Below are 144179 nucleotides of genomic sequence, written 5' to 3' on the forward strand. Positions count from 1 at the left end.
AAATAAACTGCAATTCGCAAGCATCGAAGTCCTAATTACCAAAAAATTGACTTCGCGAACTGCAGCTAGATCCCGGGGATCCAAGGTGGGAGCAGATCCTAGTGGGGGAGAAGGAGGGGGTGAGAGGTTACCAACCATGTGTACTCGACCCAGATGAACGCGCTCTTGACCTTGGACGCACGAAGCGCCTCGAGGGCGGCTCGGGACTCGGCGACAAAGTGGAAAACGTCGAACACGTAGCTGCGGGAGCCGGCGCGTGTGATGACGCAATCGAGTGCCTCGTGCGGGGCGAAGGCCGCCATGACGTCTTCCTCGCTTGTGTGCGCGGGCAGGTTGTCAACCGACAAGGCGTTCTTCTCGTGGGCGGCCCCTAGCACGGCGGCGGCTCCCTAGTGCTGGAAGGCCACTAATCTTTCGGCAGGGAGGCCGACGGCCTGGCGACCTCAGAGGGCCTCGCTAGTGGCGGGTCCAACGACACCCGCGCCGGCGGGGATCAGGGCAGGTAGAGATCGTCGAAAGCTAGGTTTTGGATGTGGGAATTTGGGCTATTTGAGATGGGGAACGGAATGGGGTGTGGGAAACCGACCCGCGGGTCGGACCGTATATACTATGGGCGGGGCAGGGACGGCTGCACGCCTGCACCGAGTGCGTGAACACCACCGTTTCTTTCCCTGCTTCAGTATATCATTTAGACACAACACATATCCCCATCACCACTCAAAGAAGGAAAACATTTCAAAACATTCGGATGATTTATTGACTTTGGAAGCCGCTGCCAGCCCCGTCCAATCTTACGCGATTATGTGACGCGAGAGCCTGTGTGTCCCCATGTGAAGCTAGCCCATCTATAGTCGAGTTCGCGATTTGTGCTCGCATTCCCGTGACTGCCTTTTTCTAAAGGATCCTTCTTATACTTACTCCATGTGTAATGATTTACCAGGTAGTTATACAAGTGATCATACAAATATTAGAACATCGTATGATTGATCATGGGTGCCTCTTTCATTTGGTATTACGAAGTTGACGAAGTCAATGTTGCGCACACCACACCACATCCCCTCACATGCAACCCTTGACGCTGCCACCTTTGAACATGCCGTTGTGCCATCACCAGAGCAGACTGGACGCCATCGCCGTGGCCGTCGCAACATCATTGAAGTAGTCATGCACATTGTCTCAACACTACCATCACCATGAAACACGTTCTCGCGGCATCGTCGAAGCAGTCGAGCCATCGTAGTAGCATCGCCGCAGTTGTCAAAACACAATGTCGCATCATAGCATCGCCATGGCCGTTGAGCCATGCCATCGTAGTAGCATCATGGTCGCCGAAGCACTGCACTGGCGTTAGAAGCGTGGCGCCGCGCCATCGCAGCGGCAGTCAGAGCACCGCACGGGCATTAGAAGCGTGTCATGGTGCCATCGTTGCGGCCATCATAGCACACCTGAAAGCATCAATGCGGTCGTCAAAGCATTCCGCCGCACTCATCGAAGCTCATGATGGGAGTTTGTAGTATGTCATTGTGCCAGCACCACAAATAGAAATAATGAAAAATAACCCTAATAAAAGAAAGTGCCTCTACCAACACAAATAATCATAAGTTTATGGATCTGTGGTTCGTGCTTCTGCATGTCCGTCCTACCCTAATAAAAGAAAGTGTCTCTACCACAACGCAAATGACCATAATATACTTCACTACCACAATGCTTTCTTGAACACTAATAAATGGATTTGTGCTTCTGCCCGTTCGTCCCGACTTTTCCCCTGAAGTTTCAGTACATTACCCACCACTGCCATCCATAATTGGTAGAAAATGATTCGATAAACATCCAAAAAGAGAGCCGCCCGACCCGACCCTTCTTCCCCAATCAGGGAAACATTTTGCTAAAGATTCAGGAAAAACAATTACTCACCAATGCGATCCATAAGTGGTAGATTTTTTTTGCTAAAGATGTGGAAAGGAACTACCCGACCCGACCCTCATTCCCCAATCCGGAAAACAACTCGCTAAAGCGCGCTTGAGCGTTTTTTCAAACTTGGCCAGAATTTGACTATTTCGAATTGTATGCACAGGAAAAAAAAGAAGCATGGCACATGGGTAGTTGAAGTAGCATCTAAAATGAACTTCACAACATAGCAAATACACATCAGGTTCACACATTAAGAAAACAGACAACTAAAATGCAGTTCAGCTCAAATAGACATAGCCAAGTGCAGATCATGTAGCCATGATTTTGCCAGAATTTGAAGGAAACAACTCCCGTACAAACCCTAATAACAAGATAAATGACATACTGCCATAATTGCACAAATAGCTAAGCAGAAGCAGTTTAAAAACAACCAAATTCTAGCCAAAATTTTAAAATACGCTTAATCTACCAATTAGGGCCAAAGTGAAGCCTTTTTCCATTGCTCAGCGCTTAAGCATCGCTTAACAACGCTTTCTTGAACACCGATAAAGGGATTCATGTTTTTTCCGATCCGTCCTGACCTTCCTTGCCCCTGAAGTTGCAAACAATTACCCATCGTTGCCATCCATAAGTGGTAGAAAATGATTTGCTAAAGATCCGGAAAAAAGAGCTGCCCGAACTGACGCTTGTCCCCTAATCCGGAAAACGATTTGCTAAAGATCCGGAAAACACAATCCATAAGTGGTAGAAAATGATTCACTAAAGGTGAAGGTTAAAAACAGCCGCCCGACCCGACCCTTGTCCCCTAATCCGGAAATCGATCTGCTGAAGATCCGGAAAAACAATTACCCATCACTACCGCCATCGATAAGTGGTATTAGAGAACGATTCGTAAAAGATCCAGATTTTTTTGCATGACCCGACCCTTGTTCCCCAATCCGGAAAATGATTTGCTGAAAATCCAGAAAAAACATGCCCTACCCGACCCTTCTTCCCTCAATCCAAACGACCCACGGTTAAAAGGAAAATCCGGACAACCCGTCCTCCCTGCGCACCGCCAGCGTCTCCTCGGCGGCCACCTCCGCCCATGAAGCCACTGCCACCACATCGTGATAGGTCATTCACCGATGTCAAGGTTTCCCGTCGCGATCAATGCCCCACATGCCCATCCACCATCTCAAGGCCGTCATCCCAGCAATCCGTCCCTTGCGCTCCCATCCACCATCTCAAGGCTCAACCCGGCAACTCGTCCCATGGGTGGCCGCATCGATGGGCACCTGACCTGAATGGGTAGTGTATGGGTCGTCGAGAATAATTGGATTGATGCCAACATTTTGTAGTGTCAATACTTGGCAAGTCAACAATTGGCAATATCAGAAGTTGCCAAAAATTGGCAACTTCTTGTGAGGTTGGCAAGTAAACATGGTAACCAACCTAGCACTGGCCAGTTTTTGGCATTTGCCAAATGTTGGCATGCTATTTTTTGGCATCAAACCAATCATGCTCATCATCTTCATCGATGGGTAACCTGATTAGTCATGGGTAGGGTATGGGCACAAGTTTATACCCGTGGGTTACCCGGTGGGTTGCCCGATTAATATTACTATTTAGAAATAAAATATTTATCATTACATATGGTCTTTTATCTAAATACAATACATATATTAGCATTTCAGGAACATCCAACAACCATTGCTAATATACTACTAAAAAATCATGGGGTTCAGCAACGCCCAGCTAGTAATAAGCACATTTACATGCACAATTTTCCTAGTCCTTTGTAGGCCCAAAAGTAGTCCAAGAATTGGCCCATGTCAAATATATTAGCTGCAGCCTGCAACAGACAGGGCACCGTTGCCTTGTAATGTTTAGTACCACCTCGGCTAACTACTGAGGAAGGAAGCATCGACATGACTATAAAGCTACCAGGTTGTCACCGATGGTGTTTGAACTTGTTGCATGCTAGGCAAAGTAAAAATGAAAATATTTTCATGGACCCGATGGGTGCTCGAATGGGTCCCGTCACCCATCGGGTGTGCGCATGGGTCGTCCATCAGACCCAAGGGTAGGGTCGTGGGTTGACCCTATTAGCTCTTCGGGCATGGGTTTGGTAGAGGTTGGCCTGGTGAAACCCGACCGGATTGCTAGCCAGATTCAAGGGTCTCGCTTGCCGCGCTCCCCTGGACACTGAGCGCCACCTAGGAGCCTCCGCTAGACCACCCTGTCACCGCTGATCCCGTGTGCCGCCGCTCGAATAATTATATATATCAGAGCTGCTGGAGGCCTCAGCCCACACAACCTAAATAAAATGCAAATCACAGGCATAGAAGTCCTAATTATTAGAAAATTCACATCGTGAACTACAGCCAGATCCCAGGGGATCCAAGGTGGGAGCAGATACGAGTTGGGGAGAAGGAGGGGTGAGAAGTTATCGGTTGGGAAAACTCGCCCTTGACCTTAGACCCGCGGAGCGCCTCGAGGACGGCCCGAGAGTCGGCGACAAAGCGGAAAAGGACGAGCATGTAGCTATTGGACCGGCGCGCGTGATGACGCAGTCAAGCGCCTTGTGAGGGTCAAAGGCAACTATGATGTCGTCCTCGCGAGCATGTGTGGGCAGGTTGTAAACCCAGAGCGCGTATGTCTCGTGGGGGGCCTCTGGTGCGGTGGCGGCAGCGACGCCCCTAGCACCGAAGGGCTCCGCCTCCTTCGGCAAGGAGGTCGATGGCCTGGCGGCATCTGAGGGCCCCGCAGGCGATGGGTCCAATGACATAGATGGCGGCGGGGATCAGGGAAGTGAGAGATCACTGGGTGCTAGGGTTAGGATGTGGGGATTTGGGCTGTCTGAGATGGGGAACGGAACGGGTTGTGGGGAACCAGCACGCGGGTCGGACCTTATATACTACGGGCTGGGCAGGGATGGCTGCGCGCTTGCGCCGACTCCATGGGCGGCACCGTTTCTATCCCTGCTCAAATATATCATACATTCACGGGACCTATTCCCATCACCGCTAAAAAAGGAAAATGTGTCAAAACAGTCGGATGATTTATTGACTTTGTAAGCCCCATCCGGCGCCATCCGATCCTACATGAACGTTTGACGCGAGCGCCTGTGTGTCCCACCGTGAAGCTAGCCCATCTATAGTCGAGTTCGCGATTTGTGCTTGCTTCCCCGTGACTGCCTTTCTCTAAAGGATCCTTCTTACACTTACTTCACACGCAATGCTTTGCCACGTAGTTATACATGTGATCGTAAAAATACTAGAACATCGTATGATTGATCATGGGAGCTGGTTTCATTTGGTATTAGGAAGTTGATGAAGTCAATGTTGCGCACACCAAACCACACCCCCTCAGATGCAATCCTTGACCATGCCGTCTTTGAACATGCCATTGCACCATCACGAGAGCAGTCGGGCCGCCATCGTCGTGCCCGTCACTACTTCGTTGAAGAAGTCATGCCCATTGTCTCAACACTGCCATGACCATGAAACACGTTGTCGCAGCATCGTCGAAGCAATCAGACCTCTGTCATAGCATCATCGCGGTTGTCAAAGACAATGTCGCATCATAGCATCGTCATGGCCGTTGAGGCATGCCATCATAGCATCATCACGGTCACCGAAGCACCGCACGGGTGTTAGAAGCATGTCGCCGCGCCATCGCCACGGCCGTGAGACCACTGCATGGTCGTTAGAAGCATATCGTTGTGCCATCATCGCAACCGTCACATCACACCTGAAAGCATCAAGGCGGTCGCCGAAGCATGCCGCCACACTCATCGAAGCTCATGATGGGTGTTTATAGCATGTCATTGTGCCAACTCCACAAATAGAAATATTAAAAATGACCCTAATAAAAGAAAGTACCTCTACCACAACACCAATAATCATTAGTTTATGTATCTGTGGTTCGTGCTTCTGCCCGTTCGTCCTGACCCTAATAAAAGAAAGTGTGTCTACCACAACACAAATGACCATAATATACTTCACTACCCCAACACTTTCTTGAAGACTGATAAACGGATTCGTGCTTCTGCCCGTTCATCCTGACTTTGCCCCTGAAGTTTCAAACAATTACCCACCATTGCCATCCATAAGTGGTAGAAAAAGATTCGATAAATATCCAAAAAAGAGAGCTGCCAGACTCGACCCTTCTTCCCCAATCAGGGAAACGATTTGCTAAAGATTCAGAAAATACAAACACCCACCACTGCCATCCATAAGTGGTAGAAAATGTTCGCTGAATATCCGGAAAAAAGAGCTGCCCGACCAAACCATTGTTCCCCACTCAGAAATACGATTTCCTAAAGGTCCAGAAAAAACAATATCCTAACACTCCCATGCATCCATAAGTGGTAGAAAATGCTTTGCTAAAGATCCGAAAAAAGAGCTGACCGACCAAGTCATTGGTCGCTAATCCTGAAAATAATTTGCTAAAGATCCGAAAAACAAGTACGCACCACTGCCACCCATAAGTGGTAGAAAACGATTCGCTAAAGATCTGGAACAAAAAGGAGCTGCCTGACCCGACCCTTGTTCCCCAATCTAGAAAACTATTTGATTTAGATAACAATTGCCCAACCCGACCCTTCCTCACCCAATCCAGATGACCTGTAGTTATAAAGAAAATTCGGACGGCCTAGCCTTCCTGGGCGCTGCCGACGTCCCCTACCCCACAAACCTCCCCGCGGCTGCTGCCTCTTGCGCCCGAGAACCCATTGCCACCGCTTCCTGCTAGGCCATTCACCGGTGTCAAGGTTTCCCGTCGTTGTCGGCTCACACATGCCCATCCACCATATCAAGGGACTCACATGCCGCGCTTCCGTAGACTTTGAGCGCTGCTGCCTCCAGCCACCTGCGAGCCTCCACCAGACCACCCCGTCACTGCTGATCCATTGTGCCTCCACTGGAATAACTACATATATCAGAGCTGCTGGAGGCCTCAGCCCACACCACCTAAATAAACGCAAATGACAAACACCAAAGTCCTAATTATTGAAAAATTTACATCACAAACTGCAGCCAGATCCCAAGCAGATCCAAGGTCGGAGCAAATACGAGTGGGGGGGGGGGGTGAGATATTACAGGCTGGGCCAACTCAATCAGGATGAAGGCGCCCTTGATCTTGGACCCGTGGAGCGCCTCGAGGGCGGTCCGACACTCGGTGATGGAGCGGAAAATGATGAAGGCGTAGCTGCGCTATCCGACGCGCATGATGACATAGTCGTGTGCCTTGTGCGGGGAGAAGGGCACCACGACGGTGTCCTCGCCCGCGTGCGCAGGTAGGTTGCCGACCCACAGTGCGTTCTTCTCATGGGCGCTAACTTGCGTGATGGCGATGACGGCTGCACCCCTAACGCCGACGGGCTCCGATTCCTTCGATGGTGAGGCCGATGGCGTGGTGGCTTGCATGTCCACAGAGGGCACCGCAGATGGTGGATCCGATGACATCCCTGGCAGAGAAGATCAGGGTAGGGAGAGATCAGCGGGAGCTAGGATTAGTATGTGGGGATTTAGGCTGTCTGTCACGGAGAATGGAACAGAGTGAGGAAACTATCCCGTGGACTAGACTGTATATATATATATACTGCGGGCGGGGCTACACGGAGTCCGTGTACGACACCTTTTCTATCCCCACTTCAACATCATCTAGAAACCTATTCCCATCACCGGAACACTAAAAAAACAATGCCATCACCAAGAATTGTTAAGTGTGACCTTCTCAGAACAAGCACGTTTACCCATCACATAGATCAAACTTTTCATTATGCCTTGATAACCAAGGACAAATATCTCATTCATAATCCAAGATTGCATAGCCTCAATCTATCTAGCAAAATAAAGACAAACAAATAGAAACATATGTTGTTAGTCATTCTCTTATTTCTCGAGAGACATGACTTTGGGGCCCGCCCATCGCAACCTCTCACAACCATATCCTCACACGTGAAATATTCTTGTCCATATGTTCCCTATGGGGCCACACTCGTACGTATTACCGTCACGGGTGGGGTGGGGGCAGAGGGACGAGCGTAGTCGGCTCGAACCCAATTATCCTGCGCTTGGGAAAAATACTCTCAACAACATGAACTTCATAGACACCTTTTAATTTATTTCATGGAGTTAGTTAGTTATTACTTTCTGACTTAAATACATCTCAAAAAGAAGGAATTCGTACAAGATCTCATTGGCATAATATACTTGATTCCCAAACATAGAATAAAGTAAATGACCCAAATCAAAGAGAGTGTCTCTAGAGAAAGACAAATAATCATAAGTTTAATTAAGTGTGCTTATAACATTTCTATACATCATACAAGAAGGCACATTGTTGTTTATGTTAATGTTTTATTAATCATGTTTCGTTAACCCATATGGATTTGAATTGTATCCCTCCAAACTATAAGCCGAACAGGAATATAAAATATGTCCCATACATGATTTTATAGGAAGAAATGGCATCTTCCAGCTACTCAGAGATGATGTATGCAAAAGTTTGACCAATGGAGAATTCAACACCTTCAAACTTTACAATCCTATGAAACTCTTCGTTTGCCTCCTGCTTTGAAATAGATGAACTAATTCCTCCAACACATAGGTTCCTAATAGCTCTATCATGTAAAACCCAATCAAAGAACAAATGCCATAAGCACGCATACTATGTCTGTAATGAAATATATGAATAAAATTCTCATACAAGTAGTCCTAGCAACAAAAAACTATGACATAGCTATGAATGGTCCAACTTGAAGTGAAATAGATCAAAGATAAAATACACTTCATATTTATATCAAATCACAGCCCGAATAACAACAAATTCTGTCACTTGTGCACAACTCATTACACAACGTTAGCACATGAATGGAGCAATTTCACTCAAGAAATAAACAATTATGACTAACCAAGGATTATTATGTATTAGTACATCATTCCTTTTTACACTACTAGGGAAAAGCCTATACACAGAATCTTACCAGTAGCGCTGTACAAAATCAAACGCTACTGCTACTTAGTAGCAGCGTGCGTAAATAAACCACGCTACTGCTATGACTTTTGCAGTAGCGCGTACTAGCGAAAAGCGCTGCTGCTATGTTTGAACTGGGCGCGCATGGCTAGCCCAACCTAGCAGTAGCGCATATACTGGCCCAACGCTACTGCTACTCTCCTTAGCTGTAGCGCGCTTACGTGTAAGGCGCTGCTGCTACCAGAAATAAAATAAAGTGAAAAACAAGTAGAAAAGTAAATGAAAATGGAAGAAATAGAAAAAGGAGAAAGGAAAAAATAAAATCTAAAGAAAAATAAAAGAAAAAAGGGAAAAAAGGAGAAAGGAATAGCAGTAGCGGGTTTCAGGAAATGCGCTATAGCTAACTTAGCTATAGCGCGTTTTCGGAAACGCGCTACCGTTACGTTTCACTTAAAGAGCGGTTTCCCCCCGGCCCCCCGGCCACCACTTCTTCCCCAAATCCCCCGCCCTCGCCGCCGTCTCCCCACTTCGCCGTCGCCCCACTTCGCCGCCGTCTCCTGCCGGTGTGGACGCCCGCAACCTCACCGTCTCCCCTCGAGGCCGCCGTCATCCTCACCGCCGCCGCCCGAGGCCGCCCTCAGCCTCACCGCCGCCGCCCGAGACCGCCCTTGACGTCACCGTCGGCGCCCTCCACCTCATCACTGCCCGAGCCTGCCCAGGACCACCGTTGCCCGTGCCTGAGCCCGCCCTCTCCGCCCCTGCCTCCATCACCGAGCACCTCCCCGCCACCGTCTCTCCCCTCTCTGTAAGTCCCCCACCCCTCCCCCCACTCATCTCTCTCTGCATTCTAGAGAAAAAAATAGTAGAGCAAAAGTTTGTTTATAGCAAAAAATTTAGTTTAGAGCAAAGGATGTTAAGTAGTAGATGTTAGAGCAAAAAATTTGGTTTACAACAAAAGTTAGTTAGGGCAGTAGGGTTTGATTAGGGTAGATGCTTCTTGTATAGTATATAGTGATACTAGTAGATGTTAATTAGGTTAGGGCAATAGTGGTACTAGTAGATGTTAATTAGATGTTTTTCAGTTAGGGCACTAGAGTTTTGCTAGGTTAATTAGGTTAGTAGTGCTGCTAGTAGTATTGGTACAGTAGGTTAATTAGGTGATGTTAAATGAATAACCTAAATGAATGAAATTAGTAGTTAACTGAATTTTTTTTCCTTTCATCATTATAGAGCACTAAAGTTAACTGAATTTTGTTCTATTAGTAGTTAAATGAATTTTCTTCTACACTATTTTCACATGTGGTTGCTCGTGTATATTTGGACACTGTTTGCAGGGAATGATGCTTAGTGGCCTATGTTTTGCCGGAATGTTGATTCATTTCTTTTCCGGCAAATTTCAGGTTCTCGATTTGTTCACTTTTTAGCAAAGCTCATGCCGAAATTTTCCGTGAATTTCGGCATGACTTGTGCTGCAAACTAGGACATATCGAGTGCCCGTGATTTGCCGCACCAGGAAGGAGTCAACATTCCTGCAAAACAATAGGCCTTTTTATGTCATTATTCATTTTATTAGGTCTAGAATTAATTGACTAGATTTAATCATAGGAAACATGGCTAGCAATGATGAAGGACAGGGTTCTGGTGATTGCGACGACGCCTACTGGGCGGCAAACGAATTTTTTAGCCTTACCGATGATCAACCGATGTTATTGCTGGGCCCACCGGTGGCATCGGGGACTGAGACCGACACGCAGACCGGTGCTGAGACTGAGACCGACGCTCAGACTCAGACCGACATCAAGACCGGCGCTGAGACTGAGACCGACGCTGCCTCGGGGAGCGGAGCCGGTGTAGAACCAAAAGCAAAGAGGCAACGGGTTCCTAACAAACTCAGGACTACTAGAGTGGTGGTCACGGAGGTGGACGACGGCAATTTTGAGCCAACGGCGCCCGAGGAAGCGCGTCATATTTGTAAACAATCGTTGTGCCTTTTGCAGAGAGAGCAGCACAGGATTGCGGCTAAAAGCGACTCACCGTCTGAGGCATTGGCGAGGCCCAAGTGGGACACTCCATTCAACCGGGCGTTGAACATATTGAAACAACAACCGGTGGATACTCGACCGTCGTATGGATGCGTGCACGGTGTCGGAGACGGCGCCACGTGGAAGAAGTACTACCGCGAGACCACGGAGGAGAGAAAGGAAAGACAGAGGTTAAATGAAGAAAACATCGACAAGAGGGTTGAGATTGCAGTTGAGAAGAAATCAACTAAGACAGTCGCAACAGCGGTAGCTGCCGCAAAACAGGTGGCTTTAGATATTTCTACTACCATGGTTCCGGTCGTTTTCAATTGGACCAGGCAAAATTGAAAAAAAGATGCAGCGGACTTTCCCCTTGCTGACTTCTTGGCGGGGAGCAGCTTGACTAGCGTTGCACCAGCACCTGCAGCTGCACCTGCTCCCGCACCGGACGTGCTAGATGGTGCTTCGTCTTTGGCTGAGCTCGACGCCCTCACGGTATCTGTCACACCAGCCCCCTTCAATATAAATGTATAATCTCCCGTTTTCGTTGCCTTTCGGATGTCTCACGTCGCAGACTTTTCTTTGCAGGCCGACGAAACCCCGTGCACCATATTGTACACCATCGGCGACCAGAAGGTGGACGTGGGGAAGGCGACGATAATGGAGCCGAAGGAACCATTGTTCCACAGCCGGCCGATCCCCCGAACGTCTTCAAGGTTTCCGTGGCCAGTGTCAAACCGGGCCACGAGAATTTGCCTCCTCCAGTACTAATGGGGGATGACGACGAGACACCACGGCGGCTTGGTGATTGTTGCAATGCTGGGCAGGTCCTGTTGTGGCCAAAGAGTCTGCTTCGTCTGGAGGCGGCCGGGAGCACACCCACGAGCACGCAGCCTCAGCAAGGTATGAACATCAACACCCCACCTACCCAATTATCGTCGGGTGTCGGGTTGGGTGATAGCGGACGGGGTAAGGAGCAGGCTCCATTAGTCGCTGATGACGTCGCCATGGATGAGGATGAGGACGATGATGGCGCTGCTGAACAGTATGTCTATACTGGCGCCTCCTCAGGGTTTGAGCGTCATGAGTCGGTGCCTGAATTGCCGTCTCAACATATTATGGACGACCTTCCGGTAGTAAAGAAGTCTAGGAAGAGAGCGAGGAAAGGCAAAAAAGCTGTTTCTATGATCCAGCCGCCTCAGCAGCCTCGGCTTCAGGACCGTATAGATATCCCCGGTGCGGATAAATGGCATATCCCCGGTCAACCAATCCTACCTGCAACAGCGCTACGGGCCAGATTCGGCGATCTAAAGAGACTTCATGACGATGTGCTGCGGGTAGAGAAAGACCTCATCGCCTCAAAAGATCCAGGATACCCACTCTACGTGGTTAACGTTCCGCGGCAAATGTCGTACGTCGACAGCTTCCCCGCCGATAAGTTCTTCCTCCGATTCGATTACATATTCGACATGTTTCACGTGAAGAAGCTGGATTTTACGTTTGTCCGCCTTTATGCCTTGCACAGGAACTACATCATCGGGGTTGAGCAGATATCTCATATCTGTGTCGCTGACCCGTACTACATGCATGAGGGCTTCTTGGGAGTCTGCACAAATCACTGTGAATATGGGAGGGATTACATCGTCAATTTCATGCTTGCCAATAAGGACAAGGAGGCGATTCTCGTGCCTTATCATCCCGTGTAAGTCATCCGCGCTGCTATCCTTCCTTCGATTTTAATCATTCATTTGCACGGTGGAGGCTAATTAATTTGAGGACTTATTTTGCGCAGTGGCGGGCGCGCCGTTCTCATCATCCTCTACCCCCGATTCTCCCACGCTCTTTACTTGGACTCGTCGAAGAACATTCACAAAAAGGATTACACCCACATCAAGGATGTTCTCGGCAGTGCTATGTTTTACTACCAAGCAAGGGGTGGAGAGGTCAGGGACAAGAAGAGAAGGGGCGGCAGGGTCGCCTTCGGCCATAAGACCGACTTCTGCTGCATCCAGCAACCAAACGATTCTCTTAATGATGGATTCTATGTCCTACACCACATGGTCGAGTACAGAAGGGATCACCAGAACCTTCGCATGTCACCTAGATCCGGCGATGCCCATATTCTGCAATGGGCAAAGGACATAGGAGATATCGAGGATCATCGACTTCGAGCTGAGTTCTATAACATCCAGCGCGAACTTGCCCAAATCATCATGAAGGAGGTCGTCGGAAAAACAGGGATGTTCTACGGAGAAGGACAAATGTCGCGGGAAGACGTCCGAACATGGATAGCCTCTCAACGTCTCGACCTGAAGCCTTTCACTAGGCTCGGGGACTATCTCCCTGACTTGGATGGATGGAACGACATGTTGGAGTGATTGTCGATATATGACAATGTGTCCATTTAGTCCATACTTTCTGTATGACAAAACTTTGAGTTATGCACGGTGAAACTTTATTTGTGATGTAATTAAACCGTCCTCCTCCTCGACTAGCGAAAATCACTCTAGTTAGGGCATTTTGGGGTACGATGAACTTTGTTATTTATGCTTATGATATGTTGTTTTTATTTTTGCCAAGTCTGTCTCTTTCTGTTGCTCAACTATATATGCTGCATATCATCGACTCATGTGATGATGCAGGTGCATAGATCATAGATGGCAAAGAAGTGCTATGCCAGGAGTATATATACGACAAGTGGCCGGAGTGTCAGGCCCTTCCGGTTTCCGAGCGACAGGCAGTAGTTAGTTTAGAGGTTCACGCTAATGCGAAAGAGGGATACGAACTCATGTTCTCAAAGTGATAGCTCTTCTCGCGTATATCATTGTTTAGATGGATGACGATGTATTTGCATATCATTCGAGACTTGTATTGCTATTTTCAAGATGATGACGAGAGACCACTTTGTGTTGGATGATGATTATGATGATGACATGATTTGATGAGACTAATTGTATGTATATGCTATGATTACATTTGTATGTGTATGATATGCTAAAGATTATTGTATAAAGCCTATTCAAATACAAAACAAATATGCAGGAAAAAAACTAATAAATAAACTAGTAGTAGCGAGGGGGGAAATTTAGCAGTAGCGCCGCATTGTCAGTAGCACGTCCCAGCAAACAGCGCTGCAGATAATATCAGTAGCGCCATTTCCCAAAGAGCGCTATAGCTATTCATGTATAGTAGTAGCATGGGACAACCGGCGCTACTGCTATACGTTAGCTGTAGCGCCTTATTAGTAGCGCCGGTGCCCGCGCTACTGAGAGGCCCAAAACCCTCGCTGCCGGTAGGCTTTTCCCTAGTAGTGTTAGTACATCATTCGAAGTTAAATCAGAGCATACCATAGTTATTAGATATTGTATGCATACCTATATGTTGTGAGTGGGGAGGGGATGGCTTTGCCATGTCGGTGGGCCATCTCATTATGCCACCTTGACAAAAATAATTGCAAAAACATGGCATTCATATACACCTTTTAATTTAATTCAAGGAGTTGGTTAGTAATAACTTTGGCTCTTAAAAACGTTTGAAAAAGAAGGAATGCATACAATATCTCATTGGCATAATATACTTCACTACAAAAAAAAATAATGTAAATGACCCTAATAAAAGGAAGTGTCTCTACCACAACGCAAATAATCATAAGTTTATGTATCTATGGTTCATGCTTCTGCTCGTCCATTCTGACCCTAATAAAATAAAGTGTCTCTACGACAACACAAATGACCACAATATACTTCACTACCACAACACATTCTTGAACACCGATAAATGGATTCGTGCTGCTGCCCGTTCGTCCTGACTTTGCCCCTGAAGTTGCAAACAATTACCCACCACTAGCATTCATAAGTGGTAGAAAACGATTCGCTAAAGATACGCGAAAAAAAGAGCTTCCCGACCTGACCCTTGTTCCCCAATCCGAAAACCAATTAGCTAAATGTCCGAAACAACAATCCATAAGTCATAGAAAATGATTAACTAAAGATCAAGGTTAAAAAAAGCTACCCGGCCCGGCTGAAGACCCTTAGTGCCTGGCCTTACATAGTATAAGGGTCGCTGGCAGCATCAAGCCTCACCCTTTTGGCTTCTCTCTGATCAAGTGCACTATGAGCAGAATGTCCAGACAACAAAGATGAGCCAGCTTCAGGTGCTGGAAGGATACCACCAATGATTGGTATTGCACCAAAGTCCAATTATTTTATACTTCCACGTCGAGGATCATACACTTGTGATGTGCCATGACTACTGCGACCAGCACCAAAATAATCACATGCGGCATGTGGACTATATATCATCGTACATCTCTGATCTAGGGAACCCAAGAAGATGTGTCAGATTATCAAGCCCACTGCTGAAGAAAAGAACATGAATCCTTGTATTATTGAAAAGATGCCCATCTAGATGATTCTTAGCATTAGAAGCTCCTTCAGTGGTTGCAAACTCCACATAAGCATACTGCCTTTTTGGAAAAAAAAATTCATGTCTGTAACCACACCATGTGCTGCCATAGCCCGCCTTAGTGCCTCCTCGTTAACTTTATGTGTATTGGGTAAACCCACCCGTTGAACATTGGTAGGAATTTTTGCCTCTCTCGTTCGTACTCCAGCAGAACCCTGACAAACAGAACATGATATGATAGTAAGAAACCCACATATCAAAGAGGAGAGTACAACTACAAGAACCAAGAAAAGTAAATAGCAGTACCTTTGCATGTCCAACTCCCATTTCACCGGCTGGCATTGATCCTTTGTTGTTGAAGGTGCCTACTTCTAATCGTTCCTATCAAAATCAGTACAAATAACTAAATAGTAAGACAGTGCCCCTTGAAAAACTGCATCTTAGGAGCACTTCACAAACTCAGTCCATAATAATAGATGCATACCGCTCTTCCTGTGAACCTTTTGAAATCAACACACAATTCCTTGCCCCCTAAATCTGTCCCATTCAAGGCTCTACTGGCAGAAGCATTGTTAGGTTATGAAGCACACTGCTGAAGGAAAGAACATGAATCTTTGTATTATTGATAAGACGTCCATCAAGAAGTTCTTAGCATCAGAAGCTCCTTCAATTGTTGCAAACTCCACAAAAGCATACCGCCTTTCTGGAAAAACTTTGATGTTTGTAACCACACCATGTGGTACCATAGCCTGCCTTAGTGCCTCCTCGTTACCTTTATGTGTATTTGGTAAATCCACCCAGAGAACATTGGTAGGAATTTTTGCCTCTCTCATTCATACTATAGCAGAACGCTAGCAAATAGAACATGACATGACAGTAAGTAACCCGCAGATAAAAGAGGACAATACAACAACAAGAACCAAGAGAAGTAAATAGTAGTACCTTTGCATGTCCAACTCCCATTTCACCCAGTGGCATTGATCCTCTACTGTTAAAGTTTCCTGCTTCCGACTGTTCCTATCAAAATCAGTACAAATAACTAATTAATAAGGCAACGTCCCTTGAAAAACTACGGCCTAGAAACACTTCACAGACTCAGTCAACAATAATAGATGCATACCGCTCTTCCTCTGGACCTCCAGAAATCAACACACAATTCCTTGCCCCCTAAATCAGTCCCATTAAAGGCACTATGATAAAAAATGGCAACTTCCAGCTTCTCAAAGTCGATGTATGTAGAAGTTTGATCATGGGAGAATGCAACACCTTCAATTTTCCAAACTTTTGGAACTCCCCCTCTACCTCATGCGTTGAGATAGACGGACTAGTTCCTCCAACCCAAAGGTTCCTAACAGCTATAGCTTGTAAAAACCAATCAACAAACACAAGTGAACATCACGAGGGCATAAATATTTAGACAACACCAGCATAGAAATTTCACCCTAGAACAAGGAGCAATCACCAATCTAGGCGTATTTCTATACCTACTAATAAAGGCTAATGTTCATAAAAGTGGAAGGCCACAACATAGAGCAATGGGCGCTTAAGCGCGCTTGACCGTTTTTTCAAACTTGGCCAGAATTTGACTGTTTTGAATAGTATGCACAGGAAAATAGGAAACATGGCACACGGGTAGTTGAAGTAGCATCTAAAATGACCTTCACAACATAGCAAATACACATCACGTTCACACAGCAAGAAAAATGACAACTAAAATGTATTTCAGTTCTAATAGACATAGTCAAATGCAGATCATCTTTCCATGATTTGGCCAGAATCTGAAGGAAATAAATCCCATACAGACCCTAATAATAACATAAATGACATACTGCCATTATTGCGCAAGCAGCTAAGCAGAAGCAGTTCAAAAATAGCCAAATTCTGGTCAAAATTATCAAATACTCTTAATCTACCAGTTAGGCCAAAGCGAAGCATTTTTCCATTGCTTAACACTTAATAATCGCTTAGCAACTTTTTTCTTGAACACGGATAAAGAGATTGATGTTTCTGCATGTCTGTCCTGATCTTCCTTGCCCATGGAGTTGCAATCAATTACCCACCACTGCCATCCATAAGTGGTAGAAAATGATTTGCTAAAGATCCGGGAAAAAAAGAGCTGCCCAAACTGACCCTTGTTCCCCAAACCGGAAAATGATTAACTAACTGAAAAAATAATCCATAAGTTCTAGAAAATGATTCGCTAAAGATCAAGGTTTTAAAAAAGCTGCTCGACCTGGCAATTGTTCCCCAATCCGGAAAATGATCTGCTGAAGATCCGGAAAAACAATTACCCACCACTGCCATCCATAAGTGGTAGAATGATTCGCTAAAGATAAAAAAAAGAGTTGCATGATCCGACCATTGTTCCCCAATCCAGAAAATGATTTGCTAAAGATCCGGAAAAAAATTCCGAACCCAATCCTTCTTTCCCCAATCCATATGACCCGTGGTTAGAAAGAAAATCCGGACAACCTAACCTCCCTGCGCACAGTCAGCGTCTCCCTGGCGGTCACCTCCGCCGAGGAACCCACTGCCACTGCTTCGTGCTAGGTCATTCACTGATTTTGTTTGAACTTATTGCATGCTAGGCGGATTAAAAAATGGAAATGTTTTCATCGAGCCGATGGGTGCCCGAATGGGTCGGGTCACCCATCAGGTGTGGGCATGGCTCATCCGTCAAACCCAGGGGTTGGATCGTGGGTTGACCCGATTAGCTATTCGGGTCTGGATTTGGTAGAGGTTGGCCCGCTAAAACCCGACCCGATTGCCAGCCTGACTCAAGGGCCTTGCCCGCGCGCTCCCGTGGACCCTGAGCGCCGCCATCCCCCAGCCGTCTGCATGCCTCTACTAGGACACCCCGTCACCGCTGATCTCGTGTGCCTTCGCTTGAATAATTACATATATCAAAGCTACTGGAGGCCTTATCCCACATCGCATGAATAAACTGCAAATCGCAAGCACCGAAGTCCTAATTAGTGAAAAATTGACATCACGAACTGTAGCCAGATCTCAGGGGGATCCAAGGTGGGAGCGAATCCTAGTGGTGGAGAAGGAGGGGGTGAGAAGTTACCGACTAGGTGTACTCGGCCCAGATGAACGCGCCCTTGACCTTGGACCTGCGGAGCGCCTCGAGAGCGGCTCGGGACATGGCGACAAAGCGGAAAACGACGAACACAGAGTTGCGCGTGTGATGATGCACTCAAGCGCCTCATACAGGGTGAAGGTTGCCGTGACATCTTCCTCGCTTGTGTGCGCGGGAAGGTTGTCGATCCACAAGGTGTTCTTCTCGTGGGCGGCCCCTAGCACGGCGGCGGCGGTGGACCAGTGCCGGATGGCTGCGACTCCTTCGGCGGGGAGGCAGACGACCTGGCATCCCCGACGGGCTCCACGGGCGGCAGGTCCAATGCCATCGGCGGTGGCCGGGAACCGGGCAAGGAGAGATCGCCGGGAGCTAGGTTTTGGATGTGGGGATTTGGGTTGTCTGAGATGGGGAACGGAATGGCGTGTGGGGAACCGGCCCATGGGTCGGACCATATATACTACGGGCGGGGCAGGGACGACAGTACGCCTGCGCCGAGTTCGTGAACAACACTGTTTCTATCCCTGCTTCAATATATCATCCACACTCGACACCTATTCCCATCACCGATCAAAAAAAGGAAAACATTTCAAAGTATTCGGATGATTTATTAACTTTGTAAGCCGCAGCTAGCCCCGTCCGATCTTACGCGATCGTGTGATGCGAGAGCCTGTGTGTCCCCACACGAAGCTAGCCCATCTATAGTCGAGTTTGCAATTTGTGCCTATGTCCCCGTGATTGCCTTTTTCTAAAGGATCCTTCTTACACTTACTTCACATGCAATGATTTGCCAGGTAGTTATACATGTGATCGTACAAATACTAGAACATCGTATGATTGATCAAGGGTGCTGCTTTCATTTGGTATTAGGAAGTTGATGAAGTCGATGTTGCGCACACCACACCACACCCCCTCACATGTAATCCTTGAAGCCACCACCTTTAAACATGCCATTGCGTCATCAGCAGAGCAGTCGGGCCGCCATCGCCGTGGCCATCGCAACATTTGAAATAGGCATGCACGTTGTCTCAACACTACCATGACCATGAAACACGTTGTCGCGGCATCTTCAAAGCAATCGGGCCTCCGTAAGACAACGTCACATCATAGCGTCGACATGGCCGTTGAGCCAAGTCGTCGTAGCAGCATCGCGGTCGCCGAAGCACCACACGGGCGTTAGAAGCGTGTCGCCGCACCATCGCCACGGCAGTCAGAGCACCGCACAGGTGTTAGAAGTGAGTCGTGGTGCCATCGTTGCAGCCGTTGCACCACACCTGAAAGCATCAACACGGTCGTCGAAGCATGCCGCCGCACTCGTCGAAGCTCGTGATGGGAGTTTGTAGCATGTCATTGTGCCAGCACCACAAATAGAAATAATTGAAATGACCCTAATAAAAGAAAGTGTCTCTACCACAACACAAATAATCATAAGTTTATGGATCTCTGGTTCGTGCTTCTACACGTCCGTCCTGACCCTATTAAAACAAAATGTCTCTACCACAACTCAAATTACCATAATATACTTCACTACCACAACGTTTTCTTGAACACTGATAAACGGATTCGTCCTTCTGCCCGTTCATCCTGACTTTGCCCCTGAAGTTTCAAACAATTACCCACCACTGCCATCCGTAAGTGGTAGAAAATGATTCGATAAACATCCAAAAAAGAGAGCTGCCGACCCGACCTTTCTTCCCCAATCAGGCAAAAGTTTTGCTAAAGATTCAGAAAAAAATAATTACTCACCACTGCTATCCATAAGTGGTAGAAAATGTGTTGTTGAAGATCCGAAAAAAAACTGCCCGACCCGACCCTCGTTCCCCAATCTAGAAAACAACTCGCTAAAGATCTGGTAATAACAAACACCCACCACTGCCATCCGTAAGTGGTAGAAAATGATTCGCTGAATATCCAAAAAAGAGCTGCCCTACCAAACCCTTGTTCCCCAATCCGGAGTACGATTTCCTAAAGATCCGAAAAAACAATAAACCACCACTGCCATCCATAAGTGGTAGAAAATGATTCGCTAAAGATCTGAAAAACCGCTGACCGACCTGCTCATTGGTCGCTAATCCGGAAAACAATTTGCTAAAGATCTGAAAAAGTTATTATGCGCCACTGCCATCCATAAGTCATAGAAAATGTTTCGCTAAAGATCCGAAACAAAAAAGAGCTGCCAGACCCGACCCTTGTTCCCCAATCTAGAAAACTATTTGATTCAGAAAAATAATTGCCCAACTCGACCCATCTTCACCCAATCTAGATGACCCGCAGTTATAAAGAAAATCCGGATGGCCTGGCCTCCCCACGCGCCGGCGACGTCTCCCACCACACAAACGTCCCCGCGGCTACCGCCTCCTACGCCTGGGAACCCACTGCCCCCGCTTCCTGCTAGACCATTCACCGGTGTCAAGGTTTCTCGTCGCTATCGGCTCAAATGTGCCCATCCACCATATAAGGGGCCTCGCGCGCCATGCTTCCCTGGACCCTGAGTGCTGCTGCCTCCAGCCACATGCGAGCCTCCACCAAACCACCCCGTCACCGCTGATCCATTGTTCATCCACTCGAATAACTACATATATCAGAGCTGCTGGAGGCCTCATCCCAGACTTCGTAAATAAACCGCTAATGACATACACCGAAGTCCAAATTATTGAAAAATTTACATCACAAACTGCAGCCAGATCCCAGGGGGATCCAAGGCAGGAGCGGATACGAGTGGGGGGAGAGGGTGGTTGATATATTACCAGTCGGGCGAACAAAATCAAGATGAAGGTGCCCTTAACCTTGGACCCGCGGAGCCCCTCGATGGCGGTCCGACACTCGGCGATGCAGCGGAAAATGATGAAGGTGTAGCCATGGTACGCGACGCGCATAATGACGCACTCGAGTGCCTTATGCGGGGCGAAGGATGCCACGAAGTCGTCCTTGCCCGTGTGTGCATGTAGGTTACTGACCCATAGCAGGTTCTTCTCGTTGGTGGCAACTTGCATGGCGGCGACGGCGGCTGCACCCCAAACGCCGTCGGGCTCTGATTCCTTCGACGGTGAGGCCGATGGCTTGGTGGCCTCCACGACCATGGAGGGCTCCGCAGGCGGTGGATCCAATGACATCTGTGGCAGAGGGGATCAGGGTAGGGAGAGATCAGCGGGAGCTAGGGTTAGTATATGGGGATCTAGGCTATCTGTCTCGGGGAATAGAACAAGGTGAGGAAACTTGCCCACGCCCCGGACTGCATATACTACGGGCGAGGCTGTGCTGAGTCCGTGGGTGGCATCTTTTCTATCCCCGCTCCAACATCATCCACACACCTATTCCCATCACCACAACACTACAAAAACTATCCCATCACCATGAATTGTCAAGTATGAATTTCTCAAAAAGCAAGTTTACCCAACACATAGTTCAAAGTTTTCATTACGCCTTAATAACCAAGGGCAAATAGCTCATTCATAATCCATGATTGCATCGCCTCAATCTATCTAGCAAAATAAACACAAAGAAATAGAAACATACATAGTTAGTCGTTATCTTATTTCTCGGGAGACATGCTTATGGGGACCGCCCACCGCAACCTCTCGCAACCATATCCTCTCCCCGTGACATAGTCTTGTCCATATGTTCCCTACGGGGCCGCACACGTACGTATTACCGGGAGGGGTGGGTGGGGGCAGATGGACGAACATAGTCGGCTCGAACCCGATTATCCTTCGCTTGGGAAAAATACTCACAAAAATATGAACTTCATAGACACCTTTTAATTTATTTCATGGAGTTAGTTAGTAATTACTTTCCGACTTAAATACTTCTAAAAAAGAAGGAATGCATACAATATCTCATTGGCATAATACACTTCACTACCAAAATAGTATAAAGTAAATGACCCTAATGAAAGAGAGTGTCTCTATAGAAACACAAATAGCCATAAGTCTATGTAAGTGTGGTTACATCATACAAGCAGGCACATTGTTGTTTATGTTAATGTTTTATCATACAAGTCTATGTTAATTTTTTATGTTAATATTTTATCAATCATGTTTCATTAACCCATATGGATTTGACCCGTATCCCTCCAACTATACGCCAAAGAGGAATATAAAATATGTCCCATTCACGACTTTATAGGTAGAAATGACATCTTCCAGCTACTCAGAGTCAATGTATGCAAAAGTTTGATAAATGGAGAATTGAACACCTTCAATCTTTCCAATGCTATGAAACTCTCCATCTGCCTCCTGCTTTGAAATAGATGAACTAATTTCCCAAACACATAGGTTCCTAATAGATCTATCATGTGCATACAATATGCCATAAGAAGGCATACTATTTCTATAATGAAATAGATGAATAAAATCCTCATACAAGTAGTCCTAGCAACAAAACAATGAGATAGGTATGAATGGTCTAAATTAAAGTGAAATGGATCAACGATAAAATACACTTCATATTTATATCAAATCACAACCTGAATAACTGCAAATTGTGTCACTTGTGCACAACTCATTAAAGAACTTTAGCAAATGAATGGAGCAATTTCACTCAAGAAATAAACAACTATGACTAACCAAGGATTATTCTGTATCAGTACATAATTCATTATTAGTACATCATTCAAACTTAAATAAGATCCTACCATAGTTACTAGATATTGTATTCATCCCGTATATGTTGTGAGTGGGGCAGGGATGGCTTTGCGTGTGGGTGGGCCATATGATTATGCCACCTTGAGAAAAGTAATCGCAAAAACATGGCCTTCATATACACCTTCTAATTTATTTCAAGGAGTTGGTTAGTAATAACTTTCTCTCTTAAAATCGTCTCAATAGAAGGAATGCATACAATATCTCATTGGCATAATATACTTCACTAACACAAATAGAAATAATGTAAATGACCCTAATAAAAGAAAGTGTCTCTACCACAATGCAAATAATCATAAATTTATGTATATGTGATTCGTGCTTCTGCCCATCCGTCCCGATCCTAATAAAAGAAAGTATCTCTACCACAACACAAATCACCGCAATATACTTCACTACCACAACACTTACTTGAACACTGATAAATGGACTCGTGCTTCTGCCCGTTCATCCTGACTTTGCCCCTGAAGTTGCAAACAATTACCCACCACTGCCATCCATAAGTGCAAGAAAATGATTCACTAAAGATCCGATGAAAAAAAGAGATGCCCGACCTGACCCTTGTTCCCCAATCCCGGAAAGAATTTGCTGTAGGTCCGGGAAAAACAATCTATAAGTGGTTGAAACTGATTCACTAAATATCAAGGTTAAAAATAAGCTGCCCGACCCGGATGAAGACCCTCAATGCCTGCCCTTACATGGTAAGGGTGGATGCCAGCATCCAGCCTCACCCTTTTGGCTTCTCTCGGATCAAGCGCACTATGACCAGAATGTCCAGACAACTAAGATGAGCCAGCTTCAGGTGCTGGTAGGATACCAATAGTTATTGGCATTGCACCATAGTCCAAGTGTCTTGCTCTTCCACGTCGAGGATCATACCATTGTGATGTGCCATCACTACTACGAAAAGCACTAAAATAATCATGTGCCGCATGTGGACTATTGTTGTACATCTCTAATCTAGGGATCCCAACAAGCGTTGTTAGGTTATCAAGCCCATTGCTGGAGGAAAGAACATGAATCTTTGTATTATTGATAAGACGCCCATCAATAAGGTTCTTAGCATTAGAAGCTCCTTCAATTGTTGCAAACTCCACAAAAGCATACCGCCTTTCTAGAAAAACTTTGATGTTTGTAACCACACCATGTGCTACCATAGCCTGCCTTAGTGCCTCCTCGTTACCTTTATGTGTATTGGGTAAATCCACCCAGAGAACATTGGTAGGATTTTTTGCCTCTCTCATTCATATACTCCAGCAGAACCCTGACAAACAGAACATGAAATGACAGTAAGTAACCCGGAGATAAAAGAGGACAATACAACAACAAGAACCAAGAGAAGTAAATAGTAGTACCTTTGCATGTCCAACTCCCATTTCACCTGGTGGCAATGATCCTCTACCATTAAAGTTGCCTGCTTCCGAGCATTCCTATCAAAATCAGTACCAATGACTAAATAATAAGGCAACATCCCTTGAAAAACTGCAGCCTAGAAACACTTCACATACCCAGTCAAAAATAATAGATGCATACCGCTCTTCCTTTGGACCTCCAGAAATCAACACACAATTCCTTGACCCCTAAATCTGTCCCATTAAAGGCTCTATGATCAAAAATGGCAACTTCCTGCTTCTCAAAGTCGATGTATGCAGAAGTTTGATCATGGGAGAATGCAACACCTTGAATCTTTCCAAACTTTTGAAACTCTTCCTCTACCTCCTTCTTTGAGATATACAGACTAATTCCTCCAACCCATAGGTTCCTAGCAGCTCTTGCTTGTAAAAACCAATCAACAAACACATGTAAACATCATGAGGGCATAAATCTTTACACAACACCAGCATAACAATTTCACCCTAGAATAAGGAACAAACACCAATCTAGGAGTATTTCAATTCCTACTAATGAAGGATAATGTTCAAAAAAGCGGAAGGCCACAACATAGAGCAATGGGCGCTTAAGCGCACTTGAGCATTTTTTCAAAGTTGGCCAGAACTTGACTATTTTTAATAGTATGCATAGGAAATAGGAAACATAGCACACTGTTAGTTGAAGTAGCATCTAAAATGACCTTCATAACATAATAAATACACATCAGGTTCACACAACAAGAAAACAACAACTAAAATGTTGTAACATCCCAAAATTTCAATTTGGAATGTTATACATAGGTCATCCATGCATATCATATTTTATTGCATTTCCGTTCCGCAATCCTCGAAATCCTAAGCAACTCAAGGACCCTCAGAGAGAGTTGGGGATTTCCTGGTTTTCATATTTGATTTTTATCAAATAATGAAACAAGGATTTTGATTTTAATTATTTTCCGAAAAATATTTCGCATTCAAATATAAGAGAGGAGATAATATGACTTCTCCAAAATAATTGAAATATTGGAGGACAAATATTAAAATCATTTATTTGGGTTTATTTGGATTTTACTGCATTAGAAAAATTGCACATTTTCAAATTTGCATTTTAGGGCCAATAAAATGTTCATTTTGTTCTAAATATTTTATTTAGACGGTGAAAATTTGTTTTGGCATTTTTTAGATTTTTATTTTATTTTCTAGGATTTTATTTCTATCGGCGAAATTGTTTAAAAAAAAAACTCCCCGCGCCGACTGGGCCAAACCCAGCCGGGCTGCCGGCCTAAGTCGCTGCCGCTGCCTCCCCGCGCGCGAGCGCCGCCGCCGCCACCGACTCAGACAAGAGTCCGAGCCGGACTCCTCCGCCGCGCCTTGCCCCTTCCCCAAGTCGCCGCCCCCCCTCCTATATACGTGCCACCCCGACCCCCCACCACCACACCACCACCGCCGCCCCACCGCCGCCGAGCCCCGCCGCCGCCGCAGCCGCCCGCGCCGCCTGCCGCCCGTGCCGCCACCGAGCACCGCCCCACGAGCCACCGCCCCGTCGCCCAAACCCCGCCTCGCCGGAGCCCCTCGCCCGAGAAACCGCGCCAGATCCCGAGCCGCCAGTTTTTTTAAAAACCGTTTGGTTTTTTTAGAAACCCTAGTTCGTTTTTTAGATCGGTTCGCCGGTTTTTCTCGGTTCTTCTATTTAGCGGACGTTCGTCCGTACGTTCGTTTTAATGAACGGTTTTCGCCCGTTAGTTACAGTTAACGAACGTTCGTTCGTTAGTCTGTTTGTCAGTTTTCTTTTTGTCGAATTTATCCGCGATTATTTTCGATTGTGATTTCTGATCCGATCTTAGTTTCTGTTTATCTTTTCGCTTGTTAGTCAGAATCAGGCGATTCAAGAGCCTAGATCTTCGTCTCAAGACCCTCTTTCTGTTTAACCAACTTGCACAAGATTTTGCTACTATAAAATTTGACCTAGGTCCAAATTAGTAAATGGATCTTGTTTCTTTCACCGTTTGAGTTTCGTTGCTCCGGTTGATTTGATTCCTTTTGCTAACCGGAGTTCTTAAGTTGAACTTTCTGGTCAACCTCTTTTATTTGAGTTTTGCTTGTGCATCTTTGCTTGTTGCTTATATATGTTATTGCTTGTTTGCGACAGAACACCCGAAGTGCGAAGCGTGTTACTACGAGTCTCTAGGATTCGTGGATCGTCAGCAAGGCAAGTAACACATTGATCATACTCTTTTCATACCCAGTTTTTATGCATTAGTTCCAATCCTCAAACATTGCATGATTAGGATGTCATTAACTTGTGGGTTGGGAAGTAGTTATTGAGGTAGAACCTATTGCCCTGTTACTGTCAAACCGTTGGGAGTTACTTCTACGCGTTGCTTATATTAGTATGCTATGCTATGCTCATAGACGTTTGGGTTTGAGTGAAATCCATGACAGATGTGAGATTGTTAATTAATGGTTCAACTTAAGGTGTCAACTTAAATAAACATCTGGGTGGATTGAGGCACCTGGGGAACCCAATGTTGTCTGTTTTTTTGGAAATCCCGGGGTACCCATGTGATCTTCCTATGGACTGCCACCCAGGCTCAAAGGGAACTGAGATGATTCATGCTAGAAACTTCCGTGTGCAGCCACAAGCTATTATAGGCTCTAGCATAGCTGAGTAAGTTACGTGAAGCTCTTGAAGAGGTAGATCAGCAGGTAGTTGGTTTTGTAGGTTTGGTATGGTCTACCCAGAGTAGAGAGTTAACATTTCTGAAAGACTGTGTCTCGGTCATCCGTTTCTCAAATACCATGCAGTGCGAGAAATCCAACGGAGGTGATCGAGTCTTGTGGGGAAAAGTGCGCAAACCTCCGCAGAGTGTACAATCTAATTATGGTTAGCCATGTCCCCGGTTATGGACATCTTGAGTATCTAGTACTTGGAGTATCTTAAGTATCTCATCACTTTTTAACTTAATATTGTTGGGTTGATAATTACTTTAATTGGGATTGAGTTGGAGGAACCTTCTCAATGTTGTTCAACTACCATGATAGTTAAATAAAATCTATTCCTTTGTTGTAGGGAAAAATTGGCTTTTCGCAAAACTATAACCGTAGAGCTTTCCACCAACCAAATATGCATGTATAGTGATAGCATTATTCTATCCTTGCTCTACTGTGTTACTTTGCCAGCATATTCCATGTGTTGACCCATTCTCGGGCTGCAACGTATTATGTTGCAGACTTTTCACACAAAGAGTAAGGTTCGTTAGGTCGTTGCCATGCAGCTCAGCTATGCCATTGGAGTTGATGGACTCACTTTATGTTCCAAGCCTTCCGCTGTTATCGCATTAGATGGCCTTAAGCCATATTATTGTAATAAGTTCTCTTTGGAGACATTCGATGTAATAAGTGTGTGATTGCTACTATGCTATAAATCCTCAAGTATTGTGTGTGTCAGCATTACCGATCCAGGGATGACACTGAAGCACAGAGACTTGGCCATCTAAGGTCGGGTCGCTACAAGATGGTATCAGAGCACACATTGAGTGTAGGACACGACCATTAAGCTAAAGACATAGATCACTATTCTCTTCTCATTTATGACTCCTCTCCATTTTCCACTCTTTAGGATGGCGGATGCAAGGAAAAAGTTTGCACAACCGGATGGAGACACACCTTTTGGACGCCACTTGAAGGAAGTCACCAGGTACCTGAACATAGGAATACCAAGCTTCACCGGGACTGACAATGCCACTTACCAGAAGAGGAGCGATGGATGATTCAAGTTCAAGTTCCAGAAAGGACCTTCACGCCAGTCACTAAACCCATAGAGTTTTCTTTTGATGCACCAACCTGGAGTCTAGGAAAGAGTACAGCAGCTCACATCACCATGGGACGCATTGGAGAAGTTTACCAAAAGGATCTTAAGGATACTATCTACCAGATCTATGGGCGCCAAGATGAGCAATGGGAGATGATCAGCACCAGGAAAGATAGATCAATTGCATCTTTCATGCAGGAACTAAACCAGCACATTCGACGCCAGGAGAATCAAATGTGCGCAGGCATGATAGATCTGAAGAAGGCGAAGACAAGGATCATCGAACTAGAAGAAGAACTTAAGTCTACGCGTGATGGATACGAGGAGGAAATTGCGACACTATTGGAGAAGAATGACGACCTGATTAAGAAGATCAGAGTATTCATGGGAGACCCCGCACCAGTAGAAGAAGACGAAGAACCCAAGGAGATTCGTCAGGAGGACTACATCATCATCGACGACACCGACTCCGACCTTAGCGATGATGACTTTGAATACGAAGCTGGAGCAGATATCATGGAGTCTTCAACCGAGGAATATTTTTAGTAGACCACCACATCAGTAGTAGTATTCCACCATGTAAATAGGGTAGTCCGAGCACTTTCGCGATAGTTCTAGACCGATTGTATGCCCTTGCTTGATTGATTGAGTGAAATGATTGTGTTTGTCTCATGTGCATATGGGTAGTGCTTTTTTATTAGACCTCATTATATTCTAATCTCTCCCTTCTAAACCCATCAGATGCCCTCGAGACGTGACCCCGGATTCGCTTTCCTACCCGAGCTCACTCAGTTGATCCAGCAGCAGAATACCCTGATGCAGTTGTTAGTCCAGAACCAAGGCAACAACAACAACAACAATCCACCACCACCACCACCAGTTGACAACTTAGCCCGTTTTCTGAGGTTGCAACTGCCGGTGTTTTCTAGTAGCACCGAGCCTATAGTAGCAGATGATTGGCTCCGCGGGATTGGAAGGGAGTTAACCACCGCAGGATGTACCGATGCTGAGAAGGTGCATTTTGCCGCACATTAGTTGGATGGACCAGCAACCTCATGGTGGGAGAATTACACTGTCACCTACCCTATAGCCACGGTGACGTGGGACCAGTTTCAGCAAGCCTTCCGTATAGCCCATGTCTCAACTCGAGCTATGAGTATGAAGAAGCAGGAGTTCCGCAACTTACGCCAGGGGAACCATACTGTTGCTCAGTACATGGATGAGTTTAGCAAGTTATCTCGCTATGGGCCTGATGATGTGGCCACAGATGCCGCGAAGCAGGAGAAGTTTATGGAAGGGATAAATGATGAGATGAGCATGCAGTTGATGGTAGCAACCTTCAACAACTACCAGGAGTTGGTAGATAAGGCTCTTATGATTGAAGGGAAGCAGCAGCAGATTGAGAGTCGTAAGAGGAAGTACGGACAAGGGAAGTATAACTCAGGAGCTCAGCAGAAGCCTCGCCTAACCCCGAACCCGAGAGGACTTGTTCATAACCATGGAGGTCACAACCACACTGGAGGAGGATCGCATAATCACAATGGTGCTAAGAATGGAAATGGGAATGGAGCTAACAACAATCAGAACCACTCCAACCTAACCACACCCGCCAAAAGAGACCTAAGTCAAGTTACTTGCTTTAAGTGCGGGAAGACAGGGCACTATGCCAATGATTACCCTGAAGGAAGGAATGGAAATAGAAATGGGAGCGCTGGGAAGAAGCCTAATCCATTCAACAAAGGACAAGTTAACCACGTTAACGTGGAGGAGGTTGAAGAGCAGCCGTACGCGGTAATAGGTATGTCTTTGGTTAAGTCATTTACCGCTCTTGTTCTTTTCGATACTGGTGCATCGCATCCATACATATCAAGGGAATTCGTGGATAAGTTTAAACTACCAACCCAAACCCTTAGGACCCCTCTCCTAGTGAGTTCACCCGGAGCAGAGTACATGGCTAGCCGATGGTGCGACCAGATACCCCTAACCATTGGCACACATGTTTTTCCGTCCGACCTAATTATTTTGGAGTCACAAGGATTGGATGTGATATTAGGTATGGACTGGATGTCAAAGTATGGAGGAAGTATTGACTGTGCTAGTAAGTCGATCTATCTCACCATCCAGGAGGTAAAAAGGATTAAGTATGTATCTAGACATGTGCTTAGGAGGAGCCAAGTGAATGCCCTCACGGGAGTTGTTCAGGAGGAAGTGCCTGTAGTGCAGGATTACCCTGATGTTTTTCTAGAGGAGTTACCAGGCATGCTACCGGATAGAGACATTGAGTTTTTGATAGAGCTATTGCCAGGTACAGGACCAATATCCAAGAGACCCTATCGGATGCCCGCAAATGATCTGGAGGAAATTAAGAAACAGATCAAGGAGTTATTGGAGAAAGGTTACATTCGAAGAAGTTCATCACCTTGGGGAGCCCCACTGCTTTTGGTTGAGAAGAAGGATAAATCCCTAAGGATGGTTGTTGATTATCGAGTTTTGAATGAAGTGACAATTAAGAACAAGTACCCACTGCCGATGATCAACGATCTGTTTGATCAGTTGCAAGGAGCTAAAGTGTTTTCAAAGATCGATCTACGATCGGGATATCATCAGTTGAAGATTCGAGAGAAGGATATTGTCGAACGAAATAACCATGGGTAGCCAAGCCGGCTCCCCCTGGCCCTTCTGAAAAAATTATTACGAGCCCATCCGGCCCTCAAGAATCCAAGACATGGGGCCGCCTTCCCCTCGCCGGCTGTTTCCTAGGCTGACTATCGGAAGGTGGCCCGACTTCAGCCTTCATGAAAAAAGTCGCGGGAGGGCCGGCTCCGAGGAGCCGGCTCCGAGAAGGCCGACTCCAAGAAGCCGGCTCCCATAAAGTGGTCAAGATTGTACCCTCGAAAGTCTGCACCCACATAACGGCGATGTGATGGGGTGTGGCTACAGTAAAGCTTGCCACCCCCGAATCCTGAAGCACGCCTGGCACAGTGCGCCGTACGGGTGGCCATGACCCGTCCTGCGCGGCACTGTTGCCACGATGACCCTGATGTCATCCACGACGGGCCACCAGAGTGGCCCACGGGCGGTGGGCCCCTTCAGGCAGAGAGACACCCGAAGGCGGCCCGGCCTCCCCCAGTCGGCCCAAGACAGAGCCGGCTCTCCACAGCCGGTTTGCCACCCCCTCGAAGGGGACGCCCCATTAAGGAGACAAGACGCGGTGAGGCTACAACGATCACCCGCCGGATGGCGGCACTGTAGCCACGCCCACCTCGGCGAAGCCTTCGTCACCAGGATTGAGCAATAGTAACCAGCCGCCGACAAGGCCCTGGACAGTGGGGCCTGCCTGTCGACCAAGGAGCCGGCAGCCGGCGGGACCCACCAGCCGGCGCAGAAGCCGGCGAGTGTAGACACAGACGACTGGGCCCCGCACCCAGCCGGATTACCATTGTATCCCCGGGGGGTGGGCCTATATAAACCCCCCGGGACACCCATGCAAAGGGTTGATCCCTGCTAGTTTTAAACACCACATAGGGAGGAGAAGAGAGCAGGCAGAGCCCTTCTGCCTCCTCTCGCCAAATAGCTCAAGGAGCATCGTGCAGCTACTTGTTCATCTAGTGATCATGCGGAGACCCCGCAGAGCAGCAGTAGGGGTGTTATCTCCACGGAGAGCCCCGAAGCTGAGTAAGATTCGCCGGCGTGCATGTCTTCGCCTCATCCCGCTTCCAGGCACCGGCGACGTCTTACTGGCTCCCACAATGATAAGCCACCCGTTGGCATATGTCGCACCTACCACCCGACATTTGGCGCCCACCGTGGGGCCAGGTGCACCGTCGTCCGGAGACCTGTTCTGGACGGGAACCTTCTTCCTCCCCCGCGAGCGTAGCCAGCCCGGCACGCCCGATGGCGCTTGCCACGACGCGCTGCAAGGCGTCACCAGCATCTGCGCAGTGAGCGGCTTCGCCGATCTCCTCGACAAGACCCTCATCTCCGACGAGCTTGCCTCCGACGCGGGCACCGACCAACTCGTCAACCTCCTCGGCCAGCTCCATGTCTCCGGCGAGCCTGCTGTGGATTTGGAGTCGGTTGGCTCCACTGACCCGATGCCTGTCGATTCCGACACGGCCTCACTCGACACCTTCCCCACCGACGTCACGATCTACAACGACCCGCTTCCCCGGGCCGATGGCTGCGACGCTGTCACCACCGAGGTGATGGTCATCGGCCACGGCGGCGCTGCTGACGAGAGCGCCCACGACGCCCCGCACGCGGCGGTCCATGACTTGTCCATCCCACTCCCGGCCAATGCCGACGCTGAAGCACTGGAGGCTCGCCGCCTCGCCCTCCTCGCGGAGGGCCGAAAGTTGGTTTCCATGAGATGCCTCGCTGAGGCTCACCGACGCGAAGCCGACCGCGCCGCCTTTGGCACGCTGCCCCCAGGCGGGCCCAGCCGGGTCAGCGTTGTCAGACAGCGCGGCGCTGTCGTCGCCGACACGTTAGGAGTCGACCGCCCAGTCTACGCCACTCCACTCGAGAACCTGCGCGCCGCCCAGGCGGCCGTAGACGAGCTAGACGGACTGGGGGCCGAAGAACTCCCCCACATGACCCGACGCATCCAGCAGCTAATCGATGCGGCCGTGCAGCGGCACGAAGCCGACGCCCGCGTGGAAAGCCCTCCCCCGCGCCGAGATCACGGCACGACGTCCTGGACGTCGACTACGGGTAGAACCCGCGTGCGGCGCGAGAAAGAGCCGGCTGCTAGCCGAAGCCAAACCCGAATCTCCATCGAGCGAGACGCAGAAGGCCACCCCGGGCCGTGGAGTGGCGGGGCAACCCGCCTCCGCCTCGGCCCCGTGGAGAGAGATATCCCACCCCGCCGCCTGTTGCGCATCCGACTCTCAGCGGCTGGCTAGGTTGCCGCGAAAGAGTCGGCGAGAACGACGCCTGCCATCGGATCGACCGCCTGGCGTGATCCCTGGCGCTGGAAGAAGAAGACGATGTCGGCCCGCCATGCTTTGGCCCCCACATCCGCGACGAGCCCTTCCCCAAAGGGTTCTCGCTCCCAAGAGACACGCCCAAGTACAATGGCTCCGTGAAGCCGGAAGATTAGTTGATCGACTACTCCACGGCGGTTAGCATAGCCAATGGCAACAGGCACGTTGCCGTGAAGTACGTGCCCCTCATGCTGCAAGGCACGACGCGGACCTGGCTCAACAGCCTCAAGCCATACAGCATCAACAGCTGGCTAGATTTCACAGAAGCTTTCGTCCGCAACTTCACCAGCACCTACAAGCGGGCTCCCAAGCCCAGACAACTCTCCTTGTGCGTACAAGGCCCCGCCGAGTCTACTCGCGATTACCTCACGCGTTGGGCCGAGCTCCGCAACTCTTGTGAAGGGGTGCACGAGGTGCAAGCCATAGAATACTTCACTGCCGGGTGCCGAGAAGGCACCCTCCTCAAGCACAAGCTTCTCTACGATGAGCCGACTACCCTCGACGAGCTTCTGGACATAGCGGACAAGTACGCCACCGCTGACTCCTCAATGAAGACCGAGCTTCGAGTAGACGCGTCCGGGAAGGTACTCAACCCAGCGCCCAAGACGCCGGCTGGGGATTCCGGCCGACGCCCACACCCGAACAACCACAAGGGCAAGGGCCCTTGCCGCCTCCCACCAGTCAGCAGGTGGCCACAGTTGAAGACGAGCAGCCCGAAGGGCGGCCCGCGCCTAAGAAATCCAAGGGCGGCAGGCCGGCTTGGCAGCCAGCCTTCTCCTACGAGCAAACTCTCGACGCCCCGTGCAAGTTCCACAGCGGCGCGAAGCCGTCCAACCACACAACCCGGAAGTGCGATTGGCTTACCCGAATCTCCAAAGGCGAAGGGCTCGCGCCGCCTCCGCCTGCCGGTTCGCCGCCTCCGGCCCCGCAGCCGCCGACCGTTCGGCCCGCAGTCGGAGCCGTGCATGATGAGTTCCTCGATGAGCACGCCGCCTATGTCGTCTTTACAAGCCAGCCCGAAGACCGGCGCAGCAAACGCTGAGAGCACCAGGAAGTCAGCATGGTCACTGCCAACCCCGCCGAGCACATGCACTGGTCAGAAAAACCTATCAGCTGGAGCCGGGCCGACCACCCAGAGGTGATGCCGCCTCCCGGCTCTTATGCGTTGGTCCTGGATGCCACCTTTGCAACGGATAGACGCGCCGCCCGTTTCTCCCGCGTGTTGATAGACGGCGGGAGCAGCATCAACATCTTATACTGTGACACCCTGGAGAAGCTGAACGTCAAGACGAAGCAACTCATGCCTACTCGGACAGTGTTCCATGGCATCGTACCCGGCCTGTCCTGCGCCCCCATTGGCAAGATCAAGATTGATGTACTCTTCGGGGACAAGGAGCATTTCCGCCGGGAAGCGATCTGGTTTGAAGTGGTGGACCTGGAGAGCCCCTACCATGCATTGCTTGGCCGACCTGCCTTGGCCAGGTTCATGGCGGTTCCCCACTATGCATACCTCAAGATGAAGATGCCGAGCACCAAGGGCGTCATCACCATAGCCGGCGATTACAAGAAGTCTTCCGAGTGCGCGGCAGCCAGCAGCCGGCTGGCCGAGTCCCTTGTGATTGCCGAAGAGAATAAGATGTTGGATTGAGTCGTGGCCATGGCCGGCAAACAGTCGGCCCTGTCCCCCGATCACAAGGAGTATGATGCCCAAGGATCTTTCCAGCCGGCCAAGGAGACGAAGAAGATACCTCTTGACCCCGAGCACCCAGAGAGGTTTGCTGTCATCGGGGCAAACCTAAATAGCAAATAGGAAGGCGAGCTCGCCGATTTCCTCCGTGAGAATCGGGACATCTTTGCATGGTCCCCCAAGGACATGCCGGGTGTTCCGAAGGAATTCGCCGAGCACAAACTACACGTCCGAGAAGACGCAAAACCAGTCAAACAACCCCTCCGCCGACTGTCGGAGGAGAAAAGAAGGATTGTGGGAGAGGAGATAGCCCGGCTTCTGACAGCTGGCTTCATTATGGAAGTTTTCTTTCCAGAGTGGCTTGCTAACCCGGTCCTCGTATTAAAGAAGTACAATAAGTGGCGCATGTGCATAGACTACACGAGCCTCAACAAGGCCTGCCCCAAAGATCCCTTTGCCCTGCCGAGGATTGACCAAGTGATAGACTCCACGGCCGGATGCGAGCTGTTGAGTTTCTTGGATGCTTACTCAGGATACCACCAGATAAAGTTAGATCCGGCTGACCGCCTGAAGACCGCCTTCATCATGCCATTTGGAGCCTTCTGCTACCTGACTATGACATTCGGCTTGAGAAATGCCGGTGCCACTTTTTAGCGTTGCATGCAGAAGTGCCTCCTCAAGCAGCTCGGCAGAAACGCCCACGTCTACGTAGATGACATTGTGGTGAAGACGGAGAAGCGCGACACCTTGCTGGAAGACCTCAAGGAAACATTTGAGAACCTACGCCGGTTCCAAATCAAGCTCAACCCCGAGAAATGCGTGTTCGGAGTGCCAGCCGGCCAGCTCCTAGGCTTCCTGGTCTCCGAACGCGGCATCGAATGCAACCCGGTGAAAATCAAGGCCATTGAGAGAATGGCGATTCCCACCAAACTTCGAGACATCCAGAAGTTTACCGGATGCTTGGCCTCCCTGAACCGCTTCATCAGCCGGCTCGGAGAGAAAGCTCTCCCCCTCTACCGCCTCATGAAGAAGACCACTCACTTCGAGTGGAATGACCAAGCCGACCAAGCTTTTCACGAGCTAAAGAAGATGCTGGCCACACCGCCGGTCCTGGCGGCGCCGACTGAGAAAGAGCCCATGCTCCTCTACATTGCCGCAACCAGCCGGGTGGTCAGCACCGTCATCGTAGTCCAACGCCCAGAAGAGGGCCGAGCCCAGCCGGTCCAGAGGCTGGTGTACTATTTGAGCGAGGTACTGTCTACCTCGAAGCAGAACTACCCGCACTACCAGAAGATGTGCTATGGCGTGTACTTCGCCGCCAAGAAGCTGAAGCCCTACTTCCAAGAGCATCCCATCACGGTCGTATGCACCGCCCCGCTTGCCGAGATCATAGGCAGCCAGGATGCATCCGGCCGGGTGGCGAAATGGGCCATCGAGCTGGCCCCTTACACGATCTTCTACCAGCCTCGCACCGCCATCAAGTCCCAAGCATTGGCCGACTTCCTCGTCGACTGGGCCGAGACCCAGTACCTACCGCCGGCTCCCGACTCCACTCATTGGCGCGTGCACTTCGATGGGTCCAAGACGCGCACCGGCTTGGGAGCCGGATCGTCCTCACCTCTCCCAAAGGCGACAAGCTCAGATACACGCTGCAAATTCACTTTGCCGCCTCCAACAATGTGGCCGAGTACGAGGCACTCATACACGGGCTCCGGCTTGCCAAAGAGCTCGGCATTCGCCGGATCCTATGTTATGGCGACTCGGACTTGGTGGTCCAGCAATCATCCGGCGACTGGGACGCCAAGGACGCAAATATGGCAAGCTACCGCTTCCTCGTTTAGCAGATCAGCGGGTACTTTGAAGGATGCGAGTTCCTCCACGTACCAAGAGCCGACAACGAGCCAGTTGATACCCTGGCTCGAATAGGCTCCACTGGGCAGGCAATACCAACCGGTGTCTCTTTGCAATGCCTCCTCAAGCCATCTATCAAGCCGTCTCCAGAGTCCGATTCCATCTTCGTGCCGCCTGACCCCGACGCGGCCGGGTCCAGCTCGAAGAACCAAGCAGGTGACCCGGGGGCTTTGATAGTCGGCCCGGGGACGTCAGTAGGCGCCTCAGGGACTTCCGTAGTTACGCCCGACCCGGGGACTGCCACACCTGGCTCGGGGACTGTGGTAGTCGGCCCGGGGACTGCTCCAACACAACAGGCGGCGGCCGACTCTAGCGTTTCACCACCCAGCCCGCCCGCCCTGGTCGCAGTAGCCGTGTTGGCAATAGAAGAAGTCACAGCTCCATTATGGGCTCAGTCCATCCTCCACTTCCTAATAAACCAAGATCTGCCGACTGACGAAATAGAGGCAAGACAAGTCCAACACCGAGCCGGAGCATACACAATCGTCAACAGAGAGCTCGTCAAGCGCAGTGTCACTGGAGTCCTCCAGCGATGCATCGAGCAAGAGAAGGGCATCGCAATCCTCAGAGATATCCACCAAGGAGAATGCGGCCACCATGCGGCCTCAAGATCACTCGTCGCCAAAGCCTTCCGCCATGGTTTCTTTTGGCTGACTGCTTTGGATGACGCCAAGGAGTTAGTTAAACATTGCAAAGGGTGCCAACTTTTCAGCTCCAAGCAACACATGCCGGCTTCAGCACTCAAGACCATTCCCCTCACTTGGCCCTTCGCCGTTTGGGGATTGGACATGGTGGGCCCATTCAAGACGGCGCGCAGCGGCATGACACATCTGCTTGTCGCTGTGGACAAATTCACCAAATGGATTGAGGCAAAGCCGATCAAGAAGCTGAATGGGCCGACTGCCGTGACATTCATCGCAGACATAACAACTCGGTACGACGTGCCACACAGCATCATCACCGACAATGGCATGAATTTCGCCAAGGGAGCCTTGGCACGTTTCTGCGCGACGCAAGGCATCCGGCTGGACTTAGCTTCCGTTGCCCACCCGCAGTCAAACGGCCAGGTCGAGCGAGCCAACGGCCTCATCCTTTCCAGCATCAAGCCTCGACTGGTCGTACCACTGAAGTGTTCAGCCGGCTGTTGGCTCGATGTGCTGCCGGCCGTCCTCTGGAGTCTGCACACTACCCCAAACAAGTCAACCGGCTTCACTCCTTTCTTCCTTGTGTATGGTGCCGAGGCGGTCATCCCAACCGACATCGAGTTCGATTCACCTCGGGTAACCATGTACACGGAGGCAGAGGCTAGGGAAGCACGAGAAGACGGCGTCAACCTGCTGGAAGAGGGCCGGCTGTTAGCCCTCAGCCGGTCCGCCATCTATCAGCAGGGCCTGCGCCGCTACAATAGCCGGAAGGTCAAGCCAAGATCATTCCAAGAGGGTGATCTTGTGCTCTGGCTGATCCAGCGAACAGCCGGCCAGCACAAGCTCTCGGCCCCTTGGGAGGGCCCCTTCGTCATTAGCAGAGCTTTAGGCAACGACTCTTACTACCTAATCGACGCGCAGAAGCCGAAGGCACGAAAGAGAGACGACTTCGGCAAGGAGTCGGAACGACCATGGAACGCCAACCTCCTTCGAAGATTTTACAATTGAAATACAGTATGCATCACGCTAACTTTTGTATTAAGTACGAGACAATAGGCCCCCCAAGGAGAGCTCGGGGACTGCCATCTTTTATCTATGAATGAAGAGTATCATGCTTATGACCTTGTCATTTCATTTACTTTTTTCATCCGGCACCGGGTTCGACTAGTCGGCCCGGGGACTGGCCGCCTTGCGTTATATTAGAAGTCCTACCCGCGGTCAGACAAGTAGTGTGCCGGCACCCAAGCCTTCTCTTGCCAAAAAGTCGCAGTTCGAAGAACCGGCTGTCCGGCTGGCAACAGTTAAAGGCAGGAAAGTACGCCCACACGAAAAACGGCTAGGGACTAACCGACTAATATAACAAAAGCCGGTTTTTCTCCCACCACCGACCGACTACCAGAGTAGCCGGCCGGCCGGCTTCCATTCACCTCACTTCAGTTAAAAAAGCTCGAGTACTTACCTCCCCAAAGGGGAAGGCGGCAAAGGAAACAGCCTAAGGACAAAAAGCATACATAAATGGAAGCCAAACACGCACACAATAATATTTACATAAAAGACCTTCAAAAGGCCAGCATTCAACATAGTTTGAATACACCCCCAGTGGGTGGAACTGCTCAAGTTTAATAAAATTGTTCAAAAGGCAACAAGCAGGAAAAAACAAGGACGGCAGATTAAGCCAAGGGAGCGACTGGCGAGTCGGGCAGGTCGGTGGAGACGGCAGTGCCGGCTGGAGGAGTGGCCGGCTGGTGAACCTCGGCATGATCACTGCCTCCCGCAGAGGGCGTGCTAGCACGCGCCTTGTTGCTGGAGGCACGATCGGGCTGAGGCTAGCTGGCCGCTTCACCGGCCGGCTCAACGTCTTCGCCCTCCTCTCCTTCGTCGTCTTCGCCTTCATCGCTGGAGGCGATCTCCTCTGCCGAGTCCTCACCCGCTGCCGGGTTCAGCCTGAACCACTCCTCCGGCTGGGCAACACTGTCGTCATTAATTTCAGGAGCGAAGACGCTGATATCAGTGCACTCGGCGATCGTCGAGGCGCGCTGAGTGATAGCCGGCCGCACCTCCTCCAGCTCTTCGTCGGCCTCCAGCCGCCAGGTGCGCAGTTGGTCCAGGTTCAGCCCCGGATACCAGGCTCGGACGAACTCCAGCGCCCGCCCAGCTCCAAGCCGGGCTGCCGATGCCTTCCAGGCCTCGAAGCGGCCAACCGCAACCTCCAGCCAGTCGGCAGTCCGACTCGGGGTGCGGGGAATCGTCTCGCTTGGCCAGAGGGCGGCCAACACCTGCGCCCCGGCGAGCTGGAGGCGGCGGAGCATACGGTGAGCCGGCTGCAGCCGGGCTTCGACCGCCAAGAGTTGCTCCTCGAGCGTCCGGCCCGCACCCGGCGCAATTTCAGCCCCCGCCTGCCGGCGCGCCTCGCGGTGGGCCTCGATGGTTTGGGCGGCGAAGACGGAGTAGCCGGGAAAGTAGTCTGCACGAAGAACAAAAAGCAGCACAAGTCGGAATACAAATCAGGGATCAAGGGGCAAGCAAGGAGTGAAGAAGGTGGCTTACCATCGATCAGATCCTTGATACGACCGAAGCCCTCGCTCAATGCCTGCTTCGCCTCAGCCCAGCCCGCCGCTTCGGTCTCGAACTCAGCCCTCAGGGCGTTCTCGCTGTCCTGAGCTTCCTTCAGAGCCGCCTTGTGGCTCTCCTCCTGGTCGGCCAACTTCTTGGCTAGGCAGTCACGCTCCAGGACCAAGGCGCTGTACTCGGCTTCCTTGGCGCGAAGGGCGGCCTGGGCCCCGCTGAGCTGCTCCCTCAAGTCGGCATTGGCTCCTGCAAGCATGAAGATAGGAAAAAATTAATAAGGAAGAAGTCGTCAAGGAAGATCCGACCCGGCTGCTCAGCAGTCGGCCCGAATCTCGGGGACTACACCCAGTGGGTGCGCTGACGCGCCCCCACAGCAGATGAACGAAACAAAGCACGCACTCCGGCTGCTGGTCAGATCCTCGGTTCTCCGACCCAGCTCCTGAGCCTGGGAGTTGAAGGCGGTAGCGCGGAGGTTATGATACTCCTGGAAAATCAGACAGGAGGCGAGAATAAGATAGTCGTCAAGGAAGATCCGACCCGACTGCTCAGCAGTCAGCCCGAATCTCGGGGACTACACCCAGTGGGTGCGCTGACGCGCCCCCATGGAAAAAAATCAAAGAACAAAACAACCCAGGACAGAAGACTCACCCGGATGACGGCCCGCGTCGCAAGGAACTCTTGGGTGTATCGCTGCAGCGAGGCGGCCTGAGCTTGAGGCCGGCTCCGGACCTCCTGGGCCGCCACGTTCAGCTCGCCCGTCCCCCCGCTGGGGGTCCACTCGGACGCGCTGGTGCTGGCCGCCTCTAGGGCCTCCGCCGTCTGGCCGGCGCCTGCAGCTTGGTGCGGTTCCGACGCGGAGGCGCCACCCCCTGCGTGCCGGCGCAATGCTGGCTGCACCTCAAGGCCGGCCCCAGCCTCTGGCTCGCCCCCGGCCGGCTGCTCTGGCACCGTAGCCGATTGGCCGCCTTGGCCCGCTCCGGTCGGCGCTGCCTGCGGCGCCCCCTCCACGAAGATCACGGAGCCCTCCCTTCTCTCCATCACCGGTGGGTCTTGGTCGACCTCCTCCGACGGGGGCACTGGGATGCCGGGGGCCACGGCGCGAAGGGGAACGACGAGCAGCGGAGGCCGGTTGTGCGAGGCCTCCGCCTCCGTCTCCGCGGCTGCCGCCTCCGCCCGGGCCTTGGCTGTCGCCTCGGCCTGCTCCTTCGCCGCCTGGGCGGTCCTTCGCTCTGCCGCCTCCCGCTCCTCCCGCGCCTCCCATGCGTTCCGCTCCGTGGCCTCCCTAAGGTCGGCGCGGGGATCCACGCGGCGGGAGCCTGAAGACCCTCCAGTCGGCCCGACTACGGAGCCATCGGGACCCCGCTCAAGGGAAAGCGGTGCCCTGTCCGGCGAGCCAAGAAAGGTTTAGAAGAGTTTCGGTCGAAAGGGATAACAAAAAGTATATATACGAGGCATTCGACGACTTACGCCGAGATCGCCTGCGGCTGTTTTACAGCCTTGCGGAAGCGGGCCGCCTTCGCAGCCGCCTCATCCCGCTTGGTCGCCACTGTGGGAGCCTTGGATTTCTTAGGCCGGCTGCCGAAGAGGATCGACGTGGCCCGGCGCTTCTGCGCACCGCCGCAGGCAGTCGGTGCGGCGGACGAGCCCGCACCTTGATGATCAAGCGCCGGCTGGCGGCGCGGGGCGACTTCGACCTCGACATCGTCCGGCCAGTCCTCGAAGCCGGCCCCGAGCCCCACGCCTCCGGCCTCGTCGCTTTCCCCCACGATGGCATCTTCCATGGCGGCCGCTCCCAAGTTCGGATCGTCGGCGTCGTCCACCGTGCGGTCGGGGAGGAGCTGGCGCTCTACCCCTACGGCCCCGGTCGTCGGTGGAAGAAGAGGGTTCTGCTAAGGGCAAACCGACTGATCAGAGGCCGGCTATCATGAGCCCGGCTACCAAAGGAAGAAAGGAAGGAAAAACTTACGGCAGGCGGAGGGTTGGCGCGGGAATACGGCTCCTTGCCATATCGCCAATCATCGGCGAGCTTGCAGTTGGAGATGTAGTTCACCATGTAAGACACCTCTGCATGAGGCATCTCCCTAGTGCTCAGCCGGCACGGGTCGAAGCGGCCGCTCATCTGACAAATCATGTGAGGCCGGCTTTGGAGGGGAAGTACCCGGCGCTCCACGAAGGCGGCCACCAAGTCGGCTCCGGTCAGGCCCTCCGACTGGATCATCACCCGAAGCCGGGAGATGGCTGCGTTCCCGGCCTGAGACAGTGACCTGGCCCGGTAGCTCCACGAAGGTCGCCTCCCAGCCGGCGGGCCGGCTACATAAGCCGGCAGGTTGACGTAGTCGCCTTGCTGGGCGACGTTCTTCACGTAAAAGTAAGACTTCTGCCAGAGTTTCACCGACTGGATCAGTGGGATGGGCGGGAACGGGTTGTTCTCGCCCGTCCGCCTCATGGCAATATAGGCTTCGCAGGGGGCGGGCACGCCCGCGACAACGGTGCCGAGCTTGCTCTGGAAGAATTCCCCCCAGAGCTCGAGCGTGGGGAGGACCCCGAGGAAGCCCTCGCACAGGGTGACGAAGGCCGACAGCAGCATCACCGCGTTGGGCGTGAGGTGATGCGGCTGGAGGTGGTAGAATTCGAGGAAGGCTCGAAGGAATCCGCTCGCCAGGAGGCCGAAGCCGCGCAGGCAGTGCGAGCGGAAGATCACCCACTCGCCCTCCTCCGGTGCCGGCGAAATCTCCCTCGCCGGTGCTTGACTAACCCGCACGAAGTTCTCGCCCGGCAGGCACTGTCTCCGGCGGAGGAACTCGACGTGGTCTTCATGGACGTTAGAGCCATCCCACGAGCTTGAGAGCGCCATGGGAGCAACGCGGCGAGGAGCAAGACGATGCGACGGCCGAATGGCGCTGCAATGGGTGGCAGCGGCGGCGGAAAGAAGAAGGAAGGCGAGGAGGGGCGGAGTGAGGGAGAGCGTGCGAGCCTCTGCCGCTCCCTCTCCTCCCCCTACTTATAGACCGGCGCGGCGGAGCCGAGGAGGCGCGGCGTGGGGGAACGTGGGGATCAACTGCGCCCACTCCCCCACGTCCCGCGATTATTGCGCCCTGAAGACGTAATAAAATCGCCGCGGGAAGGCGAGCGGTCCGCTTGGGCCGCAGAAGATCCGCGCTCGGGCCGAGGCCTAGGAGTGGCGGGCCCGGGCCTGCGGCAGCGTCCCATCGCGCGCGTGCACCGGCAGGATTTCCTTGCCACGTGGCCCGCGGGATGGCCTGCGGTCAGCTTGCAGGTCGACCGCACTCCAGCCTACGAGAAACGGGGCTTTCCGAAGACGGCGCGCACAAGCACAACTGACCCCTCAGGGTACGAAGCTGACCGAGCTTCTCGTCCCTTTGTCAGTTTCGAAGCTCGCCAGCTTCGGGGACTACTGTCGGAGGAAATAACCATGGGTAGCCAAGCCGGCTCCCCCTGGGCCTTCTGAAAAAATTATTATGAGCCCATCCGGTCCTCAAGAATCCAAGACATGGGGCCGCCTTCCCCTCGCCGGCTGTTTCCCAGGCCGACTATCGGAAGGCGGCCCGACTTCAGCCTTCATGAAAAAAGTCGCGGGAGGGCCGGCTCCGAGGAGCCGGCTCCGAGAAGGCCGACTCCAAGAAGCCGGCTCCCATAAAGCGGTCAAGATCGTACCCTCGAAAGTCTGCACCCACATAACGGCGATGTGACGGGGCGTGGCTACAGTAAAGCTTGCCACCCTGAATCCCGGAGCACGCCTGGCACAGTGCGTCGTACGGGTGGCCATGACCCGTCCGGCGCGGCACTGTTGCCACGATGACCCTGATGTCATCCACGACGGGCCGCCAGAGTGGCCCACGGGCGGTGGGCCCCTTCAGGCAGAGAGACACCCGAAGGTGGCCCGGCCTCCCCCAGTCGGCCCAAGACAGAGCCGGCTCTCCACAGCCGGTTTGCCACCCCCTCGAAGGGGACGCCCCATTAAGGAGACAAGACGCGGTGAGGCTACAACGATCACCCGCCGGACGGCGGCACTGTAGCCACACCCACCTCGGCGAAGCCTTCGTCAACAGGATTGAGCAACAGTAACCAGCCGCCGACAAGGCCCTGGACAGTGGGGCCTGCTTGTCGACCAAGGAACCGGCAGCCGGTGAGACCCACCAGCCGGCGAGCCCCAGCAGCCGACGCAGAAGCCGGCGAGTGTAGACACAGACGGCTGGGCCCCGCACCCAGCCGGATTACCATTGTATCCCCGGGGGGTGGGCCTATATAAACCCCCCGGGACACCCATGCAAAGGGTTGATCCCTGCTAGTTTTAAACACCACATAGGGAGGAGAAGAGAGCGGGCAGAGCCCTTCTTCCTCCTCTCACCAAATAGCTCAAGGAGCATCGTGTAGCTACTTGTTCATCTAGTGATCATGCGGTGACCCCGCAGAGCAGCAGTAGGGGTGTTATCTCCACGGAGAGCCCCGAAGCTGAGTAAGATTCGCTGGCGTGCATGTCTTCGCCTCATCCCGCTTCCAGGCACCGGCGACGTCTTACTGGCTCCCACAATGATAAGCCACCCATTGGCATATGTCGCACCTAGCACCCGACAGATATACCAAAGACAACGTTCACCACGCGATATGGATTATACGAATATACGGTCATGTCGTTTGGACTAACAAACGCCCCTGCCTATTTCATGAGCATGATGAACAAGGTGTTCATGGAATATTTGGACAAGTTTGTTGTGGTGTTCATTGATGATATTATGGTATACTCGAAGAATGAAGAAGAGCACAAGGAGCATTTGCGGTTAGTTCTCGAGTAACTCAGGGAACACCAGTTGTATGCTAAGTTTAGCAAATGCGAATTTTGGTTGAAGGAAGTCGGATTCCTTGGACATGTTATATCAGGGGAAGGAATAGCAGTAGACCCCAGCAAGGTTTAGTCAGTCACGGAATGGTTGGCACCCACTTCAGTTAGCGAGATCCGCAGTTTCCTTGGACTCGCAGGATACTACAGGAGGTTCATTGAGAATTTTTCCAAGATTGCAAAGCTAATGATTGAACTATTGAAGAAGGATACTAAGTTCAAATGGACGGAAGATTGCAAGGAAAGTTCCCAGGAGTTGAAGAAACGTTTGACAACAGCCCCAGTGCTAACATTGCCAGATATACATAAGGAGTTCAAGTGTATTGCGACGCCTCTCGCTTAGGACTTGGATGTGTGCTTATGCAGGATGGAAGAGTTGTTTTGTATGCCTCACGACAACTAAAACCTCACGAGTTGAACTATGCCACGCATGATTTGGAGCTAGCAGTCGTAGTGCATGCATTGAAGACTAGGAGACATTACCTTATTGGAAACCGTTGTGATGTGTACATGGATCATAAGAGTTTGAAGTACATTTTCACACAGAAGGAGCTAAACCTTAGGCAGAGGAGATGGCTGGAGCTTATAAAGGATTACGACATGAAGCTACACTATCATCCAGGAAAGGACAATGTCGTAGCAGACGCTTTGAGCCGGAAGAGTTATGCCAATATCCTTGAAAGTAAGGGATTGCCGAAGGAGTTAGCATAGGATATCATGGAACTTCGATTGGAGATTGTTCCAAGAGGTTTCATTGCAACAATGGAGGTTCAGTCTACATTGTTGGGCAAGATTCGAGAAGCTCAGAAGGATGCCAAAGAGATTGCCGAGATAAAGGAGAAGATGAGCAAGGGAAAGGCCCAAGGTTTTCGTGGGGATGAGCACGATACCTTATGGTTTGAGGACCGAGTTTATGTGCCCAATGACCTAGAGATCAGGAAGTTAATACTTCAGGAAGCTCATGACTCACCATACTCGATACACCTCAGAAACACCAAGATGTATTTGGATTTGAAGGAACGTTTCTGGTGGACTGGTATGAAGAAGGATATTGCCGAGTATGTAGCCATATGTGATGTTTGTCAGAGAGTGAAGGCAGAGCATCAGAAGCCAGCAGGACTGTTATAGCCTATGTCGATACCCAAATGGAAGTGGGATAAACTTGGCATGGACTTTATCACCGGATTGCCCAGAACCAAAGCAGGATATGATTCTATATGGGTAGTAGTTGATCGCTTGACCAAAGTGGCTCACTTTATCCCAGTGAAAGCCACCTATACAAGTGCGAAGTTGGCCAAGATATATATGTCTAGGATCGTATGTCTGCATGGAGTTCTGAGGACCATCGTATCAGATAGAGGAACACAGTTTACCTCAAAGTTTTGGCATCAGTTACACCAGACTTTGGGTATGAGATTGGGGTTCAGTACAACATTTCACCCACAAATGGATGGACAGACCGAGAGAGTCAACCAGATACTGGAATATATGTTGAGAGTCTGTGCGCTAGATTGTGGATCTAGTTGGGATGACAACTTTCCTTACGCAGAGTTCTCATACAACAATAGCTACCAAGCCAGTTTGAAGATGGCACCGTTTGAAGCCCTGTATGGACGCAGGTCCAGGATGCCGTTGATGTGGGATGAGGTAGGAGACTGGCAGTTGTTTGGACCAGACTTGATCAAGGAGTCTGAGGGGAAGGTTAAACTGATTCGTGATAGACTGAAGATTGCTCAGTCCAGGTAGAAGAGTTACGCAGACTCGAAACGCAAGGAGGTAACATATGAAATCGGAGATAGAGCATATCTGCGAGTATCACCCTTGCGAGGAGTGAAACGTTTTGGAGTTAAAGGAAAGTTAGCCCCGAGATTTGTAGGACCGTATCGTGTTTTGGAACGGATGGGAGAATTTGCCTACAAGTTGGAGTTACCTGAGGGATTGTCAGGAGTTCACAATGTGTTCCACGTTTCACAGTTGAAGAAGTGTCTTGTTGAGATGGCCGATATACCTTTAAGAGATACAGTACCCTTGGAGGCGATTCAGTTGGACAGTGATTTGACTTATGAGGAGAAGCCAGTTAAGATTCTTGAGTTTGCCAGTCGAGTCACCCACAGCAAGGTTATCAAGTTTTTCAAAGTTCAGTGGAGCCACCATACCGAGGATGAAGCCACATGGGAAAGAGAGGATGATCTACTCAAAGACTACCCACACCTATTTTCTAGCCAACCCGAATCTCGAGGGTGAGATTCATCTTAAGGGGGGTAGGTTTGTAACATCCCAAATTTTCAATTTGGAATGTTATACATAGGTCATCCATGCATATCATATTTTGTTGCATTTCTGTTCCGCAATCCTCGAAATCCTAAGAAACTCAAGGACCCTCGGAGAGAGTTGGGGATTTCCCGGTTTTCATATTTGATTTTTATCAAATAATGAAACGAGGATTTTGATTTTAATTATTTTTCTCTCTGAAAAATATTTCGCATTAAAATATAAGAGAGGAGATAATATGACTTCTCCAAATTAATTGAAATATTGGAGGAAAAATATTAAAATCATTTATTTGATTTTATTTGGGTTTATTTGGATTTTATTGCATTAGAAACAATGCACGTTTTCAAAATTGCATTTTAGGGCCAAGAAAATGTTCATCTTGTTCTAAATATTTTATTTAGACGATGAAAATTTGTTTTGGCATTTTTTAGATTTTATTTTATTTTTCTATCTGCGAAATTGTTAAAAAAAAAAACTCCCCGCGCCGACTGGGCCAAACCTAGCCGGGCCGCCGGCCCAAGTCGCCGCCGCCCCCTCCCCGCGCGCGAGCGCCGCCGCCGCCGCCGACTCGGACAAGAGTCCGAGCCGGACTCTTCCGCCGTACCTTGCCCCTTCCCCAAGTCGCCCCCCGTAGACTAAGGCATAGCCTAGTGGTGGGAAGGGGCTGATGCCTTCCCACCCACCCAGGTTCAAGGCTTGGTACTTGCAATTTGGGTTTGTTGCACCAATTATGCTGTAGGGGGTTCGCTTACAGTCTTTCAATCAAAAAAACTCGCCGCCCCCCTCCTATATACGCGCCACCCCGGCCCCCCACCACCACACCACCACCGCCGCCCCACCGCCACCGCCGCCCCACCGCCACCGATCCCCGCCGCCGCCTGCCGCCGCCACGCTGCCGCCGAGCACCGCCCCACGAGTCGCCGCCCCGCCGCCCAAACCCCGCCTCACCGGAGCCCCTCCCCGGAGGTACCGCGCTGGATCCCGAGTCGCCGGTTTTTTTAAAAAACCGTTCGGTTTTTTAGAAACCCTAGTTCGTTTTTTTAGATCGGTTCGCCAGTTTTTCTCGGTTCTTCTATTTAGCGGACATTCGTCCGTACGTTCGTTTTAACGAACGGTTTTCGCCCGTTAGTTACAGTTAATGAACGTTCGTTCGTTAGTCTGTTCATCAGTTTTCTTTTTATCGGATTTATCCGCGATTATTTTCGATCGCGATTTCTGATACGATCTTAGTTTCTGTTTATCTTTTCGCTTGTTAGTCGGAATCAGGCGATTCAAACGCCTAGATCTTCGTCTCGAGACCCTCTTTCTGTTTAACCAACTCACACAAGTTTTTGCTACTGTAAAATTTGACCTAGGTCCAGATTAGTAAATGGATCTTGTTTCTTTCGCCGTTTGATTTGATTCTTTTTGCTAACCGGAGTTCTTAAGTTGAACTTTCTGGTCAACCTCTTTTATTTGAGTTTTGCTTGTGCATCTTTTCTTTTTGCTTATGTATGTTATTGTTTGTTTGCGATAGAACACCCGGAGTGCGAAGCGTGTTACTACGAGTCTCTAGGATTCGCGGATTGTCAGCAAGGCAAGTAACACATTGATCATACTCTTTCATACCCAGTTTTTATGCATTAGTTGCAATACTCAAACATTGCATGATTAGGATGTCATTAACTTGTGGGTTGGGAAGTAGTTATTGAGGTAGAACCTATTGCTCTGTTACTGTCAAACCCTTGGGAGTTACTTCTACGCGTTGCTTATATTACTATGCTATGCTATGCTCGTAGACGTGGTTTGGGTTTGAGTGAAATCCATGACAGATGTGTGATTGTTAATTAATGGTTCAACTTAAGGTGGCAACTTAAATAAACATCTGGGTGGATTGAGGCACCTGGGGAACATAGTGTTGTCTGTTTTTTTGGAAATCCCGGGGTACCCGTGTGATCTTCCTATGGACCGCCACCCAGGATCAAAGGGAACTGAGATGATTCATGCTAGAAAATTCCGTGTGCAGCCACAAGCTATTATGGGCTCTAGCATAGCTGAGTAAGTTACGTGAAGCTCTTGAAGAGGTAGATCAGCAGGTAGTGGGTTTTGTAGGTTTGGTATGGTCTATCCGGAGTAGAGAGTTAACGTTTCTGACAGACTATGTCTCGGTCATCCGTTTCTCAAACACCATGCAGTGCGAGAAATCCAACGGAGGCGATCGATTCTTGTGGGGAAAAGTGCACAAACCTCTGCAGAGTGTACAATCTAATCATGGTTAGCCGTGTCCCCGGTTATGGACATCTTGAGTATCTAGTACTTGGAGTATCTTAAGTATCTCATCACTTTTTAACTTAATATTGTTGGGTTGATAATTACTTTAATTGGGATTGAGTTGGAGGAACCTTCTCAATGTTGTTCAACTACCATGATAGTTAAATGAAATCTATTCCTTTGTTGTAGGGAAAAATTGGCTTTTCGCAAAACTATAACCGTAGAGCTTTCCACCAGCCAAATATGCATGTAGTGATAGCATTATTCTGTCCTTGCTCTACTGTGTTACTTTGCCAGCATATTCCATGTGCTGACCCGTTCTCGGGCTGCAACGTATTATGTTGCAGACTTCTCAGCTGAATAGTAAGGTTCGTTAGGTCGTTGCCGTGCAGCTCAGCTATGCCATTGGAGTTGATGGACTCACTTTATCTTCCAAGCCTTCCATTGTTATCACATTAGATGGCCTTAAGCCATATTATTGTAATAAGGTCTCTTTGGAGACATTCGATGTAATAAGTGTGTGATTGCTACTCTGCTATAAATCCTCGAGTACTGTGTGTGTCAACATTACCGATCCAGGGATAACATTGAAGCACAGAGACTTGGCCATCTGAGGTCGGGTCGCTACAAATGTAGTTCAGTTCAAATAGACATAGCCAAATGCAGGTCATCTTTCTAATTCTAAAGGAAACAACTCCCGTACAGACCCTAATAATAACATAAATGCCATACCGCCATCATTGCACAAGCAGCAAAGCAGAAGTAGTTCAAAAATAGCCAAATTCTGGCCAAAATTTTCAAATACTCTTAATCTACCTCTTAGGGCCAAAGTGAGGCATTTTCCATTGCTCAGCGCTTAAGCGTCGCTTAACAATGCTTACTTGAACATTGATAAAGGGATTCGTGTTTCTGCATGTCCGTCCGGACCTTCCTTGCCCCTGAAGTTGTAATCAATTACTCACCACTGCCATCCATAAGTGGTAGGAAATGATTTGCTAAAGATCCGGGAAAAAAGAGCTGCCCGAACTGACTCTTGTTCCCCAATCCGGAAAATGATTTTCTGAAGATCCGGAAAAAACAATCCATAAGTGGTAGAACATGATTAGCTAAAGATCAAGGTCTAAAAAAAGCTTCCCGACCCGACCCTTTTTCCCTAATCCAAAAAAGATTTGCCGAAGATCCGGATAAACAATTACCCACCAGTGCCATCCGTAAGTGGTAGTAGAGAACGATTTGCTTAAGTTCCAGAAAAAGGTGTTGCACGATCCGACCCTTGTTCCCCAATCCGGAAAATGATTTGCTGAAGATCCGGAAAAAATGCCAAACCCGATCCTTCCTTCCTTAATCTAGATAACCCATGGTTAGAAAGAAAACATTGATAACCCAACCTCCCTGCGCACCGCTGGCGTCTGCCTGGCGGCTACCTCCACCGAGGAACCCACTACCACCGCTTCGTGCTAGGTCATTCACCGTTTTTGTTTGAACTTGTTGCATGCTATTTGGTTAAAAATGGAAATGTTTTTATGGACCTGATGGTTTCCCGAATGGGTCGGGTCACCCATCGGGTGTGGGTATGGGTCGTCTGTCAAACCCAGGGGTTGGGTTGTGGGTTGACCCGACTAGCTATTCGGGCATGGATTTGTTAGAGGTCGGCCCAATGAAGTCTGTCCCGGTTGCCAGCCTGACTCAAGGGCCTCGCCGGTGCCCTCCCATGGACCCGGAGCGCCGCTATCCCCCAACCAACTGTATGCCTCTGCTAGACCACCCCGTCACTGCTGATCCTGTGCGCCGCTGCTGAAATAATTACATATATCAGAGCTACTGGAGGCCTCATCGCACACCGCCTAAATAAACTGCAAATCTGAAGCACCGAAGTCCGAATTACTGAAAAATTGACATCGCAAACTGCAGCCAGATCCCTGGGGGATCGAAGGTGCGCACACCACACCACACCCCCTCACATGTAATCCTTGACGCCGCCGCCTTTAAACATGCCATTGCGTCATCACGAGAGCAGTCGGGCCGCCATCGCCGTGGCCGTCGCAACATTTGAAATAGTCATGCACGTTGTCTCAACGCTACCATGACCATGAAACACGTTGTCGCGGCATCTTCGAAGCAATCAGGCCTCCATAAGACAACGTCACATCATAGCGTCACCATGAATGTTGAGCCATGCCGTCGTAGCAGCATCGTGGTCGCCAAAGCACCGCACGGGCATTAGAAGCATGTCGCCGCACCATCGCCACAACCGCAAGAGCACCGCACAGGCGTTAGAAGTGTGTCGTGGTGCCATCGTTGCAGCCGTCGCAGCACACCTGAAAGCATCAACTCGGTCGTCGAAGCATGCCGCCGCACTCGTCGAAGCTCGTGATGGGAGTTTATCGCATGTCATTGTGCCAGCACCACAAATAGAAATAATTGAAATGACCCTAATAATAGAAAGTGCCTCTACCACAACACAAATAATCATAAGTTTATGGATCTGTGGTTCGTGCTTCTGCACGTCTGTCCTGACCCTAATAAAAGAAAGTGTCTCTACCACAACTCAAATTACCATAATATACTTCACTACCACAACGTTTTCTTGAACATTGATAAACGGATTCGTGCTTCTCCCCGTTCGTCCCGACTTTGCCCCTAAAGTTTCAAACAATTACCCACCACTACCATCCGTAAGTTGTAGAAAATGATTTGATAAACATACAAAAAAGAGAGCTTCCTGACCCGACCCTTCTTCCCCAATCAGGGAAAAGTTTTGCTAAAGATTCAGAAAAACAATTACTCACCACTACTATCCATAAGTGGTAGAAAATGTGTTGCCGAAGATCCGGAAAAAACTGCCCGACCCGACCCTCGTTCCCCAATCCAGAAAACGACTCGCTAAAGATCTGGTAATAACAAACACCCACCACTGCCATCCATAAGTGGTAGAAAATGATCCGCTGAATATCCAAAAAAGAGCTGCCTTACCAAACCCTTGTTCCCCAATCCAGAGTACGATTTCCTAAAGATCCGAAAAAACAATAAACCACCACTGCCATCCATAAGTGGTAGAAAATGATCCGCTAAAGATTCGAAAAACCACTGACCGACCTGCTCATTGGTCACTAATCCGGAAAACAATTTTCTAAAGATCTAAAAATATATTATGCGTCACTGCCATCCATAATTCATAGAAAATGTTTCGCTAAAGATCTGAAACAAAAAGAGCTACCAGACCCGACCCTTGTTCCCCAATCTGGAAAACTATTTGATTTAGAAAAATAATTGCCCAACCTGACCCATCTTCACCCAGTCCAGATGACCCGCAGTTATAAATAAAATCCGGATGGCCTGGCCTCCCCACGCGCCGCCGACGTCTCCCACCACACAAACGTCCCCGCGGCTACCGCCTCCGACGCCAAGGAACCCACTGCCACCGCATCCTTCTAGACCATTCACCGGTGTCAAGGTCTCTCGTCGCTATCGGCTCACATGTGCCCATCCACCATATAAGGGGCCTCGCGCGCCACGCTTGCCTGGACCCTGAGTGCTGCTGCCTCCAGCCACCTGCCAGCTTCCACCAAACCACCCCGTCGCCGCTGATCCATTGTTCCTCCACTCGAATAACTACATATATCAGAGCTGCTGGAGGCCTTAGCCCACACCACCCAAATAAACGCAAATTACATAAACCGAAGTCCAAATTATTGAAAAATTTACATCAAAAACTATATCCAGATCCAAGGGGGATCCAAGGCGGGAGCGGATATGAGTGGGGGGGGAGAGGGTGGTTGAGATATTACCAGCCAGGCGAACAAAATCTAGATGAAGGTGTCCTTGAGCTTGGACCCGCGGAGCCCCTCGAGGGCGGTCCTACACTCGGCGATGCATCGGAAAATGATGAACGCGTAGCCATGGTACGCGACGCGCATGATGACGCACTCGAGTGCCTTGTGCGGGGAAAAGGATGCCACGAAGTCGTCCTCGCCCGTGTGTGCAGGCAGGTTGCTGACCCATAGCAGGTTCTTCTCGTTGGTGGCAACTTGCATGGCAGCGACGACGGCTGCACCCCAAACGCTGGCGGGCTCTGATTCCTTCGACGATGAGGCCAATGGCTTGGTGGCCTCCACGACCATGGAGGGCTCCGCAGGCGGTGGCTCCGATGACATCTGTGGCAGAGCGGAACAGGGTAGGGAGAGATCAGCGGGAGCTAGGGTTAGTATGTGGGGATCTAGGCTGTCTGTCTCGGGGAATAGACCAAGGTGAGGAAACTTACCCATGCGCTGGACTGTATATACTGCGGGCCAGGCTGTGCTGAGTCCGTGGGTGGCTTCTTTTCTATCCCCGCTCCAACATCATCCACACACCTATTCCCATCATCAGAACACTAAAAAAACTATCCCATCACCATGAATTGTCAAGTATGAACTTCTCAAAAAGCAAGTTTACCCAACACATAGTTCAAAGTTTTCATTACGCCTTAATAACCAAAGGCAAATAGCTCATTCATAATCCATGAATGCATCACCTCAATCTATCTACCAAAATAAACACAAAGAAATAGAAACATACATAGTTAGTCGTTATCTTATTTCTCGGGAGACATGACTATGGGGCCCACCCACCGCAACCTCTCGCAACCATATCCTCTCCCCGTGACATATTGATGTCTACTACACAACCTTCTTCTTGTAGACATTGTTGGGCCTCCAAGTGCAGAGGTTTGTAGGACAGTAGCAAATTTCCCTCAAGTGGATGACCTAAGGTTTATCAATCCGTAGGAGGCGTAGGATGAAGATGGTCTCTCTCAAGCAACCCTGCAACCAAATAACAAAGAGTCTCTTGTGTCCCCAACACACCCAATACAATGGTAAATTGTATAGGTGCACTAGTTCGGCGAAGAGATGGCGATGCAAGTGGTATATGGATAGTAGATAAAGGTATTTGTAATCTGAAAATAAAAAAACAGCAAGGTAACTAATGATAAACGTGAGCGTAAATGGTATTGCAATGCGTTGAAACAAGGCCTAGGGTTCATACTTTCACTAGTGCAAGTCCCCTCTACAATACTAACATAATTGGATCACATAACTATCCCTCAACATGCAACAAAGAGTCACTCCAAAGTCACTAATAGCGGAGAACGAACGAAGATATTATGGTATGGTACGAAACCACCTCAAAGTTATTCTTTCCAATCAATCCGTTGGGCTATTCCTATAAGTGTCACAAACAGCCCTAGAGTTCATACTAGAATAACACCTTAAGACACAAATCAGCCAAAACCCAAATGTCACCTAGATACTCCAATGTCACCTCAAGTATCGGTGGGTATGATTATATGATATGCATCAAACAATCTCAGATTCATCTATTCAACCAACACAAAGGACCTCAAAGAGTGCCCCAAAGTTTCTACCATAGAATCACGACGAAAACGTGTGCCAACCCCTATGCATAGGTTCATGGGCGAAACCCGCAAGTTGATCACCAGAACATACATCAAGTGAATCACGTGATATCCCATTGTCACCATAGATATCCACGGCAAGACATACATCAAGTGTTCTCAATTCTTTAAAGACTCAATCCAATAAGATAACTTCAAAGGGGAAACTCAATTCATTACAAGAGAGTAGAGGGGGGGGGGAAGAAACATCATAGGATCCGAATATAATAGAAAAGCTTGCGATACATCAAGATCGTATCACCTCAAGAACACGAGAGAGAGAGAGAGAGATCAAACACATAGCTACTGGTACATACCCTCAGCCCTGAGGGAGAACTAGTCCCTCCTCTTCATGGAGAGCACCGAGACGATGAAGATGGCCACCGGAGAGGGATTGCCCCCTCCGGCAGGGTGCCGGAACGGGTCTAGATTGGCTTTCGGTGGCTACGGAGACTTCTGGAGGTGGAACTCCCGATCTATTGTCTGTTTTGGAAGTTTTAGGATATGTAGGTATATATGGGTGAAAGAAGCACGTCGGTGGACCGAAGGGGGGGCCACGAGGCAGGGGGCGCGCCCTAGGGGGGTGGGCGCGCCCCCACCCTCATGGGCACCTCCCTTCTTTCTTGACGTGCACTCCAAGCTTTTCCGGTAGCTTTCCTTCCAAAAATAACTTCTCTAGTTGATTTCGTTCTGTTTCGACTTCGTTTGATATTCCTTTTCTTTGAAACACTGAAATAGGCAGCAATTCTGGCCGGGCCTCCGGTTAATAGGTTAGTCCCAAAAATAATATAAAAGTGGATAATAAAGCCCAATATTTCCCAAAACAGTAGATAACATAGCATGGAGCAATCAAAAATTATAGATACATCAGAGACGTATCAAGCGTCCCCAAGCTTAATTCCTGCTCGTCCTCGAGTAGGTAAATGATAAAAATAGAAATTTTGATGCGGAGTGCTACTTGGCATAATTTCAATGTAGTTCTTCTTAATTGTGGTATGTTCAGATCTGAAAGATTCAAGACAAAAGTTCATATTGACATAAAAATGATAATACTTCAAGCATACTAGCTAAGAAATTATGTCTTCTCAAAATAACATGGCCAAAGAAAGTTCATCCCTACAAAATCATATAGTTTAGTCATGTTTAATTTTCGTCACACAAGAATGCTCTCATCATGCACAACCCCGATGACAAGCCAAGCAATTGTTTCATACTTTAGTAATCTCAAACCTATAAACTTTCACGCAATACATGAGCGCGAGCCATGAATATAGCACTATGGGTGGAATAGAATAATGAGGGGGTTATGTGGAGAAGACAAAAAGGGAGAAAGTGTCACATCAATGAGGCTAATCAATGGGCTATGGAGATGCCCACCGATTGATGTTAATGCAAGGAGTAGGGATTGCCATGCAACGGATGCACTAGAGCTATAAATGTATGAAAGCTCAACAAAAGAAACTAGTGGGTGTGCATTCAACTTGCTTGCTCACGAAGACCTAGGGCACTTGAGGAGGCCCATTGTTGGAATATACAAGCCAAGTTCTATAATGAAAATTCCCACTAGTATATGAAAGTGACAAAACAAGAGACTCTCTACTATGAAGATCATGGTGCTACTTTGAAGCACAAGTGTGGCAAAGGATAGTAGCATTGTCCCTTCTCTCTTTTTCTCTCATTTTTTGGGCCTTCTCTTTTTTGATGGCCTTTCTCTTTTTTGGGCCTTCTATTTTTTTATGGCCTTTCTCTCTCTCTCTCTCTTTTTATTCCTCACTTGGGACAATGCTCTAATAATGATGATCATCACACTTCTATTTATTTACAACTCAATGATTACAACTCGATGCTAGAACAAAGATGACTCTGTATGAATGCCTCCGGCGGTGTACCGGGATATGCAATGAATCAAGAGTGACATGTATGAAAGAATTATGAACGGTGGCTTTGCTACAAATACTATGTCAACTACATGATCATGCTAAGCAATATGACAATGATGAATGTGTCATGATGAACGGAATGATGGAAAGTTGCATGGCAATATATCTCGGAATGGCTATGGAAATGCCATAATAGGTAGGTATGGTGGCTGTTTTGAGGAAGATATAAGGAGGTTTATGTGTGACAGAGCGTATCATATCACGGGGTTTGGATGCACCGGCGAAGTTTGCACCAACTCTTAATGTGATAAAGGGCAATGCACGGTACCGAAGAGGCTAGCAAGGATGCAAGGGTGAGAGTGGTATAATCCATGTACTCAACATTAGTCATAAAGAACTCACATACTTATTGCAAAAATCTACAAGTCATCAAAAACCTCGGTACTACGCGCATGCTCCTAGGGGGTATAGATTGGTAGGAAAAGACCATTGCTCGTCCCTAAGGAGGACAATCAAATAACACCTCATGTTTCAAATTTGTTACACAACGTTTACCATACGTGCATGCTATGGGACTTGCAAACTTCAACACAAGAATTTCTCAAATTCACAACTACTCAACTAGCATGACTTTGATATTATTACCTCCATATCTCAAAACAATCATCAAGCCTCAAACTTCTCTTAGTATTCAATACTCTATATGAAAGTTTTTACTAATCTTGTATACCTAGCATATTAGGATTTTAAGCAAATTACCATGCTGTTTAAGACTATCAAAATAATCTAAGTGAAGCATGAGAGTTCATCTATTTCTTCAAAATAAAACTACCACCATGCTCTAAAAGATATAAGTGAAGCACTAGAGAAAATGACAAACTACTCCGAAAGATATAAGTGAAGATCAATGAGTAGTCGAATAATTATGCAACTATGTGAAGACTCTCTAACATTTAATAATTTCAGATCTTGGTATTGTATTCAAACAGCAAGCAAATCAAAATAAAATGACATTCTAAGAATGGCAAACATCATGTGAAGAAGCAAAAACTTAGTATCAACCGAAACTAACCGATAATTGTTGAAGAAGAAAGGTAGGATGCCAACCGGGGCATTCCCAAGCTTAGGTGCTTGAGACTTCTTGAAATATTATCTTGGGGTGCCTTGGGAATCCCCAAGCTTGAGCTTTTGTGTCTCCTCAATTCCTCTCATATCAAGGTCTCCCTAAATCTCAAAAGCTTCATCCACACAAAACTCAACAAGGACTCGTGAGATAAATTAGTATAAACCATTGCCAAAACCTTATCATACTCTACTGTAGAAAATCACTAAAATTATTATTCAAAATTGCATACTAAATGCCTCTGCATATTTAATAGTCCTATCCTCAAATAGAATCATTAAAGAAGCAAACATGTGCAAACAATGCAAACATAACAGCAATCTGCCTAAACAGGATAGTCTGTAAAGAATGCTGCAACATCCATACTTCCGTAGCTCCAAAAATTATGAAAGAAAATTCCCACTGTAGTAAATTTATCAGATATTAATATGCAAAAGGTTTCAACATTTTATCACATTCTGAATTTTCTAGGGAATTATTGCAACAGCGGTAAACTTTCTGTTTTCAAACAGCAACATGTATACTTGTAACATAGGCATAGTAAAGGCTATCTATGCCACTTTTATTGAAATAAAAGATGCAAAACATTGTTCTAAATAACAGCAAGCAAATCCTAACAAAATAAATTGACGCTCCAAGCAAAACACATATCATGTGGTGAATAAAAATATAGCTCCAAGTAAAGTTACCGATGAACGAAGACGAAAGAGGGGATGCCTTCCGGGGCATCCCCAAGCTTAGGCTTTTGTTTGTCCTTGAATATTACCTTCGGGTGCCTTAGGAATACCCAAGATTAGGCTCTTGCCACTCCTTATTCCATAGTCCATCGAATCCTTACCCAAAACTTGAAACTCCACAACACAAAACTTAACAGAAAACTCGTAAGCTCCGTTAGTATAAGAAAATAAATCACCACTTCAAGACACTGTAATGAACTCATTCTTTATTTATATTGGTGTTAAACCTACTGTATTACAACTTATCTATGGTTCATACCCTCCGATACTGCTCATAGATTCATCAAAATAAGCAAACAACACATCGAAAACAGAATCTGTCAAAAACAGAACAGTCTGTAGTAATCTGGATCAAACGTATACTTCTGGAACGTAAAAAATTCTAAAATAAGTTGCTGGACCTGAGGAATTTATCTATTAATCATCTGAAAAAAGAATTAACTAAATATCACTTTCCAAATAAAAATGGCAGCAATTCTCGTGAGCGCTAAAGTTTCTGTTTTTTACAGCATGATCAACAAGACTTTCCCCAAGTCTTCCCAAAGGTTCTACTTGGCACAAATACTAATTAAAAGCATAAAACCACATCTAAACATAGGCTAGATGAATTATTTATTACTAAACATTAACAAAAAGCAAGGAATAAAAATAAAGTTGGGTTGCCTTCCAACAAGCGCTATCGTTTAACGCCCCTAGCTAGGCATGATGATTTCAATGATGCTCACGTAAAGGATAAGAATTGTAACGTAAAGAGAGCATCTTGAAGAATATGACTAGCACATTTAAGTCTAACCCACTTCCTATGCATAGGGATTTTGTGAGCAAACAACTTGTGGGAACAAGAATCAACTTGCATAGGAAGGTAAAACAAGCATAACCTCAAAACTTTAAGCACATAGAGAGGAAACTTGATATTATTGCAATTCCTACAAGCATATATTCCTCCCTCATAATAACTTTTAGTAGCATCATAAATGAATTCAACAATATAACCAGTACCTAAAGCATTCTTTTCATGATCTACAAGCATAGAAAATTTACTACTCTCCACACAAGCAAAATTCTTCTCATGAATAATAGTGGGAGCAAACTCAACAAAATAACTATCATGTGATTGAAAATTAAGATCAAGATGAAAAGTTTCATGGTTATCATTATTATTTAAAGCATACATGTCATCACAATAATCATCATAGATAGGAGGCATGCTTTCATCATAATAAATTTGCTCATCAAAACTTGGGGGACAAAAAATATCATCTTCATCAAACATAGCTTCCCCAAGCTTGTGGCTTTGCATATCATTAGCATCATGGATATTCAAGGAATTCATACTAACAACATTGCAATCATGCTCATCATTCAAATATTTAGTGCCAAACATTTTATAGATTTCTTCTTCTAGCACTTGAGCACAATTATCCTTTCCATCACACTCATGAAAGATATTAAAAAGGTGAAGCGTATGAGACAAACTCAATTCCTAGTTTTCTTTTATAAACTAGACTAGTGATAAAACAAGAAACTAAAAGACTCGATTGCAAGATCTAAAGATATACCTTCAAGCGCTAACCTCCCTAGCAACGGCGCCAGAAAAGAGCTTGATGTCTACTACACAACCTTCTTCTTGTAGACGTTGTCGGGCCTCCAAGTGCGGAGGTTTGTAGGACAGTAGCAAATTTCCCTCAAGTGGATGACCTAAGGTTTATCAATCCGTAGAAGGCGTAGGATGAAGATGGTCTCTCTCAAGCAACCCTGCAACCAAATAACAAAGAGTCTCTTGTGTCCCCAACACACCCAATACAATGGTAAATTGTATAGGTGCACTAGTTCGGCGAAGAGATGGTGATACAAGTGGTATATAGATAGTAGATAAAGGTATTTGTAATCTGAAAATATAAAAACAGCAAGGTAACTAATGATAAAAGTGAGCGTAAACAGTATTGCAATGCGTTGAAACAAGGCCTAGAGTTCGTACTTTCACTAGTGCAAGTCCCCTCAACAATACTAACATAATTGGATCACATAACTATCCCTCAACATGCAACAAAGAGTCACTCCAAAGTCACTAATAGCGGAGAACGAACGAAGAGATTATGGTAGGGTACGAAACCACCTCAAAGTTATTCTTTCCAATCAATCCGTTGGGCTATTCCTATAAATGTCACAAACAGCCCTAGAGTTCGTACTAGAATAACACCTTAAGACACAAATCAACCAAAACCCTAATGTCACCTAGATACTCCAATGTCACCTCAAGTATCCGTGGGTATGATTATACGATATGCATCACAGAATCTCAGATTCATCTATTCAACCAACACAAAGGACCTCAAAGAGTGCCCCAAAGTTTCTACCAGAGAATCACGACGAAAACGTGTGCCAACCCCTATGCATAGGTTCATGGGCGGAACCCGCAAGTTGATCACCAAAACATACATAGAGTGAATCACGTGATATCCCATTGCCACCACAGATATCCATGGCAAGACATACATCAAGTGTTCTCAAATCTTTAAAGACTCAATCCGATAAGATAACTTCAAAGCGGAAACTGAATTCATTACAAGAGAGTAGAGGGGGGAAGAAACATCATAGGATCCGAATATAATAGAAAAGCTTGCGATACATCAAGATCGTATCACCTCAAGAACATGAGAGAGAGAGAGAGAGATCAAACACATAGCTACTGGTACATACCCTCAGCCCCAAGGGAGAACTACTCCCTCCTCGTCATGGAGAGCATCGGTATGATGAAGATGGCCACCGGAGAGGGATTGCCCCCTCCGGCAGGGTGCCGGAACGGGTCTAGATTGGCTTTCAGTGGCTACGGAGGCTTCTGGCGGCGGAACTCCCGATCTATTGTCTGTTTTGGAAGTTTTACGATACATAGGTATATACGGGTGAAAGAAGCACGTCGGTGGACCGAAGGGGGGGCCACAAGGTAGGGGGGCGCGCCCTAGGGGGGTGGGCGCCCCCACCCTCTTGGGCACCCCCCTTCTCTCCTGACATGCACTCCAAGCTTTTCCGGTAGCTTTCCTTCCAAAAATAACTTCTCTAGTTGATTTCGTTCCGTTTTGACTCTGTTTGATATTCCTTTTCTTCGAAACACTGAAATAGGTAAAAACGGCAATTCTGGGCTGGGCCTCCGGTTAATAGGTTAGTCCCAAAAATAATATAAAAGTGGATAATAAAGCCCAATATTGCCCAAAACAGTAGATAACATAGCATCGAGCAATCAAAAAATATAGATACGTTGGAGACGTATCACATATTCTTGCACACATGTTCCCTATGGGGCCGCACTCTTACGTATTACCGGGGGGGAGTGGGGTGGGGGCAGATGGACGAGCATAGTCGGCTCGAACCCAATTATCCTGCGCTTGGGAAAAATACTCACAAAAATATGAACTTCATAGACACCTTTTAATTTATTTCATGGAGTTAGTTAGTAATTACTTTCCGACTTAAATACATCTAAAAAAGAAGGAATGCATACAATATCTCATTGGCATAATACACTTCACTACCAAAAATAGAATAAAGTAAGTGACCCTAATGAAAGAGAGTGTCTCTATAGAAACACAAATAGTCATAAGTCTATGTAAGTGTGGTTACGTCATACAAGCATGCACATTGTTGTTTATGTTAATGTTTTATCATACAAGTCTATGTTAATTTTTTGTGTTAATGTTTTATCAATCATGTTTCATTAACCCATATGGATTTGACCCATATCCCTCCAAACTATATGCCAAAGAGGAATATAAAATATGTCCCATTCACGACATTATAGGTAGAAATGGCATCTTCCAGCTACTCAGAGTCGATGTATGCAAAAGTTTGATAAATGGAGAATTGAACACCTTCAATCTTTCCAATCCTATGAAACTCTTCATCTCCCTCCTGCTCTGAAATAGATGAACTAAATCCCCCAACACATAGGTTCCTAATAGATCTATCATGTAGAATCCAATCAAAGAACAAATGCCATAAGAAGGCATACTATTTCTATAATGAAATAGATGAATAAAATCCTCATACAAGTAGTCCTAGCAACAAAACAACGAGATAGCTATGAATGGTCTAAATTAAAGTGAAATAGATCAAAGATAAAATACACTTCATATTTATATCAAATCACAACCTGAATAACTGCAAATTGTGTCACTTGTGCACCATTCATTAAAGAACTTTAGCACATGAATGGAGCTATTTCACTCAAGAAATAAATAACTATGACTAACCAAGGTTTATTGTGTGTTAGTACATCATTCATTATTAGTACATCATTCAAACTTAAATCAGAGCCTACCATAGTTACTAGATAATTTATGCATCCCGTATATGTTGTGAGTGGGGCAGGGATGGCTTTGCGTGTGGGTGGGCCATCTGATTATGCCACCTTGAGAAAAATAATCCCAAAAACATGGCCTTCATATACACCTTCAAATTTATTTCAAGGAGTTGGTTAGTAATAACTTTCTCTCTTAAAAACGTCTCAAAAGAAGGAATGCATACATTATCTCATTGGCATAATATACTTCACTACCACAAATAGAAATAATGTAAATGACCCTAATAAAAGAAAGTGTCTCTAACACAACGCAAATAATCATAAGTTTATGTATATGTGGTTCGTGCTTCTGCCCTTCCGTCCCGACCCTAATAAAAGAAAGTATCTCTACCACAACACAAATGACCACAATATACTTCACTACCACAACACTTACTTCAACACTGATAAATGGACTCGTGCTTCTGCCCATTCATCCTGACTTTGCCCCTGAAGTTGCAAACAATTACCCACCACTCCCATCCATAAGTGGAAGAAAACGATTCACTAAAGATCCGATGAAAAAAAGAGCTGCCCGACCTGACCCTTGTTCTCCAATCCCGGAAATAATTTGCTGTAGGTCCGGGAAAAACAATCTATAAGTGGTAGAAAATGATTCGCTAAATATCAAGGTTAAAAATAAGCTGCCCGACCCGGATGTAGACCCTCAATGCCTGCCCTTACATGGTAAGGGTCGATGCCAGCAACCAGCCTCACCCTTTTGGCTTCTCTTGGATCAAGCGCACTATGAGCAGAATGTCTAGACAACAAAGATGAGCCAACTTCAGGTGCTGGTAGGATACCAACAGTGATTAACATTGCACCATAGTCCAAGTATCTTCCTCTTCCATGTCGAGGATCATAACCTTGTGATGTGCCATCACTACTGCAAAAAGCACTAAAATAATCATGTGCCTCATGTGGACTATCATTGTACATCTCTGATCTAGGGATCCCAACAAGCGTTGTTAGGTTATAAAGCCCACTGCTGGGGGAAAGAACATGAATCTTTGTATTATTGATAAGACGCCCATCAAGAAGGTTCTTAGCATTAGAAGATCCTTCAATTGTTGCAAACTCCACAAAAGCATACCGCCTTTCTGGAAAAACTTTGATGTTTGTAACCACACCATGTGCTACCATAGCCTGCCTTAGTGCCTCCTCATTACCTTTATGGGTATTGGGTAAATCCACCCACAGAACATTGGTAGGATTTTTTGCCTCTCTCATTCGTACTGCAACAGAACCCTGACAAACAGAACATGAAATGACAATAAGTAACCCGCTGATAAAAGAGGACAATACAACAACAAGAACCAAGAGAAGTAAATAGTAGTACCTTTGCATGTCCAACTCCCATTTCACCTAGTGGCAATGATCCTCTACCGTTGAAGTTGCCTCCTTCCCACTATTCCTATCAAAATCAGTACCAATGACTAAGTAATAAGGCAACATCCCTTGAAAAATTACAGCTTAGAAACACTTCACAGACCCACTCAACAATAATAGATGCATACCGCTCTTCCTCTGGACCTCCAGAAATCAACACATAATTCCTTGCCCCCTAAATCTGTCCCATTAAGGGCTCTATGATAAAAAAATGGCAACTTCCAGCTTCTCAAAGTCAGTGTATGAAGAAGTTTGATCATGGGAGAATGCAACACCTTGAATCTTTCCAAACTTTTGAAACTCCACCTCTACCTCCTACTTTGAGATAGACGGACTAATTCCTCCAACCCATAGGTTCCTAACAGCTATAGCTAGTAAAAACCAACCAACAAACACCACTAAACATCATGAGGGCATAAATCTTTATACAACACCATCATAACAATTTCACCCTAGAACAAGGAACAATAACCAATCTAGGAGTATTTCAATACCTACTAATTAAGGATAATGTTCAAAATAGCGGAAGGCCACAACATAGAGCAATGAGCGCTTAAGCGCGCTTGAACATTTTTTCAAAGTTGGCCAGAACTTGACTGTTTTGAATAGTATGCATAGGAAATAGGAAACATTGCACACTGTTAGTTGAAGTAGCATCTAAAATGACCTTCATAACATAATAAATACACATCAGGTTCACACAACAAGAAAACGACAACTAAAATGTAGTTCAGTTCAAATAGACATAGCCAAATGCAGATCATCTTTCTAGTTCTGAAGGAAACAACTCCCGTACAGACCCTACAAATAACATAAATGACATACTGCCATTACTACACAAGCAGGAAAGCAGAAGTAGTTCAAAAATAGCCAAATTCTGGCCAAAATTTTAAAATACGCTTAATCTACCACTTAGGGCCAAAGTGAGGCATTTTTCCATTGCTCAGCGCTTAAGCGTCGCTTAGCAATACTTACTTGAACATTGATAAAGGGATTGGTGTTTCTGCATGTCTGTCAGGACCTTCCTTGCCCCTGAAGTTGCAATCAATTACCCACCACTGCCATCCATAAGTGGTAGGAAATGATTTGCTAAAGATCCGGGAAAAAAGAGCTGCCCGAACTAACTCATGTTCCCTAATCTAGAAAATAATTTGCTAAAGATCCGGACAAAACAATCCATAAGTGGTAGAAAATGATTAGCTAAAGATCAAGGTCTAAAAAAAGCTTCCCGACCCAACCCTTTTTCCCCAATCCGAAAACCGATCTCCCGAAGATCTGATAAAGAATTACCCACCACTGCCATCCGTAAGTGGTAGCAGAGAATGATTCGCTAAAGATCCAGAAAAAGGAGTTGCACGATCCGACCCTTGTTCCCCAATCTGGAAAATGATTTGCTGAAGATCCGGAAAAATGCCAAACCCGATCCTTCTTTCCCTAATCTAGATGACCCACGGTTAGAAAGAAAACATGGACAACCCAACCTCCCTGCACACCGCCGGCGTCTCCCTGGCGGCCACCTCCGCCGAGGAACCCACTGCCACCGCTTCGTGCTAGGTCATTCACCGGTTTTGTTTGAACTTGTTGCATGCTATTGGGTTAAAAATGGAAATGTTTTTATGGACCTGATGGTTGCTCGAACTGGTCGGGTCACCCATCGGGTGTGGGTATGGGTCGTCTGTCAAACCCAGGGGTTGGGTTGTGGGTTGAGCCGACTAGCTATTCGGGCATGGATTTGTCAGAGGTCGGCCCAATGAAGCCTGACCCAGTTGCCAGCCTGACTCAAGGGCCTCGCCCGCCGCCCTCCCATGGACTCGGAGTGCCGCTATCCCCCAGCCAACTATATGCCTCTGCTAGACCACCCCGTCAATGCTGATCCTATGCACCGCCGCTCAAATAATTACGTATATCAGAGCTACTAGAGGCCTGATCGCACACCGCCTAAATAAACTGCAAATCTGAAGCATCGAAGTCCTAATTACCGAAAAATTGACATCACGAACTGTAGCTAGATCCCTGGGGGGGTCCAAGGTGGGAGCGGATCCGCGGGGGAGAAGGAGGGGGTGAGAAGTTACCAGCCAAGTGTACTCGACCCAGATGAACGCGCTCTTGACCTTAGACCCGCGGAGTGCCTCGAGGGCGTCCCAGGACTTAGTGACAGAGCAGAAAAGGACGAACACGTAGTTGCGGGAGCCGACGCATGCGATGACGCAGTCGAGCGCCTCGTGCGGGGCGAAGGCCGCCATGACGTCTTCCTCGCTTCCGTGTGCGGGCATGTTGTCGACCCACAACACGTTCTTCTCGTGTGTGGCCCCTAGCACGGCGGCGGTGGTGCCCAGTGCCGGAGGGCCCCGCGAGCGGCGGGTCCAATTACATCAGCGGCAGTTGGGATCAGGGAAGGGAGAGATTGCCGAGGGCTAGGGTTTGTATGTGGGGATTTGGGCTGTCTGAGATGGGGAACGGAATGGGGTGTGGGGAACCAGCCCGCGGGTCAAACCGTATATACTGTGGGCAGGGTAGGGATGGTTGCATGCCTACGCCGAGCCGTCAGTGGCACCATTTCTATCCCTGCTCCTATATATCATCCAGACATGACACCTATTCCCATCACTGCTCAAAAAAAAGGAAAACATTTCAAAACTGTCGGATGATTTATTTACTTTGTAAACCACATCCGGTGCCGTCCGATCCTACGTGGTTGTGTGACACGAGAGCCTTTGTGTCCCCATGCGAAGCTAGCCCATATATAGTCAAGTTTGTGATTTGAGCTTGCATCTCGTGACTGCCTTTTTCTAAAGGATCCTTCTTACACTTACTTCACACGCAATGCTTTGACTGGTAATTATACATGTGATCATACAAGTACTAGAACATCGTATGATTGATCAAGGGTGCTAGTTTCATTAGGTATTAGGAAGTAGATGAAGTCAATGTTGCGCACAACACGCCACACCCCCTCACATGGAATCCTTGCTGCCGCCGCCTTTAAACATGCCATTGCACCATCATTAGCGCGGTCGGGCCGCCATCGCCATGGCCGTCGCAACACCATTGACATAGTCATGCCCGTCGTCTCAACACAGCCATGACCTTGACACATGTTGTCACGGCATCATCGATGTAGTCGGGCCTCGGTCGTAGCATCCTCGCGGTTGTCAAAACACAACATCGCATCGTTAAATCGCCATGGCCGTTGAGGTATGCCCTCGCAGCATCATCGCGGTTGCCGAAGTACAACATGGACGTTAGAAGTGTGTCATCGCACCATCGCCGCGACCAATAGAGCACAGCACGAGTGATAGAATCGTGCCGTGGTGCCATCGTTGCAGCTGTCAAAGAACACCTGAAAGCATCAATGCGGTCGTCGAAGCATGCCATCGCACTCGTCGAAGCTCATGATGGGTGTTTGTAGCATGTCATTGTGCCAACGCCACAAATAGAAATAATGAAAATGACCCTAGTAAAAGAAAGTGCCTCTACCACAACACAAATAATCACAAGTTTATGTATCTGTGGTTCGTGCTTCTGCCCGCCCGTTCTGACCCTAATAAAAGAAAGTGTTTATACCACAACACAAATAATCATAATATAATTCACTACCACAACGCTTTCTTTAATAATGATAAACTGGTTCGTGCTTTTGCATGTTCGTCCTAACTGTGCCCCTAAAGTTTCAAACAATTACCCACCATTGCCATCCATAAGTGGTTGAAAATGATTCGATAAAGATCCAAAAAAATGAGCTGCTCGACCCGACCCTTCTTCCCCAATCAAGGAAAATTTTGCTAAAGATTCAGAAAAAGCAATTACTCACCACTGCCATCCATAAGTGGTAGAAAACGATTCGCGAATGATCCAGAAAAAATTTCCTGACCCGACCCTCGTTCCCCAGTTCGGAAAACGACTCGCTAAAGATCGGGAAATAACAAACACCCACCACTGCCATCCATAAGTGGTAGAAAATGATTCGCTGAATATCCAAAAAAAGAGATGCCCGACCAAACCCTTGTTCCCCAATCCGGAATACGATTTCCTTAAGATCCAGAAAAACAATAACCCACCACGCTCATCCATAAGTGGTAGAAAATGATTTGCTAAAGATCCGAAAAAGAGCTGACCGACCAGGTCATTGGTCGCTAATCCAGAAAACAATTTGCTAAAGATCCGAAAAAACAATTATGCACCACTGCCATCCATAACTGGTAGAAAACAATTCTCCTAAGACCCGGAACAAAAATGAGCTACCAGACCCTACCCTTGTTCCCCAATCTAGAGAACTATTTGATTCAGAAAAAAAATTTGCCAACCCGACCCTTCTACATCCAATCCAGATGACCCGCAGTTATAAAGAAAATCCGGATGACATGGCCTTCCCTCGCGCTACCGACGTCTCCCTCCACACAAACCTCCTCGCGGCTACTGCCTCTAGTGCCCAGGAACCCACAGCTACCGCTTCCTGCTAGGCCATTCACCGGTGTCAAGGTTTCCCGTCGCTATCGGCTCACATGTGCCCATCCACCATATCAAGGGCCCCATGCGCCGCGCTTCCCTAGACCTTGAGAGCGCTGATGCCTCTAGCCACCTGCGAGCCTACACCAGACCACCCCGTCACCGCTGATCCATTGTGCCTCTACTCAAATAACAACATATATCAGAGCTGCTGGAGGCCTCAGCCCACACCGCCTAAATAAACCACAAATGACAAACACTAAAATCCTAATTATTGAAAAAGTTACATCACAAATTGCTTCCAGATCCTGGGGGGGGGGGGGGGGATCCAAGGTGGGAGCGGATAAGAGTGGGGGAGAGGGCGGTTGAGATGTTACCGGCCGGGCGAACTCAATCAGGATGAAGGCGCCCTTGACCTTGGACCCACGGAGGGCCTCGAGGGAGGTCCGACACTCGGCAACTAATGGAGCAGAAAATGATGAAGGCGTAGCTGCGGTACTCGACGCGCATGATGACATAGCCGAGTGCCTTGTGTAGGATGAAGGACGCCACAACGTCGTCCTCACCCGCATGCGCAGGTAGGTTGCCGACCCACATCGCCTTCTTCTCGTGCGGCAACTTGCATGGCGGCGACGGCGGTTGCACCCCTAACGCCGGCGGGCTTCGATTCCTTAGAAGGTGAGGCTGATGGCCTGGTGGCATCCACGGCCATGGAGGGCCACGCAGGCGGTGGCTCTAACAACATCCGTGGCAGAGGGGATCAGGGTAGGGAGAGATCAACAGGATCTAGGATTAGGATGTGGGATTTAGGCTGTCTGTCACGGGTAATGGAACAGGGTGAGGAAACTAGCCCGCACGCCGGACTGTATATACTGAGGGCGGGGCTGTGCTGAGTCCATGGGCGGCACATTTTCTATCCCCGCTCCAACATCATCCGGACACCTATTCCCATCACCAAAACACTAAATAACTATCCCATGACCAAGAATTGTTTATTATGACCTTCTCAAAACAAGCAAGTTTACCCAGCACATAGTTCAAAGTTTTCATTACGCCTTAATAACCAAGGCAAATAGCTCATTCATAATCCAACATTGCATCACCTCAATCTATCTATCAGAATAAACACAAAGAAATAGAAACATACGTAGTTAGTCGTTATCTTATTTCTCGGGGGACATGACTTTGGGACCCGCCCACCGCAACCTCTCGCAACCATATCCTCTACCCGTGACATATTCTTATCCACATGTTCCCTATGGGGTCGCACTCGTACGTATTACCGGGAGGGGTGGGCTGGGGGCAGAGGGATGAGCGTAGTCGGATCGAACCCGATTATCCTTCGCTTGGGAAAATACTCGCAAAACATGAACTGCATAGACACCTTTTAATTCATTTCATGGAGTTAGTTAGTAATTACTTTCTGACATAAATACGTCTCAAAAGGAAGGAATGCATACAATATCTCATTGGCATAATATACTTCGCTACAAAAAATAGTATAATGTAAATGACCCTAATGAAACAGAGTGCCCTACAGAAACAGAAATAATCATAACTTTATCTAAGTGTGGTTACAACATTTCTATACATCATACAAACGGGCACAGTGTTGTTTATGTTAATGTTTTATTAATCATGTTTCATTAACCCATATGGATTTGACCTTGTATCCCTCCAAACTTTACGGCGAAAAGGAATATAAAATATGGCCCATTCACGAGTTTATAGGTGGAAATGTCATCTTCCAGCTAATCAGAGTGGATGTATGCAAAAGTTTGATCAATGGAGAATTCAACATAATTCAATCTTTACAATCCTTTGAAACTCTTCGTCTGCCTCCTGCTTCGAAATAGATGAACTAATTCCACCAGCACAAGGGTTCCTAATAGCTCTATCATGTAAAAACCAATCAAAGAACAAATGCCATAAGCAAGCATTCTATTTTCGTAATGAAATAGATGAATACAATCCTCATACAAGTAGTCCTAGCAACAAAAACTATGAGATAGCTATGAATGGTCTAACTTAAAGTGAAATAGATCAAAGATAAAATACACTTCATATTTATATCAAATCACAGCCTGAATAACAACAAATTGTGTCACTTGTGCACAACTCATTACACAACATAACCTCATGAGTGGAGCAATTTCACTCAAGAAATAAACAACTATGACTAACCAAGGATTATTCTGTATTAGTACATCATTCAAACTTAAATCAGAGCATACCATAGTTACAAGATATTGTATGCATCCTGTATATCTTATGAGTGGGGCAGGGATGGTTTGCTGTGTGGGTGGGCCATCTAATTATGCCACCTTGAGAAAAATAATCGCAAAAAACATGGCCTTCATATACACATTTTAATTTATTTCAAGGAGTTGGTTAGTAATAACTTCCCCTCATACAAACGTCTCAAAAAGAAGGAATGCATATAATATCTCATTGGCACAATATACTTCACTACCACAAATAGAAATAATATAAATGACCCTCATAAAAGAAAGTGTCTCTACCATAATGCAAATAATCACACATTTATGTATCTATGGTTCGTGCTTCTGCCCGTCCGTCCCGGCCCTAATAAAGGAAAGTGTCTCTACCACAACACAAATGACCATAATATACTTCACTACCACAACACTTTCTTGAACACTGATAAATGGATTCGTGATTCTACCCGTTCGTCCTAACTTTGCCCCTAAAGTTGCCAACAATTACCCACCACTGCCATCCATAAGTGATAGAAAATGATTCGCTAAAGATCTGAGGAAAAAAAGAGCTGCCCGACCTGACCCTTGTTCCCCATTCCGGAAAACAATTTGGTAAAGGTCCAGAAAAAACAATCCATAAGTGTTAGAAAATGATTCGCTAAAGATCAAGGTTAAGAAAAAACTACCCATCCCGGCTGAAAAGCCTCAGTGCCTGCCCTTACATGGTAAGGGTCGATGCCAGCATCCAGCCTCACCCTTTTGGCATCTCTCGGATCAAGCGCACTGTGAGAAGAATGTCTAGACAAAAAAGATGAGCCAACTTCAAGTGTTTGAAGGATACCAAGAGTGATTTGCATTGCACCATAGTCCAAGTATCTTGATCTTCCACGTCGAGGATCATACCCTTGTGATGTGCCATGACTACTGTGACCGACCAGCACAAAAATAATCACGTGCGGCATGTGGAGTATTATTGTACATCTCTGATCTAGGGAAACCAACAAGCGGTGTTTGGTTATCAAGCCCATTGATAGAGAAAACAGCATGAATCCTTGTATTATTGAAAAGAGGCTCATCTAGAAGATTCTTAGCATTAGAAGCTCCTTCAATGGTTGCAAACTTCATAAAAGCACACTACCTTTCTGGAAAAACTTTGATGTTTGTAACCACACCATGTGCTGCCATAGCCCGCCTTAGTGCCTCCTTGTTAACTTTATGTGTATTGGGTAAACCCACCCAGAGAACATTGGTAGGAACTTTTGCCTCTCTCATTCGTACTCTAGCAAAACCCTGATAAACAAAACATGATATGATAGTAAGCAACCCGCAGATCAAAGGGGACAGTACAACAACAAGAACCAAGAGAAGTAAATTGCAATATCTTTGCATGTACAACTCCCATTTAACCAGGTGGAAATGATCATCTACTGCTGAAGTTGCCTGCTTCCGACCATTCCTATCAAAATCAGTACAAATAACTAAATAATAAGGCATCATCCCTTGAAAAACTGGAGCCTAGAAGCACTTCACAAACTCAGTCAACAATAATAGATGCATACCGCTCTTGCTCTGGACCTTTGAAAATCAACACACAATTCCTTGCCCCCTAAATCTGTCCCATTCATGGCTCTATGGCCAGAAATGGCATCTTCCAGCTTCTGAAAGTGGATGTATGCAAATGGTTGATCATGGGAGAATGCAACACCTTCAATCTTTCCAAACTTTTGAAACTCCTCCTCTGCCTCCTACTTTGAGATAGATGGACTAATTCCTCTAGCTGGTAGGTTCCTAACAGCTCTAGCTTGTAAAAGCCAATCGACAAACACCACTAAACATCATGAGGGCATAAATCTTTATACAACACCAGCATAACAATTTCACCCTAGAACAAGGAACAATAACCAATCTAGGAGTATTTCTATACCTACTAAAAAAGGATAATATTCAAAACAACGGAAGGCCGCAACATAGAGCAATGGGCGCTTAGGCGCGCTTGAGCATTTTTTCGAACATGGCAAGAATTTGTTTGTTTTGAATAGTATGCACAGGAAAATAGGAAACATGGCACATGTAGTTGAAGTAGTATCTAAAATAACCTTCACAACACAGCTATTACACACCAGGTTCACACAACAAGCAAAATGACAAATAAAATGTTGTTTAGTTCAAATATACATAACCAAATGCAGATCATATTTCCATGATTTGGCCAGAATCTGAAGGAAACAACTCCCGTATAGACCCTAATAATAACAGAAATGACATATTTTCATTATTGCGCAAGCAGCTAAGCAGAAGCAGTTCAAAAATAGCCAAATTCTGGCCAAAATTTAGAAAAACACTTAGCCTACCACTTATGGCCATATCGAAGCATTTTCCATTGCTCAGTGCTTAAGCATCGCTTAACAATGCTTTCTTGAACATTGATAAAGGGATTCATGTTTCTCTATGTCCGTCGTGACCTTCCTTGTCCCTGAAGTTGCAACCAAGTACCCACCACTGCCATCCATAAGTGGTAGAAAATGATTTGCATAAGAATTGGGAAAAAAGAGCTTGCCAAACTGACCCTTGTTCCCCAATCCGAAAAATGAATTGCTAAAGATCTCGAAAAACAATCCATAAGTGGTAGAAAACGATTTGCTAAAGATCATAGTTAAAAAAAGCTTCCCGACTCGAGCCTTGTTCCCCAATTAAATAAACGATCTACTGAAGATTTGGAAAAACAATCACCCACGACTACCATCCATATATAAGTGGTAGTACAGAACGATTCGCTACAGATCCAGAAAAAAAGAGTTGCATGATCCAACCCTTGTTCCCCAATCCAGAAAAAGATTTACTGAAGATCCAGAAAAAATGCTGAACCTGACCCTTCTTCCCCCAACCCAGATGACATGCAGTTAGAAAGAAAATCCGGACATCCAGACCTCCCTACGCACCAGCGGCTTCTCCCTGGCGGCCACCTCAGCCGAGGAACCCACTTCCATCTCTTCCTGCTAGGTCATTCACTGATTTTGTTTGAACTTGTTGCATGATAGGCGGATTAAAAAATGGAAATGTTTTCATGGACCCGATGGGTGCCCGAATGAGTCGGGTCACCCATCGGGTGTGGGCATGGGTCATCCATCAAACCCTGGGGTTGGGTCGTAGGTTGACCTGATTAGCTATTCAGACATGGATTTGGTAGAGGTCGGCCCGGTGAAACCCGACCCGATTGCCATCCTGACTCAAGGGCCTCGCCTGCCACGCTCCAGTGGACCCTGAGGGCCGCCATCCCCCAGCCACCTGCATGCCTCTGCTAGACCACCCCGTCTCCGTTGATCCCATGTGTCGCCGCTCGAATAATTACATATATCAGAGCTGTTGGAGGCCTCATCCTACACCGCCTAAATAAACTGCAAAACACAAGCACCGAAGTACTAATTACCGAAAAATTGACATCGCGAATTGTAACCAGATCCCGAGGGGGATCCAAGGTGGGAGCGGGTCTGATGGGGGAGAAGGAGGGGGTGAGAAGTTACCGGCCGGGTGTACTCGACCCAGATGAATGCACTCTTGACCTTGGACCCGTGGAGCACCTCGAGGGCGGCTCGGGACTCGGCGACAGATTGGAAAAGGATGAACACATAGCTGCCGGAGCCAGCGCGTGTGGCGACATAGTCGAGCGCCTCGTATGGTGTGATGGCCGCCATGACGTCTTCCTCGCTTGTGTGCGTGGGCAAGTTGTTGACCCACAATGCATTATTCTCATGGGCGGCCCTTAGCACGGCGGCGACGGTGGCTCAGTGCCGGAGGGCTCCGACTCCTTCGGTGGGAAGGCTGACGGCCTGGCGGCCTCAGAGGGCCCCACGGGCGGCAGGTCCAACGACATCGGCGGCGGCGGGGATCAGGGCACGGAGAGATCGCCGTGAGCTAGGGTTTGGATGTGGTGATTTGGTTGTCTGAGATGGGGAATGAAACGGGGTGTGCGGAACCGGCCCGGGGGTCAGACCGTATATACTGTGGGCGGGGCAGGGACTACTGCACGCCTGCGCCGAGTTTGTGAGCGGCACCGTTTCTAGCCTTGCTCCAATATATCATCCAAAAATGGCACCTATTCCCATCACCGCTCAAAAAAAGTAAAATGTTTCAAAACTATCAGATGATTTATTGACTTTGTAAGCCGCATCTCGTGCTGTCCGATCCTACGAGATTGTGTGACACAAGAGCCTGTGTGTCCCCACGCGAAGCTAGCCCTATGGTCGAGTTCGTGACTTGTGCTTGCATCCCCATGACTGCCTTTTTATAAAGGATCCTTCTTACACTTACTTCACACGCAATGCTTTGCCAGGTAGTTATACATGTGACCTTACAAATACTATAACATCGTATGATTGATCATGGGTGCTGGTTTCATTTGGTATTAGGTAGTTCATGAAGTCAATGTTGCACACACCACACCACACCCCCCTCACACACAATCCTTGAGGCTGCCGTCGCCTTTAAAAATGCCATTGCACCATTATCTGGGCAGTTCAGCCGCCATCGCCGGCCGTGGCCATCACACCATCATTGAAGCAGTCATGTCTGTCGTCTCAACACTACCATGACCATGAAACACGTTGTCACGGCATCGTCGACGTAGTCGGGGTCCATCGTAGCATCGTCGCGGTTTTCAAAACAGAACATCGCATTGTTGAATCACCATGGCCGTTGAGGCATTCCATTACAGCAGCATCGCGGTCGCCAAAGTACAGCAGAGCGTTAGAAGCGTGTCATCGCACCATCACCGCGGCCGTAGAGCACCGCATGGGCATTAGAATCATGTCGTGGTGCCATCATTGCAATCATTGTAGCACACCTAAGAGCCTCAATGTGGTCGTCGAAGCTTGTCGCCGCACTCGTCGAAGCTCATGATGGGTGTTTGTAGCATGTCATTGTGCCAATGCCACAAATAGAAATAAAGAAAATGACCCTAATAAAAGAAAGTGCCTCTACCACAACACAAATAATCATAAGTTTATGTATTCATGGTTCGTGCTTCTGCCCTTCTGTCCAGACCCAAATGAAAGAAAGTGTTTCTACCACAACACAAATGACCATAATATACTTCACTACCACAATGCTTTCTTGAACACTTATAAAAGGATTTGTGCTTCTGCCCGTTCGTCCCACTTTTACCCTGAAGTTTCAAACAATTACCCACAACTGCCATCCATAAGTGATAGAAAAAGATTCGCTAAAGATCCAAAAAAGTGAGCTGCCCCACCCGACCCTTCTTCCCCAATAAGAGAAACAATTTACTAAAGATTCAGAAAAAACAATTACTCACCACTCCCATCCATAAGTGGTAGAAAGCGATTCACTAAAGATCTGGAAAAAAAACTACCCAACCCGACCCTTGTTCCCCAATCCGGAAATCGACTCGCTAAAGATCTGGAAATAAAAAACACCCACCACTTCCATAAGTGGTAGAAATGATTCGCTGAGTATCCAGAAAAAAGAGATGCCCGACCAAACTCTTCTTCCCCACAGCGGAATACGATTTCCTAAAGATCTAGAAAAACCATAACCCACCACTCCCATCCATAAGTGCTAGAAAATGAATCGCTAAAGATTCGAAAAATAGGTGACCGACCTGCTCGTTCGTCGCTAATCCGGAAAACAATTTGCTAAAGATCCGAAAAAACAACGCACTGCTGCCATACTTAAGTGGTAGAAAATGATTCGCTAAAGATACAGAACCAAAAAGAGCTACCAGACCCGACCCTTGTTCCCCAATCTAGAAAATTATTTGATTTAGAAAAAATTGCCCAACCCGACCCTTCTTCACCCAATCCAGATGACCCATAGTTATAAACAAAATTTGGATGGCCTGGCCTCCCCGTGCGCTGCCGACGTCTCCCACCACACAACCCTCCCCGCGGCTACTGCCCGCAATGCCCAGGAACCCACTGCTACTGCTTCCTGCTAGGCCATTCACCGGTGTCAAGGTTTCCTATCGCTATTGGCTAACATGTGCCCATCCTCCATATAAAGAGCCTCGTGCGTCGCGCTTCCCTGGACCCTGAACGCTGCTGCCTCCAGCCATCTGTGAGCCTCCACCAGACCTCCCCATCGCCGTTGATCCATTGTTCCTGCACTCGAATAACTACATATATCAGAGCTGCGGGCGGCCGCAGCCCACACCGCCTTAATAAACTCCAAATGACAAACACCAAAGTCCTAATTATTGAAAAAACTCATCACAAACTACAGCCTGATCTCGGGGAGATCCAAGGTGGTAGCGGATATGAGTGGGGGGAGAGGCAGTGTTGAGATATTACCGGCCGGGTGAACTGAATCAGGATGAAGGCGCCCTTGACCTTGGACCCGGGGAGCGCCTCGAGGGTGGTCCGACACTCGCCAATGGAGCGGAAAATGATGAAGGCATAGTTGCGGTACCCGACGCACATGATGACGCAGTCGAGTGCCCTGTGTGGCGGAGGACGCCACGACATCTTCCCTGCCCGCATGCGCAGGCAGGTTGCCGACCCACATCACCTTCTTCTTGTGGGTGGCAACTTGCGTGACGACGATGATGCATGCATCCCTAACGACTACGTGCTCCGATTCCTTCGACGGTGAGGCCGATGGCCTGGTGGCCTCCACGGCCACGGAGGGCTCCGAAGGCGGTGGCTCTAACGACATACGTGGCAGAAGGGGATCAGGGTAGGGAGAGATTAGCGGGAGCTAGGGTTAGGATGTGGGGATTTTGGCTGTCTGTCACGGGGAACGGAACATGGTGAGGAAACTAGCCCATGCACCATACTATATATACTACGGGCGGGGTTGCGTTGAGTCTATGGGCGGCACCTTTTCTATCCTCGCTCCAATATCATCTAGACACCTAGCCGCATCACCAAGAATAGTTAAGTATGACCTTCTCAAAACAAGCAATTTTACCTGGCACATAGTTCAAAGTTTTCATTATGCCTTAATAACCAAGGGAAAATATCTCATTCATAATCCAAGATTGCATCGCCTCAATCTATGTAGTAAAATAAACACAAAGAAATAGAAACATACGTAGTTAGTCGTTATCTTATTTCTGAGGAGACATGACTTTGGGGCCCGCCCACCGCAACATCTCGCAACCATATCCTCTCCCCATGACGTATTCTTGTCCACATGCTCCCACTAGGGCTGCACTCGTACGTATTACCGGGAGGGGTGGGGTGGGGCTGAGGGACGAGTGTAGTCAGCTCGAACCTGGTTATCCTTCGCTTGGGAAAACTACTCACAAAAACATGAACTTCATAGACAACTTTTAATTTATTTCATGGAGTTAGTTAGTAATTACTTTCCGACTTAAACACATCTCAAAAAGAAGGAATGCATAAAATATCTCATTGGCATAATATACTTCATTACCAAAAATAGAATAAAGTAAATGACCCTAATGAAAGAGAGTGTCTCTAGAGAAACACAAATAATTATAATTTTATGTAAGTGTGGTTACAACATTTCTATACATCATACAAGAAGGCACATTGTTGTTTATGTTAATGTTTTATTAATCATGTTTCATTAACCCATATGGATTTGAATTGTATCCCTCCAAACTATACGCCGAAGAGGAATATAAAATATGACCCATTCACGATTTTATAGGAAGAAATGGCATCATCGAGCTACTCAGAGTCGATGTATGCAAAATATTGACCAATGGAGAATTCAACACCTTCAAACTTTCCAATCCTTTGAAACTCTTCGTCTGCCTCCTGCTTTGAAATAGATGAACTAATTCCTCCAACACATAGGTTCCTAATAGCTCTATCATGTAAAACCCAATCAATGATCAAATGCCATAAGCAGGCATACTATTTTTGTAATGAAATAGATGAATAAAATTCTCATACAAGTAGTCCTAGCAACAAAAAACTATGAGATAGCTATGAATAGTCCAACTTAAAGTGAAATAGATCAAAGATAAAATACACTTCATATTTATATCAAATAACAGCTTGAATAACAGCAAATTCTGTCACTTGTGCAAACCTCATTACACAACATTAACAGATGAATGGAGCAATTTCACTCAAGAAATAAACAACTATGACTAACCAAGGATTATTCTATATTAGTACATCATTCCTTATTAGTACATCATTCAAACTTACATCAGAGCATACCATAGTTATTAGATATTGTATGCATTCCTATATGTTGTGAGTGGGGGTGGGAAGGCTTTGCCGTGTGGTGGGCCATCTGATTATGCCACCTTGGCAGAAATAATCGCAAAAACATGGCCTTCATATACACCTTTTAATTTAATTCAAGGAGTTGGTTAGTAATAACTTTGGCTCTTAAAAACGTCTAAAAAAGAAGGAATGCATACAATATCTCATTGGCACAACATACTTCACTACAAAAAATAGAAATAATTTAAATTACCCTAATAAAAAGAAGTGTCTCTACCACAACGCAAATAATCATAAGTTTATGTATATGTGGTTCGTGCTTGTGCCCGTCCGTTCCGACCCTAATAAAAGAAAGTGTCTCTACCACAACACAAATGACCACACTATACTTCACTACAAAACACTTACTTGAACTCTAATAAATGGATTCGTGCTTTAGCCCATTCGTCCAGACTTTGCCCCTGAAGTTGCAAACAATTACCCACCACTACCATCCATAACTGGTAGAAAACGATTCGCTAAAGATCCGAGGAAAAAAAAAGAGCTGCCCGGCCCGACCCTTGTTCCCCAATCCGAAAACCAATTTGCTAAGTGTCCAAAAAAACAATCCATAAGTTGTAGAAAATGACTCCCTAAGATCAAGGTTAAAAAAAGCTACCTGACCCGACTGAAGACACTCAGTGCCTGCCCTTACATGGTATAAGGGTCTATGGCAGCATCTAGCCTCACCCTTTCGGCTTCTCTCGGATCAAGTGCACTATGAGCAGAATGTCCAGACAACAAGGATGAGCCAGCTTCAGGTGCTGGAAGGATACCGCCAGTGATTGGCATTGCACCAAAGTCCAATTATTTTGACCTTCCATATCAAGGATCATACCTTTTAGATGTGCCACCACTACTGCGACCAGGACCAAAATAATCACATGCGGCATGTGGACTATCATTATACATCTCTGATCTAGGGAACCCAACAAGAGGTGTTAGGAGAAAAGAACATGAATCCTTGTATTGTTGAAAAGACGCCCATCTAGAAGCTCCTTTAATGGTTGCAAACTCCACAAAAGCATACCGCCTTTTTAGAAAAACTTTGATGTCTGTAACCACACCATCTGCTGCCATAGCCCACCTTAGTGCCTCCTCGTTAACTTTATGTGTATTGGGTAAACCCACCCATTGAACATTGGTAGGAATTTTTGCCTCTCTCATTCGTACTCCAGCAGAACCCTGACAAACAGAACATGATATGATAGTAAGCAACCAACAGATCAAAAAGGATGGTACAACTACAAGAACTAAGAGAAGTAAATAGCAGTACATTTGCATGTCCTACTCCCATTTCACCGGCTAGCAATGATCCTCTGCTATTGAATGTGCCTGCTTCTAACCATTCCTGTCAAAATCAGTACAAATAACTAAATAATAAGATAGTGCCCCTTGAAAAACTACATCCTAGAAGCACTTCACAAACTCAGTCAACAATAGTAGATGTGTACCGCTCTTCCTGTGGACCTTTGGAAATCAACACACAATTCCTTGCCCGCTAAATATGTCCCATTCAAGGCTCTATTGGCATAAACATTGTCAGGTTAGCAAGCCCCCTGCTGGAGGAAAGAACATGAATCTTTGTATTATTGATAAGACGCCCATCTAGAAGGTTCTTAGCATTAGAAGCTCCTTTAATTGTTGCAAACTCCACAAAAGCATACCGCCTTTCTGGAAAAACATTGATGTTTGTAACCACACCATGTGCTACCATAGCCTGCCTTAGTGCCTCCTCGTTACCTTTATGTGTATTGGGTAAATCCACCTAGAGAACATTGGTAGGAATTTTTGCCTCTCATTCATACTCCAGCAGAACCCTGAAAAACAGAACATGATATGATAGTAAGTAACCCGCAGATAAAAGAGGACAATACAACAACAAGAACCAAGAGAAGTAAATAGTAGTACCTTTGCATATCCAACTCCCATTTCACCCGGTGGCAATGATCCTCTACTATTGAAGTTGCCTGCTTCCGACTGTTCCTAACAATATCAGTACAAATAACTAAATAATATGGCAACGTCCCTTGAAAAACTGCAGCCTAGAAACACTTCACAGACTCAGTCAACAATAATAGATGCATACTACTCCTCCTATGGACCTCCAGGAATCAACACACAATTCCTTGCCCCCAAAATCTGTCCCATTAAAGGCTCTATGATCAAAAATGGCAACTTCCAGCTTCTCAAAGTTGATGTATGCAGAAGTTTGATCATGGGAGAATGCAACACCTTCAATCTTTGCAAACTTTTGAAACTCCCCCTCTACCTCTTGCATTGAGATAGACGGACAAATTCCTCCAACCCATAGGTTCCTAAGAGCTATAGCTTGTAAAAACAAATCAACAAACAAAAGTAAACATCACGAGGGCATAAATCTTTAGAGAACACCATCATAGAAATTTCACCCTAGAACAAGGAACAATCACCAATCTAGGCATATTTCTATACCTACTAATAAAGGATAATGTTCATAAAAGTGGAAGGCCAGAACATAGAGCAATGGGCGCTTAAGCGCGCTTGAGCGTTTTTTCAAACTTGGCCAGAATTTGACTGTTTTGAATAGTATGCACCGGAAAATAGGAAACATGGCACACAAGTAGTTGAAGTAGCATCTAAAATGACCTTCACAACATAGCAAATACACATCATGGTCACACAGCAAGAAAAATGACAACTAAATGTAGTTCAGTTCAAATAGACATAGCCAAATGCAGATTATCTTTCCATGATTTGGCCAGAATCCGAAGGAAATAACTCCCATACAGACCCTAATAATAACATAAATGACATACTACCATTATTGCGCAAGAAGCTAAGCAGAAGAAGTTCAAAAATAGCCAAATTCTAGCCAAAATTATCAAATGCGCTTAATCTACCACTTAGGGCTAAAGCGAAGCATTTTCCATAGCTCAACACTTAATAGTCGCTTAGCAACTATTTTCTTGAACACAGGTAAAGAGATTGATGTTTCTGCATGTCGGTCCTGATCTTCATTGCCCCTGAAGTTGCAATAAATTACCCACCACTGCCATCCATAAGTGGTAGAAAATGATTTGCTAAAGATCCGGGAAAGAAAGAGCTGCCTGAACTGACCCTTATTTCCCAATCCGGAAAATGATTTGCTAACTGAAAAAACAATGTATCAGTGCTAGAAAATGATTCGCTAAAGATCAAGGTTTAAAAAGCTGCTCGACCTCACCCTTGTTCCCCAATCCGAAAAACGATCTGCTGAAGATGCGGAAAAACAATTACCCACCATTGCCATCCATAAGTGGTAGTAGAGAATGATTCGCTAAAGATCCAGAAAAAAAGAGTTGCACGATCCAACCATTGTTCCCTAATCCGGAAAATGATTTGCTAAAGATCCAGAAAAAACTTCCCAACCCAACCCTTCTTCCCCCAATCCATATGACCCATGGTTAGATAGAAAATCCGGACAACTCGACCTCCCTGCGCACAGCCGGCGTCTCCCTGGCGGCCACCTCCGCTGAGGAACCCACTGCCACCGCTTCGTGTTAGGTCATTCATCTATTTTGTTTGAAGTTGTTGTATGCTAGGTGGATTAAAAAATGGAAATGTTTTATTCGCCCCGACGGGTGCCCGAATGGGTCAGGTCACCCATCGGGTGTGGGCATGGGTCATCCGTCAAACCCAGGGGTTGGGTCGTGGGTCGTGGGTTGACCTGATTAGCTATTCAAGCATGGATTGGGTAGAGGTTGGCCTGCTAAAACCCGACCCGATTGCTAGCCTGACTCAAGGGCCTTGCCCGCCGCACTCCCGTGGACCCTGAGTGCCGCCATCCCCCATCTGTCTGCATGCCTCTGCTAGGCCACCCCGTCACCGCTAATCTCGTGTGCCGCCACTCGAATAATTACATATATCAAAGCTGCTGGAAGCCTTATCCCACATATCCTAAATAAACTGCAAATCGCAAGCACCGAAGTCCTAATTACCGAAAAATTGATATCGCGAACTACAGCCAGATCTCGGGGGGATCCACGGTGGGAGCGATTCCTAGTGGAGGAGAAGGAGGGGGTGAGAAGTTACTGACCAGGTGTACTCGCCCAGATGAACGCGCTCTTGACCTTGGACCCGCGGAGCGCCTCGAGGGCGGCTCAGGACTCGGCGACAAAGCGGAAAACGACGAACACGTAGTTGTGTGTGTGATGACGCAATCGAGCACTTCGTGCGGGGCGAAGGCTGCCGTGACATCTTCCTTGCTTGTGTGTGCGGCCAGGTTGTCAACCCACAAGGTGTTCTTCTCATGGGCAACCCCTAGCACGCGGCGGCGGTGCCCCAGTGCCGGAAGGCTGCGACTCTTTCGGCGGGGAGGCAGGCGGCCTGGCGTCCCCGGTGGGCTCCGCGGGCGGCGGGTCCGACGACATCGGCGGTGGCGGGGAATGGGGCAAGGAGAGATCGCCGGGAGCTAGGTTTTGGATGTGGGGATTTGGGCTGTCTGAGATGGGGAACGGAATGGCGTGTGGGGAACCAGCCTGCGGGTCGGACCATATATACTGTTGGCGGGGCAGGGACGACTATACGCCTACGCCGAGTCTGTGAGCAGCACCGTTTCTATCCCTGCTTCAATATATCATCCACACTCGATACCTATTCCCATCACCGCTCAAAAAAGGAAAACGTTTCAAAACAGTCGGATGATTTAATAACTTTGTAAGCAGCAGCCAGCCCCGTCCGATCTTACGTGATCGTGTGATGCGAGAGCCTGTGTCCCCACACGAAGCTAGCCCATCTATAGTCGAGTTTGCGATTTGTGCTTGTGTCCCCGTGACTGCCTTTTTCTAAAGGATCCTTCTTACACTTACTTCACACGTAATGATTTGCCAGGTAGTTATACATGTGATCGTACGAATACTAGAACATCATATCATTGATCATGGGTGCTGCTTTCATTTGGTATTAGGAAGTTGATCAAGTCGATGTTGCGCACACCACACCACATCCCCTCACATGTAACCCTTGATGCCTCCGCCTTTGAACATGCCATTCCGTCATCACCAGAGAAGCCGGGCAGCCATCACCGTGGCCGTCGCTACATCATTGAAATAGTCATGCACATTGTCTGAACACTGCCATGACCATGAAACACATTGTTGCGGCATCTTCGAAGCAGTCGGGCCTCCGTAAGACAACGTCGCATCATAGCATTGCCATGGCCATTGAGCCATGCCATCGTAGCAGCATCGCGGTCGCCGAAGCACCGCAAGGGTGTTAGAAGCGTGTCGCCGCGCCATCACCGCGGCCGTTAGAGCACCGCACGGGGGTTAGAAGTGTGTCATGGTGCCATCGTTGCAGCCATCATAGCACACCTGAAAGCATCAATGTTGTCATCGAAGCTTGCCGCCGCACTCGTTGAAGCTCATGATGGGAGTTTGTAGCATGTCATTGTGCCAACACCACAAATAGAAATAATGAAAATGACCCTAATAAAATAAAGTGCCTCTACCACAACACAAATAATCATAAGTTTATCGATCTGTGGTTCGTACTTCTGCACGTCCGTCCTGACCCTAATAAAAGAGTCTCTACCACAACACAAATTACCATAATATACTTCACTACCACAACGTTTTCTTCAACACTGATAAATGGATTCGTGCTTCTACCCGTTCGTCCCGACTTTCCCCTTGAAGGTTCAAACAATTACCCACCACTGCCATCCGTAAGTGGTAGAAAATGATTCGATAAACATCCAAAAAAGAGAGCTGCCCGACCCGACCCTTCTTCCCCAATCAGGGAAACATTTTGCTAAAGATTAAAAAAAAACAATTACTCGCCACTGCCATCCATAAGTGGTAGAAAATGTTTTGCTGAAGATCCGGAAAAAAAACTGCCCGACCCAACCCTCGTCCCCCAATCCGGAAAATGACTCGCTTAAGATCTGGTAATAACAAACACCCACCACTGCCATCCACAAGTGGTAGAAAATGATTCGCTGAATATCCAAAAAAAGAGCTGCCCTACCAAACCCTTGTTCCCAAATCCGGAATACGATTTCCTAAAGATCCGGAAAAACAATAACCCACCACTCCCATCTATAAGTGGTAGAAAATGATTCGCTAAAGATCCGAAAAAGAGTTGACTGACCTGCTCATTCCTCGCTAATCCGAAAAACAATTTGCTAAAGATCTCAAAAAATTATTACGCGCCACTGCCATCCATAAGTCGTAGATAATGTTTCGCTAAAGACCCGACCCTTGTTCCCCAATCTAGAAAACTATTTGATTCAGAAAAATAATTGCCCAACCCGACCCGTCTTCACCCAATCCAGATGACCCGCAGTTATAAAGAAAATCCGGATGGCCTGGACTCCCCGTGCGCTGCCGATGTCTCCCACCACACAAACATCCCCGCGGCTACCGCCTCCGATGCCTAGGAACCCACTGCCACCGCGTCCTGCTAGACCATTCACCGGTGTCAAGGTTTCTCATTGCTATCGGCTCACACATGCCCATCCACCGTATAAGGGGCCTCGCGCACCATGCTTCCCTGGACCCTGAGTGCTGCTGCCTCCAACCACCTGCGAGCCTCCACCGAACCACCTCATCGCTGATGATCCATTGTTCCTCCACTCAAATAATTACATATATCAGAGCTGCTGGAGGCCTCCGCCGACACCGCCTAAATAAACCGCAAATGACAAACACCGAAGTCCAAATTATTGAAATTTTACATCACAAACTGTAGCCAGATCCCAGGGGGATCCAAGGCGGGAGCAGATACGAGTGGGGGGAGAGGGTGGTTGAGATATTAGCAGCCGGGCGAACAAAATCAAGATGAAGGCACCCTTGACCTTGGACCAGCGGAGCCCCTCGAGGGAGGTTCGACACTCGGCGATGCAGCGGAAAATGATGAAGGCTTAGCCACGGTACACGATGCACATGATGACGCACTTGAGTGCCTTGTGCGGGGCGAAGGATACCACAAAGTCATCCTCGCCCATGTGTGCAGGCAGGTTGCTGACCGACAACAGGTTCTTCTCATCGGTGGCAACTTGCGTGGCGGCGATGGCGATTGCACCCCTAACGCCGGCGGGCTCTGATTCCTTCGATGGTGAGGCCGGTGGCTTGGTGGCCTCCACGGCCACGGAGGGATCTGCAGGCGGTGGCTCCTATGACATCCGTGGCAGAGGGGATCAGGGTAGGGAGAGATCAGCGGGAGCTAGGGTTAGTATGTGGGGATCTAGGTTGTCTGTCACGGGGAATATAACAAGGTGAGGAAACTTTCCCACGTGCCGGACTGTATATACTGCGGGCGTGGCTGCGCTGAGTCTGTGGGTGGCATCTTTTCTATCCCCGCTCCAACATCATCCACACACCTATTCCAATCACCGGAACACTAAAGAAACTATCCCATCACCATGAATTGTCAAGTATGACCTCAAAAAAGCAAGTTTACCCAGCACATAGTTCGAGGTTTTAATTACGCCTTAATAACCAAGGGCAAATAGCTCATTCATAATCCATGATTGCATCGCCTCAATCTATCTAGCAAAATAAACAAAAAGAAATAGAAACATACATAGTTAGTCGTTATCTTGTTTCTCGGGAGACATGACTATGGGGCCCACCCACCGCAACCTCTCGCAACCATATCCTCTCCCCGTGACATACTCTTGTCCACATGTTCCCTATGGAGCCGCACTCGTATGTATTACCGAGAGGGGTGGATGGGGGCAGATGGACGATCATAGTCGGCTCGAACCCGATTATCCTTCGCTTGGGAAAAATACTCACAAAAATACATCTAAAAAAAGAAGGAATGCATACAATATCGCATTGGCATAATACACTTCACTAGAAAAAATAGAATAAAGTAAATGACCCTAATGAAAGAGAGTGTCTCTACAGAAACACAAATAGTCATAAGTCTATGTAAGTGTGGTTACAACATTTCTATACATCATACAAGTAGGCACATTATTGTTTATGTTAATGTTTTATCAATCATGTTTCATTAACCCATATGGATTTGACCCGTATCCCTCCAAACTATATGACAAACAAGAATATAAAATATGTCCCATTCACGACTTTATAGGTAGAAATGGCATCTTCCAGCTACTCAGAGTCGATGTATGCAAAAGTTTGATAAATGGAGAATTGAACACCTTCACTCTTTCCAATCCTATGAAACTCTTCGTCTGCCTCTTGCTTTCAAATAGATGAACTAATTACCCCAACACATAGGTTCCTAATAGATCTATCATGTAGAATCCAATCAAAGAAAAAATGCCATAAGCAGGCATACTATTTTTGTAATGAAATAGATGAATAAAATCCTCATACAAGTAGTCCTAGCAACAAAAACAACAAGACAACTATGAATGGTCTAAATTAAAGTGAAATAGATCAAATATAAAATACACTTCATATTTATATCAAATCACAACCTGAATAACTGCAAATTGTGTCACTTGTGCACAACTCATTACAGAACTTTAGCACATGAATGCAGCAATTTCACTCAAGAATTATTCTGTATTAGTACATCATTCATTATTAGTACATCATTCAAACTTAAATCAGAGCCTACCATAATTACTAGACATTGTATGCATCCCGTATATGTTGTGAGTGGGGCAGGGATGGCTTTGTGTGTGGGTGGGCCATCTGATTATGCCACCTTGAGAAAAATAATCGCAAAAACATGGCCTTCATATACACCTTCTAATTTATTTCAAGGAGTTGGCTAGTAATAACTTTATCTCTTAAAAATGTCTCAAAAGAAGGATTGCATACAATATCTCATTGGCATAATATACTTTACTACCACAAATAGAAATAAGGTAAATGACCCTAGTAAAAGAAAGTGTTTCTACCAGAACGCAAATAATCATAAGTTTATGTATATGTAGTTCGTGCTTCTGCCCGTCCGTCCTGACCCTAATAAAAGAAACTGTCTCTACCACAACACAAATGACCAAAATATACTTCACTACCACAACACTTACTTGAACACTGATAAATGGTCTTATGCCTGTTCGTCCTGAGTTTGCCCCTGAAGTTGCAAACAATTACCCACCACTGCCATCCATAAGTGGTAGAAAACGGTTCGCTAAAGATCCAATGAAAAAAAAGAGCTGCCCGACCTGACCCTTGTTCCCCAATCCTGAAAATAATTTGTTGTAGGTCTGAAAAAAAATACATAAGTGGTAGAAATCGATTCGCTAAGTATCAAGGTTAAAAATAAGATGCCCAACCCGGATGAAGACCCTCAATGCCTGCCCTTACATGGTAAGGGTCGATGCCAGCTTCCAGCCTCACCCTTTTGGCTTCTCTCGGATCAAGCGCACTATGAGCAGAATGTCCAGACAAGAAAGATGAGCTAGCTTCAGGTGCTGGTAGGATACCAATAGTGATTGGCATTACACCATAGTCCAAGTATCTTGCTCTTCCACGTCGAGGATCATACCCTTGTGATGTGCCATCACTACTTTGAAAAGCACAAAAATAATCATGTGCCTCATGTGGACTATCATTGTACATATCTGATCTAGGGAACCCAACAAGCGTTGTTAGGTTATCAAGACAACTGCTGGAGGAAAGAAGGTGAATCTTTGTATTATAGATAAGACGCCCATCAAGAACGTTCTTAGCATTAGAAGCTCATTCAATTGTTGTAAACTCCAAAAAAGCATACCGACTTTCTAGAAAAACTTTGATGTTTGTAACGACACCATGTGCTACCATAGCCTGCCTTAGTGCCTCCTCGTTACCTATATGTGTATTGGGTAAATCCACCCAGAGAACATTGGTAGGATTTTTTGCCTCTCTCATTCATACTCCTGCAGAACCCTGACAAACAGAACATGATATGACAGTAAGTAACCTGCAGATAAAAGAGGACAATATAGCAACAAGAACCAATAGAAGTAAATAGTAGTACCTTTGCATGTCCAACTCCCATTTCACCTAGTGGCAATGATCCTCTACTATTGAAGTTGCCTGCTTTGGACTGTTCCTATCAGAATCGGTACAAATAAATAAATAATAAGACATCTTCCCTTGAAAAATTGTAGCGTAAAAACACTTCACAGACTCAGTCAACAATAATAGATGCATACCGCTCTTCCTCTGGACCTCCAGAAATCAATACACAATGCCTTGCCCCTAAATCTGTCCCATTAAAGTCTCTATGGTCAAAAATGGCAACTTCCAGCTTCTCGAAGTCGATGTATGCAGAAGTTTGATTATGGGAGAATGCAACACCTTCAACCATCCAAACTTTCGAAACTCTTCCTCTACCTCCTTTGAGATAGACGGATTAATTCCTCCAACCCATAGGTTCCTAGCAGCTCTTGCTTGTAAAAACCAATCAACAAGCACATGTAAACATCATGAGGGCATAAATATTTACACAACACCAGCATAACAATTTCACCCGAGAACAAGGAACAATCACCAATCTAGGAGTATTTCAATACCTACTAATAAAGGATAATGTTCAAAAAAGCAAAAGGCCACAACATAGAGCAATGGGCGCTTATGCGTGCTTAGCATTTTTTCAAAGTTGGCCTGAGTTTGACTGTTTTGAATAGTATGCATAGGAATATAGGAAACATGGCACACTGTTAGTTGAAGTAGCATCTAAAACGACCTTCATAACATAGTAAATACACATCAGGTTCACACAACAAGCAAAATGACAACTAAAATGTAGTTCAGTTCATATAGACACAGCCAAATGCAGATCATCTTTCCAGTTCTGAAGGAAACAACTCCTATACAGACCCTAATAATAACATAAATGACATACTGCCATTATTGCGCAAGCAACAAAGCAGAAGTAGTTCAAAAATAGCCAAATTCTGGCCAAAATTTTCAAATACTCTTAATCTACCACTTAGGGTCAAAGCGAGGTATTTGTTCATTGCTCAGCGCTTAAGCGTTGCTTAACAATGCTTACTTGAACATTGATAAAGGGATATGTGTTTCTGCATGTCCGTCCGGACCTTCCTTGCCCCTGAAGTTGCAATCAATTACCCACCACTTAAAAGCCTCAATGTGGTCATCGAAGCATGTCATCGCACTCGTCGAAGCTCATGATGGGTGTTTGTAGCATGTCATTGTGCCAACGCCACAAATAGAAATAAAGAAAATGACCCTAATAAAAGAAAGTGCCTCTACCACAACACAAATAATCATAAGTTTATGTATCTGTGGTTCGTGCTTCTGCCCTTCGTCGTGACCCTAATAAAAGAAAGTGTTTCTACCACAACACAAATGACCATAATATACTTCACTACCACAATGCTTTCTTGAACACTTATAAAAGGATTCGTGCTTCTGCCCGTTCATCCCGACTTTGCCGCGTAAGTTTCAAACAATTACCCGACACTACCATCCATAAGTGGTAGCAAAAGATTCGCTAAAGATCCAAAAAAGTGAGCTACCCGACCCGAGCCTTCTTCCCCAATCAGGGAAACGGTTTGTGAAAGATTCAGAAAAAACAATTACTCACATCTCCCATTCATAAGTGGAAGAAAGCGATACGCTAAAGATTTGGAAATAAACTACCCTACCCGACCCGACCCTTGTTCCCCAATCTGGAAAACGACTCGCTAAAGATCTTGAAATAAAAAACACCCACCACTGCCATAAGTGGTAGAAATGATTCACTGAATATCCATAAAAAAGAGATGCCAGACCAAACCCTTGTTCCCCAATCTGGAATACGATTTCCTAAAGATCCGGAAAAACAATAACCCACCACTACCATCCATAAGTGCTATAAAATGATTCGCTAAAGATTCGAAAAAATAGGTGACCGACCTGCTCATTGGTTGGTAATCCGGAAAACCATTTGCAAAAGATCCGAAAAAACAACGCACCACTACCATACATAAGTGCTAGAAAATGATTCGCTAAAGATACGGAACCAAAAAGAACTACAAGACCCGACCCTTGTTCCCCAATCTAGAAAACTATTTGATTTAGAAAAAATTGCCCAACCCAACCCTTCTCCACCCAATCTAGAAGTCCCGCAGTTATAAACAAAATTTAGATGGCCTGGCCTCCCCGTGCGCTGCCGACGTCTCCCACCACATAAACCTCCCCGCGACTGCTGCCTGTAGCGCCAAGGAACCCACTGCCACTACTTCCTGCTAGGCCATTCACCGGTGTCAAGGTTTTCTGTCACTATTGGCTCACACGTGCCCATCCTCCATATAAAGAGCCTCGCGCGCCACGATTCCCTGGACCCTAACGCTACTGCCTCCAGCCATCTGTGAGCCTCCACCAGACCTCCCCATCACCGCTAATCCATTGTGCCTCCACTCGAATAACTACATATATCAGAGCTACGGGAGGCCTCATCCCACACCGCCTAAATAAACTGCAAATGACAAACACCGAAGTCCGAGTTACTGAAAACAATTCATCTCAAACTACAGCCAGATCTTGGGGAGATCCAAGATGTGAGCGGTTATGAGTGGGGAGAGAGACGGTGTTGAGATATTACCGGCCAGGCAAACTCAATTAGGATGAAGGCGCCCTTGACCTTGGACCCGCGGAGCGCCTCGAGGGTGGTCAGACACTTGGCAATGGAGTGGAAAATGATGAAGGCGTAATTGCGGTACCTAGCGCACATGATGATGCATTCGAGTGCCCTGTGTGGCAGAGAACGCCATGACGTCTTCGTCGCCCACATGCGCAGGCAGGTTGCCGACCCACATCACCTTCTTCTTGTGGGCGGCAACTTGCGTGATGACGATGATGCCTGCATTCCTAATGACCGTGTGCTCTGATTCCTTCGACGGTGAGGCCAATGGCTGGTGGCCACCACATCCATGGAGGGGTCCACAGGCGGTGGCTCTAACAACATCCATGGCAGAGGGGGTCAGGGTAGGGAGAGTTCAGCGGGATCTAGGGTTAGGATGTGGGGATTTAGGCTGTCTGTCATGGGGAACGGAACAGGGTGAGGAAACTAGCCCATGCACCGTACTATATATATTGCGGGCGGGGCTGCGCTGAGTCTATGGGCGGCACCTTTTCTATCCCCGCTCCAATATCATCCAGACACCTAGCGCCATCACCGGAATACTAAAAAAACTATCCCATCACCAAGAATTGTTAAGTATGACCTTCTCAAAACAAGCAAGTTTACCCGGCACATAGTTCAAAGTTTTCATTATGCCTTAATAACCAAGGGCAAATATCTCATTCATAATCCAAGATTACATCGCCTCAATCTATCTAGTAAAATAAACACAAAGAAATAGAAACATACGTAGTTAGTCGTTATCTTATTTCTGGGGAGACACGACTTTGGGGCCGCCCATCGCAACATCTCGCAACCATATCCTCTCCCCATGACGTATTCTTGTCCAGATGTTCCCTATGGGGCTCCACTCGTACATATTAACAGGAGGGACGGGGTGGGGGAGAGGGACGAGCGTAGTCAGCTCAAACCTGATTATCCTTCGCTTGGGAAAACTACTAACAAAAACATGAACTTCATAGACACCTTTTAATTTATTTCATGGAGTTAGTTAGTAATTACTTTTCGATTTAAATACATCTCCAACAGAAGGAATGCATACAATATCTCATTGGCATAATATACTTCACTACCAAAAATAGAATAAAGTAAATGACCCTAATGAAAGAGAGTGTTTGTACAAAACACAAATAATCATAAGTTTATGTAGGTATGGTTGCAACATTTCTATACGTAATACAAGCAAGAACATTGTTGTTTATGTTAATGTTTTATTAATCATGTTACATTAACCCATATGGATTTGATCCGTATCCCTCCAAACTATACGGCGAAGAGGAATATAAAATATGTTCCATTCATGACTTTATAGGTAGAAATGGCATCTTCCAGCTACTCAAGGTCGATGTGTGAAAAAGTTTGATCAATGGAGAATTCAACACATTCAATCTTTCCAATCCTTTGAAACTCTTCGTCTGCCTCCTGTTTTGAAATAGATGAACTAATTCCTCCAACACATAGGATCCTAATAGCTCTATCATGTAAAAACCAATCAAAGAACAAATGCCATAAGCAGGCATACTATTTATGTAATGAAATAGAGGAATAAGATCCTCATACAAGTAGTCCTAGCAACAAAAACTATGAGATAGCTATGAATGGCCTAACTTAAAGTGAAATAGGTCAAAGATATAATACACTTCATATTTATATCAAATCGCAGTCTGAATAACAGAAAATTGTGTCACTTGTGCACAACTCATTACACAACATTAGCACATGAATGGAGCAATTTCACTAAACAAATAAACAACTATGACTAATCAAGGATTATTCTATATTAGTACATCATTCCTTATTAATACACCATTCAAACTTAAATCAAAGCATACTATAGTTACTAGATATTGTATACATCACGTACATGTTGTGAGTGGGGTAGGGATGGATTTGCCGTGTGGGTGGGCCATCTGATTATGCCAACTTGAGAAAAATAATCGCAAAAACATGGCCTTCATATACACCTTATAATATAATTCAAGGAGTTAGTTAGTAAGAACTTTCCCTCTTAAAAACGTCTCAAAAGAAGGAATGCATACAATATCCCATTGGCATAATATACTTCACTACCACAAATAGAAATAATGTAAATGACCATAATAAAAGAAAGTATCTCTACCACAACGAAAATAATGATAAGTTTATGTATCTATGGTTCGTGCTTCTGCCCGTCCATCCCGACCCTAATAAAAGAAAGTGTCTCTACCACAACAGAAATGACCACAATATACTTCACTACCACAACACTTTCTTGAATGCTGATAAATGGATCCATGCTTCTACTCGTTCATCCTGACTTTGCCCCTAAACTTGCAAACAATTACCCGCCACTGACGTCCATAACTGGAAGAAAAATATTTGCTATAGATCCTAGGAAAAAAGAGATGGCCGACCTGACCCTTTTTCCCCAATCCCGAAAATAATTTGCAAAAGGCCCGGAAGAGACAATCCATAAGTGGTAGAAAATGATTCGCTAAAGATCAAGGTTAAAAAAAAGCTACCCGACCCGGCTGAAGACCTTTAGTGCATGGCCTTACATGGTAAGGGTCGATCCTAGCATCCAGCCTCACCCTTTTTTGCTTCTCTCAGATCAAGCGCACTATGAGCAGAATGTCCAGACAACAAAGATGAGCTAGCTTCAGGTGCTGGAAGGATACAAACAGTGGTTCGCATTGCACCATAGTCCAAGTATCTTACTCTTCCACGTCGAGGATCATACCCTTGTGATGTGCCATGACTACTGTGACCAGCACCTAAATAATCACGTGCGACATGTGGACTATCATTATACATCTCTGAACTAGGGAACCCAACAAGCGGTGTTAGGTTATAAAGCTCATTACTGGAGAAAAGAACATGAATCCTTGTATTATTCAAAAGATGCCCATCTAGAAGATTCTTAGCATTAGAAGCTCCCTCAATGGTTGCAAACTCCACAAAAGCATACTGCCTTTATGGAAAAACTTTGATGTTTGTAACTACACCATGTGCTGCCATAGCCCGCCTTATAGTGTCTCCTCGTTTACTTTATGTGTATTGGGTGAACCCACCTAGAGAACATTGGTAGGAATTTTTGCCTCTCTCATTCGTACTCCAGCAGAACCCTGACAAATAGAACATGATATGATAGTAAGCAACCCGCAGATCAAAGAGGATAGTACAACAACAAGAACCAAGAGAAGTAAATAGGAGTACCTTTGCATGTCCAACTCCCATTTCACCGGGTGGCAATGATCCTCTACTATTGAAGTTTCCTGCTTCCGACCGTTCCTAAGAAAACCAGTACAAATAACTAAATAATAAGACAACGTCCCTTGAAAAACTTCAGCCTAGAAGCACTTCACAAACTCAGTCAACTATAATAGATGCGTACCGCTCTATCTCTGGACCTCTGGAAATCAACACACAATTCCTTGCCCTCTAAATCTGTCCCATTCAAGGTTCTATGGGCAGAAATGCCATCTTCCAGCTTCTCAAAGTCGATGTGTGCAGAAGTTTGTTCATGGGAGAATGCAAGACCTTCAATCTTTCCAAACTTCTGAAGCTCCTCATCTAGCTCCTACTTTGAGATAGATGGACTAATTCCTCCAACCCATAGGTTCCTAACAGTTCTAGCTTGTAAAAACCAATCAACAAATACAAGTAAACATCATGAGGGCATAAATCTTTAGACAACACTAGCAGAGCGATTTCACCCTAGAACAAGGAATAATCACCAATCTAGGAGTATTTCTATACCTACTAAGAAAGGACAATGTTCAAAAAAGTGGAAGGCCACAACATAGAGGAATGGGCGCTTAAGCGCACTTGAACGTTTTTCAAACTTGGCCAGAATTTGACTGTTTTGAATAGTATGCATAGGAAAATAGGAAACACATGGTACACGGTTAGTTGAAGTAACATCTAAAATGACCTTCACAACATAGCAAATACACATCAGGTTCACACAGCAAGCAAAATGACAACTAAAATGTAGTTCAGTTCAAATAGACATAGCCAAATGCAGATGATCTTTCCTTGATTTGGCTAAAATCTAAAGGAAACAACTCCCGTACATACCCTAATAATAACATAAATGACATACCACCATTATTGCGTAAGAAGCTAAGCAGAAGCAGTTCAAAAATAGCCAAAATCTGGCCAAAATTTTCAAATACGCTTAATCTACCACTTAGGGCCAAAGCAAAGTGTTTTTCCATTGCTCGGTGCTTAAGCGTCGCTTAAGAGCACTTTTTTCAACATTGATCAAGGGATTTGTGCTTCTGCATGCCCGTCCTGACATTCCCGGCCCTTGAAGTTGCAATCAATTACCCACCAATACCGTCCATAAGTGGTGGAAAATGATTTGCTGAAGATCCAGAAAAATAGTTACCCACCACTGCCATCCATAAGTGGTAGTAGAGAACAATTCGCTAAAGATCCAGAAAAAAGAGTTGCATGATCCGACCCTTGTTCCCGAATCTAGAAAATTATTTGCTGAAAGATCTGGAAAAAAATGCCCAACCCGTCCCTTCTTCCCCCAATCCAGATAACCCACGGTTAGAGAGAAAATCCGGACAGCCCGACCTAACTGCGCCCTGCCGAGGTCTCCCTGGCAGCCACCTCCGCCGAGGAACCCACTGCCATCGCTTTGTGCTAGGTCATTCACCGATTTTGTTTGAACTTGTTGCATGCTAGGCGGAATAAAAAATGGAAATGTTTTCATGGACCCGAAGGGTGCCGAAATGGGTCGGGTCACCCATCTTCCATCGAACCCAGAGGTTGGGTCGTCTGTTGACCCGATTAGCTATTCGGGCATGGATTTTGTAGAGGTCGCCCCAGTGAAACCCGGCCCGGTTGCCAGCCTGACTCAAGGGCCTCGCCTGCCGCACTCCTGTGGACCCTGAGCGCCGGCATCCCCCAGCCACCTGGATGCCTCTGCTAGACCACCCTGTCACCACTGATCCTGTGTGCCGCCGCTCGAATAATTATATATATCAAAGCTGCTGGAGGCCTCATCCCACACCTCCTAAATAAACTTCAAATCATAAGAACCAAAGTCCTAATTACCAAAAAATTACATTGTGAACTACAACCAGATTCCTGGGGCATCCATGGTGGAAGCGGATCCGAGTGGCGGAGAAGGAGGGGGTCAGAAGTTACCGGTCGGGGGTAGCCGACCCATATGAACGCTCTCTTGACCTTAGACCCACGGAGCGCCTCGAGGGTGGCTCAAGACTCGACGACATAGCGGAAAAGGACGAAAACGTAGCTGTGGGAGCCAGCGCGCGTGATGACGTAGTTGGGCGCCTCGTGCAGGGTGAAGGCCGCCAAGACATCTTCCTCGCTTGCGTGTGCGGGAAGGTTGTCGATCCACAACGCGTTATTCTCATGGGCGACCCCTAGCATGGCGGTTGTGCCCTAGTGCCGGAGGGCTCCGACTCCTTCGGCGGGGAGGCTGATCGCCTGGCGTGCTTAGAGGGGCCTGTGCGCGGGGGTCCAATGACATCGGCGGTGGGGGGTCAGGGTAGGGAGAGATCGACGAGAGCTAGGGTTTGGGTGTGGGGAAATGGTCTGTCTGAGATGGGGAACGAAATGGGGTGTGGGGAAATGGCCTGCGGGTCAGACCGTATATGCAGTGGGTCTGGCAGGGACGGTTGCACGCCTGTGCCTAGTCCGTTAGCCGCACCATTCCTATCCCTGCTCTAATATATCATCCGGACGTGACACCTATTCCCATCACCACTCAAAAAAGGAAAACATTTCAAAATAGTCGGATGATTTATTGACTTTGTAAGCCGCATCCGGCGTCGTCCGATCCTACGCGATTGTGTGAAACGAGAGCCTGTGTGTCCCCATTCGAAGCTAGCCCATATATAGTCGAGTTCATGATTTGTGCTTGCATCCCCATGACTGCCTTTTGCTAAAGGATCCTTCTTACACTTACTTCACACGCAATGCTTTGCCAGGTACTTATACATGTGATCCTACAAATACTCTAACATCGTCTGATTGATCGTGGGTGCTGGTTCCATTTGGTATGAGGAAGTTGATGAAGTCAATGTTGTGCACACCACACCACACCCCCCTCACACGCAATCCTTGACACCGCGGCCACCTTTAAAAATGTCATTGCATAATTATCATAGTAGTTGGGCCACCTTCGTCGTGGCCCTCGCAACATCACTCAAGCAGTCATGCCCATCGTCTCAACACTGCCATGACCATGGAACACGTTGTCACGGCATCGTCGACATAGTCGAGCCTCCGTGGTAGCATCGCCGCAGTTGTCAAAACACAACGTCGAATCGTTGAATTGCCATGGCCGTCAAGGCATGCCATCGTAGCATCATCGCGGTCGCCGAAGTACAGCATGGGCGTTAGAAGCGTGTCATCGCACCATTGCTGCAGCCATCAGAGCACCCCACGGGCGTTAGAATCGTGTCATCGCAACCATCGTAGCACACCTAAAAGCATCAACGACATCATGGAAGCATGCCATCACACTCATCGAATCTCATGACGGGTGTTTGTAGCATGTCACTATGCCAACGCCACAAATTGAAATGATGAAAATGACCCTAATAAAAGAAAGTGCCTCTACCATAACACAAATAATCATAAGTTTATGTATCTGTGGTTCGTTCTTCTGCCCATCCGTCCTAACCCTAATAAAAGAAAGTGTTTCTACCAAAACACAAATGACCATAATATACTTCACTACCACAACACTTTCTAGAACACTTATAACCGGATTCGTGCATTTGCCCGTTCATCCCGACTTTGCCCCTAAAGTTTCAAACAATTACCCATGACTGCCATCCATAAGTGGTAGAAAATGATTCGCTAAAGATCTAATAAAGAGAGCTGCCTGACCTGACCCTTCTTCCCCAATCAGGGAAACGATTTGCTAAAGATTCAGAAAAACAATTACTCACCACTACCATCCATAAGTGGTAGAAAATGATTCGCTAAAGATCCGAAAAAAAACTGCACGACCCGACCCTTGTTCCCCAATCGGGAAAATGACTCGCTAAAGATCTGGAAATAACAAACACCCACCACTGCCATAAGTGGTTGAAAATGATTCGCAGAATATCTGAAAAAATAGATGCCCGACCAAACCCTTGTTCCCCAATCCGGAATACGATTTCTTAAAGATTACAAAAAATAATAACCCGCCACTCCCATCCACAAGTGGTAGAAAATGATTCGCTAAAGATTCAAGAAAAATAGCTGATCGACCAGCTCACTGGTCGCTAATCCGGAATACAGTTTGCTAAAGATCTAAAAAACAATTACGCACCACTGCCATACATAAGTGGTAGAAAACGATTCGCTAAAGATCCGGAACAAAAAAGAGCTACCAGACCAGATCCTTGTTCCCCTATCGGGAAAACTATTTGATTCAAAATAAAAATTTCCCAACCCGACCCTTCTTCACCCAATCCAGATGACCTGCGGTTATAAAGAAATCCAGATGGCCTGGCCTCCCCGCGCGCTGCCGATGTCTCCCACCACACAAACCTCCCCGCGGCTGCCACCTTCGGCGCCCAGGAACCAACTGGCAACGCTTCTTGCTAGGTTATTCACCGGTGTCAAGGTTTCCTGTCGCTATTGGCTCACACGTGCCCATCCACCATATCAAGGGCCTCACACATTGCGCTTCCCTGGACCATGAGCATTGTTGCCTCCAGCCACCAGCGGGCCTCCACCAGACCACCCCGTCGCCGCTGATCCATTGTGCCTCCACTCGAATAACTACATATATCAGAGCTGCTAGAGGCCTCAGCCCACACTGCCTAAGTAAACCACAAATGAAAGACACCTAAGTCCTAATTATTGAAAAAGTTGTGTCACAAATTGTAGCCAGATCCCGGGGGGGGGGGGGTCCAAGGTGGGAGCGGATATGAGTGGGGGAGAGGGGTGTTGATATATTACCGATCGGGCGAACTCAATCAGGATGAAGGCGCCCTTGACCTTGGACCCGTGGAGCACCTCGAGGGTGGTGTGACACTCGGCAATGGAGCGGAAAATGATGAAGGCATAGCTGTGGTACCCGACGCACATGATGACGCAGTCGAGTGCCTTGTGCAGAGCAAAGGATGCCACGGCGTCGTCCTTGCCCGCATACGCAGGCAGGTTGCCGACCCACAGATCCTTATTCTTGTGGGCGGCAACTTGCGTGGTGGCGATGACGGCTGCAACCCTAATGATGGCGGGCTCCGATTCCTTCGACGGTGAGGCCGATGGCCTGGTGGACTCCACGGACATGGAGGACTCCGCAGGCGGTGGCTCCAACGACATCCGTGGCAGAGGGGATCAGGGTAGAGAGAGGTAAGCGGGAGCTAGGGTTAGGATGTGGGGATTTAGGCTGTCTGTCACGGGGAACGGAACAGGGTGAGGAAACTAGCCCACGCACCAGACTGTATATACTGTTGGCGGGGTTGCGCCGAGTCTGTGGGCGGCACCTTTTCTATCCCCGCTCCAACATCATCGAAACACTAAAAAAACTCTCCCATCACCAAGAATTGTTAAGTATGACCTTCTCAAAACAAGCAAGTTTACCCAGCACATAGTTCAAAGTTTTCATTACGCCTTGATAACCAAGGGAAAATATATCATTCATAATCCAGGATTGCATCGCCTCAATCTATCTAGCAAAATAAACGGGAAAAATAGGAACATACGTAGTTAGTCGTTATCTTCTTTCTTGGGAGACATCACTTTGGGGCTCGCCCACCGCAACCTCTCGCATGTTCCCTATGGGTATGTGGATCAGCGGCGACATATCCTCTCCCTGTGACGTATTCTTGTCCAAATGTTCCCTATGGGAATGCACTCGTACGTATTACGGGGGGGGGGATGGGGTGGGGGCGGAGGGACGAGCGTAGTCGGCTCGAATCCGATTATCCTTCGCTTGGGAAAAATACTCACAAAAACATGAACTTCATAGACACATTTTAATTTATTTTGTGGAGTTAGTTAGTTATTACTTTCCAACTTGAATACATCTCAAAAGAAGGAATGCACACAAAATCTCATTGGCATAATATACTTCACTACCAAAAATAGAAGAAAGTAAATGACCGTAATGAAAGAGAGTGTCTCTACAGAAACAGATATAATCATAAGTTTATGTATGTGTGGTTGCAACATTTCTATACATCATACAAGCATGCACATTGTTGTTTTTGTTAATGTTTTATTAATCATGTTTCATTAACCCATATGGACTTGACGCGTATCCCTCCAAACTATACGGCGAAGAGGAATATAAAATATGTCCCGCTCACGACTTTATGGGTACAAATGGCATCTTCGAGCTACTCAAACTCGATGTATGCAAAAGTTTTTGATCACTGGAGAATTCAACACCTTCAATCTTTCTAATCCTTTGAAATTGTTTATCTTCCTCCTGCTTTGAAATAGATGAACTAATTCCTCCAACACATAGGTTCCTAATAGCTCTATCATGTAAAAACCAATCAAAGAACAAATGCCATAAGCAGGCATACTATTTCTATAATGAAATAGATGAATAAAATCCTCATATAAGTAGTACTAGCAATAAAAACTATGAGATAGCTATGGATGGTCTAGCTTAAAGTGAAATAGATCAAAGATAAACTACACTTCATATTTATATGAAATCATAGTCTGAATAACAGCAAACTGTGTCAATTGTGCACAACTCATTACACAACAATAGCACATGAATGGAGCAATTTCACTCAAGAAATAAACAACTATGACTAACGAAGGATTATTATGTATTAGTACATCATTCCTTATTAGTACATCATTCCAATTTAAAATAGAGCATACCATAGTTACTAGATATTGTATGCATCCCGTATATGTTGTGAGTGGGGTGGGGATGGCTTTGCCGTGTGGGTGGGCCATCTGATTATGCCACCTTGAAAAAATAATCGCAAAAACATGCCTTTAATATACACCTTTCAATTTAATTCAAGGAGTTGGTTAGTAATAACTTTCCTTCTTAAAAATGTCTCAAATAAAGGAATGCATACAATGTTTCATTGGCATAATATAATTCAATACCACAAATAGAAATAATGTAAACGACCCTAATAAAAGAAAGTGTCTCTTAAAAAATGCAAATATTCCTAAGTTTATGTATCTGTGGTTCCTGCTTCTGCCCGTCCGTCCCGACCCTAATAAAAGAAAGTGTCTCTGCCACAACACAAATGACCACAATGTACTTCACTACCAGAACACTGTTTTGAACACTGATAAATGGATTCGTGCTTCTAACTGTTCGTCTTGACTTTGCCCCTGAAGTTGCAAACAATACCCACCACTACCATCCATTAGTGGTAGAGAACGGTTCGCTAAAGATCTGAGGAAAAAAAGAGATGCCCGACCTGTCCCTTGTTCCCCAATCTGGAAAACAATTTGCTAAAGGTCTAGAAAAAACAATCCATAAGTGGTAGAAAATGATTCGCTAAAGATCCAGGTTAAAAGAAAGCTACCGAACCTGTTTGAAGGTCCTCAGTGCCTGCCCTTACATGGTAAGGGTCGATGCCAGCATCCAGCCTCATCCTTTTGGTTTCTCTCGGATCAAGTGCACTATGAGCAGAATGTCCATACAACAAAGATGAGCCAGCTTCAGGTGCCGGAAGGATACCAATAGTGATTGTCATTGCACCATAGTCTAAGTATCTTGCTCTTCCATGTCGAGGATAATACCCTTGTGATGTGCCATGACTACTGCCACCAGCACCTAAATAATCACATGCGGCACGTGGACTATCATTATACATCTCTAATCTAGGGAACCCAACAAGCGGTGTTAGGTCATCAAGTCCTTGTATTATGTAAAGGACGCCCATCTAGAAGATTCTTAGAATTAGAAGCTCCTTCAATGGTTGCAAACTCCTCAAAAGCATAATGCCTTTCTAGAAAAACTTTGATGTTTGTAACCACACCATGTGCTGACATAGCCCACCTGAGTGCCTCCTTGTCAAGCTTATGTGTATTGGGTAAACCCACCGAGAGAACATTGGTAGGCATTTTTACCTCTCTCATTCGTACTCCAGTATAACCTTGACAAGCAGAACATGATATGATAGTAAGCAACCCGCAGATCAAAGGGGAGAGGACAACAACAAGAACCAAGATAAGTAAATAGTAGTACATTTGCATGTCCTACTCCCATTTCACCGCGTGACAATGATCCTCTACTGTAGAAGTTTCCTGCTTCCGACTGTTCCTATCAAAATCAGTACAAATAACTAAAAAAATAAGACAGTGTCCCTTGAAAAACTGCATCCTAGAAGCACTTCACAAACTCGGTCAACAATAATAGATGCATACCACTCTTCCGATGGACCTCTGGAAATCAACACACAATTCCTTGCCCCCTAAATATGTCCCATTCAAGGCCCTGTGGGCAGAAATGGCAGCTTACAGCTTCTCAAAGTCGATGTATGCAGATGTTTGATCATGGGAGAATCCAACACCTTCAATCTTTCCAAACTTTTGAAACTCCACCTCTACCTCCTAATTTGAGATAGACGGACTAATTCCTCCAACCCATAGGTTCCTAACAGCTATAGCTAGTAAAAACCAATCAACAAACACAAGTAAACATCATGAGGGCATAAACCTTTAGACAACACCGGCATAGCAATTTCACCCTAGAACAAGGAACAGTCACCAATCTAGGAGTATTTCTATACTTACTAATAAAGGATAATGTTCAAAAAAGCAGAAGGCAACATCATAGAGCAATGGTCGCTTAAGCACGCTTGAGCGTTTTATCAAACTTGGTGAGAATTTGACTCTTTTGAATAGTATATATAGGAAAATAGGAAACATGGCACACGGTGTAACACCCTCGATGCGACTATATCTCCCACGTGTCGAGGCACGACTTAGAGGCATAATCGCATTGAAGGCATATGTCGCAAGTTAGGCAATCTTCACAACATCCCATGTAATGTAAATCATAAAGGGGAGATAACATAGTTGGCTTACACTCGCCACGTCAATCAAGTTCATAAATAACATTACATCATCCAAACACTCATGGCCCGACTACGCTGCCAAAATAAAAGATAACCCAACAAGCGACAGCGGTCCCAATCACCCCCAACTGGGCACCACTACTGATCATCGAGAAAGGAAACATAGTAACGTTGAGAGTCTTCGTCGAACTCCCACTTGAGCTCATACGCGTCTCCTGGAGCGGAATCATCAGGCCCTGCATCTGGTGTAATAGTAATCTGTGAGCCACAGGGACTCAGCAATCTCGCACCCTCGCGATCAAGACTATTTAAGCTTATAGGTATGGCAAGGTAAATATAAGTGGAGCTGCAGCAAGCGACTAGCAAGTATGGTGGCTAACTTATTCGCAAAAGAGAGCGAGAAGAGGAGGCAAGACGCGTGCGAGAAACTAGAGAGCAACCTGCGGAAACATTACTCCAACACCGTGTCCACTTCCCGGACTCCGCCGAGAAGAGGCCATCACGGTAACACGCTCAGTTGATTCATTTTAATTAAGTTAAGGTTCAAGTTATCTACAACCAGACATTAACAAATTCCCATCTGCCCATAACCGCGGGCACGGCTTTCGAAAGTTCAAATCCCTGCAGGGGAGTCCCAACTTAGCCCATGACAAGCTCTCACGGTCAACGAAGGAATAGACCTCCTCCCAAGACATTCCGATCAGACTCGGTATCTCGGTAATTCAAGACACTTCGACAGGTTAAAACAAGACCAGCAACACCGCCCGAATGCGCCGACAAATCCCGATAGGAGCTGCACATATCTGTTTCTCAGGGCACACTCAGATTGTCTTAGGTACGGGTAGGCTAGCCTAGAGTTGCCCCTGGTGGCCACCGGCAGCTGACAGGTGGACCAACACTCAGAGGAGCACTAACCCAGGGGGGTTAAAATAAGATGACCCTTGAGTCTGCAGAACCCAAGGGAAAGAAAAGGCTAGGTGGCGAATGGTAAAACCAAGGTTGGGCATTGCTGGAAAAGCTTTAATCAAGGCGAACTATCAAGGGGTTCCCATTATAACCCAACCGCGTAAGGAACGCAGAATCCGGGAACATAACACCGATATGATGGAAACTAGGGAGGCAAGAGTGGAACAAAACACTAGGCGAGAGGCCGAGCCTTCCACCCTTTACCAAGTATATAGATGCATTAAGATAACATGGAAATATAATGATATCCAACAAGTAAATAAATGTTCCAACAAGGAACGGCCTCCAATCTTCACCTGCAACTAGCAACGCTATAAGAGGGGCTGAGCAAAGCGGTAACATAGCCAATCAACGGTTTTCTAGGACAATGGTGGGTTAGAGGTTTGACATGACCATTTGGGAGGCTTGCAAGCAAGTGGTAGGCATCGTAGCATTGGCATAGCAAAAGAGCGAGCAAACTAGCATAGCAAAGATAGTAGTGATTTCGAGGGTATGATCAGCTTGCCTGCATAGTTGTCAGAGTTGACTGGATCCTCAAAAGCAAACTCAACAGGCTCCTCGTTAGCGAACTCGTCTCCTGGCTCTACCCAAACAAGACAAACAAGCAACAAGGATACAATCAACCACGTGCAAACTCAAACAACACGATGCAAAGATGATATGCTATGCGGGATGCAAAATGCAAGATATGACAGGAAATGCATGAACCTGGCCTCGACATGGAATTCCAAGTGTGCCACTGGAAAGATGAGATGAAATCGCTCGAAAACGATATAAAGAACGCCGGAATTTCAGATCAGGTAGCTCTCTTCGGAGCAGCAAAACTACATGCTACAGGATCTTAACATGGCAAAGTAAAGCATGGCATGGAGCTACTCAAAGAGCTTAACAAAAGTCCCTTAGTAACCTTGAGCCAAAAAGGACCAGAAAATACAATTGCAAGCATGTGAACATAGCAAAAATATAATTAGTTTTCATACTTAGTGAAAACTGGAGCAAGCGGAAATATAGCTCAAGTAGGCATGTTTACGAGCTCGATGCACTCACTACGTTGCAAGTCATGGAAAGGCAAGCATACATCTATCACGAAGGCACAAAATGCAAGCTAGAAATGGCAAGAACAATAAAATAGCATACACGGATCAACTACAACAACACCGGCAAAATTGCAAACAAGTTGACAATCTGCCCAGATTCACAAAGTAGCAAAAGTAGAGCTCGATTGACTCAAGCTAGGGTGCTCCATAATTGCAAACAAAGACATGGATGGATAGAGAACTACAAGATTAACAAAACATCCTTACTGCTCATCCTCAAAAGAGGCACGGATCACTAGGAAACAATAAGAACATATGGCATCATGAGATAAACAGCTCCAGGACCTAGTGAAATCACTAAGTCCCTGAAAACAGAATTAGCAAGTGCACCACTTTGCAAGCTTGCACAAGTCACCACACACATCCTAAAAATACATGGGTTGCACCTCTGGAAAGATGACAAAACCCTTAACAAAACACATGTAGAGCATCAGGGCATAGCATGCACACAATAATCATGGCAAAAATGACAAAAGCCTAAATGGAGTAGCAGATCTGACAATTAACTCAAGTAGCCCTCTTCTAACAGCATTTCGGGCATCAAGATGAATTCAAATGAAAATAATGCAATGGAATGAAATGATGTACTCTCTGAGATGAACATTTTGATATGCTATATGCATGAATCAGAGCTACGGATGCAAAGTTACGGAGCCGCGAACATGTGCACATGGACTTAAAATTTCAAGGACTTGGGAAAAAACAACCTCCCAGATCTGGATCTAGGGTTTGGTGGCACGCAAAACGAGGCAAACTCTGGCGAGCACTGTTCACGACGGCGGCGGCGGGCGTGGATGGAGCGGCCGGGCTTCCCGCGGGCGGCGGCGGCGAGGCCGGGCGGCGCGGCCGAGGCGGAGGCGGACGCCGGCGAGGTTGCGCGGCGGGGCGGCGATGGCGTGCGGCGGCGCGGTCACCGGAGTCGAGGGAGGCGGCGGCGGGGCTCGCCGGCGAGGGGCGCGGTGGCCGGCGCGGCGACCTACGGCGGGGAAGAGAGGCGCGGGGCGGCGTGACTCCCTCAAGCGGCGGGGCGGCCAGAGGCCCGGTCGGGCGATGGGGAGGGCCGACTGCGGGTCGGCCGGGCCGCGGGCGGTGGCGGCGGCGACTTTCCACGTGGCAGCGTCTGATAGGTGCGGGCGGGCAGCGGCGGCGTGTCTGGCCGGAACGGACACGTCCGGCGCGGCGCGAGGTGGATTTTTAGGATTTCGGGGAGGAAGGAGATCCGAAAATCGGGGGGGGGGGGTTAAATAGGCATAGAGGGAGTTAGGAGAGTCCAAATGAGGTGCGGGTTTTGGCCACGCGATCGTGATCGAACGCTCTAGATGATGGAGCAGAGTTACGTGGGTTTTGGGCCAAAATGGAGGGGTGTTGGGCTGCAACACACACGAGGCCTTTTCGGTCCCTCGGTTAACCGTTGGAGTATCAAACGAAGTCCAAATGGTACGAAACTTGACAGGCGGTCTACCGGTAGTAAACCAAGGCCGCTTGGCAAGTCTCGGTCCAATCCGGAAATGTTTAATCCCCACACACGAAAGAAAGCTAGAAATGGCCACCGGAGGAGAACGAAGCGCCGGAATGCAAAACGGACAACAGGGAAAATGCTTGAATGCATGAGATGAACACGTATGCGAATGCAATGCACATGATGACATGATATGAGATGCATGACAATGATAACAACACACGGAGACAAAGACCCGAACCCGAGGAAATAAATATAACTTAACGCCGGAAATGGCAAGAGTTGGAGTACAAATAGGGAAAGTTAATTCCGGGGTGTTACAACACTCCACCACTACGAAAGGATCTCGTCCCGAGATCTAGGACTGAAAGAACGCCGGGTACTCAGAACGGAGGTGATCCTCGCGTTCCCAGGTAGCTTCACGGTCAGAATGGTGTGACCACTTGACTTTGAGAAATTTGATCGACTTGTTGCGAGTCTTGCGTTCAGTCTCTTCGAGAATAGCAACTGGGTGCTCACGATAAGAGAGATCTTCTTGGAGCTCAATGTCCTCGAAGTTGACGGTGCGGTCAGGAGTCTTGAAGCACTTTCGAAGCTGAGAGACATGGAACACGTCATGAACATTTGCAAAGTTTGAAGGAAGCTCGAGTTGATAGGCGAGGTCGCCTCTCTTGCTGACAATCTTGAAAGGTCCCATGTATCTGGGGGCAAGCTTCCCTTTGATACCGAAGCGATGAGTATCTTTCATAGGAGAGACGCAGAGGTAAACATGATCTCCGATCTTGAAAGCCAAATCACGGTGCTTACTATCATAGTAGCTCTTCTGACGGGATTGGGCTGCTTTGAGGTTATCACGAATGAGTTTGCACATTTCCTCTGCCTCTGTGATTAAGTCATTACCCAAAAGCTGACGTTCACCGGTTTCAGACCAGTTGAGAGGGGTACGACACTTCCTGCCATACAGAATTTCAAAAGGGGCCTTGCCCGAACTTGCTTGAAAACTGTTGTTGTAGGAGAATTCAGCATAAGGAAGGCAATCCTACCACTTCATGCCGAAGGAGATCACACAAGCCCTGAGCATATCTTCAAGAATCTGGTTGACACGCTCGACTTGACCGCTAGTTTGAGGATGGAAAGTTGTGCTGAAGCGGATGTTAGTGCCCATGGCCCTCTGAAATGAATCCCAAAACTTCAAGGTGAAGATGCTGCCACGTTCTGAAGAGATCACTTGTAGAATACCGTGCAGAGAGAAAATACGAGAGGTATAGAGTTCCGCCAATTGAGCTGCAGTGATCGACTCTTTGATAGGCAGAAAGTGAGCCACTTTGGTGAGTTTGTCGATGACAACGAATATAGCATCATTGCCACGCTTGGACTTTGGAAAGCCAGTCACGAAGTCCATTTCAATGTGGTCAAACTTCCATTCTGGAATGGCAAGAGGTTGGAGGAGACCTGCTGGCCTTTGGTGTTCTGCCTTCACTCTTCTGCAGACATCACACTCATTCACGAATTGAGCAATCTCGCGCTTCATTCGAGTCCACCAATAAGCCTGCTTGAGGTCCTGATACATCTTCGTGCTCCCAGGGTGGATGGAGAGGAGAGAATTGTGAGCCTCGTTCATGATCACTTTACGGAGGTCACCTTTGGGTACAACAATACGATCCTCGAAGAAGAGAGTGTCCTTGTCATCAAGGCGGTAGCACTTTTTTTTGGACTGACTCTTGGCAATCCCAATCTTCACCCTTTTCACCATAGCATCAAGAAGCTGGGCTTGGCGAATATGGTCTTCTAAGGTAGGAGAGACTAGAAGGTTGGCGAGGAAACCTTGAGGAACAACTTGCAGGCTAAGTTTGCGGAAAGCTTCACAAAGCTCGGGTTGATAAGGCTTGAGAATCAGACTGTTGCAGTAAGCTTTCCTGCTCAAAGCGCCAGCAATCACATTGGCCTTACCTGGAGTATACTCGATACTCGGATTATACTCTTGAATCATTTCGAGTTTGCCTGAGGTTGAGATTAGGCCGAGTGAAGATGTACTTGAGACTCTTGTGATCAGTGAAAATGTCCACTTTTCTTCCCAATAGAAGATGTCTCCAAGTCAAAAGAGCATGCACAACTGCCGCCAACTCGAGATCATGAGTGGGGTAGTTCTTCTCATTAGTCTTCAACTGGCGAGATGTATAAGCAACAACTTTATTCTCTTGCATCAATACTGCACCAAGACCTTGGAGAGAGGCATCACAAAAGACCTCGTACGTCTTGGATTCATCAGGCGGAGTCAGAACTGGAGCAGTGATCAATTTCTCTTTCAAAGTGTTGAAAGCAATGTCACACTCCAGAGACCAAAGGTACTTGACGTGCTTCTGGAGAAGATTAGAGAGAGGCTTCGCGATCTTAGAAAAGTTTTCAACGAATCTTCGGCAATAGCTTGCGAGACCGAGGAAGCTGCGGAGTTGCTTCACGTTCTGAGGAGGTTCCCAATTCACAATTGCAGACACCTTCTCAGGATTCACGGCAATGCCCTTGGCAGAGATGATATGACCAAGATAAAGAACCTCATCAAGCCAAAATTCACACTTGGAGAACTTGGCATAGAACTGATGTTCCCTTAGCTTATCGAGAACCAAACGCAAGTGCTTGGCATGATCTTCCTTGTTCTTGGAGAAAACCAGAATGTCGTCGAGATAGACCAAAACGAAGTCATTGGTGTAGGCATTGAAGATGAAGTTCATCATGCGAGAGAACGTCGGAGGAGCATTGACGAGACCAAAAGACATGACAGTGTATTCATATGAACCAAAGCTTGTCCTGAAAGCCATCTTGGGAATATCTTGCTCACGGATTCGAATCTGATGATAACCCATATGGAGATCAAGCTTGGAGAATACTTGGGCACCTTTGAGTTGTTCGAACAGCTCATTGATGTTGGGAAGTGGGTATTTGTGCTTGATGGTCTTCTTGATCACTGGACAATAATCAACACAAAGTCGGTCCGTTCCATCCTTCTTCTTCACAAAAAGAACACCACAACCCCACGGAGAAGAACTAGGCCAGATGAGACCCATTTTCTCTTGAATATCGAGTTGCTTCTTCAGCTCCTTCAACTCTTCAGGTCCGAGCTTGTAAGGACGTTTGCACACAGGTTCCGTGCCAGGCTCAAGATCAATAACGAATTCAACTAGCCGGTGCGGAGGCATTCCTGGAAACTCTTCTGGAAAGACGTCTTGATATTCGCAAACGACTGGAATTTGAGAGATAGCATCCAATTCACCCTTCTCATCGAGAGAAAATAGACGGATGGTATTATCACGAGCGCCAAAGACAATCACATCCTCAGACGAATGAGTCAATTGAATCTGCCTGGCTGCACAATCAAGCTAAGCCTTGTTCTTAGAAAGCCAATCCATTCCGAGAATAAGATCAATATCTGAGTCACCAAGAACCATAAGAGAAGATAGAAACTTGTAGTCTCCCAAGGTGATAGTAACATCCGGAGCAATGGAGTTAGCATGCATGCGCTTACCGGGAGAGATAACTGCTAAAGGACTAGGCAAAATTTGCAAAGGCAAACCATGATTAGATGAAAACGGTCTCGAGATGAAACAATGCGAATGCGATGCACCCGTGTCAAAAAGAACTTTTGTAGGAACATCGTTAACAGGAAGGTTACCCGTGATGACATCTGACGAGTCCTCTGCCTGAGCTGCATTCATCAAGTTGACCTTGGCATGCTTGGGATTATGCTTGACCACAGCTATACTTGCCAATCTGACAGGAGGAGGAGGAGGAAGACGCCTCTAGTTGACAGGTGTAACACCCCGGATGTAAAGAAGGTGTAACACCCCGGATGTAACTTTCCCTATTTGTACTCCAACTCTTGCCATTTCCGGCGTTAAGTTATATTTATTTCCTCGGGTTCGGGTCTTTGTCTCCATGTGTTGTTATCATTGTCATGCATCTCATATCATGTCATCATGTGCATTGCATTTGCATACGTGTTCGTCTCATGCATTCGATCATTTTCCCCGTTGTCTGTTTTGCATTCCGGCGCTTCGTTCTCCTCCGGTGGCCATTTCTAGCTTTCTTTCGTGTGTGGGGATTAAACATTTCCGGATTGGACCGAGACTTGCCAAGCGGCCTTGGTTTACTACCGGTAGACCGCCTGTCAAGTTTCGTACCATTTGGACTTCGTTTGATACTCCAACGGTTAACCGAGGGACCGAAAAGGCCTCGAGTGTGTTGCAGCCCAACAGCCCTCCATTTTCGCCCAAAACCCACCTAACTCTGCTCCATCATCTAGAGCGTTCGATCACGATCGCGTGGCTGAAAACCGCACCTCATTTGGACTCTCCTAGCTCCCTCTATGCCTATTTAACCCCCCCGATTATCGGATCTCCTTCCTCCCCGAAACCCTAAAAATCCACCTCGCGCCGCGCCGGACGTGTCCGTTCTGCCCAGACACGCCGCCGCCGCCCGCCTGCGCCTATCAGACGCTGCCACGTGGCAAGCCGCCGCCGCCACCGCCCGCGGCCCGGCCGGCCCGCAGTCGGCCCTCCCCGCCGCCCGACCGGGCCTCTTGCCGCACCGCCGCCTGAGGGAGTCGCGCCACCCCGCGCCTCTCTTCCCCGCCGCAGGTCGCCGCGCCGGCCACCGCGCCCCTCGCCAGCGAGCTCCGCCGCCGCCTCCCTCGACTCCGGTGGCTGCGCCGCCGCACGCCATCGCCGCCCCGCTGCGCAACCTCACCGGCGTCCGCCTCCGCCTCGGCCGCGCCGCCCGGCCTCGCCGCCGCTGCCCGCGGGAAGCCCGGCCGCTCCATCCACGCCCGCCGCCGCCGTCTTGAACAGTGCTCGCCGGAGTTTGCCTCGTTTTGCGTGCCACCAAACCATAGATCCAGATCTGGGAGGTTGTTTTTTTCCTAAGTCCTTCAAAATTTCAGTCCATGTGCACATGTTCGCGGCTCCGTGACTTTGCATCCGTAGCTCCGATTCATGCATATAGCATATAAAAATGTTCAGCTCAGAGAGTACATCATTTCATTCCATTGCATCATTTTCATTTGAGTTCATCTTGATGCCCGAAATGCTGTTAGAAGAGGGCTACTTGAGTTAATTGTCAGATCTGCTACTCCATTTAGGCTTTTGTCATTTTTGCCATGATTATTGTGTGCATGCTATGACCTGATGCTCTACATGTGTTTTGTTAATGGTTTTGTCATCTTTCCAGAGGTGCAACCCATGTATTTTTAGGATGTGTGTGGTGACTTGTGCAAGCTTGCAAAGTGGTGCACTTGCTAATTCTGCTTTCAGGGACTTAGTGATTTCACTAAGTCCTGGAGCTGTTTATCTCATGATGCCATATGTTCTTGTTGTTTCCTAGTGATCCGTGCCTCTTTTGAGGATGAGCAGTAAGGATGTTTTGTTAATCTTGTAGTGCTCTATCCATCCATGTCTTTGTTTGCAATTATGGAGCACCCTAGCTTGAGTCAATCGAGCTCTACTTGCTACTTTGTGAATCTGGGCAGATTGTCAACTTGTTTGCAATTTTGCTGGTGTTGTTGTAGTTGATCCGTGTATGCTATGTTATTGTTCTTGCCATGTCTAGCTTGCATTTTGTGCCTTCTTGATAGATGTATGCTTGCCTTGCCATGACTTGCACCGTAGTGAGTACATCGAGCTCGTAAACATGCCTACTTGAGCTATATTTCCGCTTGCTCCGGTTTTCACTAAGTATGAAAACTGATTATGTTTTTTCTATGTTCACATGCTTGCAATTGTATTTTCTGGTCATTTTTGGCTCAAGGTCACTAAGGGACTTTTGTTAAGCTCTTTGAGTAGCTCCATGCCATGCTTTACTTTGCCATGTCCAGATCCTGTCGCATGTAGTTTTGCTGCTCCGAAGAGAGCTACCTGATCTGAAATTCCAGACACGTGTTGATTTCACTAAGTCTGAGATATGTTTGTCATATGCATTTTTGCCATGCTTGTTTGAACCTGTTAATGGATGAATTGTCCGTAGCTCAGTGCTAGACTTTTGTTAAGAATCTTGTGTGCATCCCTGCCATGTATTTTGTTGTCATGTTTGAGTGCCGTAGCATGTTCATTTCTTTGCATTTAGATGCCTACTTGCTGTAAATCGCAGACTGGTGTCATTTTTGAATCGCTTGCCATTTCCAAACCGTAACTCCGATTCCGGCGTTCTTTATATCATTTTCAAGAGATTTCATATCATCTTTCCAGTGGCACACTTGGAATTCCAAGTTGAGGCCAGGTTCATGCATTTCCTGTCATATCTTGCATTTTGCATCCCGCATCGCATCCCGCATAGCATATCATCTTTGCATCATGTTGTTTGAGTTTGCACGTGGTTGATTGTATCCTTGTTGCTTGTTTGTCTTGTTTGGGTAGAGCCGGGAGATGAGTTCGCTAACGAGGAGCCCATTGAGTTTGCTTTTGAGGATCCAGTCAACTCTGACAACTGTGCAGGCAAGATGATCATACCCTCGAAATCACTACTATCTTTGCTATGCTAGTTTGCTCGCTCTTTTGCTATGCCATTGCTACGATGCCTACCACTTGCTTGCAAGCCTCCCAAATTGCCATGTCAAACCTCTAACCCACCATTGTCCTAGCAAACTGTTGATTGGCTATGTTACCGCTTTGCTCAGCCCCTCTTATAGCGTTGCTAGTTGCAGGTGAAGATTGGAGGCCGTTCCTTGTTGGAACATTTATTTACTTGTTGGGATATCATTATATTGCCATGTTATCTTAATGCATCTATATACTTGGTAAAGGGTGGAAGGCTCAGCCTCTCGCCTAGTGTTTTGTTCCACTCTTGCCGCCCTAGTTTTCGTCATATCGGTGTTATGTTCCCGGATTTTGCGTTCCTTACACGGTTGGGTTATAATGGGAACCCCTTGATAGTTCGCCTTGATTAAAGCTTTTCTAGCAATGCCCAACCTTGGTTTTACCATTCGCCACCTAGCCTTTTCTTTCCCTTGGGTTCTGCAGACTCAAGGGTCATCTTATTTTAACCCCCCCGGGCCAGTGCTCCTCTGAGTGTTGGTCCACCTGTAAGCTGCCGGTGGCCACCAGGGGCAACTCTGGGCTGGCCTACCCGTACCTAAGACAATCTGAGTGTGCCCTGAGAAAGAGATATGTGCAGCTCCTATCGGGATTTGTCAGCACATTCGGGCGGTGTTGCTGGTCTTGTTTTAACCTGTCGAAGTGTCTTGAATTACCGAGATACCGAGTCTGATCGGAACGTCTTGGGAGGAGGTCTATTCCTTCGTTGACCATGAGAGCTTGTCATGGGCTAAGTTGGGACTCCCCTGCAGGGATTTGAACTTTCGAAAGCCGTGCCCGCGGTTATGGACAGATGGGAATTTGTTAATGTCCGGTTGTAGATAACTTGAACCTTAACTTAATTAAAATGAATCAACTGAGTGTGTTACCGTGATGGCTCTTCTCGGCGGAGTCCGGGAAGTGGACACGGTGTTGGAGTAATGTTTGCGCAGGTTGTTCTCTAGTTTCTCGCTCGCGCTGTGCCTCCTCTTCTCGCTCTCTTTTGCGAATAAGTTAGCCACCATACTTGCTAGTCGCTTGCTGCAGCTCCACTTATATTTACCTTGCCATGCCTATAAGCTTAAATAGTCTTGATCGCGAGGGTGCGAGATTGCTGAGTCCCTGTGGCTCACAGATTACTATTACACCAGATGCAGGGCCTGATGATTCCGCTCCAGGAGACGCGTATGAGCTCAAGTGGGAGTTCGACGAAGACTCTCAACGTTACTATGTTTCTTTTCCCGATGATCAGTAGTGGTGCCCAGTTGGGGGTGATTGGGACCGTTGTCACTTGTTGGGTTCTCTTTTATTTTGGCGCCGTAGTCGGGCCATGAGTGTTTGGATGATGTAATGTTATTTATGTACTTGATTGACGTGGCGAGTGTAAACCAGCTATGTTATCTCCCCTTTATTATTTACATTACATGGGATGTTGTGAAGATTGCCTAACTTGCGACATATGCCTTCAAGGCGATTATGCCTCTAAGTCGTGCCTCGACACGTGGGAGATATAGTCGCATCGAGGGTGTTACAAGTTGGTATCAGAGCCTTCCCCGACCTTAGGAGCCCCATTGCTTGATCGTTTTTAGTGGCCGAGTTGTGTCTAGAAAAATGTTTTGAGTCATTTAGGAATTATATATCGGAGAGTTTAGGAATTCTTTTTACTTCCCAGTCTCCTCATCGCTCTGGTAAGGCATCCTGACGTAGAGTTTTGACTCTTCTCTTCCCAAATTTCACTAAATTTTTTTAGGATCACGCGGGTATCTTGGAATCGTTCCGATGGTTTTATGATGAGAACATTGTCTTGGTGCCTCCTGTCAGGGGTTTAGTGGAAGTGTCCCGGGGAGTCGAGCTCTGAGGTGTTGTCATTATAATTTTATCATTGCAGTTCTGGAATACCTGAGTTTAGGACGCCGACATCGAAAATCTCTTTTATGCAGTTCGTTGGTGAGATAACCTCGACGCCACCCAGTACTGGGGCGGGAGTTCGGGAGTATCGCCATAACTTGTATAACGGATGCTTTTCGAAGGTTGAGGTAGATGGTTTCCGAAGGTTTCTTGGTTATGTGTTGAAGGATGGATACAGCTGGATGTAGGATTTGCTAGTTTGGGTGAGATATTATGCTTCCCCTGTATCCCCAACACCTGATTGCATAACCGGAAAGGTTCGGGAGTTTCATAGGTGGGAATTCTAGTAGCTCTAGTTCTTCTTCCACGGATATTGGTTTGAGATGGGGATTTCTTACCGATTATTCGTTCTTGATCCGTACCTTGTTGATTTATTTCGCTACCTTAATTCTACATGGCTTCTCAATTTATGGATACGTGACCATTTCAAGAGGAATGCATTCGTTCATTTTGTTCGGATGTGAAGACTATATGTTGCAATTTTCATTCCGTTGGATTCAGCTTCAATATTTGTCTATCAATGTGCTAATGGTGGTCAACCTCTTCAAGATGGCTCCTCCAACGCGCACGACTCTGAATCCTGATCCGCCACCACGTCCCCCTCCTCCGGAGGCATGGCAAGCTGTGATGGCCGCAACCAATGCAAACACACAGTTGATCATGCAAATTCTTCAAGAGCGCAATCAAGGCAGTCAAAGGAATCAAGGCAGCAATCAGAATCACTTTGCTACACTCAACCAGTTCCTTGCTAACGGGCCAAAGACTTTCAGCAATTGTGTTGAGGCAACCGATGCTGACGATTGGCTTGTGGATTTGTGCAAGCATTTCGAGTGCAGTAACGTCAGGCCTGTGGACTTTGTCAAGTTCACTTCCTTCCAACTCAAAGATCAAGCTGCAGAATGGTTCCAGCAGTACAAGGACTCCAGAGGTGGACGTGTTATCACTTGGGATGATTTCCGTCGAGATTTCCGAGCTCATCATACTCCGCAGAGCGTGGTTGAAAGCAAGCGTGAGGAATTCCGCAATCTGAAGCAAGGCTCTTTGTCTGTCTATGACTACAACGAGTTGTTCCAGAATCTCGCCTGCTTTGCCAAGCAGGACGTCCCTGATGAGAAGAGCATGATATACCAGTTCAGGGGTGGTCTCAGAGAAGAAATTCAGCTAGCTCTTGTTCTCTTCGAACCCTTAAGATACGATGAGTTCTACAACATGGCACTGAAGCAAGAGGCTGCTCAGTTGAGGTGTGATGCTTCCAAGAAGCGAGTCGGAGATGTTACTCCTTCTTCCACTACTCAAGTGGCCAAGCAGCAGAAGTATTGGCTTCCTCCTCCTCCGTTCCGTCAGCTGTATCAGCAGAAGAGCAAAGGTGGCAGTGGTTCTTCCCACCCACCCAACCCTGGCTTTCAGAACAAGACTTCGTCTCAAGCTCCAAGATCGAGTGCTCCGTATGACCGTCCGCTTTCAGAGGTCACGTGCAACAAGTGCCAACAGAAGGGTCACTATGCCAACAAGTGTTTCAACTAGAGGCGTCTTCCTCCTCCTCCTCCTGTCAGATCGACAAGTACAGCTGTGGTCAAGCATAATCCCAAGCATGCCAAGGTCAACTTGATGAATGCAGCTCAGGCAGAGGACTGGTCAGATGTCATCATGGGTAACCTTCCTGTTAACGATGTTCCTGCAAAAGTTCTTTTTGACATGGGTGCATCGCATTGTTTCATCTCGAGACTGTTTTCATCTAAGCATGATTTGCCTTTGCAAATTTTGCCTAGTCCTTTAGTAGTTGTCTCTCCCGGTAAGCGCATGCATGGTAACTCCATTGCTCCAGATGTTACTATAACCTTGGGAGACTACAAGTTTCTATCTTCTCCTACGGTTCTTGGTGACTCGGATATTGATCTTATTCTCGGAATGGATTGGCTTTCTAAGCACAAGGCTCAGCTTGATTTTGTAGCCAGGCAGATTCAATTGACTCATTCGTCTGAGCATGTAATTGTCTTTGCCGCTCGGAATAATACCATCCGTCTGTTTTCTCTCAATGAGAAGGGTGAATTGGATGCTATCTCTCAAATTCCAGTCGTTTGCGAATAACAAGACGTCTTTGCAGAAGAGCTTCCAGGAATGCCTCCGCATCAGCCAGTTGAATTCGTTATTGATCTTGAGCCTGGCACGGAACCTGTGTGCAAACGTCCTTACAAGCTCGGACCTGAAGAGTTGCAGGAGCTGAAGAAGCAACTCGATATTCAAGAGAAAATGGGTCTCATCCGGCCTAGTTCTTCTCCGTGGGGTTGTGGTGTTCTTTTTGTGAAGAAGAAGGATGGAACGGACCGACTTTGTGTTGATTACCGTCCAGTGAACAAGAAGACCATCAAGAACAAATACCCACTTCCCAACATCAATGAGCTCTTCGAACAACTCAAAGGTGCCCAAGTGTTCTCCAAGCTTGATCTCCGCATGGGTTATCACCAGATTCGCATTCGTGAGCAAGATATTCCCAAGACGGCTTTCAGGACAAGCTTTGGTTCATATGAATACACTGTCATGTCTTTTGGTCTAGCCAACGCTCCTCCGACGTTCTCTCGCATGATGAACTTCATCTTCAACGCCTACACCAATGACTTCGTTTTGGTCTATCTCGACGACATTCTGGTTTTCTCCAAGAACAAGGAAGATCATGCCAAGCACTTGCGTTTGGTTCTCGATAAGCTAAGGGAACATCAGTTCTACGCCAAGTTCTCCAAGTGTGTATTTTGGCTTGATGAGGTTCTTTATCTTGGTCATATCATCTCTGCCAAGGGCATTGCCGTGAATCCTGAGAAGGTGTCTGCAATTGTGAATTGGGAACCTCCTCAGAACGTGAAGCAACTCCGCAGCTTCCTCGGTCTCGCAAGCTATTGCCGAAGATCCGTTGAAAACTTTTCTAAGATCGCGAAGCCTCTCTAAAATCTTCTCCAGAAGCATGTCAAGTACGTTTGGTCTCCGGAGTGTGATATTGCTTTCAACACTTTGAAAGAGAAATTGATCACTGCTCCAGTTCTGACTCCGCCTGATGAATCCAAGCCGTACGAGGTCTTTTGTGATGCCTCTCTCCAAGGTCTTGGCGCAGTATTGATGCAAGAGAAGAAAGTTGTTGCTTATACCTCTCGCCAGTTGAAGCAAATGAGAAGAACTACCCCACTCATGATCTCGAGTTGGCGGTAGTTGTGCATGCTCTTTTGACTTGGAGACATCTTCTATTGGGAAGAAAAGTGGACATTTTCACTGATCACAAGAGTCTCAAGTACATCTTCACTCAGCCTAATCTCAACCTCAGGCAAACTCGATGGGTCGAAATGATTCAAGAGTATAATTCGAGTATCGAGTATACTCCAGGCAAGGCCAATGTGATTGCTGACGCTTTGAGCAGGAAAGCTTACTGCAACGGTCTGATTCTCAAGCCTTATCAACCTGAGCTTTGTGAAGCTTTCCGCAAACTTAATATGCAAGTTGTTCCTCAAGGTTTCCTCGCCAACCTTCTAGTCTCTCCCTCCTTAGAAGACCAGATTCACCAAGCCCAGCTTCTTGATGCTATGGTGAAAAAGGTGAAGATTGGGATTGCCAAGAGTCAGTCCAAGAACAAGTGCTACCGCCTTAATGACAAGGACACTCTCTTCTTCGAGGATCGTATTGTTGTACCCAAAGGTGACCTCCGTAAAGTGATCATGAACGAGGCTCACAATTCTCTCCTCTCCATCCACCCTGGGAGCACGAAGATGTATCAGGACCTCAAGCAGGCTTATTGGTGGACTCGAATGAAGCGCGAGATTGCTCAATTCGTGAATGAGTGTGATGTCTGCAGAAGAGTGAAGGCAGAACACCAAAGGCCAGCAGGTCTCCTCCAACCTCTTGCCATCCCAGAATGGAAGTTTGACCACATTGAAATGGACTTCGTGACTGGCTTTCCAAAGTCCAAGCATGGCAATGATGCTATATTCATTGTCATCGACAAACTCACCAAAGTGGCTCACTTTCTGCCTATCGAAGAGTCGATCACTTTAGCTCAATTGGCGGAACTCTATACCTCTTGTATTGTCTCTCTGCACGGTATTCCACAAGTGATCTCTTTAGACCGTGGCAGCATCTTCACCTCGAAGTTTTGGGATTCTTTTCAGAAGGCCATGGGCACTAACATCCGCTTCAGCACAGCTTTCCATCCTCAAACTAGCGGTCAAGTCGAGCGTGTCAACCAGATTCTTGAAGATATGCTCAGGGCTTGTGTGATCTCCTTCAGCATGAAGTGGGAGGATTGCCTTCCTTATGCTGAATTCTCCTACAACAACAGTTTTCAAGCAAGTTCGGGCAAGGCCCCTTTTGAAATTCTGTATGGCAGGAAGTGCCGTACCCCTCTCGACTGGTCTGAAACCGGTGAACGTCAGCTTTTGGGTAATGACTTAATCACAGAGGCAGAGGAAATGTGCAAAGTCATTTGTGATAACCTCAAAGCAGCCCAATCCCGTCAGAAGAGCTACTATGATAGTAAGCACCGTGATTTGGCTTTCGAGATCGGAGATCATGTTTACCTCCGCGTCTCTCCTATGAAAGGTACTCGTCGCTTCGGTATCAAAGGGAAGCTTGCCCCCAGATACATGGGACCTTTCAAGATTGTCAGCAAGAGAGGTGACCTCGCCTATCAACTCAAGCTTCCTTCAAACTTTGCAAATGTTCATGACGTGTTCCATGTCTCTCAGCTTCGAAAGTGCTTCAAGACTCCTGACCGCACCATCAACTTCGAGGACATTGAGCTCCAAGAAGATCTCTCTTATCGTGAGCACCCAGTTGCTATTCTCGAAGAGACTGAACGCAAGACTCGCAACAAGTCGATCAAATTTCTCGAAGTCAAGTGGCCACACCATTCCGACCGTGAAGCTACCTGGGAACGCGAGGATCACCTCCGTTCTGAGTACCCGGCGTTCTTTCAGTCCTAGATCTCGGGACAAGATCCTTTCGTAGTGGTGGAGTGTTGTAACACCCCGGATGTAACTTTCCCTATTTGTACTCCAACTCTTGCCGTTTCCGGCGTTAAGTTATATTTATTTCCTTGGGTTCGGGTCTTTGTCTTCGTGTGTTGTTATCGTTGTCATGCATCTCATATCATGTCATCATGTGCATTGCATTTGCATACGTGTTCGTCTCATGCATTCGAGCATTTTCCCCGTTGTCCGTTTTGCATTCCGGCGCTTCGTTCTCCTCCGGTGGCCATTTCTAGCTTTCTTTCGTGTGTGGGGATTAAACATTTCCGGATTGGACCGAGACTTGCCAAGGGGCCTTGGTTTACTACCGGTAGACCGCCTGTCAAGTTTTGTACCATTTGGACTTCGTTTGATACTCCAACGGTTAACCGAGGGACCGAAAAGGCCTCGTGTGTGTTGCAGCCCAACACCCCTCCATTTTGGCCCAAAACCCACTTAACTCTGCTCCATCATCTAGATCGTTCGATCACGATCGCGTGGCCGAAAACCGTACCTCATTTGGACTCTCCTAGCTCCCTCTACGCCTATTTAACCCGCCCGATTTTCGGATCTCCTTCCTCCCCGAAACCCTAAAAATCCACCTCGCGCCGCGCCGGACGTGTCCGTTCCGGCCGGACACGCCGCCGCCGCCCGCCCGCGCCTATCAGACGCTGCCACGTGGCAAGCCGCCGCCGCCACCACCCGTGGCCCGGCCAGCCCGCAGTCGGCCCTCCCCGCCGCCCGACCGGGCCTCTCGCCTCCCCGCCGCCTGAGGGAGTCGCGCCGCCCCGCGCCTCTCTTCCCCGCCGCAGGTCGCCGCGCCGGCCACCGCGCCCCTCGCCGGCGAGCCTCGCCGCCTCCTCCCTCGACTCCGGTGGCCGCGCCGCCGCACGCCATCGCCGCCCCGCCGCGTAACCTCGCCGGCGTCCGCCTCCGCCTCGGCCGCGCCGCCCGGCCTCGCCGCCGCCGCCCGCGGGAAGCCCGGCCTCTCCATCCGCGCCCGCCGCCGCCGTCGTGAACAGTGCTCGCCGGAGTTTGCCTCGTTTTGCGTGCCACCAAACACTAGATCCAGATCTGGGAGGTTGTTTTTTCCTAAGTCCTTGAAATTTTCAGTCCATGTGCACATGTTCGCGGCTCCGTAACTTTGGATCCGTAGCACCGATTCATGCATACAGCATATCAAAATGTTCATCTCAGAGAGTACATCATTTCATTCCATTGCATCATTTTCATTTGAGTTCATCTTGATGCCCGAAATGCTGTTAGAAAAGGGCTACTTGAGTTAATTGTCAGATCTGCTACTCCATTTAGGCTTTTGTCATTTTTGCCATGATTATTGTGTGCATGCTATGACCTGATGCTCTACATGTGTTTTGTTAAGGGTTTTGTCATCTTTCCAGAGGTGCAACCCATATATTTTTAGGATGTGTGTGGTGACTTGTGCAAGCTTGCAAAGTGGTGCACTTTCTAATTCTGTTTTCAGGGACTTAGTGATTTCACTAAGTCCTGGAGCTGTTTATCTCATGATGCCATATGTTCTTGTTGTTTCCTAGTGATCCGTGCCTCTTTTGAGGATGAGCAGTAAGGATGTTTTGTTAATCTTGTAGTTCTCTATCTATCCATGTCTTTGTTTGCAATTATGGAGCAACCTAGCTTGAGTCAATCAAGCTCTACTTTTGCTACTTTGTGAATCTGGGCAGATTGTCAACTTGTTTGCAATTTTGCCGGTGTTGTTGTAGTTGATCCGTGTATGCTATGTTATTGTTCTTGCCATGTCTAGCTTTAGTTTTGTGCCTTATTGATATATGTATGTTTTCCGTGCCATGACTTGCACCGTAGTGAGTGCATCGAGCTCGTAAACATGCCTACTTGAGCTATATTTCCGCTTGCTCCAGTTTTCACTAAGTATGAAAACTGATTATGTTTTTTCTATGTTCACATGCTTGCAATTGTATTTTCTGGTCCTTTTTGGCTCAAGGTCACTAAGGGACATTTGTTAATCTCTTTGAGTAGCTCTATGCCATGCTTCACTTTGCCATGTTCAGATCCTGTAGCATGTAGTTTTGCTGCTCCGAAGAGAGCTACCTGATCTGAAATTCCAGACACGTGTTGATTTCACTAAGTCTGAGATATGTTTGTCATATGCATTTTTGCCATGCTTGTTTGAACCTGTTAATGGATGAATTGGCCGTAGCTTAGTGCTAGACTTTTGTTAAGCATCTTGTGTGAATCCCTACCATATATTTTGTTATCATGTTTGAGTGCTGTAGCATGTTCATTTCTTTGCATTTAGATGCCTACTTGCTGTAAATCACAGACCGATGTCATTTTTGAATCGCTTGCCATTTCCAAACCGTAACTCCGATTCCGGCGTTCTTTATATCGTTTTCAAGCGATTTCATCTCATCTTTCCAGTGAAACACTTGGAATTCCATGTTAAGGCCAGGTTCATGCATTTCCTGTCATATCTTGCATTTTGCATCCCGCATAGCATATCATCTTTGCATCGTGTTGTTTGGGTTTGCACGTGGTTGATTGTATCCTTGTTGCTTGTTTGTCTTGTTTGGGTAGAGCCGGGAGACGAGTTCGCTAACGAGGAGCCCGTTGAGTTTGCTTTTGAGGATCCAGTCAACTCTGACAACTGTGCAGGCAAGATGATCATACCCTCGAAATCACTACTATCTTTGCTATGCTAGTTTGCTCGCTCTTTTGCTATGCCATTGCTACGATGCCTACCACTTGCTTGCAAGCCTCCTGAATTGCCATGTCAAACCTCTAACCCGCCATTGTCCTAGCAAACCGTTGATTGGCTATGTTACCGCTTTGCTCAGCCCCTCTTATAGCGTTGCTAGTTGCAGGTGAAGATTGGAGGCCGTTCCTTGTTGGAACATTTATTTACTGTTGGGATATCATTATATTGCCATGTTATCTTAATGCATCTATATACTTGGTAAAGGGTGGAAGGCTCGGCCTCTCGCCTAGTGTTTTGTTCCACTCTTGCCGCCCTAGTTTCCGTCATATCGATGTTATGTTCCCGGATTTTGCGTTCCTTATGCGGTTAGGTTATAATGGGAACCCCTTAATAGTTCGCCTTGATTAAAGCTTTTCCAGCAATGCCCAACCTTGGTTTTACCATTCGCCACCTAGCCTTTTCTTTCCCTTGGGTTCTGCAGACTCAAGGGTCATCTTATTTTAACCCCCCCGGGCCAGTGCTCCTCTGAGTGTTGGTCCACCTGTTAGCTGCCGGTGGCCACCAGGGGCAACTCTGGGCTGGCCTACCCGTACCTAAGACAATCTGAGTGTGCCCTGAGAAAGAGATATGTGCAGCTCCTATCGGGATTTGTCGGCACATTCGGGCGGTGTTGCTGGTCTTGTTTTAACCTGTCGAAGTGTCTTGAATTACCAAGATACCGAGTCTGATCGGAACATCTTGGGAGGAGGTCTATTCCTTCGTTGACCGTGAGAGCTTGTCATGGGCTAAGTTGGGACTCCCCTGCAGGGATTTGAACTTTCGAAAGCCGTGCCCGCGGTTATGGGTAGATGGGAATTTGTTAATGTCTGGTTGTAGATAACTTGAACCTTAATTAATTAAAATGAATCAACTGAGTGTCACTGGTAGAAAAAGGGCCTATAGTCCTGGTTCGTAAGGGCCTTTAGTCCCGGTTCCGGAACCGGGACTAAAGTGTCGGTACTAATACCTCCCCCCTCTAGTCCCGGTTCAATCCAGAACCGGGACTAAAGGCCCTCCACGTGGGCAGTGCGCAGAGCCCAGTCAGGAGACCCTTTGGTCCCGGTTGGTGGCACCAACCGGGACCAATAGGCATCCACGCGTCAGCACTTCTATGGCTGGGGTTTTTGTTTTTTTTGAAAGGGGGGGGGGTTGGGGGTTTTGGGGGGTTAATTTAGGTGTTTCATATATTGTGTTAGCTAGTTATAATTAATAGAGAGAAGTGTCCTCTCTTATGTCCGTGCTTGGTCGACGCTACGTACTATACATACGTATATAGAGAGGACTAGACACGCTAGCTAGCTAGTAAGGAAACGAAGGAAACAGAAGATCGTCATGAACATATATGCATATATATAGAGAGAAGTGATATCGACCACCTCTCCTTCTCCGAGAGATTGGTCGAACAACAAGTTCTCGTATATCTATCTGACACTACCGGCTACATATATACAATAATTATCTCTTACAAATATAATCATACGGACTCAGGGTCCACATAGAATTCTCCGTCTTCAGGGTTCACGTGGTCAAGAAAGAATGCCGCCAATTCCTCTTGAATTTCTCGCATGCGAGCTGGTGCTAGGAGTTCATCCCGCTTCTGAAACATCTAATTTGAAGAAGGGGGTCAATACATATATATATATATAAATGAATGAAACTCAACACAAATGATGGTAATAAAATAAAATTGTGAATGTTGTTATTTACGTACTTCATATTGTTCGTTAGAGTACCCGCCCCGCTCACAGGTCGTGTGGCGGATGGACTCGCAGATGTAGTATCCACAGAAATCATTCCCTTGTTCCTGCCACAACCACTTTACAAGAAATAGAGGTCAATCAAACTGATAAGCAAGAATGCTAAATGGTATTGAGGAAACTAGCGCTTGAATCACTAGGAGATGCGTGGAACATGCTACTATAGTACTTACTTTCGGGTGTCTAAATTCCAGCTCCTTCGGCAGTCCCGGAACTGTTTTGGTGAATTTTCTCCAAACCCTGCCGGACAAAGAAAACAATTACTTGATATCAGGAAATGAACAAAGTTGCTGATATGGTGGATAATGATCGATTTAACTTACTTCTTGAGGATTTCAGTCATGTCCGCATACTCCTTGGGATCTTTTCGTTTAGAGTCCAAGACGGTTACTACTCCCTGCTCAAGCTTAATATACAATAATTATCTCTTACAAATATAATCATACGGACTCAGGGTCCACGTAGAATTCTCCGTCTTTAGGGATCACGTGGTCAAGAAAGAATGCCGCCAATTCCTCTTGAATTGCTCGCATGCGAGCTGGTGCTAGGAGTTCATCCCGCTTCTGAAACATCTAATTTGAAGAAGGGGGTCAATACATATATATATATAAATGAATGAAACTCAACACAAATGATGGTAATAAAATAAAATTGTGAATGTTGTTATTTACGTACTTCATATTGTTCGTTAGAGTACCCGCCCCGCTCACAGGTCGTGTGGCGGATGGACTCGCAGATGTAGTATCCACAGAAATCATTCCCTTGTTCCTGCCACAACCACTTTACAAGAAATAGAGGTCAATCAAACTGATAAGCAAGAATGCTAAATGGTATTGATGAAACTAGCGCTTGAATCACTAGGAGATGCGCGGAACATGCTACTATAGTACTTACTTTCGGGTGTCTAAATTCCAGCTCCTTCGGCAGTCCCGGAACTGTTTTGGTGAATTTTCTCCAAACCCTACCGGACAAAGAAAACAATTACTTGATATCAGGAAATGAACAAAGTTGCTGATATGGTGGATAATGATCGATTTAACTTACTTCTTGAGGATTTCAGTCATGTCCGCATACTCCTTGGGATCTTTTCGTTTAGAGTCCAAGACGGTTACTACTCCCTGCTCAAGCTTAATCTCTAGGAGAATATAGTGGTAACTGCACACACATGCATAACTCATGAATTACATTACTATAACCTTGACTAATATATAAGGGAAACCGAATACGCACAAGACAGTAACACTCACCTGAAGTTGTAAGGAAAGAGTATTATATCTTTGTTTTGATTTATTACGAACAATCATAGCAAGTTGGCCTCGGTAGCTGCGGCATGAAGTTTAACCTCAGTTGCATCTATGAGATATGTGTTAATGAACCCAATATCACCGACTTGTCTTTTCTTCAATTCGGCGATCTTCAATCTGCATAATATAGTGAGGATGATTATAAATACATGCAATGAAAGAGCTAAGCTATATAGAGAAACTTAATGACAGAAGTAGTACTACTTATAGACAGTAGCAGGCGACCGTTGTTTTATCGAGGGCCAAATTGATTGAAAAACTGATAGAACTCCTCAAATGGAACAGGCAACAGATCAATTCCAATGAGGTCATGCTCCGGTTTAACTCTCGCATACAAAGTTCTCCTCCTCCCAGAGTCTCTGCAGATTCTCAAGTACCAATCATGCAATCTTCGCATCATCGTTGATAGAGATCTTTCATCTTTGACGAGAGGCTTCCCTTATTCGTATCTTTGTATCTGCACCTCCATGGGTTGATAATGTACTTTGTCGGGCAGGTAATCTGCAAGATTGCTATAACCGGGCACCATCCTCGGATCATTATCGACGTTGTGGCTAGGCACCTTGAGCGGGGGGCACGATTGCTTCGCTTGTTCGCCGAGCTGGGCAATTTGTTTCCCAGCTCATCGTTCTTTCAGCCTTTGATCACTGACAGTACTTCCCGACCGCTCCGCTTCGGCAAATTCCTTTCCAATAATGCGGTCATAGTTTCCTTTCGGCGGATCAGACTTCGGTGGTTTTGTCAGGGCAGCCAGAGTTCGCTTCACTTTCACCCGATCTACCGTCTCCTCCGGAGGTGGATGTTTCTTTGCTTTCAACCCTTCAAAGAAGTTCCTCACTTCTTCTCGCGCGATCTCGGCGTTCTCCTCCAGGGTCCTCTCATATGGTAACTTCTCTGGAGTCTTCAGAGAAGGACCGAATCTGTATGTCCTCCCGCCTCTGGTTGTACTGCTAGACGCCGGCCGAGCAGACAGAGCGGTTGTCTTCTTTACTTGCTTAAGCGGCGGAGGAGAAGGACTACGACGCGCCGGAGCAGCTGGAGCGGCGGCAGGTCTCTTCCGCCCTTGCTGACGAGGCGGAGAAGGAGGAGGCTGGCTGCTCGGGTGCGTCGGCGCAGGCGGAGAAGGAGGCGGAGTGCCGCCACGCGCCGGAGAAGGAGCCGGCCGAGGGCCCTGATCGTCACTCGCCGGAGGAGGAGGCGGTGGAGGCGGAGTGCCCTGACTCGCCGGAGGAGGAGGAGGAAGAGGCGGTGGCGTCCAGTTCGGAAGGTTGATGAGCTCCTTCCGCCATAGGCATGGAGTCTTCAGAGCAGACCCCAGCCGAGTCTCCCCTTCACCGGTAGGGTGGTCAAGCTGGAGGTCCTCAAATCCCTCCGTTATCTCATCCACCATCACCCTAGCATATCCTTCTGGAATCGGCCGGCAGTGAAAAGTTGCGCCGGGTTCAGTAGGATAAACAGAGCCAACAGCCGCCTTGACCTTCAAATTCATCCATTGCATCATAAGGTGGCAATTTTGAGACTCCGTTATAGCATCCACGAGATAGCTGGCAGGAGCCGTTAAGGCATGCTCCAGCTGAAGCAGCTCGGTGGAAGCCACGCTGCTTCTGCGCTGAGATGGCGGGGTAGCTTCGGGGGAGGCTTCGGCAGTACATTTGCTGCGATTTGCTTCTCGTTCCTCTATCATGTCTACCCTTGCTTGCAGCACCTGTAATTGGGTCTGCTACACTTTTTTCCTCCTCTCATGGGATTTGTTACCTCCTGCGTCCGGAAACCCAACCTTCCACGGAATGGAGCCTGGCGTGCCTCGTGTCCGTCCAGGGTGCTCAGGATTCCCGAGGGCCATTGTGAGCTCGTCGTTCTCTCTGTCTGGAAAGAACGTCCCTTCCTGCGCTGCTTCGATATACTGCTTAAGCTTACTGACTGGTATGTCCATTTGATCGTTCGTGCAAATGCACTTTCCTGTTACAGGGTCCAGTGTTCTGCCAGCCCCAAAGAACCAAGTCCGGCAACAGTCTGGCCAGTTAATTGTCTCTGGTTCGATCCCTTTATGAACCAGATCATTCTCAGTCTTGGACCACTTAGGCCGGGCTACGAGGTAGCCACCTGACCCCGTGCGATGGTGAAGCTTCTTCTTCGCAGCATTTTGCTTGTTTGTCGCCGACATCTTCTTACTCTTTTCTGATGTCTTGTGGGCCACAAATGCGGGCCAGTGATCTCTGATCTTCTCATATCTGCCCTTGAATTCTGGTGTCTCATTATTTTCGACAAACTTATTCAGCTCTTTCTTCCACCTCCTGAATAGTTCTGCCATCCTCTTCAGAGCAAAAGACTTGATTAATTTCTCTTTAACTGGGTTCTCTGGATTATCATCAGGCGGTAGGGTGAAATTTGACTTCAGCTCAGTCCAAAGATCATTTTTCTGCATATCATTAACATAAGACACCTCAGGGTCTTCTGTAGCCGGCTTAAACCATTGCTGGATGCTTATCGGGATCTTGTCCCTAACCAGAACCCCGCACTGAGCAACAAATGCGCTCTTTGTCCGGAGGGGTTCAATAGGTTGGCCGTCGGGCGCGATTGCTATGATCTCAAACTTTTCATCCGAGCTCAACTTTTCTTCGGGCCTCGTCTCTTTACCGAAGTTGTGCTCAATTCGGAGGGCTAGAAAATAGAACAAAGACTTAATTAATATGTGTACATACCAAAACAATGAATGCATCAATCATCTAGTCAGCATAGGCTTAACTAATATATATACCTGGCCGGACTCGGTTCGGTCACCGGAGCCGTCATCACGGTCTCCTTCTTGCATCGGCATTGGGTCACCGGAGCCGTCCTCATGTTCTTCTTCTTGCACCGGCATTAGGTCACCGTAGCCAGCTTGTTCACCCTCTCCTTCCAGACCATCGGTTTCATTGAGAAACAACGAGATGGCATCACTTCCTTCTGCGATTATGTCCCTCAACAACGCTTCTTTTGTTGCTTCGCCTAGGGCGGTGTCCATAGTTTCTACAAATATTTACAACATGGCAATTATTATTCAAACATGACAGATGGATATATTAGTGCCAAACGCAGAACTAGCTACCTAATCATAGTAAGCTATCGGGAGGGGGTATATATTGACAACGACGACACTACATCTATGTCCCTCGACGACCCTCGTTCCCGATAAAAAAAAGAGGAAGAAGAAGAAAAATAAGAGGAGAAGAAAGAATAGAGGAGATCTTCTCTTCTATTCTTTCTTCTCCTCTTTTTTTCCTTCTTCCTCTTCTTTTTTTATCCTGTTCTTCCTCTCATGTTCGATAGGATCGCCGAGGGGTCGGGAGGTTGCCTAGTGTCAAGGGATTCAACAAAACCATGTCTTCATCATTAGGCGAAAGTAACATGTGCATGATGGTACGAAGCTCTTCAAAGTTGTTCTGGAACGGAGTCCCAGATAGGATAATTCGCTTTTTGGTACAAAGTTCAACAAGAGCCTTCCGAATATCGCTATTTGGAAGGCCTTTGCTGAATTTGTACCAAAAGGCGGATTATTCTATCCGGGACTCCATTCCAGAATAACTTTGCAGAACTTCGTACCAACATGGCCTGGTTACTTCCGGCTAATGATGAAGGCATGGATTTCATCAATACTTTGACACTAGGAAACCTCTCTCTACTTCCGGCTAATAAGAATAAGAAGAACAAGAAGAAGAAGAAGAAAAGAAGAAAAAAAAGAGGAGAAGAAGAAAGGAATAGTGGAGAAAAGAGAAAATAGAACATATTCTATTTTCTCTTCTTCTCCACTATTCCTTTCTTCTTCTCCTCTTCTTTTTCTTCTTTTTTATTCTTCTTATTTATTTCTCCTCTTCTTTTCGGTAGAGGAAACCCTAAATAGCTAGCAAGTATCGTGGGTGTGAGATACATGTGGCCTTCGGTGTCGGACACTACATCCACGTCCCACAAGTGACGTGGGCGTCGAAGCCCGCGCCACTTGTGGGATGTGGGTGTAGTGTCTGACACCGACGGTACATGTATCTCACACCGACGATACTTTCTATTTAGGGTTTCTCCTCTACCGCTCCTCGACCTCTCGACGACCCTCGTTCCCGATAAAATAAAGAGGAAGAAGAAGAAGAAAAAAAAAGAGAAGAAAGAATAGAGGAGAAGACTTCCTCTTCTTCCTCTCCTCTTCTTCTCCCTCTTCTTCCCCTTCTTCCTCGCCTCTCTCATGAATGTCCGGCGTTCTCGACCCCCCCACGTGTCGAAGAAAAAAAAGAAGAAAAAAAAGAGGAGAAGAAGAAAGGAATAGAGGAGAAAAGAGAATATATTCTATTTTCTCTTCTTCTCCACTATTCCTTTCTTCTTCTCCTCTTCTTTTTCTTCTTTTTTCTTCTTCTTATTTATTTCTCCTCTTCTTTTCCTCTCCTCTTCTTCTTTCTTTCCTCTTCTTATTTTCTTCTTTCCTATCCTTCTTTTTCTAAAATTGTAACTTTTGCATATATAAAACTCTTCTAAAATTGTAACTTTCTATATAAAACTTTCCTATCGGGAGGGGGAGAAGACCGAAGAAAAAAAAGAAGAAAAAAAAAGAGGAGAAGAAGAAAGGAATAGAGGAGAAGAAGGAAAAATAGAAAAAAAATTCTATTTTTTCTTCTTCTCCTCTATTCCTTTCTTCTTCTCCTCTTCCTTTTCTTCCTCTCCTCGTCTTCTCCTTCTTCCTCTCCACTAACATAAAATGCACTAACCTAAAATGCAACAAACATAAAATGCACTAAATCGATCAACTAACCTAAAATCAGTGATAAAATGCACTAACCTAAAATCGATATCTACTAACAACTTAAAAAAATTAGTACATATATGAAAAAATGCATATATGAAAAAAAACATCATCATATCATCAACAGAAAAAAAACATCATCATATCATCAACAGAAAAAAAACATCATCAACATCATCATATCATCAACCTAAAATCAGTGATAAAAAGGGGCGGCGCGCGGCGGGCGCGGGGCGGGGCGGCTCGGGGACGGGGCGGGGCGACGACAGGCTCGGGGACGAGGCGGGGCGACGGCGCGGGGACGGGGCGGGGCGACGGCGCGGGGACGGGGCGGGCTCGGGGACGGGGCGGGGCAGGCGCGGGGACGGGGCGGGGCGACGACGGGCTCGACGACGGGCTCGGGGACGGGGCGGGGCGACGGCGACGGGGTCAGGGAAGGGGCGGCGCGGGGCGACGACGGGCTCGGGGCGGCGCGCGGCGGGCGCGGGGCGATGGCATGGGGAGGCGACGGCCTCGGGGCGGCGACGACGACGACGAACGGCCTGGGGGCGAATGGGAGCGGTTGGCCAAAATTTCACAAGTGTTGGCTTATATAGCCAGAGCAATGGTCCCTGTTCGTGGCATCAACCGGGACCAATGCCCCCCTTTAGTCCCGGTTGGAAGCGGCGGCCTTTGGTCCCGGTTGGTGGCACCAACCGGGACTAAAGGGTGGCATTGGTCCCGGTTGATGCCACGAACCGGGGCCAATGCCCCCTTTAGTCCCGGTTGGTGCTACCAATTGGGACCAATGGCCTTTGCTGCCCCGCGCCCAAAAGTTTAGTCCCACATCGCTAGCTGAAGGGCGCCGACACTGGTTTATAAGCGCAGGTGTGCCTCCCCATTCGAGCTCCTCTCTAATGCAGGCTTTCGGGCCTAAACTTGCTACTGCCTGTGGGCCTATTGGGCCTTCTACGGGCCTGAATCCGGGCCCATGTAGGGTTTCTAGTCATATTCAGGCCGTGGAGGCCCAGTAGGAGGCATTTTTTGGTTTTTTCTTTTTTATGTCTACATTTTTTTGGTTTTTTATTTTTTTATTTCTACTTACAACTAAATACTTACAGTTTTTTAGTGATTTCTTTTTCCTTTTAGGTCACAAAAATTATAAACTTTCTGTTAGTGCCATTAGTTTTAAATTTTGAATAGTTTAAATTTGAATTTTTAAAAATTTGTGTGAATCACTAGTTTATGAATAACTTTACTAGAAAAATAGAATTTTTTTCTATTTATTTTTTATTTATACTTACAACTAAATACTTATAGTTTTTTAGTGATTTCTTTTTGATTTTAGGTCACAAAAATTATAAACTTTCTGTTAGTGCCATTAGTTTTAAATTTTGAATAGTTTAAATTTGAATTTTTAAAAATTTGTGTGAATCACTAGTTTATGAATAACTTTACTATAAAAATAGAATTTTTTTTCTTCTTTGTTATTTATTTTTTGTTTATACTTACAATTAAATACTTATAGTTTGATTTTAGGTCACAAAAATTAAATACTATAAAAATTCTTTTTGCTATTGAAGAATATTATAGTTTTATTTTAGTTGATCATAACATAATATTTTAATTGATTTTTTTTATTTTCATAAAAGTTTTGTAGTTCATTCTGTTTGCTATTAATTCATTCTTTGAGCTAAATGACTCTGAAATTGGAAAGCATTTCAAAATGAACTCTGAAAAGGTTGAAAGTTGGCATGGTATCATCATTTCACCCACATAGCATGTTCCAAAAAGTAGAGATGCACTTTGTGTACAAAATGGACAATCACTTTCGAAGTATCAAAGTTTCAAACCATAAGACATGAAAGCATTTCAAATGAACTCTGAAAAAGTTGAAAGTTGGGATGGTATCATAATTTCACCCACATAGCATGTGCATGTACAAAACGGACAATGGTAGCATGTTCGTCTGTTACAAATTTGGCATGGTATCATCATAATAGTTGCGGGAGAAAGTCTTCACTTTTTCTTTGCTTGTGTCATTTGCTTATTGCGCCGTAACCATGGATAGTCTTCATTGTTTATCAGGATGCTTGGGTCAGCCTTGACATTGAAGGGAGGAATTTCATGAAACTTTTCATAATCTTCAGACATGTCTGTCTTGCCGTCCACTCCCAGGATGTCCCTTTTTCCTGAAAGAACTATGTGGCGCTTTGGCTCATCGTATGATGTATTCGCTTCCTTATCTTATCTTTTTCTCGGTTTGGTAGACATGTCCTTCACATAGATAACCTATGCCACATCATTGGCTAGGACGAACGGTTCGTCAGTGTACCCAAGATTTTTCAGATCCACTATTGTCATTCCGTACTGTGGGTCTACCTGTACCCCGCCACCTAACAGATTGACCCATTTGCACTTAAACAAAGGGACCTTAAAATCAGGTCCGTAGTCAAGTTCCCATATGTCCATTATGTAACCATAATATGTGTCCTTTCCGCTCTCGGTTGCTGCATCAAAGCGGACACCGCTGTTTTGGTTGGTGCTCTTTTGATCTTGGGCGATCATGTAAAATGTATTCCCATTTATCTCGTATCCTTTGTAAGTCAATACAGTCAAAGATGGTCCCCTGGACAACAAGTACAACTCATCACAAACAGTGTTGTCACCTCTGAGACGTGTTTCCAACCAACTGCTGAAAGTCCTGATGTGTTCACATGTAATCCAGTCATCGCACTGCTCTGGGTGTTTGGAGCACAGACTGTTCTTGTGTTCATCGACATACGGGGTCACCAAGGTAGAGTTCTATAGAACTGTGTAGTGTGCTTGAGACCAAGAATATCCGTCCCTGCATATTATTGAGTCTCTTCCAAGAGTGCCTTTTCCAGTCAGTCTCCCCTCATACCGCGATTTAGGGAGACCTATCTTGTTAAGGCCAGGAATGAAGTCAACACAAAACCCGATAACATCCTCTGTTTGATGGCCCATGGAGATGCTTCCTTCTGGCCTAGCGCGGTTATGGACATATTTCTTTAGGACTCCCATGAACCTCTCAAAGGGGAACATATTATGTAGAAATACGGGCCCCAGGATGACAATCTCGTCGACTAGATGAACTAGGACGTGCGTCATGATATTGAAGAAGGATGGTGGGAACACCAGCTCGAAACTGACAAGACACTGCGCCACATCACTCCTTAGCCTTGGTACGATTTCTGGATTGATCACCTTCTGAGAGATTGCATTGAGGAATGCACATAGCTTCACAATGGCTAATCGGACGTTTTTCGGTAGAAGCCCCCTCAATGCAACCGGAAGCAGTTGCGTCATAATCACATGGCAGTCATGAGACTTTAGGTTCTGAAACTTTTTCTCTGGCATATTTATTATTCCCTTTATATTCGACGAGAAGCCAGTCGTGACCTTCATACTGAGCAGGCATTCAAAGAAGATTTCTTTCTCTTCTTTCGTAAGAGCGTAGCTGGCAGGATCTTTATACTGCTTCGGAGGCATGCCGTCTTTTTCGTGCAAACGTTGCAGGTCCTCTCGTGCCTCAGGTGTATCTTTTGTCTTCCCATACACGCCCAAGAAGCCTAGCAGGTTCACGCAAAGGTTCTTCGTCACATGCATCACGTCGATTGAGGAGCGGACCTCTAGGTCTTTCCAGTAGGGTAGGTCCCAAAATATAGATTTCTTCTTCCACATGGGTGCGTGTCCCTCAGCGTCATTCGGAACAGCTAGTCCACCGAGACCCTTTCCCAAGATTACGTAGTGTAAATCATTGACCATAGCAAGCACGTGATCACTGGTGCGCATGGCGGGCTTCTTCCGGTGATCTGCCTCGCCTTTGAAATGCTTGCCTTTCTTTCGACATGGATGGTTGGTCGGAAGAAATCGACGATGGCCTAGGTACACATTCTTCCTGCATTTGTCCAGGTATATACTTTCAGTGTCATCTAAACAGTGCGTGCATGCGTGGTATCCTTTGTTTGTCTGTCCTGAAAGGTTACTGAGAGCGGGCCAATCGTTGATGGTCACGAACAGCAACGCCTTAAGGTTAAATTCCTCCCATCTGTGCTCATCCCACGTACGTACACCGATTCCATTCCACAGCTGTAAAAGTTCTTCAACTAATGGCCTTAGGTACACATAAATTTCGTTGCCGGGTTGCTTAGGGCCTTGGATGAGAACTGGCATCATAATGAACTTCCGCTTCATGCACATCCAAGGAGGAAGGTTATACATACATAGAGTCACGGGCCAGGTGCTGTGATTGCTGCTCTGCTCCCCGAAAGGATTAATGCCATCCGCGCTTAAAGCAAACCATACATTCCTTGGGTCCTTTGCAAACTCATCCCAGTACTTTCTCTCGATTTTTCTCCACTTCGACCCGTCAGCGGGTGCTCTCAACTTCCCATCTTTCTTTCGGTTCTCATTGTGCCATCGCATCAACTTGGCATGCTCTTCGTTTCTGAACAGACATTTCAACCGTGGTATTATAGGAGCATACCACATCACCTTCGCAGGAACCCTCTTCCTAAGGGGCTCGCCGTCAACATCACCAGGGTCATCTCGTCTGATCTTATACCGCAATGCACCGCATACCGGGCATGCGTTCAGATCATTATATGCACTGCGGTAGAGGATGCAGTCATTAGGGCATGCATGTATCTTCTCCACCTCCAATCCTAGAGGGCATATGACCTTCTTTGCTGCGTATGTACTGTCGGGCAATTTGTTATCCTTTGGAAGCTTCTTCTTCAATATTTTCAGTAGCTTCTCAAATCCTTTGTCAGCCACAGCATTCTCTGCCTTCCACTGCAGCAATTCTAGTACGGTACCGAGCTTTGTGTTGCCATCTTCGCAATTGGGGTATAACCCTTTTTTGTGATCCTCTAACATGCGATCGAACTTCAGCTTCTCCTTTTGACTAATGCATTGCGTCCTTGCATCGACAATGACCCGGCGGAGATCATCATCATCGGGCACATCGTCTGGTTCCTCTTGATCTTCAGCAGCTTCACCCGTGGCAGCATCAGTGGGCACATCATCTAGTTCCTCTTGATCTTCACCAGCTCCCCCCGTTGCAGCATCACCGTATTCAAGGGGCACATAGTTGTCATCGTACTCTTCTTCTTCGCCGTCTTCCATCATAACCCCTATTTCTCCATGCCTCGTCCAAACATTATAGTGTGGCATGAAACCCTTGTAAAGCAGGTGGGAGTGAAGGATTTTCCGGTTAGAGTAAGACCTCGTATTCCCACATTCAGTGCATGGACAACACATAAAACCATTCTGCTTGTTTGCCTCAACCGCATCAAGAAACTCATGCACGCCCTTAATGTACTCGCGGGTGTGTCTGTCACCGTACATCCATTGCCGGTTCATCTGCGTGCATTATATATAATTAAGTGTCCAAATTAATAGAAGTGTACAAATCTCGAGGAAAATGGAGCTTGGAGGTCGAGCTTCAAGAGGAGAAAGCTTAAGTAGTGTGGCTCGGGCATTCCATCGAACACCCCATGTGCATAGGAGGTGAACTAGAGCACCACAAAGCCCTCTCCCCCTCGGCCAAAAAAAACAGAGCACTGTGCTCTGCTCTTGCACGAGGGGGTATATATAGGCACCTCATTGGTCCCGGTTGATGGCATGAACCGGGACTAAAGGGGAGCCTTTGGTCCCGGTTCAAGCCACCAACCGGGACCAATGGTGGTGGGCCAGGAGCGAGGCCCATTGGTCCCAGTTCGTCCCACCAACCAGGACCAAAAGGTCCAGACGAACCGGGATCAATGGCCCACGTGGCCCGGCCGGCCCCCTGGGCTCACGAACTGGGACCAATGCCCACATTGGTCCCGGTTCTACACTGAACCGGGACTAATGGGCTGAGCCGGCCTGGACCATAGCCCTGTTTTCTACTAGTGTGTGTTACCGTGATGGCCTCTTCTCGGCGGAGTCCGGGAAGTGGACACGGTGTTGGAGTAATGTTTGCGTAGGTTGTTCTCTAGTTTCTCGCTCGCACTTTGCCTCCTCTTCTCGCTCTCTTTTGTGAATAAGTTAGCCACCATACTTGCTAGTCGCTTGCTGCAGCTCCACTTATATTTACCTTACCATACCTATAAGCTTAAATAGTCTTGATCGCGAGGGTGCGAGATTGCTGAGTCCCTGTGGCTCACAGATTACTATTACACCAGATGCAGGGCCTGATGATTCCGCTCCAGCAGGCGCATATGAGCTCAAGTGGGAGTTCGACAAAGACTCTCAATGTTGCTATATTTCCTTTCCCGATGATCAGTAGTGGTGCCCAGTTGGGGGTGAACGGGACCGTGTCGCTTGTTGGGTTCTCTTTTATTTTGGCGCCGTAGTCAGGCCATGAGTGTTTGGATGATGTAATGTTATTTATGTACTTGATTGACGTGGCGAGTGTAAACCAACTATGTTATCTCCCCTTTATTATTTATATTACATGGGATGTTGTGAAGATTGCCTAACTTGCGACATATGCCTTCAATGCGATTATATCTCTAGGTCGTGCCTCGACACGTGGGAGCTATAGTCGCATTGAGGGTGTTACAAGTGGGTTTTTGGCACCGTAGTCGGGCCATGAGTGTTTGGATGATGTAATGTTATTTATGAACTTGATTGACGTGGCGAGTGTAAGCCAACTATGTTATCTCCCCTTTATGATTTACATTACATGGGATGTTGTGAAGATTGCCTAACTTGCGACATATGCCTTCAATGCGATTATGCCTCTAAGTCGTGCCTCGACACGTGGGAGATATAGTCGCATCGAGGGTGTTACACACGGGTAGTTGAAGTAACATCTAAAATGACCGTCACAACATAGCAAATACACATCAGGTTCACATAGCAAGCAAATGGCAACTAATATGTAGTTCAGCTCAAATAGACATAGCCAAATGAAGATAATATTTCCATGATTTGACCAGAATCTGAAGGAAACAACTCCCGTACAGACCCTAATAATAACATAAATGACATACTGCCATTATTGCACAAGAAGCTAAGCAGAAGCAGTTCAAAAATAGCCAAATTATGGCCAAAAATTTCAAATACGCTTAATATCCCACTTAGGGCCAAAGCGAAGCGTTTTTTTGTTGCTCAGTGCTTAAGCGTCGCTATATTAGTTGCAGCCTACAACAGAAAGGGCATCGTTGCCTTGTAATGTTTAGTACCATCTTGGCTGACTACTGAGGAAGGAGGCATCGACATGACTATAAAGCTAGCAGGTACTCACCGATTTTGTTTGAAGTTGTTGCATGCTAGGAGGAGTAAAAAATGGAAATGTTTTCATGGACCTAATGGTTGCCCGAATGGGTCGGGTCACCCATCGGGTATGGGCATGGATCGTCCATGAGACCCATGCGTTGGGTCGTGGGTTGACCTGATTAGCAATTCAGGCATGGGTTTGATAGAGGTCATCCCGTTGAATCCCTGACCCGATTGCGAGCCTGACTCAAGGGCCTCGCCTGCCGCGCTCCACGGGGCCCAGAGCGCCGCTCGAATAATTACATATGTCAGAGATGCCGGAGGCCTCAACCCACACCGCCTAAATAAAACGCAAATCACAAGCACTGAAGTCCTAATTACTGGAAAATTCACATCATGAACTACAGCCAGATCCTGAGGGGATCCAAAGTGGGAGCGAATCCGAATGGGGGGAGAAGGATGGGGGTGAGAAGTTACCAGTTGGGCGAACTCGACCCTGGTGAACGCGCCCTTGACCTTGGACCCGCAGAGCGCCTCGAGGGTGGCTCAAGAATTAGCCACGGAGCGGAAAAGGACAAACGCGTAGCTGCGGAAGCCGGCGTACGTGATGATGCAGTTGAGCGCCTCGTGCGGGGCGAAGGTCGCCATGACATTGTCCTCACCCGCGTGCGTGAGGAGGTTGCCGACCCATAGCGCATTTGTGTCGTGGGCGGTAGATGGCGCGGTAACGGCAGCGGCGCCCCTGGCGCTAGAGGGCTCCAACTCCTTTGGGGGGAGGCCGACGGCCTGGCGGCCTCTGAGGGCCCCACAAGTGATGGGTGTTAGATTGGCGCCGAAAAAGAGCGGCCTGGGGGCGAACCGGCGTTAGATTGGCCCCTGGGGGCGACCTACCTCCCAACCCGCCCCCCAGGCGCCGCCCCCAGCCGCGGCAAATTCAAACATAGTCATTCCCGCTCAGAAAATAGACGCCACAAATCCAGCGATCAAGCGGCCACAAGTTCGGCGATCGAATGAAAAGTCCGGCGTACAAAAAAACAGAAAGGACGCGCATGTGTATCAGACGGCGAGGTCAGCCTCCGGCGTCTACGGAGTCGGTGTGCGCGGGCTTGGTGGGGTCTCCGTGCTTGGTGGCGTCGGCGTGGCTTCTGTGCTGCGGGGAGTCTCGGCGGCATCATCACTCGGGCTTGGCGGCGTTGTCGGCATCGGCATCGGAGTGGGCGGGGTCGTCGAGGGAAGCTGGTTCAGGATGAGGCCACGCTCCGCCAAGTACCACGCCTTGACCGCCTCATCGTTGCTCTAGAGCATGTCCGCCCCGCCCAGCAGGAAAGCCAGGTCGGTGTGTCTCTTCTTCGCGGTGACATTGGTCCAGAGTAGGTCAATCTGGACGGCGCTGCTCGACATCAACACCGACCACCGCGCCTCGGTCTTCTCTTCACGAAGGGCGGTCGGCTGGGAGGCAAGCGGGAGGGAGAAGCGGGAGGAATGGAGAGAATGGGAGGGAAGTGGGGGAAAAGCGGGAAGAAACGGGAAGAAATGGAGGGAAGAGGCGCTCGACTCGCTGACAAGGCAGACCCACGCGCCCTGTTCGCTTGTGCCGGTGCCCCAGGCGCCCCCCAGGGCGCCGGGTTTGGCCTGGGTCCGCTGGCACCAGTTCAGCCTAAGCCAGCGAAAAATGGGCTTCTGGGGCGCGACTGGGTCATTTTTACGGCGTCGGCACGGCAAAAACGTCTGGGGAGGCCCTGTTGGAGGCGCGGCTGGAGATGCTCTTAGGATGTGGGGATTTGGGCTGTCTAAGATGGGTAATAGAACGGGGTGTGGGCAATCGGCCCGCGGGTCGGACCATATATACTGCGGGCTGCGCAGGGACGGCTGCACGCCTGTGCCGAGTCCGTGGGCGGCACCGTTTCTATCCCTCCTCCAATAAATCGTCCATACACGGCACCTATTCCCATCAGCGCTAAAGAAAAGGAAAACATTGCAAAACAGTCAGATGATTTATTGACTTTGTAAGCCGCATCCGGTGTCGTCCGATCCTGCGCAATCATGTGACACAAGCGCCTGTGTGTACCCACGTTAAGCTAGCCAATCTATAGTCGAGTTCACGATTTGTGCTTGCGTCCCCATGACTGCCTTTTTCTAAAGGATCCTTCTTACACTTACTTCACACGCAATGCTTTGCCGGGTAGTTATACATGTGATCGTACAAATACGAGAACATCGTGTGATTGATTGTGTGTGTTGGTTTCATTTGGTATTAGGAAGTTGATGAAGTCAATGTTGCGCACACCACACCACACCCCCTCACATGCTATCCTTGACACCACCGCCTTTGAACATGCCATTGCGCCATCACCAGAGTAGTCGGGCTGCCATCGCCATGGCTGTCGCAACATCATTGAACCAGTCATGCCCATTGTCTCACCACTGCCATGACCATTAAACACATTGTCATGGCATCGTCGAAGCAGTCGGGCCTCCGTCATAGCATTGTAGCGGTTGTAAAAAGACAACGTCGCATCATAGCGTCGCCATGGCCGTTGAGCCATACCATCTTAGCACCATCGCGGTCGCCGAAGTACCGCACGGGCGTTAGAAGCGTGTCGTCGCACCATCGCCACGATCGTCAGAGCACCTCACGGGCGTTAGAAGTGTGTCGTGGTGCCATCATTGCATCCATCGCAGCACACTTGAAAGCATAAACACCGTGGTCGATGCATGATGCCGCACTTGTCGAAGGTCATGATGGGTGTTTGTAGCATGTCATTGTGCCAACGCCACAAACAGAAATAATGAAAATGACCCTAATAAAAGAAAGTGCCTCTACCACAACACAAATAATCATAAGTTTATGTATATGTGGTTCGTGCTTCTTCCCATCTGTCCTAACCCTATTAAACGAAAGTGTCTCTACCACAACACAAATGACCATAATATAATTCACTACCACAACGCTTTCTTGAACAACAAAAAAAAGATTCGTGCTTATGCCCGTTCGTCCTGACTTTGCCCCTGAAGTTTCAAACAATTACCCACCACTGCCATCCATAGGTGGTAGAAAATGATTCGATAAAGATACAAAAAAGGGAGCTGCCCGAACTGACCCTTCTTCCCCAATCAAGGAAACGATTTGCTAAAGATTCAGAAAAAAATAATTACTCACCACTGCCATCCATAAGTGGTAGAAAACGATTCACTAGAGATCCGGAAAAAACTGCCCCACCCGACCCTCGTTCCCCAATCCGGAAAATGACCCACTAAAGATCTGGAAACAACAAACACCCACCACTGCCATCCACAGGTGGTAGAAAATGATTCGCTGAATATCCGAAAAAAGAGCTGCCCGACCATACCCTTGTTCCCCAATCCAGAATACGATCTCCTAAAGATCTGGAGAAACAATAACCCACCTCTCCCATCCATAAGTTGTAGAAAATGATTCGCTAAAGGTCCAAAAAATGAGTTGACCGGCCATCTCATTGGTCGCTAATTTGGATAACAGTTTGCTAAAGATCTGAAAAAACAATTACCCACCACTGCCATCCATAAGTGGTAGAAAACGATTCGCTAAGGATCCGGAACAAAAAAGAATTGTGAGACCCAAACTTTGTTCCCCAATCCGGAAAACTATTTGATTTAGAAAAAAATTCCCAACCCGGCCCTTCTTCACCCAATCCAGATGATCCACAGTTATAAAGAAAGTCCGGACGACCTGGCCTCCTTGCACACTGCCGACGTCTCCCACCACACAAACCACCCCGTGGTGCCGCCTCCGGCGCCCAGGAACCTACTACCACCGCTTCATGCTAGGTCATTCACCGGTGTCAAGATTTCCTGACGCTATTGGCTCACACGGGCCCATCCACCTTATCAAGGGCCTCGTGCGCAGCACTTCCCTGGACCCTGAGCGTTGCTGCCTCCAGCCACCTGTGAGCCTCCACCAGACTACCCCGTCGCCGCCGATCCATTGTGCCTCCACCCGAATAACTATATATATCAGAGTTGCTAGAGGCCTCAGCCCACACCACCTAAGTAAACCACAAATGACAAACACCGAAGTCCCAATTACTGAAAAATTTACATCACAAACTGCAGCCAGATCCCGGGGGGATCCAAGGTGGGTGCGGATACGAGTGGGGGAAGAGGGGGGTTGTGATATTACGGGCCGGGAAAACTCAATCTGGATGAAGGCAACCTTGACCTTGGACCCGCGGAGCGCCTCAAGGGCGGTCCGACACTTGGGGATGGAGGGGAAAATGATGAAGGCGTAGCTATGGTACCCGACGGGTATGATGACGTAGTTGAGTGCCTTGTGTGGGGGGAAGAATGCCATGGCGTCGTCCTCGCCCGCGTACCCGGGCAGGTTGCCGACACACAATGCATTCTTTGCATGGGTGGCAACTTGTGTGGCGGCTGCACCCCTAACACCGGCGAGCTCTGATTCCTTCGACGGTGAGGCCGATGGCCTGGTGGCCTCCACGGCCACGGAGGGCTCTACATCTGGTGGCTCAGACGACATCCGTGGTAGAGGGGATCAAGGTAGGGAGAGATCGGCAGGAGCTAGGGTTAGGATGTGGGGATATCGGCTGTCTCTCATGGGGAATAAAACAGGGTGAGGAAACTAGCCCATGCATCAGACCATATATAGTGCGGGCGGGGCGGCACCTTTTTTATCCCTGCTCCAACATCATCCAGTCACCTATTCCCATCACCGAAACACTACAAAAATCTATCCGACATTGGTACAGCGAGGTGCTATACAAACGGTTTTTTACCCCTTTCTGCAAGTCATTTAGAACCGTTGCCTAGTGAGTGTGTGCGATAGGGGGTCCTTCCCACACGACCCACAAACCGTCGGGGATAGGCCCTCCGGTCATACATGCTCGGCAAAATGACGTCGTGTTCGACGAGCGAGCGATCAAATATGATTACACGTACAATTGTGCTAAAAAATACAATTATACTGGCCAAATCGTTTCTAGTTGTAAGTACATCCCACACAGTCAGTCCGGGCTAAACGTTCCATTTGTATGTACATTTCACATAGTCAATCCAAGAAGTATGTTTCCGTTCGTATATACATCCCACACAATCACTCCAAAGAAAATGTTTCTGTTCTCAGGTACATCACACACAATTTTCCCCATCAAATCGATTGTGATAGTGTCGCTATTGTAGACGATATTAACAATTTTATCATTTTCATTATTTAATGCATCAAACACATTGCATAGAAGAAACTGTGTGGCATAGGTTATCCATCACACACACTTTTTATGTGGAAAACTTTTGCGCAAAGTGGCCTAACGCAAATAGTTTTCAAGAGGAAGTCGTGTGTGATTGTTCATTGATCCAACATGTTTTATTCCTAGAAACCGTGTGTGTTATCTGAGGTCATTGCCCACGGTGTTTTCTCAATAGCCGTTTGCAATGGAATAAACAAATTAGCAGGCTAATTGCCCTACTATTAATAATCCATTTATTAATCTAATTGACATTTCATATTAAGCACACAATATATTTCATTTTCGTATTAAGGAAGCAGGATTTCATAATTGAAATAAATCGAAGTACAGTATCATATAGCTTCAGCACTCAGCTACCCCATTACACAACTGCACCAGCACCAAGTTTCACATGCAACATCTATAACCTTTCGAAATCATAAACGGTACATAGGCAGATGAATCTCATCTGGAAAACTACTGAAGCGGAAGGAGGATATTGAGCCTTCATTGTTGTTGAAGGATTTTGCAAATTTAGGCCGGTGCCTCTGGATGATTGACCATCCATCCTTCATCCTCTT

General features: G+C 47.1%; 3 protein-coding genes, 1 long non-coding RNA gene and 2 pseudogenes across 5 annotated transcripts; all 6 read right to left on the reverse strand.

Moving 5' to 3' along the window:
• Positions 1-20803: 20803 nt before the first annotated feature.
• On the reverse strand, positions 20804-21491 carry LOC147972239 (uncharacterized). Its single transcript, XM_087524267.1, has 2 exons — positions 21126-21491; positions 20804-20941 (listed from the first exon to the last, which is right to left on the reverse strand). The coding sequence occupies exons 1-2, from the start codon at positions 21489-21491 to the stop codon at positions 20804-20806; spliced, it is 504 nt and encodes a 167-aa protein (XP_087380393.1).
• A 2174-nt stretch (positions 21492-23665) lies between these two features.
• Positions 23666-66518, reverse strand: LOC147972240 (flowering time control protein FPA-like; annotated as a pseudogene).
• A 4312-nt stretch (positions 66519-70830) lies between these two features.
• LOC125556393 (uncharacterized) lies at positions 70831-74930 on the reverse strand (annotated as a pseudogene). The gene is made up of 3 exons (XR_007305074.2): positions 74462-74930; positions 72334-74335; positions 70831-72230 (listed from the first exon to the last, which is right to left on the reverse strand). The product of XR_007305074.2 is annotated as an uncharacterized LOC125556393 (transcript).
• A 4810-nt stretch (positions 74931-79740) lies between these two features.
• LOC147972241 (uncharacterized) lies at positions 79741-80932 on the reverse strand. The gene is made up of 3 exons (XR_015603395.1): positions 80596-80932; positions 80418-80492; positions 79741-80326 (listed from the first exon to the last, which is right to left on the reverse strand). It is a non-coding gene; the product is annotated as an uncharacterized LOC147972241 (long non-coding RNA).
• An 18254-nt stretch (positions 80933-99186) lies between these two features.
• On the reverse strand, positions 99187-99998 carry LOC147972242 (uncharacterized). The gene is made up of 2 exons (XM_087523000.1): positions 99587-99998; positions 99187-99447 (listed from the first exon to the last, which is right to left on the reverse strand). Exons 1-2 carry the CDS (start codon positions 99950-99952, stop codon positions 99268-99270), a joined length of 546 nt encoding a protein of 181 aa, XP_087379126.1. The 5' UTR covers positions 99953-99998; the 3' UTR covers positions 99187-99267.
• Positions 99999-142221: 42223 nt separating this feature from the next.
• Positions 142222-142892, reverse strand: LOC147972243 (uncharacterized). Its single transcript, XM_087523001.1, has 2 exons — positions 142536-142892; positions 142222-142401 (listed from the first exon to the last, which is right to left on the reverse strand). The coding sequence occupies exons 1-2, from the start codon at positions 142890-142892 to the stop codon at positions 142222-142224; spliced, it is 537 nt and encodes a 178-aa protein (XP_087379127.1).
• Positions 142893-144179: the final 1287 nt, after the last annotated feature.

This window comes from Triticum urartu, chromosome 5A (assembly GCF_056163025.1).
Source record: "Triticum urartu cultivar PI428250 chromosome 5A, HENAU_Tu73, whole genome shotgun sequence".
Taxonomy (NCBI): domain Eukaryota; kingdom Viridiplantae; phylum Streptophyta; class Magnoliopsida; order Poales; family Poaceae; genus Triticum; species Triticum urartu.

What these genes read in the sequence shown, in the direction of transcription:
- LOC147972239 (XM_087524267.1), bottom strand. Translation starts at nt 21,491, where the DNA reads ATGTCATTGGATCCACCGCCTGCGGAGCCCTCCATGGTCGTGGAGGCC. An exon ending in TGATTTTGTTCGCCCGACTG is followed by an intron (nt 20,942 to 21,125) that starts GTAATATATCAA and finishes TAGTTATTCGAG; the next exon opens with TGGATGAACAATGGATCAGC.
- LOC147972242 (XM_087523000.1), bottom strand. Translation starts at nt 99,952, where the DNA reads ATGTCGTTGGAGCCACCGCCTGCGGAGTCCTCCATGTCCGTGGAGTCC. An exon ending in TGATTGAGTTCGCCCGATCG is followed by an intron (nt 99,448 to 99,586) that starts GTAATATATCAA and finishes TGGTTTACTTAG; the next exon opens with GCAGTGTGGGCTGAGGCCTC.
- LOC147972243 (XM_087523001.1), bottom strand. Translation starts at nt 142,892, where the DNA reads ATGTCGTCTGAGCCACCAGATGTAGAGCCCTCCGTGGCCGTGGAGGCC. An exon ending in AGATTGAGTTTTCCCGGCCC is followed by an intron (nt 142,402 to 142,535) that starts GTAATATCACAA and finishes TGGTTTACTTAG; the next exon opens with GTGGTGTGGGCTGAGGCCTC.